Genomic DNA, 143635 nt, shown 5'->3' with positions numbered 1-143635 from the left:
TTTGTTGAAAATTTAGATTGAAAAAATTAATAATAAGAGTTATTTCTCAATTTAATAATACAAAAATATTCATAAATTAATACAAAATTGGTTAATTATTAATATTAAAATAATAAAAATAATACAATTTATTTATGATTAATAAATAAAAATATTTAATAATAAAAATTAAAATAAAAAATATATACATTAAACTTATAATAATAATAAATGTTAAAATAATAATAATAAAAAATATTAAAAAAATAATAAGAATAAATATTAAAATAATAATAATAATAAATCTCAAAATAATGATAATTATATATTATAATTCAATAAAAATTGTCAAAGAGAAATCATTACATTTATCCACTAAATGAAATAATTATCTATTAAATTGGCTAAGGTTAATTTTATCATTAATTTTTTTTTTTAGATATTTTTGAAAAAAAATGGTCTCTAAAGGTCTCCTTTAAATAAAAATAATAGTTTTTCTTTACGTTCTACCGAATGGATATTTTTTTTTTGTGGTAAAGTTCTACTTTCCCTCAAAATCTCTTTAATTTCCAATCAAATTTCGTGCGAAATTGCAGCTGGAAACACGCCTGATAGATCTCCAAAGTATTTTGCATCCACAGGCAGCGTCTGGTGGCAGGTTCACGTTTATTTTCGACTACCAATAGCCGCCAGGCAACATAAACTTTTCAAAGATTTGTCTCTCTGTCTCTCCCTTAAGCCTTATTGAAGTCCTTGCCACAGTGATGGAAATTCTTGGCAAAATAATTGTGTACGCCTGGCGGTTTTGTACATTTTGGCAAATGTTTAAATAAAATTCGTAAAATAGAATTGACCCAATTACAGAGGCTAAACGGATGGCAATTTCACAAATCAGCTAGCACACAGACAGAGAGCCATATACTGGCTAAAAGCCGCGACCATCTTTGGCAGGAGGCCAAGAAAAAGAAAAATTAGGCAAAAATTCCTGAAAATGTTTTTTGGGTGGAAGAAAATTCGGCAATGGTATTTATATTTTCTTGTTGGATTCTAGGGACCGAAACTTTGTTAATTGTTTATGGATTCTGGGGAACGACTCAGCAGCCTCTCCTCTTAAATGGACTTATTGGCATACTTTTATCAGCCATGGATTTACAACTTATTTATTTGATTTTCCATAATAAACCGACTTTGAAGATTACTGCAAAAACATTTTGAAAATTATCTAAATCGTGGCCATACTTTCGTGTGTCTTTTTTATGGTCATTTAACTTGATATCTCACTCAGCGAGAGAATCCACAAAAGTCCCTTATTCGCCTTCAACTGTGTGACATGGCCCCACACCATTTTCGGCATCCATCCTTGCGCCCCAGAGTCGTGTCCTCGCCAGTAAAGTGTTTGTTAGCGCATTATGCTGACTTAGGATGCTGGGATTCACACCAGCCACACAGCCACACAGCCATTCCTCTGCCAGTCAGCCCCTAGAAGCACTTTTACTTACTACTGACTGAAGGTCCTCTTGGTCCTCTTGCTCCTTGGCTCTCTGGATCTTGTCTAGTTGTGGCTCCTTGTTTGCCAAGTGGCGTGCTGACAGCCAAAAAGGATTTTCGCTTGGCGTTGCCAAAAAAGAGAAAAAAACACACAAACGCCTTAAGCCTTTTTAAAGCCAAAAAGCTAATTTTCCTTTAAGATTTGCAAGTCCAAAAAATAAAAGGAGGACAAGGGAGAATGCATTTCATGACATTATCCGTTTGTGATTAGATGTGTGTCCTGACATGCAAATGTATGTTTTGGGGATAAGTCCTGGAACCTGGCTATCAGAGGGACCGACCATAAACCCCGTCACAAAAACTGGGCCAAGTCCTCTTGCAATTTATATGCACCGACCGACCGACCGACCGACCGACCGACCGACCGACCGACCGATCCAACGGCGGACCAAAATCTACGTTTTAGCCAATTGCCAAAAAGAAAAAAGAAACCGAAAAAATTGGTTGCCCAACTTTTGTCGCCTTTTGTGCTGGCACCTGTGTGCTCCACTCGAGACGCAGCCGAGAAGTAATGAAAACTTTTCCCTCCAAAATAATAAGTATCATAATTTTCCAAGGGGTTTCTTGTCATGGAAAAACTCTTTTAATTTATGTTTTGCCATTTCCCGAACCCGAAAGTCCAAGTCCAAGCAAGTGAATTCTCTGGCTAGAAAATCAACATAAATAAGGCAAAAGTTGTTCGGGCTACAACCTCTGTATGTCCTAGGTAGGGTACCGCCCCCCCCCACCATCGCACCCGCACAACTCCCTTGGCAAGGACCAAGTTTGTTATTGGTTACCCTCGAAAGAGAGGGTGCTTGTGGCAAAGCGGATAGGAAAGGAGCAGATACGCAGACAACCAACCGATAAGCGCTGCTGCATAACCTCTTTTAGGGGTTTAAAAGACCGAAAGAAGTTAACAATAGACAAAGCACAGAAATGATTGAGAATTTGTTTTTGCAAACATAATTTAGTGAAAAATCCTTCCCTTTCCAAATTTTTTTTTGTTTATTGTATTTTATTTTATTTTTTTTAATCTTTTATAGTACACTAGGTTTAGGGTTTATACCCGTTAAATACCCCTATAGGTATTTAAAAAAAAAAATATATATGTATTCGGGATAATTTATTTTATACAAAAAATTAATAAAATTTGCAATTTAAGCTTACTAAATGATTTATTAACTAATAATTAATGTTTGTATTATGCAAATTGTATTGTATTTGTTAGACATTTTATTGATATATTTTATTTTGTACCTTAAATTATTTTTAAAGTATTTTTTTTTATTTTATATATATATTTTATTTTTAATATATTTTTATTTTGTACGTATTAGTTTTTTACATAATTTAGTTTTTTTATATATTCCATTTTTTTTAAATTTTATTTTTGTATATATTTTGTTTTTTTTTTACATCTTTTTATTAAATTATTTAATTTTTGTTGTTTATTGTTTATTTTAGTATTTTCCATTTTTCTGTCTTCATAATTTCGCTAAAACCAAAATCTATATTTTAGGGTATCTTTACCTTCGAAGCCCCCCAAAAAAAGTCTCCTCTGCCGCTTGTCACTGCTTGTGTTTGTTCATCCCTCTCCGCCTCTCTGTGGCATTGCCGTTCGTTGTGTTTATGGGGCAACTGTGTTGGCAACTCTCTTACAATTGCGCCTAATTTCATGCTTTACTTTTGGGCTGGCAAACAAATGTTGTTGGCCCCCCACCCATCCACCTCTCCCTAGCTTTCAGGTAAATAACTTTATTAAAATAATGACAAGCCAGCGATGGAGCCAGCAGCCAGCCAGCAGTCGTTGCCACACAGTCTGTGGCTTGAGGCAGGAAGAATGGTCGGGAGTTTTTTTGGGTTTGCTGATTTTGGTTGGGTTTTGTTGATGGCTTGTGGTGAGAGGTGATCTGTGCGTGACATTGACTGTTACTGTTATGTGGGCAGGGGCGTGGATTGGGGTGCTATTATATTTAGGGGGGCTAACCGCTGTTTTAGAGTGAGTATGTGAGGGGTTTTCGTATATAATTCTTCAATTAAAAAGGTCTTGGCAGAGTCCCTGATCTTTTGGGACTCAAAAAAGTACAGGAAGTCCTTCTAAACTTATGCCTTTGAAACCCTTCCTTAAGCTCTTATATTATCTAGAGTGTCCTTTCCTTAAAGACTACACCTCTGTTGTGATTCTGATGATGCATTCATTGTAGCAGCTGCAGGAGGGACTTTCCACTTTCAACTGCTGCTGCTTTTCGTGTCGTCTGTGCCTTTTGGGGCATGGCATAATGCACAACGAGTTTAAATGCTGTGTCTCCTCCGAAAATGTGACGCTTCTAATTATGAAACTAAGCAGCTTGTGATTTGTTGAAGCGTGAAAATGGCTGTCGACAACAGACAGAAATTGGTGGAACCCAGGGGCGGCACTGAAGGGGTAAGGAAAGGCATCCAAAGGGGCGGAGGTAGCAGCAAAGGGAGTACGAGGGTCGAACTTTGTCTCGGGGCATGCAAAATATGACGGCAACTTGTAAATAAGCCGCAGCTGCCGACAACGCAGAGTTTTGGATGGGCTACAGGGAAAGGCACCAGGCAGGGACCACGACACAGCAGAACAGGACACGGAGAGCCAGAGCCAGAGCCTGGGCAGGTCAGATCGCGGCCATGGTCTGGCAGGAGCAGCAACGAACAGGAGAAGAAGGTATGCGTAGGGTAGCGCAGCATTTGGTACCCTTTTGGGAGAGATTTTTGGTATGGAAATAGAATTGGGGTTTTTTCTGTGAAAGTTAAGGGAGAAAAATAAAGAAAATAACTAATAAAGAACCTAAAAAATAAAGAAGGAACAAAATAAAGAAAGGACATTCTAATATACGAAATAGTGTTGCAGGATTAATTGAATTTTTATGATTTATACAGCTTTTGGAATTTTGTAGTGATTTTTCCTAAACAAATTGTTTATTTTAAACAATTTATAGAGCTTCAGGTCTCTTTAATAAAATCGTAAAAAATAAATAAAATATAAAAAAAAAACAAAAAATATATAAATAAAAAAATATAAACATCAAAAATGTAATAAAAATTATATTAATAAAAATTTATAAATAAAAAATATATAAGTACAAAATATATAAAAAATAAATTTATAGGTAAAAAATATATAAATAAAAAATAAATATAATAAATTTATAAAAAGAAGAACATATAAATACAAATAAAAATTATATTAATAAAAAATTAAAAAATAATTTTATTAAAAATATATAAATCAAAAATATATTAATACAAAATATATAAAATAAAAATTCATATAGACATATGTCTCAAATTTAAAAAATATAAATATATATAAATGAAAAATAAAAACAAATAAAAAATATATAAATAAATATTAATAAATAATTAAAAATACATAAAATATAAATAAAAAAAAATGAAATATATCAATTAAGTATTTTTCAATCTAAGCTCTTAATTTTCTTAAATCTTGGCTTCTAGTTTCCATAGAAAGGACTATATTTCATTACCAAAATCTACTCAACATCCGTATACCCTCTCTGACAAAGGGTATAGCCGAAAAATCAGCAAAGCCAAAAGCAAATTTTCAACCCAAAATTTATGCAAAATTATTTTGTAAAGTTTTTTTCGTTTTTCTTTTTTTGGGTGCGACTGCGACTGGGATGCTGCTTAAGCCTTTTGATGATGGCTCTCCACTCCTCTTGGGTTTCGGTCTACGCCTCAAAAACCCAACTGTCGGCTCTCTTTCTAGCACTGCTGTGGCGCTCCCTCTCTCCCTCTCTCTCTCCCTCTCTTTCTAGCACTGCTGTGGCGCTCCCTCGCTCCCTCTCTCCCTCTCTTTCTAGCACTGCTGTGTGGCCCTTTCCTCCATCATATTCCTGGCTGCCAACTTGTTTCTGGGGGTTCATCGCCGTCGTTGGTTCGTGAGGGGTCTGGCCGCCTGTCGACGTCGAGAAAGTTTAGCATTTTGCGCGACAAAGTGGCAAACAGTTTAGCAGAGTTTACGACAACACGAGAGAAGAGGCGCTGCGCCCTGGTCCTGGTGCTGGTCCTGGCATTGCGTATACGCCACAGCGGTCGCAGCTTCAGCCTCTGCCCTGCTCCGCGTTTTTGAGTGTGGACTATTTAATAGCAGCTGCCATGAGGCGGCCATGATGCTAATTACAGTTGCCATTTAAGTGGTTGCAACAAAATGACGGCCCATTTTTGTTTCAGTGTGTTTTTTCTTCCCTTTTTAATCCACCCCTTTTGCCGGGCCGTGGCCTTGGGTGCTGGGTGCTGGGTGTTAGGTGCGGAAATTGTTAGACGAGGTGACAGGTTGGCCACAACTTTGCGAGCGATGGAGGGAACGGGGGCATGCTGCTTGTTAGATTAAAGAGATGACACGCTATTATATCTGGTTCAGAATGTGTCAGGCTTTGATGGCGCGGTGAGTTTTTAGGCGGAAGAAGAACAGTTCGAGTGTTTATAAATGGGTTAAAGCTAAGCTAAGCCACGCTGGGAGAGGTAGAGCCACATGCCTTGATTTTTGAGAGTCCACTAGATACGATCGTTGATTGGGATTCTGTGTTAGGAATATTATTTTGTATTATAATTTTTTCCAGTAGAGCCCAGAAAAAGGTTTACAACTAGAAGGCTTTTAGTCTGTTTATAGCTAAGCCACACTGGAGGAGGATCCAGTATATACAAAAATACCTTATATGTATGTAGACCTGTCAAGATATATAAACATAAATCATATTTTTTTGAATAAAAAAATGATTAAAAATATATATATTAAACAAAGTAAAAAAAAAAATATTAAAAATGTAAAAACAATTATTAAAAAAATGAAAAAATATATATTTTTTTTATGAAATAAATCAAATTTAGTTTATAAGTATATATGTGAAAATACACTAAAATATTAAAAATATATATAAAAACACTCAACAAAAATATACAAGTAAATAAAAAATGTACTAAAATTAAATATTTCGTTTAATATACAAAAATAAAAATAGTACGAAAATTAAAATACTACCAAAATAAAAATAACAAAAAAAAGATTAAATAAATGAAAAATTATAAAAAAAAATAATAAAAATAAAATAGTAATAATTTATGAAAAAAACCCTATCGGCGAGCAGCAATGCACCTTGTCATGCACACGACGTGTATATTGTTGTTGGATACTCAGGCATTCTCAGGAGCTGGGAGCAAGGATCCGTAGATAGTCTATTCCATATAAATATTTTCGTTTCTTTCTACAACTTCCTACATTTTCACTTTATATTGACAACAAAATGTTGCCTCCAGAGAGAGGGAGGAAGAAAGAGACAGATTTAACGCATTTCTCTGTCAACTTCAATTACCAGAAACCTCGTTTGTTGGTGGCAAAAGGACCTGCTCACACAGTGACACTCCTACGTACCGGGAGATCCAATCAAAATCGAATGTTTATTGTTGGCTTAATCGAAAAAGGGTGCCCCTGTCTCCATGCATCAAACATACCAAAGCATCGTCGTATTTCGTTTACGCTTACGTTTCAGCTACAATTTCTCAACAGTTGCCCCTCAGACATGCCCCATGCCCCGTGTCCCTTGCCCCATGCCCCCAATCATCGTTCGGATCCAATCTTCTTGGCGCATTCCCTAAGTCGCTTCAGCCCCCGTGTAATGCGCGTTTAAAAAGTTTACAAAACTTTTGCCAAGTTTTTCGCTCTCGTCAAGCGACTGCTGCTGCACGGCATTTTTTTTTTGCTTCATGCCGCCTTGCAACTTTGTGGCAGAGGCCCCCTGCCACCGTCTTTGCAACACGCGCCTGTTTACACTTTTCGCGCCCTGGCTTTGATGTATTTTTCGGGTGCCACGGCCATGCCACGCCGTGTGGCGCTTAAACTGAAAAACGTGACCATTTAAAAATGCGCCATCGGAAAAACCCGCTGGAAAAGCGAGCGAGAAAAACTTTTTGGCAATTCCTCGAACTTTGCCACCAAAAAAGGGGGGGGGGGGGGGGGGGAAAGGTGGCAAGAACTTCGTGACGAAAGGTGGAAAAGAGCAACAACGCTGGGCCAAGGCAGTCATATGCAACTGCCGCACAGCCCCGCATGTGGCTGCCACATGGCTGTATTATTTATTAAAATTGATTTTTCCCAAATACTGGACAACTTAATGCCAAAAAAAAAAAAGAAAGGGAAGGAAGGAAAGCAGCAAAGAAATCCTCTTAATGACATTTTGACTTCGAAACGTGCCAGACAATTTTAATAGAAGCATCAACGTCTGTTTGTTCGGCTTCCAGGACCTCCTACGTGTGCTGCCACGCACGCGTGTTGCTCTTTCTGCTCTGCTGATGCTGATGATGATGATGACTGGTGAAAGGAGTTTTCTGTGAAAGAAAGAAAGTGCTGGCTGATGTGGTTACAGTGTTCGTATAAAAAAGTCTATTTTGGGTTTGCTTTAGTTTGGTTTTTTTTTGGGACAAAACTAGACAAATATTAAAAGAATATGATTCTTTATTAGATTATAACATTCTTTATTCTTCTTCATTCTTTATTATAAAGTTGTATTTTTTCGATCTGAAGAAACATTATATGATGGCTCTTGGGTTCTTTGGGCAGTAAGTTGATTATTCTTGTTGGATTTTTAGAGAACTTCTTTATAAAGTATTTCTGTAAGAATTTTTTTTTTGTATTAATATTATTATCATTATTATTAGCTATATTTTTGTATTATTTTTTATTATTCTGTTGCTTTGTTTATTAAAAACTCATTTATCTTTTTTTATTCGTACATATTTCTTAAAATTTATTTTTATCTCTATTTTGTAATTATTATTCATTTTGTGTTAATATTATTATTATTACTTTTAAAAATTATATATTTTTTTTTTGTTTATTAAAAACACATTATTCTTTATTTATTGGTACATATTTTTGTATAATTTATTTGTATCTTATTTTTTTGTAAGTATTATTTATTTTTTATTTTTATTATTAAAAGTATTATATATTTTATTACTATTGTCCCTTTTTTCATTAAAAGCGCATTTATCTTTATTTTTTGTTACATATTTTGTAAAATTTATTTGTATTTTTTTTTATGTAAATATTATTTATTTTTTTGCATTTTTATTAGTTATTTTATATTGTTATTACTATTAGCTATTTTATATTATTTGTTTATTATTTATTTATTATTATTAAAATTATTATGCTATTATTATTAATTTTTTTTTAGATATTATATCATAAATATTTTTTTATTTTATTTGACGCCAAATTAAGAAACACTTTTGTTAAAGTTTGAGGTTCTTTCTGTTTGTACTGCACTTCAATTGAATTTTCTCTTCATTCTATTTGTTTTCTTAAACTCTTTGCAGTTTTTCTTATAAATAAACTTTAATGTCAATTGAATTTCAATTTAAAGAGCAATATTTTGCACCTACCAAATTGCCAGAATATCCCGTAATGTGTTCTGTGTTTTTTTGGCAATAAAACAGCTGGCATCAAACTACGTGACGCAAAAAAAACAAAAACAAAAAAAAAAAAAACAAGATGATGAGGGCCTGAACAGCAGACGGAAAGCTGCTGGTCCTGCTGCCGCCCCTCCTGCCGCTCCTGTTTTCCGCTGCTGGTCAAGTTAATTTTCTATAGCCACGTTGTTGTCATTCAACGCTTTTATTGGTGGCACCTCCCATGCCATTTGGGGCTCGCTTTAATTGAAAGGAAAACATCGACAGCAAGGGAAAGCGCGTTGAGGTGAACGCTGGGGCTGGGGCTAATTCGGTAATTTGCACGCAATTGCAAGAGTTGTTGTTGACCATATCTATAGGAAGCGAGAGGGAGAGATATACACATGTATGTATGGGGGGCGGAGGGTTTGTTGACTTCTGGCAATTGACTTAAATGACAGACAGGGCAGAGAGGCCTTTGTTGTCCACAGGCATGACATGCGGGGCCATCCATGGCGTATGCGTAATGTTCATTTGATGTGCGTGCTGTAGGCCCCGAAACTGACGAGGCAAGCCGTTTATTGGAGTTTCCAAATGTGCTCGATGGGGGTATAGTTTCGTTACATGAGGTATCAGTCGTTGAATCACAAGAATTCAGGTTTATTCAATGTATAACTCAAGAGTATTTTTGTGGCTAGCCATTCGCATGTAAACGTTGAATCACAAGCCCTAAAATCACCATTTTTCAAGCAGGAACGATGCAGAAATAAGTAAAAATGGGTTTAAAGCTCAAAGATTATTTAGTTTAAAAGAAAACTAAAATTGGGAACCCGTGTGTGAATGGCAAAACACACCGTCACTAAAAAGTATCACCGCCAGAATGCCCCATAAAGTACAGTACGGATTTTTTTTTGCAACTTTTTCAATTGCCAAATGAAAATGCTGATGGAAAAACGAAGGAGCTATTTGGCTGGGATTCGTTTAGGGGGGACATTGGGTGGTGATGGGGGCTGCCTGATACGCCCAGTCAACTTTTTGCGCACTTTGCCACTTGTTTATTTAACGCTCCGCCTGACTGGTTGGCTCTCGCTCCCTCGTAATAGGAGCACCCATAGGGTACCTCCCTGGAATCCCCCTTCAACACGCTCGCTCTCTCTCTCTATCCCCCTCTCAGCTGCGGTTGCAGCTCATAAACGTTTCGCACTACATTAAATTTTATTTAGCACTTTCCCACCCCCCTTCCCCCCAGCCCGTTTCTCCCGGCTTGCCTGATGGCACATCTACGGTCTCTCGCTCATGCCCGTCTCTTGGCGCTTGGCGCTTGGCGCTTGGCTCTTGTCTCCCGTGGTTATGCCCGCATTCATATTCATTTGTGTTAAACGCAGCGTATCCTAGCCGCCCTATCCATAGGGAGAGGACTACCTCATCCTTTTGCAACGTTTCCTTTTTTTTAAGAGCATTTCAAAAGTTTTAGTTTTTCGGTAAAGAACTTTAAGCTGAAAACTTCATTTCCAAGTTGGGTCGGATTATCGAAATTCGACTTTTGATTACAAATGCACTCGCAAGGGTAATTTGAAGAGATTTCCCAAGACTCAGAAGATTTCTGAACTCCTTTGAAATTCACTTAAGAATTTATCTTATAATTTTAATACAATTTAAAGCTCTGATTGGTCTTCTATGAACAGAAAAAAGGACCTGACTTGTGGTTTTTAGCAGGGATCGTAGAAGATATCATTTTTAGAATAAACATTTTTTGATTTTGGATTTTTATTGCACAAATCAGAACGTGCCATTTTTTTTTTGCGAATATTTAATTTAATTTATGTTTTCATAATCAAATGTCACAAATTTATGACTTTATACCATTTTTTTAAATGAATTATTTTTTATAATTGATTAAATTATTGTATTTTTGCTTTTTAATTTAAATTTAAATAATTTTAATTATATTCTTGATGTTTTTTAAATTTTAAATCTTATTTTAATTATTTTTTTTTTTGTTATTATTATTTAAATTTTAAATATTTTATAATGTCTTGCTTTGTTTTGTAGTTTTTATTATTTTGTATTATTGCATATTATATTTTTAATTTTTTTGTTTAATGAATTTGTGTTAAAATTTGTAGTATTTTAACTTTAGTTGTTTTTATTTCATTTATAATTCAACATATATTTTGGTTTTGTGTTTTTTTTTTTAATTTTTATTATTTTTTCTTATAACATATTATATTTTTGATATTTTCTTTTTGAATTTCTGTGTTAATATTTGTAGTATTTTTAATATTTTTGTACATTACTTTTTTAATTGATTTTTTTTTTAAATTTGAATGGAAAATATATTTCATAATTTTGTTGTTTTAATTATTAATTTTGTTTCTAAATTAAGTATTTTATTTCTATATTTTATTTTATGATTTTATAGTAATAATATTTTTAAAATGTTCTAAAAACTCTTTTGATTTTATTATACAATTATTTGATTTAATTTAATTTAAAATAATAATAATAATTTAGGTTTAAAATATTATTTTGTTTTTATTTATGATTTAATATTAATGTTATTTTATTTAATTTTCTAAAACCTCTTTTGATTTTAGAAGTAAAGAAATCCTTTGGAAAAATCTGTTTTCCATTAATTTAGCAATTTAGGTTAAGAGCCTTTCTTTCAGAGCGAAGCCTAGAATATCCATCAAGCATCATCATTTGGTGAAACTTGATTTTTGTATCTGTCTCTTGAGCCGTATTTTTGTTGTTGTTGTGGGATATAATGCATTTGGCAGGCCACCGTGAAAGTTGATTGAATTTAATTGAAATTCTTTTTGGGATCTGCACCGAACAGAACTCCTTCTCGCTCTCTCCCTCTCCCTATCTCTGTGTAGTTTGCACTTCAATGGCACAACAGACAGAAACGCCAGAGAGAGAGAGAGAGAGAGAGAGAGGGAGAGCCTCAAGGCCCACACTCCCCACCCAGTCCGCATCAAATGCTGTTTGATTTTCAATTTAAATATGGTAAAAAAAAATTGCACGCAGCATATCAACTGCATTTGGCATTGCCGTTTCCAATGCCTCTTTTTTTGCGCCTCTGGAAATTGCAGAAGAGGAATAGTCTGCTTTTCTGCTGGTAATTGACGGCGGCCTCATGACAGTTTAATTATTTTTTATGCAGCGGTTAATCACAAAAATAAAATTGAATTGATAGGCATTCGGGGCTAAATAGAGTCCCCAAAGAGAGAGTTTCTGCAGAGGAAAAATCTACCAAATAAAATGATGAGAATGTTTGTGGCAAGTGGCAACAATCTATCTGGACAACGCACTTAGCTGTAGCATCAATATCGGAAAAAGCACCCAACAAAAGGAGAGCACACACACACGCACACACTTGGCGTAGGCCGAACGAGACGGAACGGAATCCATAGACAATTTCCGTTTCCTGTTGTAAGATGAACAGCTGTTGGGCCCTTTACTGTCTGAGGCGCCAGAGGTAATCGAGCCAATAAAAATGACCAGCAATTGCGGTGAAAGTGGGCGAACGACCCTTCAGGGCAGAGAAATATTTAAGAAATAAATACCATAAAAAATAATATGCCAAGATATCGCCTTTACTCAACTGATTGAAACCCCTCCGGCTCTCGGCCACCCATCATCCCTCATATCATTGAGGGAAAGCCAAAAGCTAAGCAGCCGCATTAGTCAGGCTTTTAGTCGAGCGTCGGGGCACTTAGAACCTGACCAAGAAACCTTCAAGCGAGCCACCTTCAACATCCTTTGGCGTTGGTCAAACGTTTCGACTGACTTTGAATGCGTTTAAGCGCATTTACTTGGCCCAGAGAAAGGGACAGGGAGAGAGAGGAGCTACTTACTTGCTGGGAACTCAAGTTGGAAAATGGTGTCAGGGCCACTCTGCCGCACTCCTGGCACTTGTTGACTGGCTCCAATCCCCCTTCAACCCTCATGTGTGATTATGTTAATGCGTGGACCCGTTTAATGCGATGCCAAGTCAAATTGAATTTTGTGGTGGCTGGAAAATTGAATTTAAAAAAGAAACAACAACAGCAGAAAGGAAAAAAGGACGGCTAGGGGTGGATGTTAAAAGTTCTCTTGCTCTCGCTCGCAATTAAATTAAAAGTTGGCCAATTTTATTACGATTTTATGACTTTCACTTCAAACAAAAATAAGAGAAGAAAGGTGAGTGAAATTACCATCAGGTCAGAGGTAACCTCGCTTCTCCATCTGTGTGTGTGTGTTCATTACATGGCATTTTATATTGGGGTTTTCCTCTCTGTTTTAATGAAGTTCAAGGAAAAAGGGATATTGAGGATTTTTAAGGGGTTTTGTCTTCAAAAGGATTACCAAAAGTTTTAGGGTTTTGGTATTGGAATACAGCTAAGCCACACTGTGATAGAGAGAAAGTTACAAAGAGAGAGAGTAAGAGAGAGATAGTGCTTTTGAAAGCAGAAATCTTTATCGCCTCTCAATAATAGTCTCTCTCTCTCTCTCTCTCCCACTACGACTTAGCAGTGACAGAGCATCCAATCTTCGTCCACACCCTAGAACTTCATCAGTCTTTCGTTTTCTTCACTTGTTTCAACCAGCAGCAGGTCCTTAATTGTACTCGTCCTTTACCTTTCCTTTTGTTTGCTTTAATTTCCACTTTTGGCCTTCTTATCGGGCGCTGAGTGAAGAGCCCGAGTTGACCCGCATTTTAAAGCTGCTTAAAAGGCTGCTGAAGACGACCCCGCATTGAAATGAATGAATATTCTGTCTTGCGGGGATCGACAAAAGGCTGGGTGGGGGGGCAATTTGCGGGCAGGGCAGCACAAACAAAAATTCATTAAAATTTTGCATATTTATAAAACTTGAGAGAGTGACCCGTGACCGAACCCCCTACCCACCCCTCCCTGCTTGCTTGTTGCCGCCTTGGGGCACTTTTTGTTGTTTAAAGCTCTCGAAACCAGTTCAGGGTCCAAAAAATTCTGTTGCTCGTAATAGAGACAGGGGTATGATGATTTTTGGGTGGTTTTTGTTAAGCAGAGGAAGTACTTTGGGAAAAGAAACCTTGAAACATGAAATATCACCCAGTCACAAAAGGTTTAATAAATAAACAGCCCTTAGAAATTATCGTAATTATTGAGGGATTTGTTCTCATAGAAAAATGCAGATAAACCTCATACTTGATGGGGCTCTCTTTCTGTGTCTTGTATTCGAGTGATTTGCTGATCTGCAAAAAATATCATACTTTATGGGGCGGCTGTTCTGGTGATCTACTGATCTGCAAAAAATATCATACTTTATGGGGCGGCTGTTTTGGTGATCTGCTGATCTGCAAAAAATATCATACTTTATGGGGCGGCTATTCTGGCAAGTCCCTTGCATGTTCTTTCACGTCTCGAAAGCCTAACAATCGCCATGACGACGCTGATCTGTTCATGCGTTTAATACAAACAAATATCATACTTTATGAGGACACACACGCACACACAAAAACACAATACTTTATGGCGCGGCTATGCCTCTGCCTTGCAGGCATCGTGAGGCGAAGGTGATGGTGGAAAGAGACTATGAAAAAGTGTTGCTGCAATTTACATGGCAATTCTGCCGGCGCTGATCTTGCTGATAAGTAAATCGGCATTTTGATGTCATTTTCAAGCAAAAGGGTTTTGTTTTTGTATTGCATTCTTGTTTTCTCCAATTGATTAGAGGCGAAAAAACAGAGCAGAGACTAAGACATTGAATGGACTGTTTACCTAGTGCCATCGAGTGTATATTAGGCTCTCCATGAGGGTATCTAATGCTTCGCTACCAAAAAAATCAATGTCTGGCTATTCATGTTTATGCCTCGTAATGTGGCAAAGCTTAAGAGTTTGCTAGCCGAAAAGTATGCTGCAACAACGGGAGGAAAAACTCCCTCCCTGAGTGGCGAGTGGGAGGGAAAAGTTTTTAATATGCGGATAGCTTTAATTAAATATGTTTTCCACTCGGCGAACCCAAAAACGCAAAAGAAAAACAACAGCCCAAGCCCATTCTGCAAGTGTTTGTGTGTATGTGTGTGTGTGTTTTTTGGAGGTTTTCCGCATCTTTTTTTTCCTGTACTCTAAACATAAACATAAATGTTGGTCGATGTGGGCAAGCAAACAAGTTTTTTTCCCTTACATACAATATTTTTTTCTCCTATTTATTTTCATATTTTGCGCTTGCTTTTTCCTGCTTTTGCTATTTAAGCAGAAAAACTTCTTGCCTCAAGGAAAATTTGTATGTATATTTTGTGCTGCTGTGTTTATGCTACTTGTTTTTTTGTTAGTCGGTTCAAATTTGTGTGTTGACTTACTTTTCTCTGATTTTTGGCATACATTTCTTTTGTTGTTTTTTATTTGTAGCTTAAATATGGAAAATGGCTTTAAAATGGGAATTTATTTTATTATCAAGGGATGTTTGAGAACAGGGTTTTTGGAGGAAGATTTTCTGGATTTTATTTAAAGATTAATTATTTATTTATTTATTTAAATATTTTCAGCTGCAAGTTTTGTTTAATTAATGAAATTTTTTATTGATTAATTATATTATATTTTTATGTAATTTCTTTAGAAATCCAAAGGATTTTTCACGAAAAATTATTTTATTACAACAAAAATAAAAGACTGTTTAATTAACGAAAGCTTGATTTTTAAAGGTACTTTTAATGCAAAAATTATAAACCTCCTATTTTCTTCACACGATAGAAAACCAGGTCTTTTCCCCTGTATTTTCCTACCCGAAAACATACCAAATTTCAGAGCTCTTTCCATTTATTAATTCCTTTATAAAGTTAATATGAAGGAAGAACCAACTTTGCCCCCAAACGAAACGCCTTTCCATATAATTTATTTAATATGAAATTTCTTTCGTTTATTTATTTCCTTTCTCTTTGTTTCCTTTGTTCTTTTGGCTCCACTCCTTCCATTGTTCGTCGATGATTTTACGGTTTCTCCACGATTTTTTCCGCCTACGAAGTGAAGTTTAAATAAACATAAAATGGGCGACGACACGTTCGTGGACATACTATACGTATATCCTTTGCATATGCATGACTACCCCCCTACACCCTCCCCCCCACCCTTTGGCAGGACCAAACCCATTCCTCACATTGAAAGGACGCAAAAAACAAACAAATTGACATGTCGGCGGCCGAGTTGCTTTTCTTTCTTTTTTTGTTGCTTGTTTCTTCCCAAAAATTGTTGTAAAATTCATCGGATATGAAAATCTAATGATTTGTAAAGGCGTCGATAAGCGCAGGGCGTTGGAGTAGGGGTCCCGGGTGCCCCAGGGCCTTTTTGAGCAAAACTTTTACCCCCTTGATGAGGGGCGGGCAAAAGGATTTCCAGCATTTATTGAAATATTAATATTTGCTCTCTGCTCGTGTGTTGGAAACTTTTTTGCGGGGGGAGGGCACACAGAACCAGGGAAATTTAAAGGCATACCAAATGTTTGTCCAAGAAAATTCTTTGGGCCAAAAACAAAAAAAGGAACCCTTTCCGAGACCCGTTTTTTGACCAAAAATCAATTGAAAGTTATGGCTCTTGGGTTTTTGTGGCTACAGCTTTTACTATAGTGGCTTTGCAGATTAGTTCTCTGTAGAGAGGGTATTTTGATTTTGAGGAGTTGTTTGTGACGCATTGAGCCTATAGATCCATAGATCTGTCAGTGGAGAAAGGTATTTCTCTTAGTCCCTTTCAAGCAGTACACTTAGAGAAAAATAAAAATTAGACGTAGTCAAAAAAAAGCTATATTTAAATTCAAAGTGTTCAGTTTTTAAATAAAAAGAAAATAGTGAAATTAAAAAGAATCCACATCATAGTTTTTTATATTTAGTTTAAATATGGGATGTATTAAAAATACATTATTAATAAATTATTGTTTAACTTGATTTAAACATTAAGTTTTAAAACGTTCAATTAATTGTATTGATAAATTAATTTATTAAACATTAATTTAAAAAATTCAATTATTTTATGTAAACACTATTTTACTATAAATTTAATTAAATTACAATTAATTAATTTTACTTAAACATTAATTTATTAAATTAATTTAATCTGATTTAAACATTTATTTTTTAAACATTCGATTTTTTTATATAAACATTAATTTATTAGAAATTTAATTAATTTGATTTAAACATTAATTTTTTAAACGTTCAATTCGTTTTACTTAAACATTCATTTATTCAAAATGTAATTAATTTGATTTAAAAGTTACTTTTTTAAAAATTTATTTTTAATATGTCCCCAATTTAAACTATATATATACAACCCTTTAAAATGTATATAATATCCTACATTTATAGGAAATATGTAGCTTTAGTTTAAATCTGAAATACACTTATTTGAAATCTTAAATATTTAAATTTAAAAAATAAATTGAAATAAAATGTCAGGAGCATCGTACAGATCAAACCCTTATAGTTATATGTAGCTGCCTACGACATATCTGTAAAGATATCTGTCATTGTAAGAATCAGAAAAAATAATAAAATCTATTAGATTCCAAAAACAATTTAATGATCGGATCGCTTTTTAAATCCAACATGAATAAAACAAATTAAAGCGCGCCTGTCGTTCAGCTCGTTGAACACCTGGTTCGCAGAGGAATGAACTGATGAATGCATACTTTTAGGAAACGCAGATACTCAGATCAATTACTGAATACAGTGCATCATTGTGTCGAGGAACGTGTGCCGCGACTCTTGACTTTTCGCCTGCTTTATGGGTCAGGGGGTGGTGGTGCGGAGGTTTTTTCAGCTCTATAACGGATTAACAGCCATTATCTTTTTGTGAAACGCTCTGCCCCAAATGGAGTGTAGATTTATTGTGTAAATTGTATTTATTTAAGATTTATAGATTACAGAAGTGTGTGGTGTGCTGTGGGTTTTTCTTGAGTGCAGTGCTGAGATTTCTGTTGGCATTAAAAAATATTTACAGTGTCTAGACTTTGCGGAGCATAAATCAAATGCATTCGAGGAGGGAGAAACTCTCGTGTGTGTGTGTATGTCAACGTGTGGCACAGTGTCTGCTGCAAGGAAACCAGAAAAAAACTCCAAAAAAACTTTATTTTTTGCCGAAATTATTTGTTAATGTCTTTTGGACTAAAAATCGATTGGTAATTTGGTGGATAACAAATATAAAATGTAAAGAAATTAATTATCGCGACGATAGCCACTCGGATCGACAACAAAACGCATGCCAAAGGCAAAACGATCTGTTGGAATGCTCATTATCACACTCAGGCCCATTTGTAGAGGAAAATTGTTGAGATACCTATAAGGAAAGACAAGACATTACAGAGGGAAAGATATAGGCTGATGGTAGAACCCACTTGGTCCACATAAAGCCCACAGAAGCATCCGAATCAAGCATGGCATGTACGGCCGAATCGGAAAAGTTCCATTGATAGCCAACTGTGGCAATGGTCTTGTTGGTGATGTAATTGTAGGCCAACAGATTGGCCATCTGTATCTGTGGATAGATGCGCTGCCAGTAGCTGATATCCAGGCCAATGCGAGAGGCCGAGGCGGCGACAGCGAAATTGTGATGCGAATAACTGGGAGGAAAGGACCAAAACGGGGTTAGTCGGAGAAACCCTCGAATTATACTCCCCGTCTTACCGCGCCGCCAGAGCAAAATCTGTGGATAGTTTCTCTGGAGAATTCCACTCCAACAACATCTCGCCGCCCAATGCCCAATGCTGGGTGATGGCCCGCATCACGGACAATGTACAGCGACCACTATCCTTGCGAACATTATAGAAATTAGCAGACCAAGTGTCGCAGGGGCGTGTCAATTCGATGGTATATTGGCTGTCCACGGGCGTTTTCTCGCTGCTCCGCTGCAGCGTGGCCTCCAAGCGGAGGCATTCGTACGGATAGTACAGGATATTCAGATTGGCGGCCTGCGTCGAGGGATGTATATCCCCGATAATAGTGGGTGTAAGCTAGCACAAGGGAAAGAGGGTAAGAGCGGTCCATACATCTATCTCCGTGACTTACCAAAACATCATTTGTGAGGCGAAATGTATAGAGACCGCCAAAGCGAAAGCCCGCCGCCTTCATGTGGCTCAAAATCCAGGACCCTGTGATGTACTTGTGCGGCCCCAAACGATGCATATAATCCAGTTCAAGGCCATCAAAGAACTTGGGCATCACGTTGCGCGACAGACCATGAAGATTTTCCACATTTCCGGGATTCTTTTTGGTGCACGCGCCGCGTATCCACTGAAAGCAGCGGGGGAAAAAGATCGCCGATTTGTCTTTCTCGTAGGGGGGGCAACCTTTGCAGGACATTGCGATCGAATCAGAAATATCTGAATATTTGAATTGAAAACGTTAGGAAAATTTGGTTTGAATTGGGGGGTTTTGATCTGGTTTGTTCTAGTTGCTGGGTGGGAATAAAAGTCTAAGGGCATGTCTTTGACAACACACTCAAATGCTCCTGTGTGTGTGCGTGTGTGGGGTTTCTATTATAAATTTATGATATACATGGAGTTGGTTAAGGGAAACGCGGGCGCACTCAAGTGAAAATATCATCAGCTGTCAATTGTCATTTTATGCGCCATTTCATAGGGCTCTCCCCTCCCCTTCCCTTCTGGTGGACCCTTCCTTGGCACACCATTAGGCGCATTTCACACTTTTTACATTATTTATTTGCCACATCGTCGTCCTCCCTTTTTTTTTGGTTTTTATGCCATCTGTCTGTTGGCCCGGTGCCTCCTGTTTTTGCTGCTTCTCCATTTCATGAAATATTTAAACATTAAGTCCAAGAGTCCTGGCTTTTAAAGGATAAAGCGAGGACAGCGACAGCGACGGCGACGATAAAGATGATGATGATGCATGGAGACGGGTATGCGCGTGTCCATTGGCGGTTCTTTCCGGGGGAGGGGGGGTTTTGGGGGAGAATTATAGTTGGAGCTGATACCAGACGACAAATCAATGAATCGCAAGCGTTCGATTCGGAATTTAATTTGAATTAAATTTGTGGGAAAAAATGCGATACGGAAATGGTAAAAGTTTTCTGATAGAAAATTGACTTCTAGAAGGGAAATTTCGTATGAAGAAAGGGTTCTAAAAGGTAGAAAATATAATTTAAATTACACTAAAAGTATCAGAAAATAATATAAAGGGTAGAATATAAATTATATGTAATTACATCAATATATGATCTAAAAGATAAAAAATATCTAAGAAAAGGCATTCTCAAAAAATATCACCTAAACGAAACAGACTTGCAAAAAATAAATATTTAAAATAAAAATATGATCTAAAAAATATGATCTCAAAATAGACATCTATAAGAGCTAAATGAACTAAAATATGGTTCTCTTAAAATAAAAAATCTAAAAAACGAATTATCAGCTACAAAATTAAAAAGAAATATGATCTGTGAGGAAATGTGATCTAAAAAAACAAAAGATCTAAAAGATAATTGTGATCTAAGAAATACAGTTGATCTTAAACATAAATGTGACCTAAAAGAACAGATTATCTAAAACGGAAATGTGATCCAAAGAGACACATGATCTAAAAAGATGTATGTGTGATCCAAAGAGACAGATGATTGAATGTATAAGTGTGATCTAAAACATAAATCTGATCTAAAGAAGACATTGTGTAAAACATTGATGAATAAAATGAATAAAAATTATGCGATGTAAAATATAAATTTGTTATAAACAGTACAGAATGATCTAAAACATTACTGTGATTTAAAACGTATATTTTATCTAAAGAAGATCTAAAACTAAAGGTGAACATATAATCTTAAATATATGTAAATCTTATCTACATGTATCTAAAGAAGACACAAGATCTGAAACATTAATGCTATAAAAAAAAAAAACATATGTATGACCCAAAACATAAAATTGAATTAAAAAATTTGATGTACCAGAGCAATAAGCAAAATAAATAACAAAAAAGATCTTGATCTTGGTCTTGATCTAAAAGTATCTAAAATGAGAGAAATTGGCATTAAAATGTTTCCAATTTCCTTAGAACAGGAATTATCTTCCTAAAAGTGTCGGAAATTCTCAACACTAACTCAAAACGAATTCCTCGAATAGGACTATCTCATTCCATACGATGTACCTTATTTATTTATTTATTTGGTATTTATTCTAGCTCTTAGTTTCTAACATTATTTCCATCACGTATAAATGGGTTCTATGTGCGCTGATAGATTTGTAAGAGGCAAATCATTGCCGTATCGCTCTCGTCGATCACACAGGTTCGGGTACTGTTTGTCCGGCATATAGCAATCCCTGCCGGGCCTTGTGCTCCACTTGTAGATGGGCTGTTCGGGTATATTTATGGTGGCAAAGGCGCAGCTGAAGAGGAAATACCTATAGCCCGTGTACTGGAAGGTCAGAGCGGCACAGCCAAAGTTTGAGTTCTTCTCGTTGATCAGCAAAGTGCTGCGGAATGTGGAACTATTCAGAGAGGAGAGTATAGAACATGGTCTTTCGGAAAGCCTCCTCTACTTACGCTCTCTTGTAGAAACTGGGCAAGCGGAGAGTGTCGGATCGGGGTATGCCGGGCAGCTGGCTGAACCAGTCCTCGACCATGGCCTTCATGATGGCCAACTCGCTGGTTTGTATATTGCCAGAAGGCCTTATCAACTCATCGGCCATGCTGCCAATGTAGTAAAAGTACGGGGAATTCATGCAAAAGGCGTTGCGTAGACGACAGCGGCTTATCTGGAGTTTGGCGAACCAGGCCAACTCTTCGGACCACTCCATTCGGGCCATGCGACCGGCCACCGGGAGATTCCTATAGCCCCCTCTGGCCACCTTACTCCGCACCGTATTGAACATCGAGTCGAGGTCTTTCTTGTACTTTTTCATTTCTACATATTTCGCACTGTGATGGCAATCGTGGAGGCTCTACAGAATAGGGAATATAATCAGAGTTTTTTGGCATATATTTCAGTGTTGACTCACGCCGTTGTTGTGGCAGGCTATGTTCTCGGTGTGGCATATCGTTGAGGTGCAATATCGATTATCCTTGGCGCGGGTTTTCTTCTTAAACCCACCCATCGTGGCGGTGATTGCCAGCAGCAGGAAAAGTAGTGTCTGCAGGTTGATCCTCATTCTGGCTGGCGGAACTCAATGACTATGAGCCGTACACTCGATGCAGAACCAATTTATAGACATTTTGCTCCAAACTCAAAGCTCGAAATACTTTCAAGCACTTGTGTATTATTGCACCACCGAAAACAGCTGTTGCGAATCAAATGGTATTCGTATTTGTTCTGTTTTCTCTATAACATTCTTAAATAATTATTTGGTAATTTAAGAATGTGGATTTTCTTTTGTAATTTCATTGGTAATTTTACAGCTGCTTAGAAAGCTGTTCTCAGGCTGTGATTCGAGCGGTAGAAGACCCCATAAACACACCCGTTAGACTCCCAGACGTAAATTTAAAATCCCTTAAAAATTTTAAGATAAAAATACTACAAAAAATATTAATGTTAACGTTACAAAATATTGCAAATTTATACTAAAATAGATAAACCCAGAAATCCCCTAAAAAATATTACTCAAAGGTAAATTCCACAAAAAAATATGGCTTTTCATAAATAAATAATACAAAAAAATAATATTAAAACCACAATTTAAATATGTCATTATATTGAAAGAAAAATAATATTAAATATAATAATATCTAAATCTTAAACATAAAAAATATAAAATATAATTATAGGTTATATTCAGTATTCAATTATAATCATTAATTTTAATAGTTTCATAAAAAGTTACATTATTTGAAAATAATCAGTATTTATTTAAAAAAAATGTAACTTTAAAAAAATAAATACATATAAAAAATCAATTTAAATTAAATTTTTGTAACACTCTGTTAAAATAGTTTCTCTGTTAAAGAAAACTTTCTAGTATACTCTGTTTTGGGAGCGAGCATGGATGACAAATGGCAATGACGTTTTGCCAGATGTCTAAGCCGATTTCCACAGCTGTGGAGTTTTCATCCGAAAGCAAATGCAAAAAGTTGTTTATTCAGCAGCTCAGTGGCGCGGGCTTTGGTTTGGGGGGTTTTTTTTTTGTTCGCTACTAAGAGAACTCTTCGAGATTCTAAGCCTCCACCGTAGTCTCTCTCTCTGTCTGTCTGTCTCTCTTGTTTCTGGGCACACAGAAATCACCATTCTCTTTCGCATTCGCAGCCTCAAACATCACTTATTTAGACGGCAGCACTTAGATTTATCACCCAACCAGCGGCAGCGGCAGCAGAAGGAAAAAGGAGCAGGAGCAGGAGCCGGCCATGCTGGGCCTTCAAAGCCATTTGCTTTAATTTAATATGCTAAAATATAAGGGGAAGGGGAGAGGGAGAGAACCAACCACCCCGACCCGCATTTGTATTCGCAAATCAAAGCCCGCGCTGCGACCACAGAACTTTTGCAGAATAACCGCAAAAAGCTCAAAGGAAAAGCAAATGGCATGGGTGGGGGAGGGGTGGGGGGGCGGGGGGGGATTTGCGATTTTAGATGAAAATGTAAATGGAAGATTCAACATGATAATCATAAGTAAACAAAGAAAAAGTAATACGAAAAGAACTTGTTCAAGGCTAATTGGTGGGTTAGAGTAAAACCAATCAATATTTATGGGAAATTTGCACAGAACAAACTGTTGCACGGACCTGACACATCCTTCAGCAGGTAAACAATGTTGACCCAGTTCTAAAAATGATTTAAATCGGATCAACATTACAAAGTAATAAACAAATACACACAAACGCACAGAAACACACACAAAAACTGAGTTTTGAAGTGCAGTTCAATGTTAAAGCCAACTGCAGGACTCGCCTCTCCATTAACTTATGAGCTTTTTTACCAACCGAAAATGTAGTCCCGCCCCCCAACCCCTCACACAATGCAAATATTCAAATGAATATAAATTAAAATTGAAATATAAATGATACGATACAAATGGAAAACAAGGCAACATACGAATTCAGAGAGAAAAAACTAGCCAACATTTAAAATATTTACTGTCCTGTTTCTGGCCATTGTGGAAATTGTAAAACATCGAAGAGAAATCAACAAAAAGCAACAGGAAAACACAAAACACTAGGTGATGTATGGAACGAAGCTTTCGATACCCTATAAAGAGCGCCGCACATGAATCGAAAAGTCTTCCCTCAGACCCCCATATACTCCGTACCGTACCCTACCGTCACAGGGTATACCAAAAAGATTCAATCGCATTTCCATCCACAAAAATGTATTTATTTATCTGCCTCTTTTATATAGTTTTTTCCTTGCGTATAAAAATGCTTACAAACGTGTTTATTTTTTTAATTGCTCAACAGTTTTTTCTGCCTGTGCATATAATTTAATTTTATTTATTACGGCCTTTCGGGGGGGAAAAAAAAACGAACAACAAAAAGGAGTGAAAGCTCGCAATAAATTTTAAATATTTCAACTATGTCTTTGTTTTGTTTGGTGGGGATATGTTTGGGGGGCACTCTTGCAAATTCGTTATCAATAAAAGTTATTTGTGTTTTCTATAGAATTGAGTGTGTGTTTGAGAGGGCGTTGATCAGCTTCCGGCCAAAATGAAAATGGAATTTCCCACCACGAAACAAAAAATAATGGACTACTATTTTCAAAAATAAATATTTATGTAGTAGTCATACCAAATGCACAAAAATCACTAAATTTAATAGAGTTTGGATTTACGTAAATTTGATAAATTCAATTATCGTTTGTTTTTACAGAAATAATTGCATTGCAAATATTTGATGGACACATTTGCTCAGGTATGGGGGAAAACAATTTGTCAGGGAATTGCGTTTATGAGGTGACATTTATGATGCTATTTTCGTGTTCGCTGTAGGTGTAGGTGACTGCTCTTTTTCTTTGGCAATCGTCTTATCTACCGATCTTCATTTTATGTACGAGGCTGTGCTTCGTTTATTCTATTAATCCCTTCTTGCATTGCCTGCCGTTTTCTCTCTGTTGATCTTCATTGTATGTACGAGCCAGGCAGTGGTGTCTCTCACCGCAACAATAACAATGCACTCCCACTCGGCAGTCTTCGTCATCAGCTTCGTTTCAGGGTGCGTTTGTATGTGTGTCTGTGTCGTTGCATTCAGGTACCGCGCGGATTCTTCTCGTTTACGCTTTGTGTTCTGGGTCCGCTCTGCTGCTGCGACGCGGCAGAGCCACATAGGACCAGCTTGAGCTTGTCACGGTTCGTACCGAAGCTGATACCGCGCGCCTTCCTATTTCCCTTTTGTGTTCTGGGTCCCCTCTGCTGCAGCGCAGCGCGATGTGCAAGGTTATATTTAAAACTTTCATTTTTCAACAACAAATAAGGAATTTATTTAATAGGTTCTTAAAAATCTTTAGCCTTTGATTGTAAAGTATTGTCCATGGTTCGAATGATCATAAAGCCTTGCAGCGTCTCAAAGGTAGCAGAGAGTTCGAGAGCTTTCCGTACTTGGGCAACGCGAAGGCTCCTTGATATGCTTGGTGTCCGGGCGCACCCGCAAATATTGGGCTGGCGGCTCCATCGGCAGCAGTCGGCGACGTACCTTGAGGGGCGCTGGACTTTCAACGATTTCATTGGTAGGCATCTCCTCCCTCATGTCCTCGATCACCCGATAGAGCCGCTTCAGTCTCTTCTGCCGCAGATTCACATCGATTAAGTCGCTTAGCCTCTGGGTGCGAGCGTACTGCTCGCGTAGACCCTGCAGTTTGTCATGCTGCTTTTTTTTGTTGTACGTGCTGTAGATGTACAGCGCCGACTTGTCCAGGTAGAGCATGGTGCTGTAGTCTGTGGTTTTAAAAATATACTTAAAATTTTGTTTCGTCCTAAATTGTGTTCGAGGTGAACAAAAGTTGTTATGTTTGTGATTTAAAATTTAAGTAATGAATGACAAGGCGTCCAGGGCATACCATCACTAAAGTGTTTATCGGGTATCTTAGTGTTGAATCACGTGTGCCTCGACTCAGACGTTCCAACGAGATGGAGGGCAGGAGTAGATGCCATCTTTCAATGACAACTCTTTTGCACTTATTTCTGGTCCATTAAATATTTACAATGAGGCAAACAAATCAAAGTGACAACAAACATTGAGAGGCTTTTTACTTTTACTGATTTTCGCTCAACACAAATATTTGCATACCGTTCCCACCCCCCTCCCCGCAGCACACTTTCTCCGTGTCTCTGAAGAGACCATTTCCCTTTGACTTGAGGTGAAAGGAGAACGGGGGAGGGTCGGGTACTTGGGCACGATTTGCATTAAGCCTTCTCCCATTGAAGTGGCTAAAAAGTGCCGTTGCCATTTGCCATTTCCATTATCTTGTAATTATTTAAGTGCCTTCAATGAGGCACCTTATTGATGATGACAGGACTGGACCCCAGAACCCCAGCAAGACCTGTGCCCATCGTCATCGTCATCATCAACACATCCTTCAGGACCCCCTACAGCGATGGCAAAAGTGAAAAAAAAATCAAAAAGCCATAAAAACTTTACACAATCGAAACGTGCAAAAGTTGATTTTTGCCAACGCCAGCAGCAAAAGCCAAAGTATTCTGCTGGAGAGAGTCCTTCTTTGCCTCATGCTCCTGAATCGAAGGGAAAATAAAAATAAACAGCCAGACAACAAAAAATCAAAGTGCGGCCAGGCCGGAGCATGTGAAAGTAAAGTTTTCCTTTCCTTTCTCCACGAGTTTTGTTGGAATGGGTAGCTAATACGAGAACACAGTACAGGACGACCATCCAGGAAAGTGGAGTGTGCAGAGAGTGGAGTGGACAGGAAAATCGACCCATAAAAAAACGAGAGCAAATAAAAAGCGCAAGAAAATTACTTTCCGCTCTACAAAATGTCCTGCAAAGGGGCAGTACAGTGGGGCCAGAGAGCATTAAAGTAGGAAACGTATATCCTTTGAAATTCCGACAAGAGTATATTGAAACATAAGGGGATCTTTTGATTAATCTGTGAAGGCACTTCATCATCTTTTGTAGAGAGATGGCTGTAAGTTCTTAGGTTACTGGTACCACTGTGTGTGTATGTGGCAGCATTCAGCATCCAACGTCACCAATCGCTGGTGGTGGTGGAGCCCATCCTCAAAGTCAAGCGTGTAAAAGTAAGTAAAGTTGCGAGTAAAAACCTTTTCCGCCTTTTCGGCTTTGGGCCAGCGGCCTTTTTTTTTGAGGCATTATGTACTGACAATTTTCATGATTATGCGCTTACGGGTTACCAGAGACACACTCTGTCCAGCCAGAGGGGCATCATCATCATCATCATCATCTCTCAGTGTCCGGTTGAGCGCAGCTGTTAAGCCTTTTCCGTTTCCGTTGGCGTTTATTTTTTGTAGCTTTCTTTTCCATTTCACGACTTGACTTTGGCGCCTAGCATTGATAGTATTGAGATACCATTGACAGCCGTAGAGAGCAGAGACTATGGGCAAAGTAGAGAGCTTCCTGGTTATAGCCATCAAAACGGAAATGAACATGGGAGGGGGTGAGCGATGCCATTCAATTGGCATTGCCGGATGGATACTGAATGTGTAGCTCGACATTTTACGGGTAATTATCGAAAATGTACTCGGGGGTTAACGGGGGTTAAAGGGAATTAAAGATAAAAGATAAGCGGAGGTCGGGGTCAGCAAATAGAGAGATGCGAAATAGATTGAAAGATGATACCGAAGAAGGGAAGGAATTAAGGAACATAGTAATAGGTTCTGTGATGGAAGGGTTCAAGATAAATCTGGGTCACCAAAAGATACAGAAGTTAAAGGATGCTTGCGGTAGTTCCGTAAATGGAAAACTAATAGAGCAATATATAAAAGTTTTGCTGTAAATCAAAGGTGGGGGTCACCAAATATTGTAGAAATTAAATTAAATTAAATTAAAGGTAACTTGCAGATGATCTATACAAATGTTTGGGTAGTTCCGTAAATGGAAGACTAATAAACAGCTTATAGGGAATTTGCTGTAAATCAGAGGTCGGAGTCACCAAATATTAAAAAATTAAATTAAATTTAATTAAAGGGAATTTTCAGATGATTTGAAACAATGCTTTTGTATTCGAAATTTTTGTAAATGGAAAATTAATAAAGAAATTTAAAAGGAACATATTAAAGATATGCTGTAAATCCAAGGTCCGTGTTAACCAAATATTGAAGAAATTGAGTTTATTTAAAGGAAACTTGCAGAGGATCTTAAACAATGTTTGAGTAGTTCCGTAAATAGAAAACTAATAGAGAATTTTAAAAGGAACATATAAAAGATATTCTGTAAATCCAAGGTCGGGGTCACCAAATATTAAAAAAGGAAATATACAGTTGATTTAAAGCAAAGTTTGGCTTTCCCAGTGTTACAAAAATGGAATACTAATACATAACATTTCTTCTACCACATTTCATTAGCTCTCTCTCTCTCTCCCCCGCAACAAAATTCTTGTGCCCCAAAGGAATTTCAATTATCCAAGCGAACATTTTGATTACCCACCAAAATCGGGCATGTAATCCGCGTACAGGCAAACATCTTTCTGGCCATAAAATTGTCATAACTGTAAAGTTATTGTGACATTTCCAATAAACGCTGGGGCGAAATGCCAGCTGTGGCTCAGACTCCGGACTCCGGACTCCTGCCTGGGGGGACTGGAGTTTGTGTTGGTTAATTTACTACAATGCCCCGCCAATATGCAACATAAATAATGTTGAGCATTTGACATAAATAACCAAAGGATGCTAAAATTGGCAGAAAAGGAAAGGGAAGCCGGGAGGAGTCTGGCAGCTGCTGCAGCAGCAGTCAATTTCAGTTTCAGTCTTTCGTCGTCTGGGACTGTAACAATTAATTACTAACTAACAAAGTTCCACTTGCCAGGCGCTAAACTTGTGCCAGCAGAAGTCTCCCCTAAGATCTGCAGGACCCAGGACCCCAACCGGAACCGAAACGAATCGAAGGCGACGTCCAAGCCGTAGACTGTCGCACACATAAAGCGCTTTTAATTGATTTTCCTGTTACGTGCGATGGCGTACCAGTGTTCGATTACTTGTGCCCGGCTCCTTGTGCCATTCGTAATCGTTCATTCATTCATTCGAATTGTAGTTAATTAATAAATTATTCCATGCGATTGAACTAACAATGTTGGACTGTGAAAACTTTCACTGCTGCATGGAGTGTCCTACCAGTTGCCAGCCTTAATTACCTTTTTTTTGTTTTATACCCTTTGAAGAGGGTGCACTACGGAGAATAAAGGGTCACCAAATATTTATAATTAGCAATCATAGGACAGAAGAGAGCTTAAAGGTATATCCTTACATTTTTTCCTCCATAAATCGCTTAAGGGTATCCTCTGATTCGACCTTCGAAAGTGGCCTTCTTTTCTTGTTTTAGTCCGTCTCTTTGTCTGTACTTATTTTGCTTCTCTTTTTTTTGGCCCACTGCAATTAAACACAATTTTATTTGTCGAATGTTGCGTATACGCAATGTGTTCGCTGTGTTTCGTGCACAAGGCATATAAGGCACTGCTGTAAATGTTGCGTATACGCACTGTGTAAATGGTGCGCCTGGCTCACTCTACAATACCCATATTTCTTTTGCAAAAGATACGACCTGAACATAAACATTTGGGATTTAGGCCGGGTCCATGCCAAAGAGGCAGTGGAGGCTGGCTCTTTGGCCCTCAATTAAATTTCGTTTTTTTTTATGTCCATCCAGAGGCTCCGGCTCAGGCTCAGGTGTTTTCCGCCACAAAGTAATTTCAAGTACAACAAATTTCAAGAAATCTTTAATTAAATATTTAAAATATAAGAAACTTCACAGACACACTTGAAACTAAAGTCTATTCTCAATTAATTACCAGAAATATGGAATATTCTTTGCACATAAATCCAAAAACAAATAAAATAATAAAGAAAAATCCTACAATTTGTAAATTGATTTTCTAGAGCCATTGAAAAATCTGTACAAAATGCCGAGAAAAAACTACTTTTCATCAAAAGGATTTCTTTAGAGAAAAATAGAGAGAAAAAAACAACATACCTTAAGCTACAATTCATATTATTTTTGTCTCTTCAGCAAAAATATCAAATAAAATATATACGAGCATATTTCATAGATAAAAAAAAGACAAACGGGTCTGGAATGGTAAATACAATTTTCATAAAAAATAATTGAATAAACAAGTCTCACTGGCAGGACATGGATACAGAGGACACTCACAGACCAAAACGCAGAGAGAGAGACCCAAAAGGCATTAGCAGCAGATTACTGTCCAAAGAGCAGCAGAAGCAGAAGGAGCAGGAGCTGGAGCAGAGGCTGCCACACAGTGCTTGCAACTGCATCTCGAAGAGTCATTAGCAATGTGACCCAGAAATGGAACGGACCTCCCTAACCACATAAAATTTTATGCTGTTTGCCATAATAAATTTAATTAAAAAATCAAATTGACTGCGAGAGAGACAGAGCCAGCAAAAGTGGGCAAAAGTCAAGCTCTGGACTCAGTAGAGAGAACATTAGCCACAGTCGTAGTGATAGTCCTTGTCCAATTTTTGTTGCCTACGAAACGTCCAGCTGCTGGAGTAATATTTGGGTCAACTTCTGGCCGACATTTGGTCCACCTAATGGCCAGAGCAGAATGGCAGAAGGCACAGCCACAAGTCAAATGGAATTATCAGACTTTATAAAATTGCTTTTCCTTAGATTTGAAGTGCAGTTTTTAGACACATCCCATAACCACCTCAAGAGTCAAGTGAAAACCTTTTTTCAATTAATTTTTTCACTGACTTTTCCTTTGGCTTTTCTTTCTATTTCTTTTCTTTTCCCATCCTTTTATCAATTTGTTGAAGATTTTCTCTTTCGTTTTATGAGCTGGCAGTTAATTACGGGCAAAGAAAATGAGTGAAAGAAAATGCCCGGCTAATCAACTGAAAAGTTGTTGAAACATCATCGCCGCGTAAGGTGTTGGCTTTCCTCAATACCAAAGCGGAAATGAGAAAATTCAGTGCGAACAAAATGGGAGTTTTTTCCAATGATTGGCATCATAATGAAAGATGAGGCGAAGAGAACAGAGCAAAGATTGAAGGAGGCCAAAGATGAGGGAAGATTTAGTAAGGGAAGAATCTGTAGAGTAGAATATTTAGTGGTTTTTTTTTTACAGAGATCCTGTTGTTTTTCTTCTGAGAAAACAAAAACGTACCCTCGTATCCCTCGAGAAAGTATTGAAAGGTCGTTCTTCGATGGAAAGAGATATCCTGAAACAGGATAAACTTTTATTCCCAATTATCATGATTTGTGAAATTTTAATTCTTATTTTATATTTTTATTATACAAATTAAAAAATTAAATACATTTAAAATTGTAAATAAAAATGAAAAAAAAAATCTAATAAAAATGCATTTTTTTTTTAATTTTTGCGGGAAAAAATTGGTCTTACTTTCAATTTTTATTATACAAATTATAAAATTAAATACATTTTTACATTTTAAATAAAAAAAAAAAAAAAAAATTTAATAAAAATTCATATTTTTAATTTTTTTGCGGGAAAAATGAAATTTAATCTATTTTTTTTTAAATATATTTTGCGGCAAAAAATTGTTTATATTTAAAGCTTTTAAAATTCAATTTAAAAAACTCCAAATTACATATATATATATTTTTTAAATTGTTAAAGAAAAATGTTTACCTTCAAAATTCAATTTAAAAAAATGCCATATTTTTCATAAATTTGTATTATACAAATTTTAATGAAGAGTTATAAAAAAATTGTAAATAAAAAAATAAACATTTCGTTTTTATTTAAAATTTATATATTTTTTCATATATTTATATTTATTTATAAAAATAATTTGTTTCGTTTTTATTCTAAATTTGTATTTTAACACTAATAATAAGAAATTCATTTTCATTTCATAATTTTTATTAAACTAATTATAATCTTGAAGATCCCTAGAAAACATTTCGCGAGAAAAAAAACTGTACCTATGCCTTCTGTAACCGAAACTAAACCTAAACTTAATTTTTTTTTGTTTGTTTACCGAATATTTTTTCTGATGTTCTCGCTCAAAGGTACGATCGCATCTTATCCAAAAAGTTGTCAATAGCTTCATATTCTGTGTGATTCGAACGCTTGGCCATGTAGACACTCCGCTGGTACTGTTCCTCGTCGTTCAAACGTTTGTGGCCGGCTGCCTTGTAGAGCCAGGCACGCAGATATTTCTCATCCAAATGCGTTAAAATATAATCACAGTCCATGATGGCACGCTTGAACTCACGGCGTCTACAAAAAGAAGGGGAGACTTACAGGCACAATTCTAGGGAAATTCAGAGAGAAAGAAGGACCCACTTGAGATAGCACAGGGCACGATTCACATAGAGCACGGGGGTGTCATTGATGGTGGCCAGACCTCGGGTGTAGTGCTGTGCGGCCAGCTCGTAGTTCTCCTTGCGGTACTCGTGATTGCCCAAACGCCGGAAGTTTTCGGCCACGCGCTCCCGCTCGATGCGCGCCTGTTGGCGGCTCTTTAGATCCTGATCGACCTGCCGCATGAATGTAAACGTATTTGTATTGGCCGTGACTTTGGTCTTTGATCTGCTACGCTTATAGCTGGCGCCGAATATCAAACGACTGGTGACCATAAAGTTGTCATCCGTCAGCTTTTCACTGTAGTTTTTCTTCTCCTTGGTGGCAGCGGAGGCCCTGTAGAAGGAAAGTTAACCATAAAGGGGCTATAAAAATGGCTAAAAAAATACCTACTCATTTTTGCTGGCATCGCCTATGGTTTCCATAAATTGCAGCACATCATCGACCAGTGATGGACTGTGCAGGAATACCTCATCCGTTTGTGGATGCTGATATATGGCATAGTCTGGTGGGACCTCTGGTTCAGTTTTTTTGTCCGATATTCCCTCGTGTGTGTGTGGCATTTTTGTGTTTGTGTGTGCCTAATTCGGTTCTAATCGTGTTTATAAATGTTTTAGAAATTTGACAGGAAAAACTATGGCAGACCTCCATCTCGTGATTAAATATTCTTCTCAAATTAATTGACTTTTTTGTCGCCAGCCCAAAAAACCACATAAATTCCGCAACCCAAACCCCCACCCATGGAAAATGGTTTGAGAGTTTGGGGCCTGATTTTTGCATACAATTTGCACGCGCCACTGGCGTTTTTTAATTTGAATTAAAAATGCATCATTGCGTTTGCGAATTTTAATGCACACACAATTAAAAACGGCAAGCGGCAAGGCCAGGAAATTGCCAAACAAAAAAAAAAATTGCATTTAAAAATGGTGCATGCTGGAAAATCCCAATTTCAAATGCAAAAATCAATGAGCAATTGCGAATGTAATTTGCGGAAAAAATAAAACCCAAGCGAGAGAAAAATCCAAGGCGATAGAAGAGAGTGCTGCGGAAATAGCCAAAGAAAAAACAGAGAAAAGCGAAATGAATTGAGAATTAAACGAAGTGAATGCAAATCAAACTAATGTCAGAGTAAGGGAATGTATTTTACAAGGAGACACGACGACACATACGCATCTGCAGAGGGCATGGAGTGGGTCTGCTTAAATGCTCGATTTGTATACCCTTTGATGGGGATTGATGACTTTTACTGTACATTTTAAATGGAAAAAATAAGGCAGGCTTTAGTTGTCTTTCATTGTAAATTTTGGTATTCACTTGATATTTTTCTACGGGTCCTTTTTTTGGCCAAAATACACACCTTTTTGTCTGATAAAGTCTTTATGCTTTTTAATATTCTGAATAAATGGAATAAAATATTGAATATGAACCTGAAAAGAATTGAAAATTGCAGCAACAAAGAGAAAAATAAGTTTAATAATAATATTATAATATTAAAAATATAATAAACATACTAATACTATGATAATAATATAATAAAAATAATAATAATAATAATACAATAATATTAATAATAATATATATAATAATAGTAATACAATAATAATAAAAATAAATAAATAATATAAATTTTTTTTGTTAATCACTAATCGAAAAAAAAACACATTTTTCCCATAAAAATTAAATTAAAATTAAGATTTATTTTTTTTGGTTGTATTTTGTATTTGAATATAAAATATTATCACAGATAAAAGAACAAAAAAATAAAATTATGTTAAAAATTTGAGAAAAACATGGTATACAAAAATTAAAAAAAAATTTATTATTTTTATTTATTTTTTTATTAATTATTATTTAAATATTATTTATTATTCAAAAATAGAAAAAAAACTATGTTAATTATTTTAAAAATTATAGAAAACATGGTATAAGAAAATTGTATAACAAAATATTATTAATTTTATTCATATAAAGTTTTATAGTTTTTGCACACATACGTTATGGATCTCCCAGGGTATCCCAAGTCTTCTAGTCCATCTCTCTTTGTCCCTCTCTCTCTCTCGTTGTCTTTCTTTCTGTCTTTCTGTCTCTCTGGTTCCCCCTCCTTTTTCTCATTGAAATGTTGCAGAAAAGCTGAAAAGTTTCGCATGATAATCGCTAATTGCTTTCAAAGACACTGTGCCAATGGAGGGTGGGGTGGTGTGCTGCCAAGGGAAAACATACAAAAGTATGGGAAAAACAGAGGTTTTTCGAATGGAAAACTGTAGGATTTGAGGTAGATTGAAAGGGGATTGTGGCTTGAGGGGGGTGGCTTGAGTGTTGCGGGGGGAGGACATCCTGTGCGTGTGAGCTGTAATTGTCGCGCTTTTCAAAATGCGCAATTTGCAATGCAAATGTCGAGGCATCGAGCATTGGAGAGCATTAGTTTAGCAACAAAGCCACCACCACCGCCACCGCCACCCCCCGCCACAGACTGTCAACAGATGGTGGCGCCACGTCGTTAAATGAAAATACTTTTACAGCGCCCTCGCCCTGGCGGAGGAGAGGGTGGCAAAGCTTGTCAATGTTTGGCAACAGCTTAGCGCACAATCAATTAAACTGTTTTATTGACGCTTTTCCTTGACACTCACACAGATACACACAGACACACACTTGAAGCATACAAACACACACTTGCGGCACAGACAGGCATCGGGTGTGGTACAAAAAGAAGCTAAAGAAAGCAAACGGAAACGGAAAATGGGTGCAAAAGCCAGAGGAAATGATTTAACCTAAACGAAAGATAACGAATTTTGCTTACACTGAAAGAAAAGGCAATCAGCCAAGGGGGACAGTCGCAGAGAAACATTTGAATGGGGAAAAGCCCGGCCAAAAAGGTCTTGATGGAAAAATGGAGAAAGAATTAGTCGAAGAAAATTTATAAAAATTTAAAAAAAAAATTATATTGAAATTCGAGTGCTAAAGATTGCTAATTTAAGAGAATTAAGCAAAAAAAAAATGTAAATAAATAATAGATAAAAATTAATAATTTTATATAAAGATTAAATAAAAAAATGATCATTGAATCCTCTTAAGTTGTCTAACAATTCTAAAATTTAACCCGAAAAAAAATTAATAAATAAATAAATTAATAAATAATTTAATACAATAAGATATTAATTTTTGTATTCCAGAATAATGAAATAAAAGATAAAAATGAATAATTTATTGTAAAGATAATATAAATAAATGATCATTGAATCCAAAAATTATAAAATTATGCAGAAAAAAATATGAATAAATAAATAAATTAATAAGTAACACAATACCATTAAAATAATAATATTACAAAGAATCAATAAATAAACGAAGAATCTTAATATGATGCCGAATAAAGTCTAATAATAATATAATGATGTTATATTAATAAATATATTAATAAATATAATAAAATATTAATAAATATAATAAAATATTAATAAATAATTCAATACAATAAAATAAATATTTTTGTATTCCAGATATCCCGCCTACAATTAGTATATTAAATAAATAATAAATAAAAATTAAAATTTTTTAAGATAAAGATTAAATAAATAAATGATCATTTAATCTTCATATGATGTACAATATTTATAAAATTCAACCGAAAAAATTAATTAATAATAAAATGCAATAAAATATTTATATTTTTATTCCAGATATCCGCCTACGACTCCTGACTCTACAACACTTCATCCATCCAAAGTAAGTCATAAAAAGTAAAAATCGCCTCTAGAAAACCAAATGATATACCAATTTATCTTAAAAATAAGTCGCCCCTTGATATTTTTGAGCTCTCCCTGAAAACCATGTACCTTTTGGCCCTACCATACCCTACAAACGCTCGAGTAGCATGTACACTCGTATAGAATATAGAAAAGAAAGAAAAGTAAACTGTGCAATTAGTTGACTTAACTTCTATGACACACAATTGGCAATTTATTGGGCCAGACGCCACACAAAGGCGGCATCAGGGGCAGCGGGAGGCGGCAGCATGTTTCTTTTCCATTCCCCGTGCCACTTGCCACACTTCAGAACTCAAGCAAACGGAAATTGAGTGTCCTTGCAGAAGGGATTTATTTATGGTTCATAGATTAAATACTAATTAACACCCAACCACACATACACACAACAAGGAAAACATTGCCATTTGATTTATGTCTCGCCCCCTGCCCTGCCCCACCCAATGGTGCGTGGTGTGTGTCCTGCAAGGATTAGAGATGAGAGGAAAAAAGAATAGCAGCGGCGGCCCCACCAAAAACATTGCCTGGACCATTGACCAAGGATCCATTATGCGTATCTTTTGTTGGGATGTGCCCGTGCCCGTGCCCGTCGCTTGATGCCATAAATTCTGCTTAAATTATTTGGGGGTTGGTTAACACGCCACTTGCCTCTTTCGGTTTACGGGTTCAGTTTCGCATTTACTTTTATGCTCTTCATTTGTTCTTCTTTTTTTTGGGGGTGTTGGGGCAGGACCTTAAAGGTCTTTTGCCTCTCCAGACGCAAACTACCATAAAAATATTGATAGATTGAGGGAGTCAAATGTGGAGCTACTTATACTCGTAGGTAATAAATATAAGAGTAGTATAAGACAAACATTTGTGTCGTTTTTTTGAAAGGAGAACAAAAACTAGATCTAAAAATATGAGAATATTTTTTAGGCCAAGAAAATATGATACAAAAAGCTGTACAAAAATCGGAAAAACTAAACAGGGTTGTTTTTTTTTTTATAAAAAAAACCGCATTAAAAATTGAGGCCTGTGCCGAATAAAGGCTTAAATATTTATAGCCAAAATACATGAAAAAAGGTTTTATACAGTAATTTTTTTATATTTAAAACTTGTACACCCTCTTGACAGCCAATTCTAAATAGAAAGCTGTTTTAGTCAGGGTATCTTTTAGTCGAAATGTGGTCCATAGCCCTTCTACTTTGATTTTTTTTTTGCTCCCGCAGCAACCATCTCCCAGGCATTGTTTCCTCTCGCCCAAAAGAATGGCCAGAGGTGTTAGGGTGGGGTTCAGTTTTTGAGGCTGGTGTTTGGGGTTTTCCCCCCGGTTAAATTTATGTGTCTGCATGTCGCGGACGCATAAAAAACCTGCATAAGAATCAGATGCGTTCTGTTGGGGGTTTGGCAGCATAATCAAGCGGGAGAGAGAGAGAGAGAGAGAGACAATGCTGCCCATAAAGTCGGCTCTCGATTCTGTTGATTAACGAGTGTCCAGACTACCCCCTCCAGCCTCCCATCGTTTGATCTGCCACGCCCCCCAACTGATTATGGTATTTATCGGCCTATGCAAATGAGTGCCTGAAAAATTCTTCTCGCTTTTTTTTCGATTGCATTTTTAAGCCATGCCTCATTTGAATGCACTAATTAAATGTTCTTTAGCGCGAAAATCGTTTAAAAATCGCATGCAATCAAAATGTGCGTTTCATGATGACAACAAAAGCAGAGAAAAGATGCACATATAGAGAGAGAGAGAGAGAGAGGAAGAGAGAAAGTGTTTTTTAATGAGGCGAAGGGGGGAAGCATTTTCACATAGTCTTTCACAAAATTGTGGCAAAAGGAAAATGTGAGTGAAATTAAAAGAAAAATAAAGTTAAAAGTGTTTTTGGTGTCTTTTTAATATTTTATAAATTATCAATATATATTTTATAAAGCGGGAACTAAAATTGTATTAGTAGAAATCGATCAAGTATCGAAAAGATATGAAATTTAAATCGCTGAATGCCTCAATTACCTGTACAATATTTGACCTATAGCTTATCGATAGGAATCTATCGATAAATACTCAATAATTGTGCGATAACTAATCAACAAATAATCTTTTACCGAGGGACAAATATTCCATAGCCCATCGATGAATGTTCGATTACTAATCTATACATTTTCGATAACTTATCAATAAATTGGGGACACCGATATATGGTCAACAAATAATCGATTAATTTTCGATGGCTAATATATAAGTGTTATATAACTAATCCATACATTTTCGATAGTAAATCGATAAATTTTCGATTCCAAATCGATCAGTTCTCGATAATTCATCAACAAATTATCAATAACTGAGTGACAAATTGTCGATAACCAAGCGATGAATGTTCTATAACTAACCTGTACAATTTCGTTAACTAATCAATAAATTTTCGCTTACTAATCGATAAATGTTCTATAATTACTCAAAACATTTTGTAAAACTACGCAACAAATTTTCGTTAGCTAAGCGATAAATGATAGATACTTACATACATTTTTTCGATAACTCATCGATAAATCTACGATTGCTAAACGATAGATATTTGATAAATAAGGGATTTATGTTCGATGGCTAATGGAGTTAAGTGTTCTATAACAAATCAATACATTTTTGATAGAAAATCGACAAATTTTCGATAGCAGATCGATAAATTTTTGATAACTCATCAATAATGATCAATAACTGAGTGACTATTTTTCGATAACCAAGAAATTTTTGATAACTAATCGATATATTTTCCATAACTAATGGATAAATGCGCAAAAGCTAATCGATAAATTATCAATATCTAAGAGATAAATGTTATATAACTAACGGATAAATGTTTGATAAATGTCCGATAGATAATCGATAAATGTTCGTTTTGTAATATATTTAAATTTTTTAATTGTAAAGACTCCTCTGTTATACTTTTCCCCATCCTTTCATTCCTCTTGAATCGTGAAATTTCATTGAAATGATTCGCTCGTGGAAAATATTCCCTTAATTAAAAGCGAAACTCGTCAAAAATCAAATGTTTGCACTGGCATTTATCTGTGCAGAAAAGCGGACCGCACAGCCTGTTGTCTGTCATTTGTCTGCTGCTAAAAAGCTTTTCATTTCATTCTGTCATTTGTGAGGCGGCTAGTATTTCATTCTTGGGGCCAGAGTTTTAAATAAAACTGAGAAAGAGAGAGAACGCAGGTGGAGGGAAATACAAAAGAAATCGGACATATAGCACACCCGACTGTCGATGGAGATGGTAGAAGGATCCCCCGCCCCAAAACCCCATATTGCTCGCTCTTTGAGCGAATGAATGGCCATGGCATTCAATTTATTCATACATTTCGCATTGCACTTTTTGGTGCTGTTGTTGCATACGCAATGATTTATTAATGATGCTTATTATTATTGCTTAATTGCGGATATTTGCATTTACCACCCACAACCCCAATCCCCCCGCCCTCCTGTTTCGGTGTATCTGTGGATTTAATTGGTGCAAAGTGAAAACATTCAACTCGTTTTTGAGCTGGTCGCGATTATCGTCGTTGCCTGGCACTGCACTCTGATTATTTTCTATAATGAAATTTAAATAAATTTGCATTTAATGATGCACACAGATACACACACACACACACACACGCACATGCCTTTACCTAGATGCATTTTTGATATGCGGTTGGGCTTTTGTGCGCGCTCAACTTGAAATTGTTTCAATCGTTGCTGTTGTTGTTGTTGCTGTTTGTTTTTTCCACGTTTTTGGCATTTCCTTGTTGTTATGAAATTTTAATTAATTCGATTAAGTAGCCGATTTTCCACTAACAAAATGCATACATAATGCAACAATGGTTTAATCAGAGCCCCAACATGATTATTCAAATGATGGGGGAATGAGGAGTGAAAGAAAGTCGCTTGGGCGGTGGCCAATAATCGGATATAATTTATATTTGATTGCCAGAGAGAAAATGTTCAATTTTATTGGTTAATGTGGTAGATAGAATCATGCACATTTCGTCGATTGTTCGACTGTTGAAATATGTCTTTGGGGTCAAGTTCTAGGCGGAGGTTTCACTCAGAGTTTTATCCTTGGCATTCAATCAAAGACCCCATAGGCTTAGGGCCGATAAGTATCGATCGTTTATTTGACGCTTCAACAATCCAACGAATTAATCGAGGTTATCGATTGAAAAATGTATAAATATGTTATCGAAAAGCTACTGAGCATTGATTGATCAGTTATTGAACATGTATCGATTAAGATCGATAAGTATCGATCGTTTATTTGACGCTTCAACAGTTCAACGAATTAAGCGCTTGAAAAATGTATCAATATGTTATCGAAAATGTATCGATATGTTATTAGGCACTTATAGATAAGTTATTGAAGAGGTATCGATTGTTAATGGAACATAAATCAACAAGCTATCGAACATTTGTCGATAATTAAGCGGCAATAAATCGATAATTTAACAAAAATATATTGATATTATAAATATAATCAAACATTTAATTATGTGATGTCTAACTTTATTGATGTCCAGATTAGTTTTTCTGAAATCAGTCGAAATATCTCTTCTGGGCCAAGTTCTGGTAAGAGTTCTCATTTCCATTTCTCTATTTTTCAAGCCTCGGGTTAAGTATCTAAAACTTATCGATTAGTTATAGGGAAAATCGACAGTTTATCGATGGCAAAATATATCAATCTGTTATTGAAAATGTATTAATATCAGTAGCATATCTATATATTATTAATAGAGCATAAATCAAGAATAAATCGAACATGTATCGATAATTAAGCGACAATGCAACGATAACTGGTCGAAAAGATTTTGATTGTTCAGAAACCGTATATTAAAAAGCTCTCGAAGATGTTTCGATCAGTTTATCGATCGCAAAATGTATCAAAATGTTATCGAAAATGTATTAATATGGCCCTAAATATATATTGATTGTCAATGGAACATAAATCAACGAGCTATTGTACATTTGTCAATAATTAAACGACAATGCATCGATAAATTATCGGAAAGCTAGTGATTGTTCATAGATTATGTATAAAAAAGCTCTCTAAGCTGTATCGATAAGTTATCGAACTATAATATAACATTTAACGTCATTATGTCTAACTTTTGTTCAAAAAGTTGAGGAAAGGTATTGATATAGAGATTTTTTTTTGTGTAATAAATCCTTTGGGCTAGTTCTAGGCAGAGTTCTCAAAGTTTTAGTCCCTAGAATCCAACCAAAGACCCCTTCTCTCAACTCAATAATATTTGTATCTCTAGAGCTTCTTTAAATCCAACTTGCAGATAGACGGAAGAAACCTTCAAACAATTTTCAGTGGCAAAAAATTCAATTTTCCCTGCCGTCCCATAACTCATCGATCACGACAGCTGGCTTTGGGGTTCGGTTCGGTTCGGTTCGGTTCGGTGCTGGTTCTGTGTATAGAAAAGGAACTTCCCCACCAAACAAAAAGCAATTAAAACGTTTTCCTTTTTGGGGTTTTGTTGGGGGGCGCCCACAAAACACTTGACACTACAACGTAACTTTTCCTGTCCATCTCCCTCTCTCTTTCTCTCTCTCTCTCTCTCTGTTCGTGTCTCTTCTCCTTTGAGCGCATTTTTCTTGGACTCACTCGTAAATTTCGAAATGGACGTTTTTATGTGTGTATGGCGGCGGCGGGGCCCACTTCAAATAATTTGTGCAGTGCAGAAAAATTTATTGCAATTTTGGTAATGAGTGCAGCAAGCAGCAGCAGGACCTGGGCAGGACCCTAATGTTGTTAGTGTTTGTCCTGGCGGTTTTCCTGTTTGTGTGTGTGTGTGTGTGTGTCTTGGTTTTCCTCTTTTGCTTGTTTGAACTTTGTGGCATTTCCGTTGCATTTCTTTGTGTGTGCGTCTGGGCTTTCGGTTTTGCCAGCGGAAACGGAAGTTTTTAATGTTGCCCATTGGCCGTAAGTTGGTTCGCTCTCTTTGGGCATTGTTTTCGCTTAAAATTTAATGCTTTCAAACTGCGAAAAATGCGCAAAATACTTGAACGAATGAATGCTTTAAGAACGCAACTCCTTCCAGCACCAAGGCACCGCACACAAAAGCGCATTTCGATGTTTATGCGAGGTATTCGTGGCGTTCCAAGAGGGTATGCTCGGTTTTTGGCTGTTGGAACACCTGGTTTTTATAGAGCAGGATACAATTTTGGGTTTCCTGCGCTTGTGGCAATCACAATTTTGAAAATATGGAATTTGGTCTTTGGCAGGATTTTGTATAATTCATTGTAATGGGATGTTTTTTTAAATAAAAAGGAATTAAATAAAATAAATTTGGCAAGATTATGTGCGTCAAATGGATGACAACTATACAAGATAGGGAATAATATAGAAAAAATATGTATAGGATTTAAATTAATTTAACAAGATTTATTTAAATAAATTGAAATGTTTAAAATGGATTAAAACTATCAGCAATACGGAAAAAGGTGGGAGAAAAAAAAGAAAATATAGAAAAAATATATATAGCAAATAAATAAATTTAGCAAGATTAATTTAATTAATAATTATGCGCTTCAAAAAAATAAATAAATGTATTTAAAATAAAAGAAAAATGTGGGTGTAGAAAAAGAAAATATAGAAAAATAAAATAAATTTAGCAAGATTAAAATGGATTAAAACTATCAAGAATAGGGAAAAAGGTGGGAGAAAAAAAATATAGAAAAAAATATATATATCGAACAAATAAATTTATCAAGATTATTGAATTATTATTTAATTAAAATTAAAATTATTATGCGCTTAAAATTAATTAAATGTATTTAAAATATAAGAAAAAGTGTCACCCATAAAATATAATATATAAAGAAAATATGGGAAAAAATATATAGGAATTAAATACATTTAACAAGATTTATTTAATTAACAATTATTTGCTTGAAATGGATTAAAACTATAAACAAAAGGGAAAAATGTGGGAGTAAAAAAAGAATTAGAGTAAAAATATATATGTTTGAAGTAATCATTTTAAGGAACATTTCAGTGCTTAAGGAGTGGTAGAGGGTATGGTAATTTCCATATAGGAATCCTAAAGAATCCATTTGGGCGTAGATAAGTAAGCAGATAGGTTTTATAAATAAGATATAGGTATTATAAGGCTTAAGAAATGGTGAAGGTTATTGTAATTTGGACATAGAACGCTTAAAGGATCCTTTTGGGTGTAGAAAGGTAAGCCGATAGGTTTTATAGATAAAACCTCCATCCTACAGGGTATTCCTTAGTTTTCAGACCTTCTTGGTTGTTAATTTTTTGTGAAAAAAAGTTTTGTACAAGCGGCAGCCCGCATTTTTGTTGTTTCCTCTTATGCCAGAAAAGGCCTATCCGTCCCGTCCGCCGAACGCCGACCGCCGTCCGCTGCCCGTCGCACACAGAAGAGCCACAGTCCAAGATAAACATACTCAAACAGAGGGCACACATACACACACACACACACGCACACAGAGGCATAGAGAGAGGGGAGGGTAGGGGTGCAGTGCGCCCATCAAGTGCGTTTACGTTGTAGCCCCGAAATGCACGTCGCTCGTAAATCTCGCGCGTGAAAAACATCAGTTTTCGTTGTTGCCCCGAAGTCTGAAGAAGGAGAAGGAGTGGCGGCCAAAGCTAGAGGGGTTCTGGGGGGGTGCCGCGCCCCCTTTGGCTACTGGCAGCGGTTGGCGGTCTGCGTTTCGCGGTCGCGTGTCTGCCTCGTTGGGCGCCCTACCACATACATCATGGAGCCTTTAAAGCCTTTGCAGCTGCAAATCCTAGTCACAGACGGAGCCGCACTCGGCCTAAGTAGAACCAACAAAAGGTATTTTTCGTTCTAGGGTATGGCCTTGGGGGCACCGGAGTTGATTAGGCTTATGGCAAAGAGATTTTCATAAGATTTTAGGGGTTCCTGTGGTTCGATAAAAGAAATCGTGGGTAGAATTCAAGAAGAATATAGCTGAAAATACATACATAAATATTCTTATGATTATGGTAGAGTTTCATCGCAAAGATACTCTCTGAAACCGAGATGATCCTTTCAGAAAATTTCTGACTTATGATTAGGAGACTTTCAGTTCGCTTAAAAAGAGATTAAGTGCTTTTTTTTTTTTTATTTTTACAGTCAAAGAAAATTTGTATAGTAAAAAAGAAAAACAACTACATTAAAATTAAATAATTGGTTTTCAAATAAAAATAATAATTTAATTATAATAATAATCCAATAGTAATAATAATAAATTAATTATTATAATAATAATAATGAATATAATTTTTTTTTTGATTTACACATAAGTTTATTAAAAAGACTTTTCAATACGCATCATAATTTTTTTTTTATTTTTTATTATTTTCACTTTTAATTCATTTTTATTTATATGTAGCTGTCTCTATATTTTTATGTTTTTTTATGCATTTTGTAGTTTAAATTTTTCGTTTTATTTTAATATATTTTTATATTTTTTATATTTTATGTTCGGGATATTTTTTATATTTGTAGGAAATATATTTATTCTAAATACGCCAATATTTTATATAGATATAAAATATATTTTTGAATTTAAGTATTTACTTATATTTACTTGAAATACGAAATTTTTTGACATGTAATAATTTTATATAAATTCCAAAAATATAAAAATAGTACACGATAATAATAATATTATTATTTCACATATAAAATATATTTTTTTAAGTACGAAATATATTTACGTATATGTATTAGCTATATTAATGTCAAATATAAAATGAAAATCACTTTCTTTTTACAATTTCCCCTCTTGGAGGAATATGGATTAAAATCTCAGACCTTTTTTCTCCGTGTGTACTGCTTCTGTTGCCGTAGCCCCTTCCTCCTCCTAAAACGCAGTATCTCTTTTCTACCTATGAGATACTTGACCAAATCTCTTTTGAAGTTTCAACACTTGCCGCAATCCAATTCTGGTTACTTTTCACTGGTTTTTCCCCTCACCTATCTCACCTTTTTTTTAAGCTTAAACCTCACTTTCTCTCCTTCTTTAGTTGCCTTTTAAGCTCTTTTTCTTCACTTTCTCTCTCTCTTTAGCGGCAGTTTTAAGCTCTTTTTGCTCTCATAGAGTGCGACAAGGACTACGGACCATGCAACTGTCATATACTTAACCGGAAACCGAGAGAACAGCTTAAAAATCAGACAGGAGGCCATGGCCTCCCGTACACGCACACATGTGTCTCCCGGGGGGGCGGGGAGGAGAAGGGTCCGCCGGATATTGCCCAGCAGCTGCCTTTTGTCGCGTCGGTCGGCCAGCTTTTGATGTTTGCTGTTTGTTCTGGTTTTATTTTTAATACCCGCGTGGAAGCAACCCTTGTGCGGGATTTTTAACCCCCACACCTGAAACACCCGTAGACGGGGCCGGGACCGGAGCCCCTATGCCATCCATCGCTAAAGCACTTCAACTGCTCTCTGATACAGAAATTAATTGCGTGGATCGAGTGGCCAAAAAAAAAAGAGTTAGAGACAGAGCGAGAGAGAGAGAGAGTGTGTGTGTTACCAAAATGTTGACGCTTTGCTAAGCCAGGAACCCGCTCTTCCCCCCCTCCAAAAGAACCGCAGAGACCCACAAAAGTGACAAACGCAAACACATTTGCCATACCATCCGCCAGATACGCCAGAAGTACATATCTGTATCTGTATCAGTATCTGTGTGTGTGTGGCACTTGACGAGATTTGTTTATTTGTCTATGCGTCGTCGTCGTCGTCTGCGGCTGTCTGTGTTTGGATTTGACCGTCTGGACAGCAGCGACAAAACAATAAAAATTAAAGGAAAAATCTATACACCAGACTGGAGCGGCGGAAAATCTGTTGAAACAACAAATCTGTGAAATATTTTTGTGGCAGAAATCGCCAAATCGCTTTCAACGGGAAAGATAATCGCAAAAAGAAAAGGAACACCAAATCGGGGGTTTTGGAAAGTGAAATTCTTTCCTGGAACATCCTCCTCTAACCCCCGCGGAAAAAACAAGGTTTCTGTTTTGTGTCGTGTATTTTTAAATTCATTTAATGAAGCATCAGACAGAAAATTTTCATTAAGTTATTTTTTTTGTAGAGTTCTGATTGAATTTCCCCGACGGACCTCACTTTTGATTGAGTGCGCAATTTGTTAATTCGATTCTAGTTTCTTTTTAACAATTTTAATCTCATTTAATTATTCAATTTGTGCATTGAGTGACGCGAAAGTTAAGTGATGTGCAATGCGCCTCCAATACGCATGTTTTATTAATTATATTTCCCTGTATAAATTAATACAAAAATCCATTGTGTGCATTTAATTATTTATACTAAATCTTTGGTATGTAATTTTTAGCCCTGCAATTTTCTAGAATTTTTCTCTCTCCCTGTCTATCTTTTTATTCATTTTGCGGGTAGCTGTTGCTATTTTTTTTTTTAATCTTTATCAAACATTTGTTTAGAGTTAATTATTTTATAATCGGGAAAAAAAGAAAAAAAAACCAAAAAAATGCGTGTGGAAAATTAGAGAAAATCCGCTTTGAGGTGTAAAAATTATAGGCGTGGCACACCATGTTTTTATTTAATTTTTGTATGTTAAAATATATTTTATTTTTTTTTATATTAAAATAATTTTTTTATGTTGTTACAGAAAGTTTTTAGAGGAATTTCATAAACAATTTCATTGTACAGGCAGATTTTTTTTCCTTCATTTCCCTCTTCCAGTATGGCTTAGCAGTAAAGGTTGGATTTCAGAGGATTTCTGGAAAAATTAATTATAAATAAATAATGCAAAAATAATAAAGAGCAATTTATAGACCACCTCCTGCCACACTCTTTAACAGCTATTTTTACAAATAATTCCCACACAAATACGAAAAACCCATTAAGCTTTTGGGAAATCCATGGTCGAATTGCTGTATTTTTCCCCATCATTTCCAAAGCTGTTAAGCATTAAGATAATTCCCATTTTATCTTTTCCCTAAAAGACACCCTGTATATATATGCATATAAATCTCTTTAAATTCAAGTGGGGAATTAAACCTCTTTCTATGGTTGTGAAATTGCATACAATTTTCATAGCTATTGTTGCAGGGGGCAGTGTTTTGGCTGCGGTTTTGCGTTTCGAGTGCGTGTGCACAGAAAAACGATTAAAATTTTAAATTTACACGCAATTCAGCAGTGAAAATGGTTGCCAGATAAAAGTGGAACTGGCCAGAGGGAGAGAGAGGGCCGATTGACCGAGCGGAAGTGGCGTTTATGATTTGGAACTAATTGCAACATGGCACGACCAATAAACACAGCGCAGGAACGCACAGCAGAGGGCAGAGAGAAGTGGGAAGTAGGGGAAGAAGTACTGTGGAAATTACGACTAGAAGATGCCCTCTAAGGGGAGAGGTTTCCAACAAAGATACACTCAAAGAGGGAAGAACATGGGAGGGCAGACCACATAGTTAGGTACCAAAGACTATACACTACCAAGAGGGACCTAAAAAGGGGATCTCTTGGGGTTTCAATCCTCTCCTTGCCTCGAACCATGGCCCCTCCACCTTATTGGCACGTCTATGCCTTGTTTAGTCGGTCCCCCGAGTCCAACAACAACAAACACAACTTTTGCAGAGGCTCAGGGCTCTCCACGTCTCAGAGCTTCCCTCTTCCTGTCACATACGTCCCCCGAATCGGCTACACCCTTCGCACTCCCCAGATACCGGGTATAAAAATTAGGTAGGTCCAGGGCAATGTCGAGATGGGGTACTCGGATGAACGGTGGGTGGAAATTTGGGTGCGGAAGCCATTCGGGGTAATTACAATTGCATTGCGGTTAACGGGCAAGGCACACGCTAAATCACTCAGAGAGAGGAGCAACAGGGGAGCAGCAGGGAGGAGATTTTCCAATTTTGAATAATGCAACTGCAACGCCGGAGGCCATGCCTCTCTCTGCCCTCTCTCTCTCTCTACGGGGGCCACTGTACCCCTCTAAGAAGAAGCCGTTGTGCTGCATAAATCAACAAACATACAAATACCCTGTCGGGCAAATTGGCGACTCCCGGAGACTTTGACCACATGCCCCAATCCAATCCGAAGTCCCACAGGGAAATCCCCAGCCTCAGCTGGTGCCTCTTCTGCAGAAGGTGTTCCCATACCCCCCCTGCAGTCCGGCTTCCGTTGCGCCTCCGGGCATTATGGAAATCTCTTGTTGACTTCCACAAATGAGCAAACGCACGAATCCCAGTTCCAGTTCCCGTTTCAGCCCCAGACATATGCAATTCGTGTATCAATATTTACGCGGCTTTGCCCAAATTAATGGCCTCCCTTCCCCCCTGCCTCCATATTTGAGAAACAGATTGAAGGATCCCTACTCCGCCGCATATATGTAGTCTGATCCATGTTTAATAAATATTGTTTTTGGCTCAATTTTCCATAAACGAGCGAAAATTTATTTCTCATTTAATGCACTGACAAATACCATTTGGTTTTTGTTTGAATAAAACTGAAAGATGATTGAGAGTTTACGCAAACTAAATACATAATTAATCGATGTGGAAAATAGTAGAGGAAATGTGGGAGATTGGCGTGGAGGGAGGGGTGAGCAAGAGAGCAGGGGAAACTAGCTAAGCCACACTGGGAGAGAAACTATAATTTATAATGAAGGAAGAAGAGTGTATTCGGAGTTCCTTTGGATTTCCTTTAGAGTACATATATTCGGAGCATAATTGGAGTATTTTCGGAGTACATATTTATTACGTTCGAAGTAAACTCCGAGCGCATTCGGAGTACATTTGGAGTAGATTCTGAGTAAATTCGGAGTATATGTGGAGTATACTCGGAGTATATGCGGGATAAATTCGGAGTACATTTAGAGAACATTTTTGTCACATTCAGGGTAAATTCGGAGTACATTTGGGGCAAATTTTTAGTTTCTTCGCAGTGCATTTGGAGTACAGTATATTCGGAGTAAACTCTGATTAAATTCGAAATAAATTCGTAGTAATATATAGGGAATATATTCGGAGTATATTAGGAATACCTTTGGAGTACATTTGGACTATTATCTAAATAAATTCGAAGTAATTTCGGAGTACTTTCAAAGTACACTTTGAATACTTTTGGAGTAATTAAAATCGAAGTAAAGTTGGAGTACTTCGGAGTATATTTGTAGCACATTCGGAGTACATTCGGATTTCATTTTGAGTTTATTAAGAGTATATTCGGAGTACCTTAGAAGCATATTCGGAGTACATTATTGGTATATTCGGATTAAATTAGAAGTAAATTTAACGAACTTTCAGAGTACATTCAGACTATTTGCGGAGTACTTTGGGAGTACATTTTTAGTATATTCGGAGTAAATACGGAGTACTGTAGGTGCACATTTGCAGTAAATTCGGAATTAACTCGAAGTAAACTATGAGTATTTTCAGTGTACATTCGGAGTAATTTCGGAATTCGCTTAAAGTACATTTTGAATATATTCGGAGCAAACTCGAAGTGCTTTCGGAGTACATTTGTACCATATTCCGAATATTTTGAGTACACTCAGAGTATATTTGTGGTAAATTCGGACTAGATTTGAAATACATGAAAAACACTACATCTATTGCTAAGCTGCACAGGGAAAAAATATATAAAGAAAGCCAACGCAGGGCGGTACAGACCTGCTTTTGCTACCCTTTCAAAAGAAATCCCTTTACCCCCAGGGTTTATAAAGGGTACTACATATGGCCCATGGAAGCCATAATTTTATACAATTGAAAACCTCCCAATCATTTCCATATTGTGTTAACCCGCGCCTTCCATGTTTTTCAGCAGAAATTAAATTTGTGCCCAGCCACGTTTCACCTTTCACTCTTTCCCTGCTTCCCACTTTTCCTGCCACTCTTCAGTTCTCTTCAGTTTATCGAGGGGCTCACACCATTTCATTTGTTGGCATTGGCGTGTATATTGCGTATCTGTGAGGTGTATCTGTGTATTTATAATTTATATGCATTGTCAGCGAGCGCGCAGGTTTGCCATTGACCATCTCTCATGCCAGTGCCCCTGCCCTTTACAGAGTCCGCACGGGGGGGGAAGGCGATTGTTTTATGCGTTTGCACACAGGACACACAGATACAGATACAGCTACAGATGCGGACGCACTCACGCACACATACCAGACGATATTGCATTGTTGCATATTTAGCAATAATAAAATATTTAGTGCCATTTCCATAAATTTATTATCGCCACGTTTTCAGGGGGTAGGCAAGAGTTCTCTCTCTCTCTCTCTCCCTCTGCCTCTCTCTTTGCATTCATTGAACAAACATCGGTTGGATGGAGAGGATTATTTCACATTTTACAGTTTAAATATTGCGTTAAATAAATGTTTGGGGGGCATACGGTGCGTATGATAAATTGTTCAAAAATTTCAATTGCAATTGCGGGCAAGATTGAATTTTTATTTAGTTACTATCCTGCTCCTATCCCTTCCTGGTTTTGTAGGGAATTTCCTTTCCTTCCATCGAATTATTTTGTATTTTCTACTAGAACTTTTCCACTATCCACCCTTCGTTATACTCTTCCCTTAATTGCATTTCCATATAATTCCATGGCTATTCTCACCCTTAAACCACTTCCACCCTTAGCTCTCTCGCCATCCCTCAAGTCCCCTAAAATCTGGTAGTCTGTCGCCTGTTTTCCCGCCCCGCCCCCCAAAAATGACAATCTGCAATGCAAAATGGCCCTGGTCGAATGATAAATTACACACCTTTGCCCAAGGACTGAACAATCAGGTGAGAAGGGGCTGAAGGGGTCAGAGGTCTATTCAGCAATTTGTTGCATTCATGCATTGCGCAAATATTTCCGAGACATTTCAGGCATTTTCTTTATTCAAAACAGAGGCCAAGATCTAAGAGGAATTTATGGCCATATTCTGTGATTGCATGTGGATTCTCGATGGGGATGGGTGAGGGAATCATAAGATGTCTGGGTGGAGTGTAAGGATGTTACAAAAGTCTGCCACTGGAGATTTCCAGAATCATTTTGGAGCGCAGATTCGGGATGTCCTTTTGCGTGAAGTTCAGAGGCTGGCAGCGTGTCACATATTCCGCCGCCATGCAGGCAAAGACCCCGCAGTCGTGAGTGTTCTCCTGCCGTGGCATATCCTCAACAGTTTCCAGCGAAAACTCCTTTATGTCGTATGCCACGTGGCGCTTGTCCATCGACTCTTCTGCCAGGTAAGTCGTGAGGGCTTGTAGCAGCAAATCGTGGCCCCCGCCCAAAGAGTCGTAGTAGCGGATGGTTTTCTCCTTTAAATTGATAATCGTCATGCACCAATGGATGTTTTTAATATTTTCGGGTATCAAGATCATATCATAGCTAAATATATCTATTTTCTTCGTATATCGTCGAACTCCTTTGTAGCCATCCGTCAAAAAGCGTTCGACGAAGAACGTACTAAATGTGTAGACAGTCGGTAAAGGGTTGGATGTGCGGGTTGAGCGTTCGCTGATTAGATCCACATAAAAGTTGATAATCTTATCGTTGAGCCAATCATTTTGAGACTTGAGTATCTTAAGAACCTTCACTTGGATGGGGTTTTTAAATTTGTCGATCACAATCTGAAATATACAGGAATGGTAGGCAATGATGGTTACATCAGGTTCGAGCCTCTCTCTAAACACAAACAAAAACAAAGCAATACCCGATTTCCCACTGAACCGAACCACATTTCTTATTTTCGCTTTGTCTGCTCTGAACGGACATGCATTCTTCCCACAACAACAACTGAAGAGACACAAAATAAAGCTGCCTGCAAATGTGCAGCGAGGGAGCGGCTATCTCTCGAGAAAAAGCAAAACACGAATGACTCCTCGACTAGTAGTCTGTCGAGCCGAAGGCTCAGTGCCGGACCCACACGAAGGCTTTTTGCTTTGGACCGGCAGCGCAGTGGCAGCGCACTTTTCTATTGTAAAACTCCCGATTGCAAGCTCGTTGGTTGGTTTGCTGGGCATATTCATATCCATATATAAACATACACAAATACATATATACAAACTGTGATGGCTTGATGATCAGCTCTTTCGGCTCTTGATTTACGCTCGGCACTACTGAGAGCGCTTTGACGAGATAGAGAAGCACGAAGTTTGCCGAAACACAGAGCCCGTTGCGGCAGCGCAATAACAAAATGAAAGGTGTTTGGTTGTCGTTTGGTTCCGTTCCTCTTTGCATTGCGTTCGTAAATTAATTATTGTTGTTGGTCTGGACCATAAGCAAGCATGCTTGATCGAACATGTCGCAATCGGTAGTAGTATACAGCTCTCTGGTGGGGGAAAAAGGCCATAGACTTACACTCTCTTCATCCGTATGACTGCATATAGAATCTATTTGGATCTGCTGTGCCTCAGTTAACGGAAAAAGCATTGATTTTTCTGCATCACTGAAGAATTATAAAAGAATGGAATTTTTTTCTAACGATAGATTGGATTCACATACTTTTTGTTTAATTTAATTTGCTTTTCTACAACGGCGATTCTTTTCTTTATAGCCAGGATCCTCTTTTTTACATCTAAAACGATGTGAGACTTTATATAATGATGGATTAACACAATTCGGTGGATAAACGTACTTTTTAGCCTTCTGGATATTCCCATTTTTAGTTCCCAGTTCAAATGAGTAAAATGGTAAAAATGAGAGTGAGCACTGTTCAGTCGACTCGACCCGCAGCGATAGAGATGAATGGTTTATTGGAACAGAGATCTCTTCAGGCTGGGCTTCGGTGTACCTGGACATCTTCGGGGGACTCCTGTCCTGTTCTTCAATGTCTTCTTCGCGATCCATTTTGTCTCTCGAGTTCGGCTTTAGATATATCGGATCTGGAAATGAATAAAGGGGGCTTTCTATTTTTCCCTGGACTTGAATTCTCTTAAAAATTTTTCACAAATTTAAAATCGAAATTTATGAGATCTGCCTTCGATTTTGAATATTATTACCGTATACTCCGTATTATTAGAAATAATTGATTTTATGAAATTTCTTTCTATATTTCGTTAAAAATCATGACCTGCTTTTTATTACACGCTTTAAAAAGGGGTCACATCATGACCAGCACTTCCGGTTGACTGCATTTGTCGTTTTCCAACACTACTTTTCCCATACTTCTTCTCTTCTGTTCTATTCCGTTATGTTATCGAATAAACGGCAGTTAAAGTAAATAATCAATGATATTTATTTATTTATTCGAGTAGACTTTATTTTTTTTTGTATTTTTTGTTTTTTGTCCATAAATTCTTGGTAAATGATAATCATAAACAATTTTGTCGCTTTATGGCGATGGGTGGCAGGGCTGATAGCCCCCTCCCCACTACCCATTGGGCAGGGTATTATTGTTGGATGATAAATGTGCTTAGGGCTCGCGCCGAGTGTCAATTGTGTGTTTGCGGATAAATAAAACACAGATTAAACCATATATTATGGTCAGCATCGTGTGCACACACATTTACTTACTGTTGTGGGGAGGGGGGGGGGGGGGGGTTAGGTGCGGAGGGGTGGGCAGGGTTGCTTGTATTAAATTATTTAATTGTAAATTGAAGTTTGTCAAATCAATGCGAAAAATCATTTGATTTGTGGCTTCTGCAGCAAACAGATACCGAAAGATAAATGAGAGTACAATTTTGGATTTATTTCGAATGTTTTTGGAGTAAAAAAAAGGGTGTAGAGGTGGTGCAGGCTGTAGCATCCTTTACAAGGAATTACCTCTAAAGCTTTGCTGAAGAAAAGTAAAGGAAATTCGCTTTCAAAGACTCATAAATTGATTGAACCGGTAAAAGAATTAATTGAAAGAGTGTTGCGCAATTTTTCAAGATAAGTGTTGCACAACTCTAACAAGACAAGTGTTACACAACGTTTTCGCGACCAGTATGGTAAAATACCACACAAATTTGAGTACTTTGGGCACACTAATTTAATTTATTAAAAGAAAAAGAAAATTATTCCTGCTAGCAAAGCATTTTCTGCCTATTAAAGCCATCTGTGATTGATTGGTTGTTGGCTTGATAATCTTTGATAATCAGGCCTTAATCCTGTCCTTCCTTGAACAATAATCCTTAAAGAAACAGAACGAAGCCCTTGGCTTGGTTTTTGCTTCTGTTTTTCGGCCACAATTTGGATGTGAGAACGTTTTAAAGTTTTCGGAACATCAATTGTTGGTCAGAGAGCAGGGTGAGCACGGGCCATCCAATAAGCAGCTCAAGGAAGCAGCGAGGATGTGCCGGAGGAAGAGACGGGAGCCCAGAGATGGATCGGGCCATTGTGGCCTCACTTTTTCGGTCAGGCAGCAGCACGCAGTTCCTTTTGTTAATGATACTCTTGTTGGACATCAGCAAATGTCCCGACAGGAGCATCATCCCCATCATCATCATCATCAGCCAGAAGGGATGTGAAGCCGCCCCCCGACCTCCGCCCTCCACCCGAAAAACATTATAAAAGGGAAGGGAAGCTGCTGCTGCTGCAGGAGATGGTCGGTGCTCAACCATTTTGTGGATTTATTGACATTCTGTGATGTTATTAAAGTTGATTGCCAGAGACTGTGCACGTTTTTGGCTTAGACGAAAGGGCCAACGAGCCGCCTGTGCCCCTGTCGAGCAAGTGCTGCCACTGATACCTCCTATCCCCCCCCAATCCTGTAACTGTTGCACCAATCCAGCAAGTGCTGTCCTGCAATTGCATTCCCTTCCTGCCCCCCCTCTCCCTCTCTCTGTGTGTGTTTGAGGCATCAGAATGCAGCTCAGGCTTTCGGCACACAGAGATACAAACAGAATGCAACCGACGGAGAGCTCACTGCGGTCAATTCGAAAGAAACAATAGCCCCAGCCCCCACCCCCCAGACCCCACAAAAAAGCCAGAGAGGAGGGGAAAAAAAACAAAGATTCAGATGGAAAAATATGAGTGGAAAGGCGGCAGAGAAAGAAGCTTTTAGATACGCTTTCGGGTCTCGACACATGCTTTCTATGGCAGCGGAAGAAGAGGATCTTGGAAGGGTATCAAAAGGGCCTACCCTTCCTTTTCATGGTGGCTTTGGTAAGAGCGTACCTTTGGAGTAGAAATCGTTTGAGGAGATGCCGCATCATCATCATCATCAAGTCTAATATGCGCATTATTGGTTTTGTCCTGCCTTTGGATGCTCCCATTCTGATCCCGTGCCTTTGTGCTTGTGCTGCAGTTATCCTTAATATCCCTTGCATGTTAATACGCTTATCCTGTCCTGGCAGTCCTGGCAAAAGGACTCGTCCTCTCCTGCACACACTCGAAATGCAAATATCAAATGCAAATTCTAGTATGTCGCAATATTAAAATTTACAGAAGAGAAACCCAGAAACCAGAAATGAAAAATGCTCCCGTTCTGCCGTGCTGCCGCCGCCTACGCACAGAACCAAAATCCTTTTGATCTCATTTTTTTAATTTAGGATTTAATTTGGTTTCCAGGCGCCTTGTCTGAGGGGCAACACATGGCGTATACTTGATATTAATACGCAGTCAACTCCTCCTCCCCCCAATTTTCTCCGTTAAACTTATTAAAATATAAATTTATATACAAAATGTATCCCAATTTTCTTTCGTTTTCGTCGGTTATTGTTTGTTGCATATTAAATTTTGAGGTACATTTTGTACGAGTATATTCCAATTTTATTTCATTCTTTTTGCGGCTTTTGCGGCTGCTTTTGCGTGGGCTTTCCACACTTTGTGTGGGTGGAAAATTAAATGAAATAAGTTTTATTAGTAAAATACAAAATTAAAGATATTTCGTGTGGTTTGAGAAACAGAATTTTGGATGTTTCATATTTTTGGAATGACTTTTTAAATCTTCTGCTATTATTTAATATATTATTTTTAACACTTTTAAATATTTTTTTTATTTTTTTTTGTTATAATTTTTGTTTTTGAATTATTTTAAGTTTTATATCTTCAAGATTAGGTAATTAAAATTTTTTTTAGATATTGCATTTTTTTTTAATCTTCATATATAAAAATTAAACTAAGAAAATTGTTTGAATTTTTGTTAAGTCTCTGCCATTTTTCAACGTTGTATTCAAGTTTTATATCTACAATTTTAGATATTTTATTTATTTTATTTTAGATATTGATTTTTTTTTTAATATTTAATATTAATATTTTTATATTTTTCTTATTCAATATTTTATTTTGAATTAAAAATTTGAACTGTGTTATTTTTTACAATACTTTTTTTAAAACTCTGGAATTTCTCAATGTTTTATTTTAAATTTTATATCTGCACTATTAGATATTTTTTAAAATTATTTATAAAAGAATTCTTTCTTAAATCTATTTCTATTGTTGAATGTAGCATTCAAATTTTTAAATTTAGTTGAGTTTTTAATTTAATTGAGATTTTATTATATTTTTTTGTATGTAATTTGTGTTTGAATATAAAATATTATCTTTGTTTTTGTATTTTTTAGTAAATAATTTTCCAGCTTTTAGCTGTGAAAATTTCTTGAATAATTTTTTAAAATCTATTGCTCTTGAATATATATTTTTTTTAAATATTTCATCTTAAATATTCTTTTTTTTTATAAATAATTTTTCAACATTTTTTAAAAGTTTTAAGTAGAATTGTTTATGCTATTTTTAAATATTTTCTATTTATAAATTTTCCATATCTTATGTTCTGGTTTTCATTAATATCTGCCCATATTTTGTTATATTTATCTTCCCAGAAGTCTCGGTTTCCCACAGCCCGTTTTTCTTGTAAGTAATTTCCACAGATTTCCTCGCTTTTCCATATCGCTTTTACACAGACATTTTCGCGCAGTTTGTCAACATGAAAAGGTTAACAAGGTAAATAAAGCCCGGCCAAAAGGTAGCCGAAGAGAGACAGAGAGAGAGAGAGTGAGTGAGGGAGATGGGGTAGCAAAAGTTAGCAAAGGATACAAAAAGAAAGCATGCAAAAATCAAGAAATAAGGCCCACAAACAATGTGCCCAAAAAGAGAGCGGGGCCCATGCAAATCCTTGTACAAAAGGGGGGTTGGGGGGGACTTCTGGTGTGTGGCCCAAACAGGAAAGTGGCTACACGAGGTGGCCACAGGAGGGGCTAGGGGGGGTGCTTTCGGGAACGGTTTTTGGGGGTACGTTCTGTGTGTGAATAACAACATTTTAAACATGTTTGCCTTTTGGTTTTTTGTTTTTTTTTTGTTTGGTTGCACCCCACGCGCTCCTTTACGTTTATGCAATTTATTTCCACCGTGTTCTTCTTCGCGCTCTTGTATCTGTCTCTCTTGCTCTTGATGCTCTTTTTGTGTGTGTGTGTGTGTTGTATTCTGTTCTGCTCCTCGGTTACAAAGCATGCCCCGCGGCTGTCCAATGTATAATCTTTTGCTTGTCTTTTGAGAGGGAGAGAGAGAGGAAAGGAGAGGTGAGGAGAGGCTGGGCTGATGCTGAAGTTGAACTCTTGACTGTCAGCCCTGCCCATCGCCACACAACACAGAAAAAAGAGGTTAAGGGGTCTGGGAAGCAGAGAGGAGGGCCTGGAAGCCGGAGAGTGGGGGTCTGGGAGCTAGAGAGGAGGGCCTGGGAACCAGAGAGTAGGTCCTGGTTCAAGATCAAGGAGTATAGGTTGTGCTGGGAACAGGACAGGAAAGTAGTACTCAAATTTGATGGAAAAACACACAGTGGATGGAAAAACGCTAGTGGAGCAAAAATTATGTAGAGTTCACAGGAACCTCTAAAAAGGTTCTCCCCATACGTCATCTTTTGGGTAGAGTATCCATACAAAGCCCTGCTTTCCCTTGAACTTTGACTTCCTCTGTTTTTTGTGCACTGGCAATTTTTCTCCAACATTCTTTTGTCGGTTGGAAAGGTGGAAGTCGCACAGCTTGAGGCACCAGAGACCTTAAAGTCCTTAAACGAAGAGAAGTTTAGGCAGCCCCATCGACAATTTTTAGCCTGAACTTTAACATAGTTGCCGAAAAGTTTAAAGCCCCGGAATGGCATCCATGCCCATCCTTGCCCCCCCACCCCTTTTCGCCCCTTTGCTCTCTGTGGCATGTTTCCTGTTCTTGCCCCCTGCTTGCTTATGCAACTCAAGTCGCCACGCTTGACACATTTCTCCAGAGAGAGAGAGAGAGAGCTACCCGCCCGCACGTGCCGCCCGTGCTGCCCGTGCCTCATGTGCCATCTCCTGTTGCGAGTAGCAGTCGTCCAGCTGCCACAGGAGCAAGCAACTTGTCAACGCAGTCATCAATGTCGGCCGTGACAGCATCACAGGCATCCCATCGCCTCGCAGCGCCTGTAACTATGCCAAGCTTTTGCAATGTTCGCACATTTAGTACTCACCCCCCCACCCCCTCGCCACACAGACGTGTTGCATGCCCCCACACTGTGAGCGTGTGTGTGTGTGTGTAGGTTACTGTGCCAGTGACCATCATAAATGGCAGAGAGTCGAAGGACGAGGACAAGAGAGCGACTGCTAACCAATATTAATGAGCATTTGCTGTGTCCATCGGAAAATTGAAAATAATATGCGTCCCATAAAAAATGATGAAACAATCTTGTAACCTTATGACCCCAAAAAAAAATAGATGCCAAAAGGGGGAACGATTATGGCTAGTGGCCCTGGAGAAGGGCTTTAAGCGGCTCAGGGAAAATACAAGATACAAAATATAATCATGCAAAGAATATATCAAATATTTTGTATCCAATGTTTGTGTATAATTTATTTAATTATTTTTTTAATATCTAAAAAATAAATTGCCTAAGGTAAGAACTTAATGGACGATTTATAATATTTTGTATCTTGTATTTATGCGAAGTCAACGAAATTAAGTTAATTAAAAATTAAAAATTTTAAATTTATTTTAATTTAATTGATTCTATTTTCTGGGATAAGCTGTAGGCAAACTAAATTGTTTTAAGGAATACGGAATTTTAGTGAATATTTCTGTTATTTCTGCATTTATTTTCCTATACAAAAAATTAAGAAAATTTAATTAAAAAAATTAATTATAAATTAAGAACTCTTTTTTATATTTAGTAATTTATAATTATAATAATTAGGATATGGAAAAAGCTATATTTAATATTTGAAAAGCCTTTGCGAAACCCAATTGAAATCCCCTTCCCGTCATGTAATACCCATAGAAAGCCTTTTAAATCCTTTACTATCGAAGGGGCATCACGCCACAAGCTTTAAAAAAAGGGTGCCTCATCCATTAATCAAAGCCCAGTGCCTGGCCGGCTCTTGACCCAGTTTTCCCTCTTTTTTTTTTTTAGAAATATTTACGTTAAAGCTTTTGCCGTAAAAAAAGTTCTCCAAACGAACTTTTGGAGCTGAAAACTTTTAAGGTTTTTTTGGAATGTTGTAAAACACTTTTATGTGCTCCAAAAATTCCAACTGAAAGGTGTGTCTAAAAAACAAAAGTATCTTTTGTAATTATCTCTCACTTGCGCCCCACCCTCTCTAGAGTCCTTGCCCCCTCTTTCTCGCACTCTTCCTTAATCATATGCGTGATTTAATATGATTATTGTCGTTTGGATTGTAAAAAAAAAAAAAAACCCAGAGCAAAACTTTGCCAACTGTGTGTGCAGCACGTGCTGCTGTGCCCCCTCCCCCCCCCCCCCCCCCCCCCCCCCCCCCCCCCCCCCCCCCCCTTTTGGCCCTGCCTAAGGCGACAAATAAAGTTGTGAATGAGTCACCACGAAAACCTTAACGTCACGTGCACGAAAACTTTCTTAATTTAAAAGAAATTTTCCAAACAAACTCAATTAAATAATTTTCTGGGAAGACCAAAAAAAAAATAATTTAAAGACAGGAGTTTTGTGGGGTCTTGTCTATTTTTAATCCAAAAATGTTAGACGTACTCCTTGTGGCAAGCATTTTGCTGGGACGCCACTTTTAATGCCACAAAATTTTTAATTGAGCTAATCCTAAAAACCACATGCTGCTGCTGGCTAACGAGCCAGATGTCAGCTGTGGCACACACATGTTGCACCCCCCCCTGGGTGGCAGTGCAGTGCAGTCAAAAGGCATTAGACTGTAGCTAATGATAATTGCCTTGGCTCGAAAAGATTAACCAAAGTTGGCTGCACGACAAAAGTAGACAGGAAAAAGTTGAAAACTCTCACAGAAAACGGAAACAACTCTCATCAAACAAAATGGATCCCGAGCAAGCATTCCTCACTCAAAGGAACCTGGTGGCGGATACCATGAAGTATCTAGACGACATGGCCAATGCCAATAAACAGGCAGAGTAAACCCCCACAAATATTCAGTAGATATTTCCCCGCTTTAAGAGCACTTTTTTCCGTTTAGACGCGGTAAAGATACCAAGGACCAGGAGGTGGACATTTCCGATGGAGTGACGGACGACAACTATTTGGTGTCGGCCCGCGCCCAGCGCCCCCAAAGATCCCAACAGCGTTCCACTAAAAAGATACACAAGACCTCGAATCTCAATCAGATGTCCTTTATGCGGCAGATTGATGTGACGCGCGAGGAGCGGCTGGTGGCGCGTGAGGAACGACATTTGGTGGCTGAGAATTTTCGCAGGTAGGCCGGTCACATCATAAATCGTTTTGTTGGCCAGAAGATGTCTCTCTTACCAACAGAATGGGCAACGACGAGTACCGCAAGTGCAACTTCGACAAGGCCATATATTTTTACACCAAGGGTCTGCAATATGTGACCGATACCCCAGTGCTCTATTGCAATCGTGCCCTGGCCAAGATCAAGTAGGTCTAACCCCCCAAAAAAGGACAGCTTACAGTCTTAATTTTCTCCTTAAGAAAAAGGGAATTCAAGGCTGCCCTCCTCGATCTGGATACGGTGGTCTTTAAGCTGGATCCTCGCCATATGAGGGGCTGGCTCTACAGGGCTGGCGCCCTGGCGCGCCTCAACAACGAACTCGAGTCCCAGGTGGCCATCCGCAATGCGTTTATCTTCAACAGGGATCCCAAGGATCAGCGCTACATTCAAATGTTTGTGGAAAAAATGCGCTCCGAGTTTTAGAAAAATTTTTACTCTTTTTTTTATTGTTTATTTTTTATTTTTAATTGTATTTTGTTGGTTTTTTTTGGTAGGGGAAATTCGCTGTTAAAAAAAAGGGAATACCGTATTCAATCAAATGCCAATCGAAATCGTTTCATTTAACCGTAATGTCAGTTGCAATCCGCACAAAACTCTGTTTCTGCTGCTGCAACGTTTCATAAACACAAAAATTTAAATGGAAAAAATTGTCTAAAAAAATATATGGAAAATGTTTGTGCTCTCTGCCGTTTTCTGATGAAATTTACAATTTTTAGACACTGCCTGTAGAGGGTATGAGGGTCTTTCGTAGGGTGTTTGGATCATCAATTGATTTTTTTTTTGGGGGAGAGTATGTCTGAAATCAGGATGAGATTTTTTATTAAAATTACAAAAATATATTTAATATAATAATAAATATAATGTAAAAAAAAATATATAAAAATGAAATTAATGAATTAAAAATTAATAAAAAAAAATATAATTAATTATTATTTGGCGAATTCTGACGATTAATGGTCGAATCGGCGTGGATTAAAACTATATTTCTTAAAAAATTAATTTTTGTGTGAAAATTAGGATTATTTCAGATTAAAAATTAAAAGAAAATTTTTTAATTCCGTGCCTTCTGTACATAAAACCCATAAGATTATAACCTATAAAAAATATAGTTTTTTTCCCAAAAAAAAGTGTATCTCAAGCAACGACCAGTGCCATTTGGAGAGCGCATCCTTTTCTTGTTTTGCATAAATTCAATAAAAATTCCTATTGTCATGAGAATATTTGCCAATACAATATACAGGAGGAGTGGAAGCCCCACTCCAACTTTCAAGCGGTGGGGGGGAGGGGGAGGGTCCAAGAGCCACTTATACGCTTCGTTGGGGAGCAGGCACCAGAACCGGCAACCGCCCCTTGCATCGACCACAAAAGACTGACACTGCGGCTACAAATGCGGGGCAAATGGAAATTGCAGGCGTGAGGAGAATCTACTGGGAATGAGAATGGGAGAATAGGAGCGAGAGCTTTCAATATGGCGCCAACACCATTTGCATTTGCCCCACAGCCGCCATGCCGCACCATCCGCTTCCTGTTGCCTCCTGCTGTCTCCCGCCGCCTCCTACTGCCTCTCACTGCCTCCTCCTGCATCCTGGTGCTTCCCACTGCCTCTTACTGCCTCCTACTACCTCCCACTGCCTCCTCTTACCTCCTACTGCCTCCCACAGCCTCCTTCTACCTCCTCCTACCACCCACTGCCTCCTGCTAGCCATCCACAAGCAGTCGTCGTCCTCACTCCATAATGAAATGCAGTTCAAATGCTTGGGGTATAAACTTTTGCCACAACAGGCTTGCAACCAGTCGGGGCATTTGCTGGTGTTGTAAACTAGCAAACAAAACGCAACGGAAGTGCCACAAAAAGGGTTTCACTGTTTGTCAATTGTGTGTGCCACAGCGGCAGCAGCGGCGGCCGCAGAGTTGACACCTAAACCAATTCCCGCAAAGCCCCCCTGACCCCACTGCCTGGGCCCCAACAATCCCTTGGCACTACTGACACGCTAACTGACTGCCAACTTTCCGGCTCTCTGGCTGGGATGCTGCCTTGAGAAATGCAAAAATGTTTGCGGCTTGCTGCGGCTCTAATCAACACTGCCTCAGACCCAGTGGCCCCTCTGCCCCTCTCTGGCCAACGCCCATTGCTTGTAATCAATGCTGTAAACACTTATTTTTGTGGTTGTCACCGAACACAGATCCAAACTACAATTTGTACCACGAGAGACACACACGAGCAAAGTTTTTGGCTCTCGTCCTTTGACATTGTATGGAGGAGGATTTTCTCCTCTGTGTGTGCCACAGTTTTTGTGGTCAGAGAGGATTTTGGTCTGGCATAAGGTGGGGCTTTAATGGCTGCCCAAAAGGCAAATGATTATTGGAAAAACCCACAAAGTTTTTTACGCAGGACTTTAAGAGAGAAAACTTGTCTACAGGGAATGGGGAAAATCTTCGTAGAGAGATTTTTTTATAGAGAGGTTTTTTTTAAAGAGAGTTTTTGGTTGGAATGTTGGAGAGTTTTTAAAAGATTTATGTAAGTTCTGGGGGGTTTTTGGGATGTGGGAATCTGTGGTATTTGATTTTTTGGAGATACTTCAAGGATTTTGGAGTTTTTTGGAGGTAAAGGTAGTAGTGGAACCATTTTGGGGAGGAATAAATGAAGTTTTTATAATTATTCGATAGGTTAAAACCTTATAAAAGTCTTATTTTTTTTAATAATTGATTTTTTTATTTTTAATAATACATATTGTTGTTTGCTATTACTTTTGGCTTATAAAAGTCCCTTTCGAGTCGTGCATCGATTGTTTTTGCTTGTCTCGGGACGAATGACTGTTTGTATTTCGTTTTTGGATTCATGGGACCGAAAACGTGCATTCTCTTAAGCACTTTTCGCCAGCAATAGGCCACATTCCTGCACCTAAAATCGTACCTTCTCAGAGCTCCCAGGAACTCCTTTGATTTCCCTCTTTCCTTTAAAACTATAGCCCCCAAAATGTGCCCCATTTCAGCCTTAAATCATTCCAATCAAACCTCATTGCCTGCCACTTTATTCAGGCTTATATTCCTGTTGGGGGATCGGTTATAGGCTGTATACCTCCCCCCCCCCCCCCCCAGACCAAAGTAAAGTGTCCGCCATAACCCTCTAACACTTTGGAGACCAGTAGATCTTTATAAATCACACACCACACAGCCATCACACCGCACCAGAAAGAGAGCCAATCACCAATCGACTGCCGCCCTCCGCCCCGCCCCTCGCCCATTTCTGAGGTATCCCAGGGGCAGGCTTCCTATCAACTGCTGTGGAAGTTTTCCCCGAAGGATCTCGAAAACTACAACTTGGTCTTGCCCCTCCCCGCCCCGCCCTGCCCTGCTGAAGTTTGTTGTTTGTCCGATGGTTTTCAAGTTGCGGTCTTTGTGGTTATGGGCTGCTTCTTGGCCAGAAAGTAATTTGGCCTTTATCTGTATTGCGGTTTGAACAGAGAGCAGGCGGCAACATCTTTTGCTTTTGCTTTTGCTTTTGGGTAATATTTTTGTTGGTTTTAGCAGCAGCGGCAGCATCTTTGTTCTACCACATCCGGGGAGTCATTTTGGGTTTGAGTTTTCTTTGCTTTCTGGTTTGAGGGTAAATTGCAATCCCCTTTCCCTCTCCCTCTCCCTCTCCGCCCTCCACTGCGACTGCCACTGATATGGCCGAAAACTTTTCAGTTTTCGTTGCCTTGTTTTTGTTGCCATTTTGCCTGACATTTGCCCCCCGCCCAAGTTTTTCATTAAACGGCGGGAAATATTTTGGTTATTTTTTGTTGTGTGTTTTGCATCGCTGACACTCGCTGTCATTCTGTTTTGGCCCTGGCTGGCAGTTCATTTAAAGTTTATCCTGGCTGCCCGTTTAATTAGCATTTTGAGGTTCTATCTATCCGGGGGTTTTCTATCTCCCGGATTGACACTTCTTTCTGTTTTTTTTTTTGCCTGTTGGCCTTATTGAATGTTTATTTGCAGCTTTGCTTGATTTCGATTTTCTCAACGACTGGGCAAAGGAATTTCCAAAGCAAACAAACACTGCAGCCGGAGCCCAAGAAGGGACTTGAAGTTGACGTGACTCTACATAAAATATAAAAAAAGATACAAAAAGGAAGTCAACGGCGAGGAAAACTCTCGGGGGGGACTGGCTGGAGGCTGGAGATGACTTGGCATCAGACAAAGAGCACGGGGCAGACACACTAGACTTGGGGACTCTGGAGGTGGCAGTGGCAGTGGGGGCCACGGGGCAGTCAGTGCTTGAGAGTCTCTGTTGAGTGAATTAGCAATTGGCAACCTGCTGAGGCGGCGACTGAGACTGGTCTGAGTGAAACACTGAAAGAAAAAGGGGATTTTTGTGTTTAAATACGCTCATTCTATCAATAATCAGTGTCAAAAAAAACGAGGGGTTGTCTATAAGAGAAGGATTGGACTTGATTTGGAGATATTTTGGAGTAGAAAAGGATAGATTAGATAGATAAAAAGATAGATTTAGAGCTTAGATAATATTAGATATTAATTTTCAGCTGAGAAAATTCATTCAAATATTCTCATTTAATTTTATTAATTGTTATTTTTTAATTTTTTTAAATATTTTTTTTATTTTAATTTATTTATTTAAAAAGTTGAATAAACTATAATAATAATTTAATTGTATCACTTCTTTGTCCGCAAATCACATAAAATAAAATAATTATTATTTATTACTTATTTAATTTTTTTAAATAATTTATTTAAATTTTTTAAGTTTTTAAAATTGTTGTTAATTAAAAAAATTGATAATAATCTAATTTTATAATTTCTCTGAGCGCTAATTAGGGAGATTTTAAATTATTTTGAATTTAATTATATATATTTTTTTTAGCATCATTTTAAATATAAATATTTTTTTATACATCTATTTATTAAAATCAAATTTTAACTGCAGTCCCAATAATTATTTGATTTTATTTATATTTTATTTATTTATTATTATTATTATTTTTTTTTATTTGTAAAAATTCAGTCTAAAAAAAATCTTTTTAAATCTTAAGAAATCTAAATTTAAGTCTCAGAATTCTCTAATATTCTAAGCGTCATAATTAAGAATAATCTCTTCTTCCAAAATATTCTCAACTTTAGTCTCCTGTCGTGCAGTATCTTTTCCCTTGTTTTCTACGAATGTAGATCTCTTTTTTAATTACAGTTCGTTTCCTCCCTTACAACGTCTTTCCTCTGTGTATTCTGCAATCTATTGCTTCCGCCAACACTCACCCCACCCCACACCACCCCACAGCCCCTGCACTACCTAAGGAAATATATTCACGTTGCTTTTTCATTATTCATGACAACTTTTGCTCTTGGCCTTAGGTAGTACTCGCGCTGTAACTGAAGTCGAAAGCAAATAACAGATACAGATACGGAAACGGGGCACACACGTGGCATGTGTGGCATGGCACGGCATGGCGGGGGGGGAGAGCCATAACAAATAACAAAGATGACAATAAAAAGCAGCAAAACAATTTCCCCATAGAACAAAAAAAAAAGAAAGAAAAGAAAAGGGAGCGAAAAAGGGAACTAATATTTTAAGAAAACACGGCGGCACACAGGACACCGAAAAGAGGGGAGAAACTTAATCGTATGTGTGTGAATGGGTAGACGGGGGTAGTAGGGGGTGAGTGGCTTTTCTTTCCTTCCAAGTGGCCGTCATCAAATTCAAGTGACATATTTAGACAGCTAAGCGACTCCCAAGGTGAACCTGAAAGTAGAAGCATCGCCAGGAGCAGAAGTCAGCGGACAGGGGAGCCAACCCAGAAGCCAGAAGCCATTGGCAATTTTTGCAGCGTCTAGACTCTAGACCAGGGAAGCAGCAGAGAGGGTGGGCCGTGGACAAACCCCTAAAGAATGGAGAGTGGAAATAAGTAACAATGGAGTAATCGAAGTCTAGACTAAAAGATACCCAGTAGCAGGAAGGATTGATTGAGACTTGTTGGAAAATAATAATAATAAATAGTAATTACTAAATAAATAAAAATAAATTATAATAAGGTAATAAATAATTTAGCCATAATATAAGGACAAATGGTATTCTGTCATTAAATTGCATTTTATTTTGATGCATTTTAGTTTTTTATTTATTTTTTTTTCATTTTAAAATAAATAATATTTAATTTAATAATATCAAATAATTTAATATTAAATATTCTGCTCCAATTAAATCTAACGAATATTTTACATTAAATAATGGAATAATTTTTTTATTTACGATTTTTGTATATTTTGTTTGTATTAATTTTTATTTTAGTGTTGTTTTCTATTCCATCTTTGAAATTATATTTTTTGAGAATTAATTACTTGATTTTTATACCCGATACTCAAAATGAGTATTGGGGTATATTAGATTTGTGGTAAAAGTGTATGTGTGTAACGTCCAGAAGGAATCGTTTCCGACCCCATAAAGTATATATATTCTTGATCAGCATCAATAGCCGAGTCGATTGAGCCATGTCTGTCTGTCCGTCTGTCCGTCTGTCCGTCCGTCCGTCTGTCCGTCTGTCCGTCCCCTTCAGCGCCTAATGCTCAAAGACTATAAGAGCTAGAGCAACGATGTTTTGGATCCAGACTTCTGTGATATGTCACTGCTACAAAAATATTTCAAAACTTTGCCCCGCCCACTTCCGCCCCCACAAAGGGCGAAAATCTGTGGCATCCACAATTTTAAAGATACGAGAAAACCAAAAACGCAGAATCGTAGAGAGTGACCATATCTTTTAGACTGCAGAATCTGAATTGGAGCGTATTATTATTATAGCCAGCATCAAGAAAACAATTTCATTTTTTCTCGCCCTGTCTCTCTCTAACACACACGTAGCATAGGCGGCTTTGCTTAGAGTAAAACATTAGCGCCTAGATCTCAGAGACTATAAAAGCTAGAGCAACCAAATTTGGTATCCACACTCCTAATATATCGGACCGAGACGAGTTTGTTTCAAAATTTCGCCACACCCCCTTCCGCCCCCGCAAAGGATGCAGATCTGGGGATATTCATAAATCTCAGAGACTATTAAGGCTAGAGTAACCAAATTTGGTATCCGCACTCCTGTTAGATCTCACTATAAAACGTATATCTCAAAATTTCGCTCCACCCCCTTCCGCCCACACAAAGGACGAAAATCTGTTGCATCCACAATATTGCAAAATCGAGTAAACTAAAAACGCAGAATCATAGACAATGACCATATCTATCCGGTTGCCGAATCTGGATCAGATCGGATCATTTTTGTAGCCAAAAGCAAGAAATCAATTTTTAGTGGCTACGCAGCGCCCGACGTCACGCTCAGACTGATTTTCTGTCTCTCTCGCACGCACTCTTTGTCGTGTCGTTTAATATTAGCGGCGTCTGCCGGAGGAGAGCCATACTGACTTAGTATCGGGTATAACTGTAGAGTTGCGGTGTCCGCAGCAACTCACAACGTTCCCCCTCGTTATTGTTTCAAATAATTATTGTTTTTCAAATAATTTTATTGTTTTTAATAATTTTATTTGCATTTAATTTTATTTAATTTGTTTATTTTTTTTCAATTTGTTAATTATTAATTAATTAAATTAAAATTAATTAATTAAAAAGTATATTTCTATTTATTTGTTTTTTTTTATATATTTTTTTTGTTTTATTCGTTTTTTATTTTAATATATTTTTTTAGTCATTTGCTTTTATTATACATATTTTGTATTTTTTTTATCTTTAATTCATTAATTTATTTTTACCTTTTATTTGATTTTTGTTCTTTAAAATAAGATACACCAAATGATTTTCTTGTAATTGTAATGATTTTTGATGGACTTTTCCAAAATATCACTATATTCCGTCAATGTTTAGCGCCAGATCCTTAAAAGAAAACAAACCATATGCATCACGGTCCAAGGTTTCCCACAACCCAACACACCCTCGCCGCCCTGCATAATACCTGGCATCAAATAACGAACCCAAAAGGAGAGAGAGAAAACCTCCAGGGTGAAAAGCGTGAGGGCGTGGGCATGGGCGAATCCTTGGCCCGGGACAAGTTGCTTTTAATAATAAAATCATTGAGCATCAAAGCATAAAACTCAGTCAAGTGCAACATAAGCTTAAAGACCAGATCGTGATGGAGGGGGCGCAGCGGAGGGGGGAGCGGTTACCTACAGTGCAACCCCAATACTCGTGCGAGTATCGTGTCGTATGGGTGTTTGATTTTCCAACTATCTGTAGATACAGATACGTATCTAGTCCTTGAATGTGTGCGCTCCTGAATGCGATTTAATGTTATTTTTACAGCCAAATTAGTTGGCTTTTGATGTACGTTTAACTTTCGGCTGGGCTCTGTGCTGGGCTTTAAGTTTGCAGAAGCCACAAAAGAAGGCAGAACAATTTATGACAGATGTTGCAGCCAGCAGTCGTAAAGCCACTTGGGCCACATCTGGGTGCCATAAAACCGCACACACACATTGCGTATGCCACACGTAGTGTCTGTTACAGCAGTCGTATCTTAAAGAAACACACAAAAGTGTGCGGCCTTAACTTTATTCCCAGTTTTAGGCCATATTTTGATTGCCACACTTCTGTTTTTTCAAGTGAATTCCCTCTCTCTAAACTGAATCTCAAACTCAAACTCAAGTGCAATCATTTCAAGCTGTTTCTGTTGCTGTTGCACTGCCATATCTTGCCGCATAATGTGGCAGATGCTGGGCCGTGTGCTCTCAAGTGTTGCCAAACATTTTGAATGCCTCTCTCTCTCTCTCTGCTGATTGATGATTGAGTGTGGGCCGTGCCGTGCCGGGACTCTCCTCTACCCACTTCTAATTTAAGTGAAAGTTCAAATGAAATTGCAAAAATGTATTGGCCCTTGAGGAGGCAGAAAACAGCAAAAACAAAAATCAGAAAAGTACTGTGTTTGCATTTAATTAAGTGCCTTATCAATAGGGTGGAAAATATGTTGTGTTTGCTTGTAGGCCCAACAATAGGGGGGGATTTTTTGAGCAGGTCATTTCAGTTGGAAATCGGATTAATTGAATTTTGATTTGTGTGTGTCTGATTGAGGATGGCAATTGTTAAGCAAGGATTGTAGGGACTGTAGGGAGGGCGACTGAAGGAAGAATTTTGAACATAATTGAAGGGAATGTAGATTTTTTCACTCTGTATAAGACATATTTGTACCTCTATAATTTTGCATGGAGATGTATCTAGAAAATGTAGGGTTCAGATAAATAAGTGCTTTCTGTGGATTTTTTTCTGGGGTACTTACATCATACAATTTTACTTCCATCCAGAATATCCAGAAAAATTGCATAGAAATAAAATAAACCCATATTTAAAGGAAATAGTCGGGTTAAAAAATAGAATTTAAACGAATAGATTTTAATTTGGGTGTAAAACGTATAATATAGTAGCATTAATACGGACCCACATTTTTATTTGAATTCTTTATTAAATATATTTTTATATAATTTAAAAATTAATTTTTTTGAATGTTATTCTTTTGTTTTATTTAAAATATTTATGATTGTTATTGTTTACTGTTAGTTTTATTTAAATTCATTATATTTTATATTATTTTTTTTTTACAAACTTGATAAATTTTTTTTAAATACTTTGTTCTTCTTCTAAATATAAAACACTTCAAAAAAACAATATATATAATTTTTACTAAATTTATAAATACAAAAATAATAATAATTAAATTAATAAATAAATAAAATATATAAATAACAAAATAAATAAATTAATAAATAAAAATTAAATATTTTTATATTAATATCACAATTTAAGTAAAATTCGCTTTTCTCCTTGCACAATTTCCCCTCTCGGAGCAAATCTATTACTATGAATTCTTAATTATTTTTTATGTGTCACCTTTTTTTTCTCTGGGTGCTTTTGCAGATGTTTTAGAAACTTTTGCTTGTCTAAATTGTCTCCACACCCTTCCAAAATCACTTGCAACCCTTAAGCGAGAAAAAAATCGCCTAGCAAATTACCAATACCCCTTTTAAATCAATGAAAAGTGTATTATCCTGCTTTTCCTTGAAAATAAATTGATTTTTAATTGAAATTAAATGTTTTCCCTGCCCCTGCCCATAGCCACTTGATTGGTTGATTGTCTACGAACGGGAATGAAGCCCTTTAGGCCATGTTTTTTGACACTAACCAAGGACAGACGGGGGGAAATCCTACCCTAAAATAGGATTTTATCCTACTGGTAGGATCCTACTAATATTTACTATAAACTGCTGTGCTCCTAAACTCCTTTTGCCCCTAGCTCTCTTTGTTGTTTTGTCTGTGTCTCAATGACAAGGCTTTCCATTGGATTTTTGAAGGAACAAATTGTTAATTACGTGTACTTATACCCTCACCAAAAGGAGATTGTGAAAAAAAGGATCAAAATGAGGCCCGAATAGGAACTTATATTTTATAAAATATGCAAAATATTTAATCGAAGGGATTTGAGTGGCTAAAAATCATATTTCCCAGAACTCAATAGATCTTCTAGGGTATCCATAGCTTCGACTACGTGAAAAGTAGGCCTTAATTTCTTGAAAGTTTTCTGTTTGTTTCGCCTGGAGGCGGGATCTCTTCGTCCAGGTCTACCCACAGTTTTCGGAACTCCTTCTCCTCCTCCTCCTCTAGGACTAGGACTACCCTCAGCATTAGTCTGGCCCTCTGTTGCCGTTGTTGTCTTTAAGGATTTCTGGCATTTAATTAGGCGGCAATCAAGTTGACATTTTAAACAATTTAAACAAGCAAACACGCTCTGTCGCTGTACTTTGACTACTTTAGCGCATATTAAAACGCTTTATGGCCAACGGCCAATTGACATTGTCGGGGGATAATGGGAAATTTGGGCTCTCCGGAAAATCGATAAATGAGACCTCCTTTGCCTGCTGCTGCCCCAAATCCTGGCTGCTATTAATTATGTCTTTTGCCGTTTTGTCGCATTGACGTAGGCGAAGCAATTAAGTTGCTGCTGGTTTGAAGGCAGCCAGCCGGCGGAAAAAGCAGAAAAACTCTGCTGTGGAGGACGAGGCTGTGGGTGGGTGGCTGTGTTCAGGAAAAGGAAATGAAATTTCGGTCAGCCAGTCACATAATACCTATCAATGGTCAATTCCCTTCTCTCCCCCGCCCCCCGTCTCGTGTGACCACACCCCTCACATTTTCCCCCCTCCCTTGTTCAGACTACGTGACCAGCAATATAATTCATATGAAAATTTAATTTGTATTATTTTTCTTTTGGCTCCGCTATGTGTATCTGTGTTTCTTTGGCTTTGAATGCATGGGAATTGGGTTCCAAAAAAATATATAAATATATAAACAGAAGCGGTTAGACTTATAGGATATTTCTATTTTCGAAACGGAGGAAATTAATTCAAATATTTAAGCTTCAATTACTACGATTTTCGGGAGCTCTAACGGTCTAGACCTTTGAATAGTTTTAGAGAAGAAATTATTTATGAAAATGTTTAAGAAAATATATTTATATTTTTAGATAGAATAAAATGCCTCAAAAAACAATATGTTAATGGATTTAAATGAATTTTGAGACATTTTTTTCTATCTAAAAAATGCATATAAATACAATATTATAATGGATTTTGGTGAATTTGGGACCGTTACGATTATCATTTGTATAGAAAAAGTTAAGAAATAAAATTTATTTGTTGTATTTATTTAAAAAAAAAATTTAAACATTAAAATTAATTGAAATTATAAAAATAACAAAAAATTTTCTATATACATTTTTATATAAAAATTAAGTCATCAAATTTATTTTCAATTTTTTCATTATAAAAATTGATATTTTTAGCAAGCTCGTTTGCGAACCCTCAATTGTTGCTCGCTTGCGAGACTTCTGCGGGACTCTGTTAAAAGGTACTTTTGTTGGTTTTCAGGGTCTATACGGATCAAAGTTGCAATTGCAGTTGCATTAGGTATAATCGAGCATCGTCGATGTAACACATCGAACCCTGCAACTCGAACCCAGCGTTTAGCAGCAATGCTCTCACACGAGACCATGTTTGCAGGGTCCAACATGTTCGAAGACTCTGAAGACCATAAGGGTTTGGTGCCGTTGGCCGATATTCGATAAGAAAAGATTAGAAAAAAATCTATTTGATTGGATTTTACATTTTTTTTAAATTATTTTTATATGTGTATGGCTTATATAATTAATTAGCACCTACTACTAAGCTAATACTACTAATAGTTTGCCTCTAAACGTACATATGTAACACAACGACTAAAGGCATAATATCTAACAAAGAATAAATTTGCTGGCCCGACCAAAGATCAGACATACATATGTATATGATATTCTGGAATTTTAACAAAGAAGTTGGTTTTTTGTTCCTCAAATTAAATGTTGAAAAAAATTTAGTCAAAGGAGGACAAAAGCCAAAGGATTCTGTATGCCAACCGCATGTAGAAAATAAATGTTATTATGCTGAAAAAAAAATACAACTAAAACCCCTACACCATTTCATCCGATATGCCACATTTTGTGTGTGGCAGGAAATAGAAAACGAGAGAAAAAAATGTACAAAAATTATTGCATATTTAGCAATAAATAAAGAGGAAGCGAGTAAAGTGCGGTTTTGGCTTTTTTTGGGGTGGACTTTCCAATGGCTTTTGTGTGTCAACAAGTTTTGTTTGATCCGTCTGGCCGCAAAATGAATGTGCAACATGCAGCACGTTTGATCCCGTGTGTGTGTGTGGGTTTTTTTTGTTGTGTGTGAAAATTTGATTGCATGAACCGCAATTTGAATGATATTTGGTTTTTGTGGTCCACTGGACATGTGATATGGCGAATGATATTGGTGTTTTTAAAGGCTTTCCCCCCCTTCCACCCAATCGATATATTAGCATATTAATTATAGTTTTTACTTCCTTACCTTTTTTCTTTGGTGTGGATTTTCCTTTTCCTCATTAGCTTAACAATGCGGAAAATCGACAGACGTGCAGTGGAAAAGCTACGCAAATAGAGTCCATTGAAATAATTACCAGAGTGGCGGAAGGGGGGTGGGGGTTGGAAATTTGCATCTGAAGTCCTGGCGGCCAATCTGCATTCGGCTGACCGCATTATCCTTTGGGTTTCTCTCTCTCTCGGGCTGTCCCTGTCGCTTATCCTTTGGACAAGTGCTGGACAGCGTTTTAAATTTCATTAAATCTGCTCACTTCGTTTGCCAATGCAATCAACAACAGCAGCAGCAGCGGCTGCAACTGGAAGGACACGGCAGGATAAGCCTAGAGCTAGGGAGAAGTTTAAGAAGTGTAGCAGCACTGCCGCATTTCATTTACAACGCCTCAAGTGCTGGAAATCTACTTAGATCCCATGACTTTGGGTCAGCTAGGGGTCTCCTACGGAGAAGAAAAACTCCCCCTCCTCATCCACCCTCTCTCTCTTTCGTTTTCTCCCTCTTTCGTCTTAACCTTACGTAATTAACTCGCTTTTGGTCTTGTTTTTCTTGATTTCTTTGGAGTACCCTACCAAAAATGAGGGGAAATTAGCTAAAAGAAACTAGCTTCTAGGCTTGGTACAGGTCTGGGTTTTAGTATAGTCGCCGCTTACAAAATGAGGTATTTTTGTGCATGCGAGAGAGGGTCACACTAAATTTAGAGCAATCAAAAGTCAATGTAATGTAAAAAGAAACATCAAAACTGTTAAAATACAAAATTAATATAAATATAAAATTAATAAAAAAATATTTAAAAAAATAAATGTAATAAATAAATAAATATGTATAAAAATAAATAAAAAATATAAAAAATTAAAGGTAATAAATAAATATGGAAAAAATAAATATAAAAAAAATATATATACAATGTACATATATAATCAAAAAAATAATTCGATTTTTCAATTTAATTTCCCTCAATTCAAATTTAATTTTCCTAAAAAAAGTATTTTTTTTTTTTAAATTTAGGGTTAAAAACAATAAGCTCACTCTAAAATAATGTTTAAGGTCATACATTTCAAGCTTTTTGTAGAAATAATATTACAAATCTACTAAAAAAAATATTAAAAATCTATTTTTTTTTGAAAACGAAAAATTACATTGGAATGAAAATTGTAGGAACACAAAAATTGCTTAAAAATTAAGTCAAATTTCAAGAAAATGTTCATATTATTCGCAGAAATTTTCTTTTCTAATAAAGGGTTTTCCCTATTCGACTTTCGGTTCAGGAAATTTCAATTATTCCCTCACTTTGTTTTTACTGCGTTTGATCCACTTTACGGCTAGGATTTTAGTTTAATTTCTTGCACTTTTCTATAGTTTTTTTCTTCTTCTACCTTTTTGAGGGGTGGATGGGGGAGGCTGAATAGTTGGCTCTGAGCTTTCGCTTTTTTTCTGTCTAATTTCTTTTGCGTTATTTTTCACATCGTTTTTTGCTCTCTCTCTCTGTCTCTCTTTTCTTTTTCTCCTTTCTCTTTTGGCGTCCGGAACTAAGTGAAAAAGTAAACAGAAATCCATTAGCTGGGCAATCATTGACGGCGTCGCCAGCGGCACCGCATCCATCTAACTGTCTCTCTCTCTCTCTTTTACACCCGTGTGTAGCCATCTCTCTCACTCTCTTTGAGTGGCAGAGGTCGTCGCCGCACTGTGTGGTTGCTGTGGGGATTTTATAAATTGCTGCCCCATCAAGGCATTTGTTCCACTTTTCCTTCACTTTTTATTTCCATTTGCCGGACGACAATTTCTCCAGCTCCATCTCAAAACTAAACTTAAATAAATAATACAAGCGACTAGCTAAAGAGAGGAGAACAGACGCCTAATCGATGTCTATTTTGTAGCCCAGATCTATGGAGGCCCGTATGTGCTCCTTGAGATTGATATAACCATTACGCAGCGATTCCTGGGTCAAGAACTCCCTGACCTTGTCCTCGGACTCGCAAAACACTAGATTGTCCGTGTGATCGATCAGACGCTGGAGTGGCTCCTGGAACCTATACAGAATCAGGAGCGTGGAACTGGCCGCATCCGCCTGACGGCACAGATCGCTCGATAGCTTCGATATGCCCTGGGCGGCAGTGTAATCGAGCCCCGTAATGCGATGTCCATCGATGACCACGGTTATACGGAAATCCGCCTGAGTGCAGGCTTTGAGGACACGTTCCCTCAGGTAATTGATGGCCGGAAAGTAGATGCCATTGCCGGGCGTCACGCGGATGTACTGCATCTCGTCGAGCTCCTCAATCTTTACCCGAATCTCGGGACGTGCCCACAGGAAGAGCAGATGCAAAGCCGTGACCACAATGCTAACAAACAGACCCACTTCCACGCCAAAGAGCACGCACACGCAGAAGCACAGCAGCCAGGTGGCAAAGTCCCGCTTCGAGTCGCGCCACAAACGCAGCGGCAGCTTAAAGTCCAGCAGCGTGATTATCGAGCATATCAGAATGGCGGCCAGTGTGGCTTCCGGTATGAAATTGAAGTACGGACTGAGATAGCTCAAGGCCAGCAGCACAATGATACCTAGGGAATACAACGAGGTACATATATATCTTTATTCAGGTTACTCGATGTCCCTTTGTGGCTTACCCAAATACAGATTTGCCATGGGTGTCTTCAGGCCACAGGCTGTACTAATGGCATAGCGGGTAAAGGCACCCGATGAAGGCATGGCCTGCACACAGGAACCAAACATATTGCACAGTCCCACGGTGAGAAGCTCTTGATTTGTGTCCACCAGGCCTTTGGGAGCTGGAAAAGACATTTAAGAGAGAGATTTTATAGATAAAAGTTGTAAAAGTTGGAAATTTCATGGATACAGATTGTTCTTCCGGGTTTAAAAGGAATTATTATGATAAGGAAAGGCCCAAGTTCCTGTATACGAAGTAGCAGAAAATGCAATAGGTCTTAGGGCTTTATCATTCTTTTATAGTCCATAAATATACGAACTTTTCTTCCGTCACAATCTTAGCTTATGACACCACAAATTCCTTCTAAGACCTTAAGAATCGACTGTCAACCGATGTCTAGACCCCTTCGGAATTACTCACTCAACTTTCCAATTGATATATTCGTGAGTATGCCCACAATCGGTATGACTATAATCCCCATATGGAGCTCCTTTAAGATCTCCCAGAAACTGTAGTTCCGTTCGGGCGTTTCCACCTCCAGACTGGGGATCGTAAAATTCGGCAAAGTGGCCAAGGCATTCTGGCTAAGAGCATAGGGTACATGGCCCGTTTGTTGCAGCCAAATGTAGGACACAATCCCCGCTATAAGAACGATCAGAGTATTTCTAGAGGTGGACAAATAGCGACAGCAGATCCTTAAGACTTTTCCATGATTTTCATTGCGAGCCACGCGTTCGAGTAGCTAGAAAAAAAGAGAGAAATCTTTAAATATGTGAGGGACGGAGTGCTTTATGGACAAACCTCAAGTAATAGGAGAAAAACTATAGCACAAATGCCCATAATGAGATCTGCCATATTCGATTCGTCGATCCGGGAGCTTAGGGTAGAGACGGAGCTTAAGAGGCCCGCCACTAAGTACTTGATGCCCAGCAATACCTTCAGCTGTGATTCGATCACCAGAATGGCAGTGGCTGAGGAAAAGGCCTTGATCACGGGCATTGAGATGAACTCAAAGATAAAACCTGTTATAAAGAAAGGAAAAAACAAAAATAATTAAAATAAAAAAAAAAAATAGTAAAAAAAATTTTAATAATTTAAAAAATTTTAAAAATAAAATAAGAAAAAAAAGCCAAGAATATTCAAATTAAAATTTAGAATAAAATAAATCAATCCCAAAATGACAAAAACCAAAATAAAATAATTTTAAATAAGAACAAAAAAATTAAAAATATATTTATAAAAATTAAGGGAACAAAAAAAAACAAAAATATTCATATTAAAATATATAATAAATTCAATTAATCACGATGTATATAAATATATGCAACAAATAAAAAATAAAAAAATAAATCAAACAAAAAATTAAAACAATTAGAATAATAAATTAATATAAAAAATACAATCATTAACAATATACATATGTATACATTTATGAAAATATATTCAACAAATTAAAAAAAAATTATAAAATTAAAAAACAAAAAAAACATAAAAATAACAAAAAATATGAATATATATAAAAAAAAAAAAAAAAACAAAAAATTTAAACAACCAATAATATGCACATTTAAATTTGTAATAAAATAAATTAATCAACATAAATAAATGTTTAGTTTGTTATTTCACATTATTTTTAATTTAATTTGTTGCAGGTTTAATTTTTAAGTGAATTACAGAAGACCAAATAAATAAACAAATCTATTAAATCTTTTAAATATAGGGAAATTATTACAATGGAACTGGAACTGGCTCCTAATCGAATCATATCATATCAGAGTCTGTAGACCTCAATTTGTGTTTTGACTTCAATGAAAAATAAACACTGCAATCCTCACCTAAAGAAGGTGCTAATTGATGCTAAATAGTGCTAATCGCATTCAAACCACAGATGAATGAATTATCATATAACTTAATAAATTAGATGCCCCACAAAGTGAGAGACCTGACGTACAACTCAATTGGTTTCGTTACGGTTCTGTCTCAAGTTCAGGGGGGAAACACTTGAATCAATTTAGCAATGAGATCACACCACAAAGCACACAGATAGACTGACAGACGGACAGATAGATAGATAGATAGATAGATACACTCACCTAATCTAAGGGCACCCATAATGATCTGCACAATGCCGCTGAGAAAAGTAAGCAGAAAAGCAAACTCTATGGGTCGCCCCACCGTAAATTGTACACTGACCAATGCCACCAGACTAGTGGGTCCAATGATCACCTTATCGATGGACCCAAACACCATATAGATCAAAGGTCCAATAAAGGCCGAACACAGGCCATAACGTGCCGGCAGGCCGGCGAGCAGAGCACAGGCCATGCTCTCCGGTATGATGGTTAGGCCCAAGGTAATGCCCGCTATAAAGTCATCGATGCCCCATTCGGTAGAGTACAGTGGTAGCCATTGGGTCACCGGCATATGACGATGCAGGCGACGTTTCCATTTGGGTATTGGTGCGGGTTTCTCAGCCTCTGTTTGGGTCTGCCTGGAGGATAAGAGGGCCTGAGCCGTTGCCTTCTCCTGGGCCTCAGCATCCGTCTCCAATTGCGGATACATGTCGCACAACACGTCTATCAGCCTCGGAACGCGACTGTCGAATGATACCGGCGCAGGCCTTGCTCATCTACTAGATGATAATGATCCGTAAATCCGTAACCGTAGATTGTCATTCCAGATCATCTTTTTTGTAGAGAGATGTTTTGCTCTTCTGTTTACCTTACATATCAGAGCCTCAATTGGCATAGTCTCTCTTACGTTTCGTTGGGTGTTCGGGTTCTCTTTAGGAGCTCTCTTTCTGGGCTGCCCGGATCTCGGGCAATAATCATATATTATATCTAAACCACAACAGAGGCTATCTAAATTATCGTTGGTTTATTAATTTGATTTGTTAATTGATTAATATCCTGGTAGGCAATATTGGTATTGATATCAATCAATGCATATTTCTTATAAGAACTGAGGTATTTCATCATAAGGAAATGTTTGAAGTACTATGTATATCATTATCTCAGCAATAATCTTTCTCTTCCTATAAGAAATATTCTCTCTGGAATGATTTTTATATACATTTTCAAGATAACTTTTCCCGTATTCCCCAAAAATTTCACCATCTTTCACCGCCCCAAAAAAAGTCATTAACCTTTATCTCTCCCGTTCTCTGTGGTTCCATTTAATGTAATTATATTTCTAGATTATTTTTTTCATTCGCACGAACATTTGCCACACATGTGGCTTGGCATATGATTCATATTTGCTTTTCGTGCCTTTTCCTTTTAATGTTCTCTGCCCTCCTCTCCTCTTGTTTGTCTAGATTTTGAGTTATGCAAATATTACAACAACAACAAAAACAAGAAACAAACTTTTCACAAATGTGTGGAAATTTTATATGCAAATTGTATATTTTTTATCAAAAGCGCGAGGGCGTGACGACACGCCAAAAAGCTAATAAAATGTCAACATAATTTTTAATGTAAATTAAAATTAAAAAGTTTCGATTGACTTTTCCACAAGCGGGAGAGTCCCAGATGGATCTGAGTCTGCTTTATAAGTGGAGTGACGTGCTCTCAATTAACAGAACACAAACACAAAAAGCAGTGCGGGGGAGAGAAAGAGGCAAAGCTTATCTCTCCTGAGCAAGCACGAACATGCCAGGCTTCGGCAGCCTGCGATCGACCGAAAAAGGAGACGAAAGACGAAAAAAAGGGTCATTGCTTGCGCTTTGCATTTGCTTATCTTCGGAGCAAAAACAAAATCAAAGGTGTTGTTGTTTTTGCACTTTGCTTTGCGTCTGTCGAATAATTGTTGTTGAACGAAGTTTGCCGTGAATAGAGCGGTAGAGGAGAGGTCCGCTTCTTTCTTATTTCATCTAGGACGGGGAGTGGCTGGCAAAGGTCCACAGAAGGCGCTCCCTCTCTCTCTTTCAATTGGAATATGCCTTTTTCAGTACAGGGCAAATATCAGACAAATCTCATACATTCTAACGTCATAAATAAGTGATAACTTTTATTAGGTACCTCTAGATGTGTCTAAAATGTGCTAAAATAATTATAGCATTGTAAAATAAATAAGTATACAGTAGAGTCCGGCTATAGCGACACTCAAGGGACCGACGATTTTACCATTGCCATGTTCGTAATAGGTTTTAAAATAAAACAAATTAATTTTTAATCAATACAAAAAGTGTAATAAATTATTTCATTAAATTATAATTATAAATTAAATTAAAATTTAAATAAAATATTGAATTAAAATAACAAGGTTTTTCAAAGAAATTCCTGTCCATCATCTAATATATTTTTAACAATTTTGTCTTTGGAAGGTTCCTCAAAGATCGCCACACTATTGTCTATATGAACATATTCAACCAGTTCTTCCTTTGAAATCGGTAGCTGTTTTTTTAGAGCTCTTGCCCTTTTTTTTCAATATCACTTGACAATGAGCTCCTGGGACCGTTGTTGGCATTATTCCGCAGAATTTGTTTCGGCACGGACGCAATAAGCATAGTCGTTATAACCGGATTCTACTGTATTCGTGAAAATATGCATCGATACAAGTTAGAACCAAACATTTCCAACTTTCTGTAGTAATAATTATCTCTAAAAATGTTTTTAATTTTTGCAACACATGCAAAATTATACACCCTGATCCACAAACCAAAACTTTTTCAAAAATTTCCCATTTGGTAATCGACTAATTTGCAATTCAAAGTCGCGACTTCAACAGTCTGCAAAATTTTAGAATTGTTTATGCGGACACCCAATCGGAACAAAATCTGCTTTTAATCACCAGCAGCCGCCGCCATTTGTGCACAGTGCGTGTCAAAAATATATAAATAAATTTTCGTAGTCCTGCCATCATCCACCCAGTCACTCACTTTATCGCTTTTGGGCAATTCGTTATGTAAACGCGTACAGGAGGATATCGGATAAAAAAAACACGATACTACCCGTATATATGCAAACAATTAGCGATAAATGGATTTGCCCAACAACAACAGGGAGTTGAAAAGTTCGTAAATTTGTACGAAATTTGCACAAAATCAATTAAACCGAAATGCAAAACATCCGCCAGAAAATCAGTAACAGAAATAGGATTTGAAATCGATGGCTAGCCGAAGGGATAATCGAATGTTATGGCAACAGACAGACAGGTAGGTGGGGGAGCCATGGGGCAGGACCAAGGGTTAATCTATAGCCATTCCCATATATTAGAGTGTCCATCAAACAATGTGGAAAATGTCGGTAATTCATGAATGACTTTGGAGAGTGTGCTTTCAGGCCCAAAACGATGGCAAAAGTATTGTACTTTTAATGGAATTTAGGCAGAATTTCACTCGGAATCAAAGCTGTAGAAAAATTAGTCGGCAATCGACGGGGCATTTCCATTGATTTCTCCTCTTTTCAAACCCCCTTTTAAATGTTCTCACGTGCTTTCATAACCTTACAAAAGATTAAGAACAACTACGAAAAAAACTATAAATGGATCTGCTAGAACTTTATAATATTATGCACTTAAAGTTATTATTTGAGGCGATTATTGCTGTGGCAGGGGCAGTGGCAACTGCAACAAATGCACGATTGCACTTTCAACGAGTGGAGGAGTAGTCCATATTTAAATGAAATTTTAAGTGCCTGACTTGTGCTGCACACGAGGCCAAGCCCCATCAAAGTGCCCCCAACAGCAGCTGTGCTTCGTTCTCTCTCTCTCTTTTACCCTCAAGTTGATTATTATTTCCGAGCACACTTCGTTGTGGCATTATTATAATGACTGTTGCAGCAAAATTCACAACGCACCTGACTCGAATACAATGTTTCTTGCTTCTAGAACGGAAGGCCAACAGGAGAAAGGCGAGGGATGGGTGCCACCCAAGGAGCCAGTAGATTTTGAGCCAACTGTTGGCAGGCGTCCATTAGACAAGGCCAAAAAGCAGCATAAGGAAAGCAGAGAAAGAGAGAGAGGGAGGGGGGAGGGGTAGAGAGAGTGTGGTTCTCAATTTCACTTTTGTTTAATATTTAAGCAGAATTTTAATCGAATTTATAGCACTTTTAAGTCACTTCCTAAACGATACATTATCTGACAAATCTCTGACGAAAATGGAATTGAGAACACGAATGGATAGAGAGACAGACAGACACACAGAAGACAGTCCGAGACGCAGGACTTAGACCGAGAAAAACAGACACACGACAGTCCGAGTCGTAGGACCTAGGCCAAGTCCAACAGACAGGCAAACAGACATTCGTCTGGGCCACCAGCTCTGAGTGGCTATTCAGCCCTCAACATCAATGTCAAAATGTTGACGCTTTTCGTTTAATGAAATTTGTAAGCAGACAAAATGCATTTGCACATTTTATGATTATTTCTATTATTTATTTATAGTACAATCCACCCACACACCCACTCTCACAGATAATACTAATTAAATACGTTGTGAAGAGGTTTTTAATCAACGTTTTTTTTTGCCAAATCACTTTCTACCGCTGGCAATCAACTATTGAGGCTGTGACTCACGGCCAGCATTTAGACACACTTATTATCGGATGTAGTTGCCCAACTGATTACTGCCTTCATGGCTGAGATGTGGTGCGAAATAGAGGCCCAATCAATTTGCAGGTAGAAAATCGTAAGAAATGGTAAGAGTCATATCATTAGAGATAGATTTCAAGGTAAAATCGTATGTTCTTTGAGTTGTTTTAACAATTGCTGAAGATAATTGGTATTTTTTGTGGTATTTTTGGTATTTTTGTGCTATTTTTGGTATTTTTTGGTTTTTATGTAGAAAAATAAAATATGTTGAAAATCTTGTGGGAAAAATTTTGGATGCCGCATACATTTCTTATATAGATTTTCATCTAGAGCCTATAGAAAATTATTTTTATACCCGATACTCAAAATGAGTATTGGGGTATATTAGATTTGTGGTAAAAGTGGATGTGTGTAACGTCCAGAAGGAATCGATTCCGACCCCATAAAGTATATATATTCTTAATCAGCATTAATAGCCGAGTCGATTGAGCCATGTCTGTCTGTCCGTCCCCTTCATCGCCTAGTGCTCAAAGACTATAAGAGCTAGAGCAACGATGTTTTATATCCAGACTTCTGAGATATGTCACTGCTACAAAACTACTTCAAAACTTTGCCCCGCCCACTTCCGCCCCCACAAAAGACAAAAATCTGTGGCATCCACATTTTTAAAGATACGATAAAACCAACCAGAATCGTAGAGAATGACCATATCTCTTAGACTGCAGAATCTAAATTGGATCGTATTATTATTATAGCCAGCATCAAGAAAACAATTTCATTTTTTCTCGCCCTGTCTCTCTCTAACACACACGTAGCATAGGCGGCTTTGCTTAGAGTAAAACATTAGCGCCTAGATCTCAGAGACTATAAAAGCTAGAGCAACCAAATTTCGTATCCACACTCCTAATATATCGGACCGAGACGAGTTTGTTTCAAAATTTCGCCACAAATTCACAAATCTCAGAAACTATTAAGGCTAGAGTAACCGAATTTAGTATCCGCACTCCTGTCAGATCTCACTATAAAACGTATATCTAAAAATTTCGCCACACCCCCTTCCGCCCCCAAAAAAGACGAAAATCTGTTGCATCCACAATATTGCAGATTCGAGAAAACTAATAACGCAGAATCATAGAGAATGACCATATCTATCCGGTTGCTGAATTTGGATCAGATCAGATAACTTTTATAGCCAAAAGGAACAAATCAATTTGCAGTGGCTACGCAGCGCCCGACGTCACGCTCAGACTGATTTTCTGTCTCTCTCGCACGCACTCTTTGTCGTGTCGTTTAATATTAGCGGCGTCTGCCGGAGGAGAGCCATACTGACTTAGTATCGGGTATAACTGTAGAGTTGCGGTGTCCGCAGCAACTCACGACGTTCCCCCTCGTTTATTATTTATTTATTATTATATTCATTATATATAATTATTATATCATTATCATTAATATATTCAATTACTTAAATTTTAAAATATAAATCTTTAAAAATTTTAAAACAGATTTTAATGAATTGTAATGATTTCTATATGGATTTCAGTGATATTTCAGATAATTTCGACTTAAAGAAATATAATAAAATAATTGTATAATAATTGTATTTTATTTTTCTGATAAATGCGAATAAAATTATTGTTTTTGTTTGATTAAATCCGTTTTAGTGATTGCCTTAAACGGAACTGTATCTTATCAAATCATAAGACTTTTTTTTCTTAGAAAAGTAATTGTTTTTAATTTTTAAACAGTAGTCAAGGCCTTATGGTTAGCCTTTAGTTCAGCAATAGATTTAATGCTAATAAAAATTTAAGAAATTCAAAACAAAATTCATAGAAATGACATCCCATAGATCGACAAACACCATCAGAATTCCCGGCTTCTTTCCGATTAGCACACAAAAATTACGAGCCCCAAGGAAATATAATAACTTTCCCCCCACCGCCAACAATTTTCCAACGCCAGCAACAAATATAATTAAAATTTTATCACACGCCAAAGCAAACACACACCTGGCGCCTAAAAAATAAAGAAAAGCGAATAAAATGCTGGGGGAAAATCATAAAAAATGAAATTCAAAAACTCGGAATTAAACGAAATTTTATTATTAAGTGCACACACACACGGAGAGAGGCACGGCACGGCCCGGCACACACATATATTTTTATTGAAGGCGTGTGGCACCGCCGCCTGTGCGTACGCGTCTCAAGTGGCTTCAAATCCCCCCCTTCCCCATGCCTATAATAATCTTCTGCAAATATTACGTATACGTATAAGTCGTGTGTGTGCCACGTAGGCGGCCCCAGAGACCTCCAGCGAAGAGCTCGAAGAAGTAGGCAAAAAGGCGGCTTTGATTTTTAGTTAGGCATCGACGGCGGTCTCGTCGATTTTTGCCAATTTTGACATCCTTACTGCCAGCCGCATTATTTCCGCCACCTGCCACGCCTACACACCGCCACGGCCCTTGTCTGCTGGGAGTTTCGATTGAAAATTGCTCCGGCTGTAGGTGGCCAAACGTGCCATGGATTCCAAATGAAACGTGTGTGAGTGCAGGGGCAGTGGCAGCAGTTAGAGAGCGGCACTGTTCCTGTAAAAGTAAAATACTCATACGCCGCGTGAGCCATCGCACATTTTAACGTCCTCCTATTTGCCAGAGGTTGTTTGTGTGTGTGTGTGACTCCGTTAGGCGTAATTTTAATGGCTCAAACACGATGCAAACACACAGATAGAAACACAAACACTCACGCACAGACAGAAAAAGTTGAATGAAGATAGTTGGATTGCTACGACTATGAAGATACCCAGCAGTCGATAGGGTCTGTGTGGTCTTTGTATAAAGACTTAAGAGGTTGGAAACAGTATTGGTACAATTAAAGGACTAGGCGAATGGATACTTTAAAGAGATCTTTGGATGTTCTTTGCCTAATTTTGACTAAAGGACTTGTGGTATTATAAGAAAAGATTTGTGGAAACGTTGGATAAAACTCGTAACTACTGATATATTCAAACCAAAATAGATTTTCGGAGCATGATGGTCTTTCTAAAGGCTTTCCTAATGAGTCTTTTAGTTTGGATAGTCTTTCTTGTCAGAAAGGGTACTTCAATGATTGCTGGAACTCCAAGAGATCGACACCTTTAAGAGGGGCTAGAACTTCAAAAAGAAAGGGGTTTTGGTTAGGGATTATAATAAAATACTGCGATACTATTTCTCAGGGAATATATATTTCAATCGGTAAGAGGAGATTTCCATGTGCCCTATGGCTATGAAATTTCGACGGCAGATCCTCCATTAGTCGAAATTTCATAGCCATAGGACACATGTAAATCTCCTTGTACCGATAGAAATAAGTATTTCCTAAGCCATCTCTTATATCTCTTTATCATGTAAAAAGGTTTTCCGTCATCGTCGTCGCCAGATAATTTACTAATATCGGCGGGAACGAGTGAGCCAGGGTAGGCCCACGATCAAAAATAGTCTGCAGGGGGCCTGCCGCATAGTGCATTCTGTATATAATTTATATTGTTTTTATTTTGAAATTAAAGATTCTGGTATTTTTCGGTATTTATGTAGAAAAATTAAATAAGTAGAAAAAAATATGGGAAAAGTTAAATATCTAAAAAATTCTGGATGCCATAGAAATTTCTAAAATATAGTTTTCTTAAGGCTCTAAGATCATTCGCTTATCTACATTTAAAGGACTAGGACTAGACCTGCCTTCCACCCGTTACAAACATACCCCTCCCCAAACCGAATATACCCTTTCTGATGCTTCGATTATTGCCGGGCTATAGGGAAAGTTAAGGCACGGAAATCAAAGTGTATTTGGTGGAATGGCATCCGGAAAGGATGGGTGGATGGAGGGATGGAGCGAGGGACACCCATGTAGGTGTTGTACCGGAAATTTAATTGTGTGCGTGCTGGCGCAGTCAAATTTCGTCCTTCGCTTCGTTTCGGCTTGTTTGTTTGTGAAAAAACAGGTGTAAAAATAAAAACTAAGGCACTCCCAGGCCAGGCCCATTATTGTGTTTGCATTTTGTGTTATATTTGCGTTTATTTTTATGATCATGTCGCTCGTTACGAATAATGCCGTGGAGCACACGGACAAACACACACCCACACCCACCCACGGATAGATAGCAGGGGGAGAAGGGGAAGCGAAAATCGACAGCAAACAGTGGAAAAGCCTTCCGAAATGGATTTACAGCAATTTGCGCCATTTTTACCCCCCCTCTCCACCCCCGCAGTCACACATTCCACTTAATGCTCTCGTTCTCTCTATGACTCTGTGTCGCTTTCTCCTTTCTCAAACTGTAATTGGCATTTAAAATAATGGCTGGGATTGCTAGAGGATGTACGATATAGTAGGACGTAGTATCACCTCGTCCTTTCGAAAGCTATCGCTCCCTTCTTTTACAGGCTCTCATCCCGTTCTGTGGTTTACGGTCGCTCGAACTTAATTAATTGTTTTAATTGTGAATGTGATGGGCTGTCAAAAGGGGATTCACACGTTTTGCAGGTGTGACTCTTGGAGAAAGCAAGGATAGACAGGAGGAGGAGGAGGGGATGTAAGGGAAAAAAGAAATGGGTATAGGAATCATAGTGTTTTAAGGAGGCATAAGAAGTATTGTATTACCAGGCGAAGAATTTTCTCTAGGGGAAACATTTTAAAGGTATTTTGGAGGCTACTGTTCAAGGTATTTTATAGTATTTCTTGCACGGTTTTTTTAAATATATTTTGGGGTATTTTTTGTTATATTTCAAGGTTTTATATTTTATTCAATTTGTATTTGATTTTTTTAATCTTATTTTTAATGATATTTCAAGCTTTATTTTTTAATGTATTTTATATTGTCATGGGTATTTTTTGTGATAGTTTTAAAGTCTACTTTTCAAGGTATTTTATACAATTTTTATACGATTTTTTATGATATATTTGAGCCTATTTTTAATGATATTTTAAGTTATACTTTTAAAATTCTTGTACAATATTTTTTTAAGAGTTTTTTTTTATGATATATTTTAGGGTATTTTTTGTGATATTTTGAAGTGCACTTTTCAAGGTATTTTATACAATTATATGACATTTTATGATATATTTGAACCTATCTCTAATGATGTTTTAAGTTATACTTTTTAATGTATTTTATAATATTTTCCCAGGCGTTTTTTTGTTGAGCTTTTTAAAAATATATTTTAGTGTATTTTTGTGAAATAATTTTTTCAAGGTATTTTGCGGTTTTTATTCCATTTGAGCCTATTTTTAATTATATTTTAATTACTATTTTATGTTATTTTTGATGATATTTGTGAGGGTACTTTTCCACAAAAATTGTATAAAATTTCTAAATTTCTTTATTGTCTATTATATAGTGTTTTCGATCATATTTTAAGGTTATTTTTTTATAGTTTTTTTACTCCTGTGCCAGTTCCTCGCTCTCTCTCTTATTCTCTTTTCTCCTTTCTTCCAGTGTGGCTTAGTATTTAAGGGTGAATTTTAATTTCTGCCATGTAACACCCCTTCTCTTTCCCGCTCTCTAGCGTTAGCTCTCTCCCAGTGAGACTCTTAACAAACATTACTTTTCATTAGATTTCGCACGATACTTAAAGATACTTTCAAAATTGTCTTTCAATATTTTGTGTTTTTAAGATTTTTTTTCGGTTAAAGCATATTTGAAAATACATTGAAGTACAAGCATTGAAAATATTTGAAAAATAAATTCTATGTTTGTTTTAGCATCATCTAACGAAAATTATACTTATTTTTCTTAGCAAGCATATCATCTGGCACACTTTTTCCGCCCTACCCTCAACTCTCTTCCCAGCAGATCTCTTACATGTCTTACAGGTCCCAAAATTACCTCAGAAATGCCCTCTAATCCTTAGCCCTTGATACTTGATACACTTTCGCTTGAAACTGTAACCGTAATTATTATATCTTATGCATTAGGCCAAAGGCCAAAACTAAAGACAAAAACACAGTTCCATTACGCACAAGACACCAAGTTCATGGAGGCATAAATTATGGGACCATAGGCGGCGTCAGAAGGGGGTTTCATACCTCCTGCTGGGGGTAAGCCCCTGCCTATTGTCCATGAATATTTATGGGCAAAGCAGAAGCTAATAACCAGAGCCCCCCGAGAGAGAGAGAGAGAGAGAGAGAGAGAGAGAGAGAGAGAGGACTACAAGTATCTCATAGATGGCCGGCCGTACAACTGTTAATTGAATGTAAATGACTAAGGACCGCCCATTCAATTACCTCCCCCCAAAACACAACCTGTGGCAGCCCAAAAGCCCAAAAGATCTCGATATATATGCTGTATAGTATTATCTGTTACCTTTGTGTGGGTGAGGAAAATCAAATCATGTTTTTCCTGCGCCAAGTGTTGGGGAAATCTATGCAAATGCTTCGAGGGTCATGCAATTTTCTTAGGGCCAGAGCATCAGCATAAATTAGGGACACTAAGGGAAGACGGTTTCAATCAAAAGCGAAGACTTATCGGGGTATAAAGAGGGTTTTCTCTCAGTGTAAATGAGTAGCTCTCGAGCCCTGGCACTTGACTTGTCGAGTGCCATGGAGTGCCAGAGGAACTTGTCTAAGATTTCAATTTATATGATAACATCTGAGGGCTCTCCACCCTATAATCCCCACACACCCCACTCGTTCTACCCCCTCTCTTCCTCTCTCCACCCCCCAAACTATAACAAATCTACCATTTTTGAAGTGAAGTTGAAATGAAATGAATGTCTAAGCAAATTTTCACGGTATAAAAACTTGTCTCTCACTCTCAATCCATTTGGCAATTCATTAGCCACTCCCTAGTCTCCTCCAGGGGGCGGGGGAGGTTCGGTGGGGGGTGGTGGGGAATTGTATTGGTTTTGCTTTTGACTGAAATGTCAACGGCATGCGGTGTGTCGTGTCGATTGGCTGCCCTGCAGTGACTGGCAAATTAATTAATAGTTTTGTCTCCCACCTTCAGTCCTGTTTCTCTCTCTCTCTCTTCTCCTGTCTCTGTCTCTTTCCCTATCCCTGTAACTCTGCTTCCTCCATCTATCTATATCTGTGGCTTTTGGTTTTCTAAGCACTTTGAGTACCCCACATTGTAGAGGAGGATTCTGTAGGACGATTGCTATTAGCATTGATTGGAGGCGTCCTTTGTTTGTCTGGCATTTGACCAAAATCCCCAACTCTCTCTCTCCCGCTCTATCTCTGGCCTCTTGGACTTTGTTGCGGTCGGAGTTTTGGTTCCTTGGGTTTGGGTTTTGCTTCTGATTCCTCTGGCCCTTCTCCGATGGATGGCTCGTTTGATGATTAGCTACTTGTGAGTGTATAATTATTGGCTGTGTGTGTGGATGGGTTTCTGCTTGTGGCATTACAGGCATGTCCTCCACCGGAGATCGAGTGGTGTAAGATATTCATAGTACCTGATGGGTAGTCTTTTGGGTGGAATTTATCCCAAATTTTTATGGTTATTAGAGGATTTATGTGTGGGACAATTCAAGGAGGCAATTATAATGAATGAAAGTACATTGAAATCCGTTTTAAAAGTAGAGGTAGAGGTTTAGGGTTAGAGAATTTTCTTGGGAGGCGCTAGGAGAATATCTGCGGGAGAGATTTTCGATTTTGAAGAAAAATCTATCAACAGGGAAACCACTCCAAGAGGAAAACTCCCTCCTTAGCAAAAAAAAAAAAGATCTAAAAAACATTTTCTTATCTTTTGCAGAAAATATTCAAAGTTGTGCGACTTTATATGGCAATACTTCCTTGAATAAAAGTTTATAGATTATCATTTTTCAATCGATTATATGTGTAAAAGCTGTAGACAAGCAATACCGAAGTTTCTTTAATATAAAATCAATAAATTATCTATAAAATAGGTCTATAAATATGTTATAGATATACCGATGATTAAGATATACCGGATTACCTATTATTTGTCAATCTATATAGTTCTTAACGATTGTGTTGTTTATTAATCAATATATTATCGATAAGCTAGCCATATTTTGTATATAAATAGTAGACATATTATCGATAAAAGATCGATAAAAAAATGGTGTGTATGTCTTAACGATTTTCATTTGGATTAATCGTTATATTTTAGATAAGCTATCGATATTTTGTATATAAATGATCGACATATTATTGAAACATTATCGTTAAAAGATCGACATATTATGGAATTGTTATCGATAAAATATTCGATCGATTAATAATCGAAATTAAATCGAAAAATAATCGAAATGTCATCGATAAATAATCGAAATATAATTGATACATCATCGAAATTACATAGAAAATAAACTAAATGTTATCGATAAATAATCGCCACGTTATCGGTTAATTATAGATTTACTATCGATTCATTATTTATATGTATATAGTACCGCTTCAAATTCACTATTTTATAGATTTTTTTTATCGATTTAGTTTAAATTAGGAATCGATTTGTTATCAATACATTTATTTATATTAAAGTGAAGCAAAGATAACTTATCAATATATTATAGATTTAATATCGATTCATTATCTATATATGATATCGCTAAAAAATGTACTATTTTATAGATTGTCGATCGATTTTGTATCAGTTCAATATCGATATGCTATCGATCCAAAGATAACTTTCACTCTCTACAAACTTTTGCATCTTTTAGTTGATTTTCCCCTAAGTTATGACAACATCTTCTTGTGGGGGGGCTTACCTTGTGTATCCGATACTTTTGTGTCAAGTAGTGGAAGGGGGCGTTCTTTTGTGTTATTCTTGGGCAACAGATTTTACAGCTACTTAATCGATGTAAACTTGATTTCAAGAACAACAACAGCAGGACGGAGCACCCAACACCGAGCAACCAACACTCGGGCAAACAATGAAGAAGATTGTAAGCAAACAATGTAACCAAATTGTGCCAACAAATAAACCGAAGACAGTAGAGGGTGGAGAAGCTACCAGCCGGAAGGAGGCGGAGGTTGGAGGAGGACGACAGAAGAAGCCGCGGGTCAAGCAGCAACAAAAGAATCCATCGGGTGAGAGGAACAAAAACAGAGCTCCTTCCTTGGGTGTAAATGCCAGAGCGTTCAGTGATTTAGTGGCCTTCTGTTTGCATAAGTGTGGGTTTTGTTTGCATCGGTTTATTGTATATTGTATATCTACGGGCGAATGTGTGGGTTGATTGGGTTGAAGGCAGAATAAATAAACATGAAATCAGCAACAGCTCCCAAGCTGAAAGCCCCGATAAGTGTATAAGCAGAGTGGCAGAGGGATTTTGTATCTGATTTGAGGAGAGTCTTGAGGCGAGTGGGGGAGAGGACTAAACAAATCACAGAAAGCAGTCCGAGTATGTTGAGTGAGTTGTCTACCCACCCCCCCAAAAAAAAAACCACTCCAGTCATGACAATTAAGTGACTGGTGGATCAGGCAGGTGACAGGAGATTTTAGGAATAGTTGGAGTAGATTTCTCTAAGCAAAGGCCAAGGCCAGCCTCTGCCCAGTCTCCTACTCCTTCTAATCTAATCAGCTATAAGTTTTTAATCATAGAATTTTCTACTCTGTCCTACCGCAAATTCAATCAAGTTTCTTTCCCTAAAAGTGCGGCTACCGAGGCTTGTAAACCACTTGAACTGGTTTCCTAATCACATAATGGCCCTAATTAGGGTGTAAAAAGTATAGCTATAGATAAGCCAGCGAGGCAGTAATTAAACGAAACAGAAATCGAATCGCAATGGCTAATCAGCTGGCAGTTGGCAGTTGGCAGGAAACCTTTGCTAGACGATGATTGATATGCGACCTGGCTTGTACACAAAATTGGCAACACATAAAAAGGAAGATACGATACGACAATGTATCTGTGGAATGTGTACCTCCGAAGAGTCATCATAAATTTTTGTTATCTATTTTTTTTGTGTGTCTTTTGGGCCATATCTTATCGGGTATTTTGTGGAGCTACAAGTTTTTAGCACTGATTGGAGGGAGCTTCTCATCATTCTTTATCGAGCTACAGATTGTGTGTGTGTGCGGGTGTGCGTGTGTTGGGTTGGGTGGAGCGCTCTTCGGTTCGGTCTTTTATTGAAGGAAGTTTTTAAATTAAACTAAAAACTAAATAAAACAGCTGACGTCATAACTTAGGCAAGGGCTTTCTTTTTTGTGTGTTATTTTTCTGTGAAATCTACATTTGATTTGGAGCTGTTTAGGCCTTGAAGATCAGAGCCATGGCCAAAGCCACAAAGCCAGCAATCATGGGCAGCGTCTGACTGGCAGAACTGGCATAGCATCTAAGGGGGGAAAAAGAAGGATTAGAACTGATCTTAGGCAGGATCTTGGGGCAGGGTAGGGGGGGGCGGACTCACCCAACTTGCGTGACATTGCCATAGGTGCCATTCTGGAAGTTGCTGTAATGCAGAGAGGCATTGTTATTGGCCGTCGCGATGTCTGCCGCCGTGTAATTGCTGCGCGCCAGGATAAAGCCATAGCTAGTGCTGACATTGCTGGCATCGGTATAGCCGCAACCCACTAGATAGGTATAGTTGAAGGACAACAGCTTGATGTAGACGCCCGCCTCGTTCACGCCGTTCTTCTGGAAGGTCACATTGTAGCCGGCCGTCGAGGGGACACCTTCAGCGCTGGCCACCAGCGTAATGTTGGCCTTCTCGCTCACATCCATGTAGAGCGAGGGCTGGTTGCTCGAGTGGCTAACATTGACCAGAACATTGGTGTTTTCCCACAAGTCCACATTTACTTGGATGCAGGACACATCGGCCGCAGGATTGCGGGCAACCTCGAACCACTGACCCGCCAACTAATGATGGAAAAGGAACAGGCATTAGCTTTGGGTGGGCAAGGGGGCGAGGAGTGTCTTTTCACTTACAGCCGAGTCGTTGAAACTCAAACTGCTGGCAATACTGCTGCACGAGGCGGGAGAGGCTGGAACAGTCTGTCCCTGCACCACAGACGACGACACAAGGACCGCCGCCACGATGGCCATACAAATCATCACACTTTTGCACATGATCTTTCTCTCTTTCTCACTACTTTCACTGGTATCTCGTACTTCTTTCCCGGTTCTACTCCGTTCGTTTTCGCTGCAAGTGCGTCGTTCAACTGAGCTCGGATTCCGCACAGAACTTGCTTTTATAGCCATGTGTATCTTTTGTCCCATTATCGAACGTCTGCACCTAGAAACACACAGATACCGATACAGTTACAGATACAGATATACAGGGTGTATTCAGTCACCGATTTACGTACATCTGATGTCCGTTATCATGGCCCAGACCGAGGCATGAGTAATCTCTTAAGGCTTAGGGAGCTATCAGTTTTGTGTTTGTTACTGATTTTCCATGTTCTTTTCGGGGGCGCTACCTGTTGAAAAATTCCCTAGACGTAAAGCTCATTGACATGGCCACACGATTTTCCAGGAAATTATGAACTTGTACCGAAATAGATCCATTGCCTAATTGATTCAACAAATTCGTTTGCCCGCACTGAACCCGTTAACTTTCCCATTATAAAGAGCGACTATCTTTACGGTTTCTTTTTTCTTTCTATCTATTATTGTTGTTTACATTTGCAAATCAGGCCTTCATATATGCCAGGAAAAACGGCATGAAATATACGATTATACAATAAAGATATATATTTATTTCACTATATTTTTCATGACTGTAAGGCTTATTATTTTATATCTAAAAAAGTAGAGCCTACAGGTTTTTTTTCTCGCAGGATTCCACATATTACAAATTACCTAAGATTATTGGCTTATTTTGTTGTAAAACCTGAAGAAACTTTGTAAAAATTTACCTTTAATTCTTTAAAAATTCATAGTTTTTTCCCCTGTTCTTTCTATGACTTTTGCCATTACTCATCCTTCATAAAAAGTGTATAAATATTTCTTATCAATAGATAGCCTGACATAAAACCCCGACCTGTATTTAATTGCAGTCGCACACGTTGTATCTAAATCTTTTGACGATCTACGAGCCCATCCCTTGGTGTCTCTCCCCAGAGCATCGCACATGTGATTGTCTCAGACCATGACTCAGATTTGGCGACATTAAAAATAAAAAATAAAACAAGAAATCGGAAACGCAAAAACCCCGTAGCAGATAATGACACTATTCTGTTGTTGCCTCTGATAAATGGCAATCAGAGTGTGCAGAAAGTACAGAAAACAAGACGGGAAAGAAAGGAAGCTACTGCGCGACGAAGCCTTTGATACCCTCAGCGATTGATCGAAGCGGATATGGTACTTAAATAAGTAGTACACATAAATTGTATCGAAACTAAAGAGCTAGACAGTAGATATGACTATATTCCCCTGAGTGTGGATGCTAAAACAGCTCAAGGACGCTTCGATAGTTGATAATGCGAGTACCCTCCGAAAGGGTAGTTTTGATCTATGTTAAGTAAGGCTCTTTGCAGTCGCTTTGATCAGTTTTAATTTTGGATTAGTGTTGATTCTTTTCAGTGTTGATTAATGTGTTTCAGTGTTGAGTAGCGCTTTTAGAAGCCTTTTCAATCAATTTTACAGTTCTGATAAACTTTGATCGATGTTAAGTAGCGCTCTTTGAAGGTGCCTTTAACAGATTTAATTGTGGTTCAGTGTTGATTAATTCTCTTCAGTGTTCATTAATGTTTTTCAGTGTTGAGTAGCGCTGTTAGCATTCATTTCGATCAGTTCTAAGTGTGAATCAGAGTTGATCAATATTCTCCAGTGTTGAGTAATGCTCTTAACTTTTTGAAAAGTGTTGGTTAAGGCCAATAAAACTAATGAAATGTAAGTAATGAAAAGGTTTGGGTTTAATTGAAAAAAAACATAAAATGCGAAAACACACACTCCCTCTGCTGTTCTTTATTGCCCGAAAAGTGTTGAACAACGCTTCAATCACTTATAATCTACTAGCTTTTCACTTGAACAAACCCACAATTCAAATAAGATTTAATGACGAGCCTCCAGTAGACACAAAAGTCCAGTCACAGCCAACAGGAAAACGGAGATCATCGTCAGGGGATTGGCACTGCTGGGGGCATAGCAACTGGAAAAAACAAAACTATGACCATAAGATATAATGGATCGACCCGAATACATACGTTGCGCCCTGAGTGATCGCGGACATGCTGCCGTTTAGGAAGTTGAAGGGAAAATTGGCTGACGCATTGCCCTCGAGTTGGTTCAATGTATCGGTGCTGGGTGTACGATCTCGGGTGAGGACCAAACCAAACGATGTCCCATTATCCGTGGCATTGGTGTAGCCGCAGATGAAGGCAAAGTCCGTGTAATCGGTATTCAGCACCTTGAACAAGGTGTACGGCGAGTAGTTGGGTGGATTCCAGTACGTAAAATTGTAGCCATCTTGTTCCTCTGTAAAGTTCGCCACTGTCAGGGTGGCGTTCATCGTTTGATTGACCCACGGATAGTCCGGCGATACGCCATAGGTCGTGGCGATTAAAACATTATCTTTGGGCTTATCCAAGACGGTAATATTCACTTCAGTGCAGAAATAAGTGGTGGATGGCAGACGGGCAACCTCCCACCAAATGCCAGCAAACTACAGAAGGATATTCGGGATTGTCTTGGGTGTTATACGAGTATGTATGGATCCTGCGGCACCATCTCTCCCTCACCTTATCCAAATCCAAGGCAATACTTGTGCTCAAATTGCAGGCCTTTACAACATCATTTTGAGCTACTGCGGTGTGATCCCCCAGCAGTACGACCAGCAGAAGGCAGACCACACCCAAAACTTGACTCTTGGGCAACATTATGCGTATATGTTGCTTGTAACTCGGCCTCAGATCAGCGACTGAGGTGGCGACCAGTCACGAACCCAACGAGGATTGTCATGCGCACGACGTCAGTCGGTAATCAATCAAACCGTGATATCTTAAAGCTCTCCAGTTCAACGATGATAAACCATGAGTCACCTGTGTTGGATAATGTCCAGACTGCAAAGATCATTTAGAATAGTAGCTCTTCTCTTAACCTGCTCTCTAAATATTTGCTAGCATTAGCTTAATCGTTCTGTCTTGTTATTTCTTGGAATTATGGCACTTTGTATGAGTGACATGTGATTGTCCGTTGAGTCCATCAGTGTGGAAAGTCTGGCCCGCAATTAGCCCGCCCACTGATCTGATAATTGTGTAACTTGTGACTGCGATATCTTTCTTTTTTTTTGTGATAAGACCCCTCGAGTGATTGGCAAACAATTCAAGAGCATAGGTCTCGCCATATCGATTTGCTCATTAGGGGTACTTTTGCAACACAGATTGGACCTCAAATCTTGGTCTAAACCACGGGTAGTGCAGTAGTTTTCAATGGCCCACTTTCGGGAGCCTTCTGTACTAAAACTTTAAAGTTGAAACTTCTTTAAACAGTGTTGAAAAGCACCTCTCAGGGGAGACGATTATGTTAACGTCTTCATGTCTTCACATGTTCACTTGTCTTCAGGCTCGTGTCTTGTAAGCTCTCAAACACCTCTATATCGCATTAATTTTAAATGTCTTACAAGCTCTTTCGTGCAGAGAGAGAGAGAGAGAGCGAGAACTTTTGCTGACACTTTTCCAGGTACAGTTGACACACATTTACCGTTATTCGGCCATAGGCTTTTGTCTTGGGAGTCGTTTCGTTTCGTTTCCCTTGCTCGCAAAACTTTTGCCAAAAAAGAAGAGTTTTTGCTACTACAAGGGTGTATCTATTATTTAATTAAAACTATTTCGAGTTCTCTCTGTCGTGTAGCGATATGTGTAGGTGTAGGTGCAGGTGTGTGTGTGTGTCTAAATAATTTAATTGGGGCATGTGTGAAAATTTTGTATTGAATGACAAAACGCTCCTCTGCCAAGCACAACTTTTCGAATTGTTTTCGGTGCAGTAGAATGTTATTGCAGCAGGGGGTTTTCTGCAGGTGGAGAGTGTGACCCCGTAAACTTTTGATTAACACAAAATGGTGCCAGAACTGTGCACAGCTCAACAACTAATTAGCTTCGTGTCTCTATGGCAGTAAAGAGTTTAGGTTTTCTTTAATGCGACAGATTGACAAGGAATAGAAAATAATTGGGTGTTCCATTTGTAATTTTTAATAAAATAATTATATATGTATATAATATAATATTGCACCTAATTGTGTTTTTACACGGTAGATTTATGCGACAAATTGACAAGGAATAGAATATAATTGGGTGTTCCCCTTAGAATTTATAATAATATAATAATATATATAAAATATTACTACACCGAATCCTTTTTTTAGATTTTTATTTGTAGATTGTTTCCTAAAAACCCGTGTAAAAAAATACTGTGTAAAAATAGAACTAGTTGTGGATAAATAATAAAATATAATATTATATGTATATACAGGGTGCGCCATCTTTTTAACTAAAACGAGGGGGAACGTTGTGAGTTGCTGCGGAGACCGCAACTCTACATTTATACCCGATACTTAGTCAGTATGGCTCTCCTCCGGCAGACGCCGCTAATATTAAACGACACGACAAAGAGTATGGGTTCTGAGATCCTTGAACTCATATTTTGCAATTGGCAAAACCGACCATGAAACCTGTGTGTTAGAGAGAGACAGAGCGAGAAAGAATGAAATTGTTTTCTTCATTCTGGCTATAATAATTATACGATCTGGTTGAGATTTTACACCGATTACCGATTTCCATAAGTGAGGTATTTTTATTTGGTTTGGCTCTTTATGATATATTTAGAATATGTTTTGAAAACAATATCAATTAAGTGGCCGCCTCTATAAGCAATTCTGCGTATGCCATGGCGGAATATATTATACATATTAATATATAAAATAAATAAATATTATATTATATTATATTATATTATAATATATTATATTATATTACATTATATTATATTATATTATATATAATAATAAAACATTTTAGATCATTATTTTTCCGTAAAATTGTATATTTTCACGAAAATATTATCTATCTAGATAATTTATTATTTAAATCTCGCTTTAAATGCATTTCATTGACTTAATTTGTTTGCAATTAATTTCTCGTTTAAAATAATAAATAAATAATGAGCGCCTTGAGTGTCTTTGAGTGGATTTTTAAAGTCAACCTTGGTTCTGCTTGTTTTCCAGCCTCTTGTCGAGGTCAGTTTTCTTGGAAATTATAAGTTTTATTTTATGCTTCGCTGAATTCTCTTAATTTATTTTTAGAAAATGGAAAACTTTTTATTTGTATCAGAAATTTGTATGATTGTGGGTAATGTTTGTGGAACAAATTGAAAGGAATTTAAATCAATTGCGTGGCCTTTGTGTGGGGCAAGCAAAAGCTGCGACTTGTGCGGTATATTTTTCAGTGATATCATTCTTGTCTGGCACTCTATAATCTTTTTATTTATAGAAAAGATTGTGGGAATTTCTGTTGTCTGGTAATTTATTCCTTAGTGATTAATGTTTTCTTGCTATATGGACCCAGATTTTTCCCTTGGGTTCTTTTAATAGAGCTTTTACTGTACTTTAGCTTCACTTTCGCTATTCCTTTGGCCTTCACTCTGTTGAAGCTCTAATTGATCGCATTTATTACAAGTCTCCTTACACGCGGCACGCACTATCTTCATTTTATTTAATTAGCTCGAGGAGAGCTTTGAATCTTCTTTCATTAACAGCAAACATGCTTGAGCGGCGCTCTCTCCGCTCGCACTCCGCAGCTCTCCCGCTGGCAAGCTCTTTCCACCACTCTGCCGCTTGCAAGCTCTCTCCGCCGCTGTCTTTTACTCCCTTTTTTAACCGCAGCAAAAGTGCAGCCACATTCACACTGCGAAAATAATTAAGTTGTTTATCTTAATGCAAACATATCCGTGGCACACTCCCACACACTCACACATACACAAACTCGAACACTAGCTTTGCACGCTCTCTCTCTCTCTCTCTCTGACTGCCGCAAGCTATGGTCTCACTGCAAGTAACTGTTAATTACAGCTAGAGCCTTATGCAAAACTAAAGAAAAACGTAAGAGCGAGAGAGGAAGCAGCTTGCAAGAAGGAGGAGGAGTGAGAGGGGAGTAAAGGCAAGAAGGCGGAGAAGCGAGAGCGGACGAAGTGCTAGAAGGAGGAGGAGGAAGAGCGGAATAATGCCAAGAAGGAGGAGAAGCGAGAGCGGAATCAGTGCAAGAAGAAGCAGAAGGCAGGGCGGAATCAGTGCAAGAAGGAGGTGTAGCGGGAGCGAAATAAAAGCAGGAAGGCGGAGAAGCGAGAGTAGAGCAAGTGCAAGAAGGAGGAGAAGCAAGAGCGGAACAAGTCCAAGACGTAGGAGCAGAACAAGGTACATTAAAGTGTAGGTAAAGCAGTGCCAAGCAGTGACAAGCAGACTGGCAGCCATAAACGGTTTCAGTTGCATTTCAACAGCAAAAAAGAATGAAAGAGGGGAAAAAGCGAGTCACAAATATAAACTAATCTACGTTAAGCGCCGTACCGCCCTTACCTTGCCATATAATATACTTTGTAGCTGCAAAAAAGGACGACGAAAAAGCGCAATGCAAACTTTCTATTTAAGTGAATCTTGGTTGGAGCCTCAACGCAAACACACACACACCCCCTACCCCGCCACACATATGTAAATGATGACTGCTTTCTCACCTCCCCCCACCACCGCCGCCTCCGCTCTACTGTGAAGGGCTCCTACTCAAGGGCGCACTGCGCAAGCCAATTTAAATTTTAAAATAAGCACATTAACTGCATGCACAAGCGCCAAAACAAACGCAGTAGCACCCCGCACTAGTCCCCCCCTCCTGCCGCTGCGGCTCCACCCCCGTCCCCCATCCCCTTCTCCGTTCCGACACACACGCGCGCATATTTAATTTGCTGCAGATTTACGCCTTCGCCTCTGAGCTGCCTTTCACTCTCACCGTCTCGCTCTGCCTCTCTCTAGGGGTACTGCTACTTTGAGTACTGGCTAAACGGGGAAGGAGCTCAGGTGCATCCAATGAGTGGTGGCTTTTGCCCGTTTTGGAAAGATGCTGAACGAAAGTGAAAGAATTGAACACTGTAGAGAGCAATCCTCTGCTTTAAGGAGTGTTTTCTGTGCCAAAATGCTGGAGATCCCTGATTAATATCTATCAGATTCCATATCTAGAATATCTATGACTATTCTAGGCCCCTTGGAATTCTAGCCACTTGGAAATGTTGTAAAAGTGGCTTTTGGCGAACCCAGCCTAGGAAGCAGTACTCCAGCTTCTTCCTCGTTTAGCCAGTACTTAAGATGCTGCCTGGTGCCTGCTGCTTTCGTTTTTCTTTTCTGCAGGTCCTCTCTATGATACGCCTGCTGCTGCTTGTTAATTCCTGCTCAATGTAGGCAATGCGTCACATATCACAGCCACAGCCCCGCCTCTGTCGGCAGCAGCGCCGGAGAGTATGCTAATTGGTTCTTGCATTTCTACGCTTTTCTGTTGCCTACTTTGCGGCAGCCGCAATTAATTTCCGCCACGCACACACACAGGGTGCCTCCAGCCAAAGGAAAAAAAAACCACACTCATTTTTTTTTGGTATTTCCATAATTTGATTCAGTTTTTTTTGTTTTGTTTCGGTCATTTCTTTTAATTATTTATCCATATTGGCTTATAGAAAAAGGTGAAACTAATTGTTAAATTGGTTGTACATAAAAAATTTATAAACTAACTATTTTTCGGGGGCATTTAATTAATTGCTAATCATTTTCGTTAATTTAATTGATATTTATATGTAGATGTTTGCTGTTTTTACTTCGATTAACTGCCATTAAACATTATAAATTCGATTAAATCGTTTTTACTTTTTTTTTACCACTCTTCTGCATACGAAATTGAAAAGAGATCCTCCTTTCATATAAAGTCTAAGCGGTAGAAAATTATTTAAATCCTTATGGTAGAGTCATGGGCTTTGATATGCTGTCCAAAGGGTTTCTTTTTGTTTGTGGGAAATAAAACAGGAAAACAATTTATGTACAATTAAATTTCATTCAATTGATTTCCTAACTTAAAAATTCTAGTTATAATTTTTATTTTGTAACATTTTTAGCTTAATATTTTTTGGTTTTTATTTTGGAAGAGCTACGGCAAAATGTGTGTGTCTTATCCGTATGTACAGGCTTTTGATGGAGAAAAAACTTTCGTTTCTGATGGCTAAAAGGTTGTATCTATTTGTTTGTACTGATATTGATAGTATTAGAAACCAGGTGTGCTATATTACATAAATACGATCTTTGATATGTAAAATTCAACTGAAAAAAAGAAAATCAATCAAAAATCAAAAAAACCATAGCCATATTTAAGCTATTGAAACTCGATTTTCCATCTGATTTTTTGAAGAAAAGTATAAGTATCGCCTACTCGTATGTATGTGTGTGTGTTTTAAGACCTGTTTAAGCTTTTTTTGTGTTTTTTTGCTTGTCACTCGCTTTGGATGATTGTGCTACTGCATTTACATAGTTGTTTTTTTTTTTGTTTTGTTTACTGGGGTTCTATACGCTTTATATATATGTTTTAGGGATTTCCGAAAATCACAACGACTTGAACTTGATCTAAAGCAATTATTGCATATCGTATTTGATGGCAGAGACGGCTGAAAGAAGCTTATTCTAAGCTAGGGGGGGGGTGCTATCCGATTTAGAGGGGGCGGGGTAGGTAGGCTTTCGATTCTAAGCTATATGGTATGGTATGTATATGTATATGTATAGACTACGTTTTATAGGATACATTGCATTGTGCTCATTTAAGAAAATTTAACATTTTTCGCTTCATGACGCTAGAGGGTTTATGGCTATGGGCTATACATTTCGATGGCTGTGCAGGAGTAGGTCCTGGCGGTCCTCACCTCCCGCTATGTACAGGGTTACAACCTAGCAAGTGCTTTTCGGGGAATGCAAGGGTTGCTGCCCGCCTAAAAATGGTTCACTCGATATACCTAATGGGTGTTTTTAGTTTTTCTTTTCGTTTTTACACAAGCCTTAACCGCTAGATTTCCGTTTATACAGTTTATTATTGTTATTGTTTCGGCAATAAGTAAAATATGTTTTAGTTTAATATTCATATAATATATATTTAAACAGTCTTGTTCGAGCCTCTAAGTGTGTGTGTGTCAAGGCTTTGGGTTAAATGCATTTAAGTTTGCTGGAAATAAAAATTATATTAAAAATAGAAAGTCTTTCTGTAATGTTAAGTTTCTGTTCAAAGTGGCAGTGTTCTGTTAAGTATAAGAATTGGCTGGGGAAAATAAAAGAGAAGTTGTGCTGCGACACCACAAAAGTATGCCACATTCTTTGATATTTCATAGGTTCCGCCCAAAAGAAAAATGTTAGGACATTCTGTAGTGGTAAGTTCCTGTTAAAAGTGACAGTGTTCTGTTAAGTATAAGAATTGGCTGTGGAAAATAAAAGAGTGTCTGCAGCGCTCCCCAAAAGTATGCCACACTAATGGATATATATAATATGCGTCTCCCAAAAGTATGCCCCGAAACTGCTGTATCCGCTCAAAAGTATGCTATTAAATTATAGTCTTTACAGCGCCAGAGCTTTAGTACCAAACATGCCATCACATTGGCCAGCAAGGGGAGCCACTGAGCAATAAAAGAGGAATATTTTATAATCCCATGAAATTTTTGTCTGTAAAAACTCTAAAATTAAACCCATTTCAATTAAATTTTGCACTGAAATTATTAGTAAAGAAAAGTACCATTTTCTGCGCCTAAATTATGAGATCTATCTATACCTGCTTCTTCCTAAAAGTTTCCAATATTTAAAGAAGCTTTTATTTAAAAAATTAAAAAAGCCAATTTGTTTTTTTGTATTGTGTTTTTGTTTTTCTGATATTTTGGTATATTTTCTGTTGAACTTCGCTTCAACGATTTTCTTTGTTTGTTTTTTTATGCATTTTTGTCCATTGTTTTTTTCCACCATCTTCTTCTTCTCGCTTAAAAACTAAAATAACAAACAAAATTAAAAAATAACTTAAAAATACTGTATGAGTTAAGGGATATTTGATAGTCATTATAAATTAATTTTTAATTGTAGTTTTTAGTTTTGTTCTGTTGTTGTTTTTGTTTTTTTAAATATATATATTGTAGAATTTGGCAATCACATTGGAAAAACACTTAGGATCTATAAGTTCTTTGCTTTCGAGACGATAAGTTTTGCTTTTGAAACAGAGCGAAAACTTGTTTTATGGCCGTACAATCCGTCCATTCCGTATAATAATAAACCTATCAAGAAACTTTGGGCTCTCTTCTTTTGTTTAATTTATTATCTATTGCTTTGACGATGTACACGCAGGGCAGATCAGGGGGTGGGGGGATATAGGAAGCCTATGACTAACTGTACAGGGGAATACCCTACGTATTCCTGTATTTACACTGAAAGGATCTACGCCGGCGACAGACTGGCTGCAGCGGGATTATTATTTTCCAGCTGGGATGTGACCGTGGAGCAGGCGCTGCTGTTGTTGTTGGGGCTCGTGGCCTCGGCACTGCTGCTGCTGGAGGCCGTCGCTGTGGCCGCCACAACCGTCATGGGCGTGGCCTTGCCCCTGCCCCTGTTCCAGCCAAAGCTCAAGGCGGAGCTCAGTTTGCTGGGCTGCTTGGGCTGCTGGAGCTGCTGCAGCTGCGGCTCGGCCAGATCGTAGTCCTGCCTGCCGATGGAGCTGGCGGGCGTGTGGTGACTGTACCCCGAATCGGAGCCAAAACTCGAGTCGCCATACGGATGCCGATAGTCCCCGGTGGAGGTGGCATAGGGCACGGCCCTGGCCTGCTGATTGGCCGCACTCTCGTAGTAATAGTTGGCATTGTACATCGGCTCGGCATAGCCATAGGCGGGCTCCTGGTGCAACGGCGCCGCATGGATGCGATGGTGCTGGTGCTGATGCGCCGCCAAGCGGCGATCCACTATCCGGGGCTGGGTGCGCGCCCGCATTGTGGCCGCCATCAGGCCACTGGCACTGTTCGAGGGATACTGCTGGTTGGCCGCCGGATACCGTATGCGTTCCCTGTAGATGGTCGACAGCGGCGGCACGGGGGCCTTGCTCAGCTGCGCATTGATGCGGTTCCGGCGCTCCACCTCGTGCTCCAGCGTGTTGTAGAACTGGGGAGCCGTCGAGCGGGCCATGTAGCCCAGGGACATCAGGTTGCTGCGGTTGTCGTACAGGGGTGCCAGGTCGGCGATTTCGGCCGTCGAACTGCTGTTATTCAGATCCTGATCCTGGGCTGCCGGATTGCTGCGCGGCTGTCGGGTGCGGGGAGTGCGTCGCACCAGCAGCAGCTCGTTGTTGTTGTTGTTGTTGTTGCCCGAGCCGGAGCCCGAAGAGGCTGTGGCCGTGGAGGCATCCTGGCCCGTCGACGATCCACTGCTCAGGACACTGTGACGCTCTTGGGGCGCCTGCTGCAGCAGTCCCTGTGTCCCACTGCCCCCAGCACGTTCATGATAGGGCGTGGCCCCAGGAGCCGCTGTGTTGTTGGCCGCCGCCACGGGCCCTGCCCCTGCCCCTGCTGCTGGCGACTCCTTCTGGAAACTGCATTCGCCTGGCAGCGACAACTCGTCCTCGGCGAAATCATCATCGGAATGTAGCGGTGGCTCTGATTCGCCATCGGAATCGACGCGTCCCGGCCCCAGCTCCTCGTACACATTGTCATTGGAGCGATACGGATCGGGTCCGGGCGAGGAGCTCACGAGGAAGGGGGGGGACCGTGTCATGGGATAGCCGCTGGGATAGTGAATGCTTTTGCCTTGAAGCAGCTGTAAAAAGAAAAAGAAAGGGGGAGAAAGGCGGTTATTAAGGGGTGGCACAAAAGGGGTCGAAAGGAAGGAGGAAAGGTCCTGGCAGGAGGCCGAAAAGCCCTCACCAAAAAACTATTGAAAAGCCTAGACAACATATACACCCTATACACCCTGTAGTCCTTGCAGAAGCTCCCCAAAAGGACCTGTTTATCAGACAATAAAATAAGCACACACTTCCACAAGGATACTCCCTCTCTGGCCCGCAAAAAACAGGCACATAAAATATGAAAAAATGAAATAAAAATACAGACGAAAGACCATAAAGAAAACACGTTTCTAGAGGCAGGAAAAAAAAAATGCCCTCCAGGCGTCAGAGTCGTAAAATATTTAGGCACACAAAAGGACCTGAAATTAAGCCTCACAAAAGAGGGAGAGAGGGGCGATGGGCGCGGGAGGATATGCCCTATATATACAGAGGATATATTTCTATATGAATATGTATGTCCCCTTGATGTCCTTTGTGTCAAGTTCAAGTGTAAATTGAGGCGTACAATGGGCATATAAAGACAGCCCATCAATGGGCATAAGGACCGAAAGGGATATCCAGACGAAAAGGAAATGTGGTCTCATCTTACAATCGAATTGCATGTGACAGGATCAACAACAACAGGACAGGACACTGAACAATGACTGTGCAATGTTTTGACAGCATTTGTCGTAATATTTGTCCAAAGAGGGGCAGGGGATAAGGGCAGGGGATAAGGGCATGGGCATGGGCATGGGCATGGCTATGAGATACTAACCTCTGAATGATGCTGCTGATAATGATGATGATGGGGCAACTGCTGGTGATGCTGATGATGATGATGATGCCGATGCATCACCAGTGGCCGATGATGGCCCAAATGTGCATCGGGATCCTCGTACAGGCCATGATGATGGTGATGATGGTGCGCCGAGCCCAGGGTTCCGCCGCCGCCCAAAGGCATGGCCCCGGTGAGGGGTCCACCGCGGGTGGGTGTCTTGCAGGGCAGGAGATTCTGGACTTTACGTTTGTTTCTGCAAGAGAGAGAGAAGGATATTGATTAATAAGGAGTCCAAGGAGGGAGAGAGACAAGGATATTGATTAATAAACAAGGAAGGAGACAATGATATTGGGAGTCCAAGAAGGAAGAAAGCAGGACATTGAGAGACCAAGGAGGAAGACACGAGGATATTGAGAGTCCAAAGAGGGAGAGACAGGGATATTAAGAGTCCAAAGAGGGAGAAAGTAGGACATTAAAAGTCCAAAGAGAGCGCAAGAGATACATAAATGATGTCCTTCTTGGAGGACTGCCTAATAGAGCCATAAGTTCCTTTGGTCCAAGCCAAAAAAAAAAGAAGATAAATCGATTTGTAATGACCAAAACAAGAGGCGAATGGAAGCCCTGATAAATGTCAGGTAAACACCAGCCACGCTTTTCCTTTTCCCCTCCCTTCCCTGGTGCTGTGCTTTCCCCGGAAAATTGCCCAAAAACATTTGATTAATAAAGAATGCCGCCCTCTTGCCGCCACACACCACAAGAAAATTCAATTTAAATGAGCACAAAGCGTCAAGCATGTCAAAATGATGATGGGCAAAGTCTCCGAGGGGGAAGAGGGGCGGCAGGAGGCGACAGGAGGCAGGAGGAGGCGACAGGAGGAGGAGTGTCAGATGGAGAGGAGAGGCGGCAAGCAGCAGGAGGAGGAGGTGTCTTCGAAGGAAGGAGAGGCGGCAGGAGGAGGATTCTCTGAAGGAAGAAGAGACAGCAAGCGGCAGGACGACTCTCCCCAGAAGCAACCGTCACCCGTAGAAGCCCCAAAAGCAGAGGAGACTCCTTCTCCCAACAACAACACCGCGTGCCATGAATATAATGAACATAATTAAGTGTTGCCCATGGCAAAAAGACAACAAAACAGACAGGCCTTGAAGAGATGCCGCCTTCAAGTAACCAGGAAACATCCTCATGTGGCAGGCATAAGCATAATGAAAAATGTGAAATTAAATTGACGCCATGCCGGTGCTTGGGCTTCCCCCCCAGGACGAGATGAGCTAACATCCTTGTAATGTCTTGTAAGGTAAACATGTTGCGATGTCAAAACGGAAGTCGCTCGTAAAAAAGACTCCTCAAGCAGAGAGAGACTGCGAGACAGAGTGGCTGTTGATTGTGGAAGGACATTAAAAATGCTTGCCTACTTTTAGGGGCACAAGCCGGCGAAAAGATAGACGAATGGGGGTGTACCCTTTGGGAGAGAGAAGCGGGTCAGGCATAAAGGGGGGGACATATAGGAATTTTTGTTTAATAAAACTCTTTGGGGGGTAGTTTTTTGGGGGATTTTTAGGGGTACAGATCCGCCAGATATCTTTGGTTGGAATCTTTTCCTTAATGGCCTTCAACAAACCCTATCAGATATTGTGTTATGCCCTGATTCCCTGAAGGATATAAATGACAGTAAGGCACACACACAAACCCCCACACATGGTGCCAGTGAGGACCTCTCACATTACATGTTGGCCTCCTCATAGCTGAAGGAGAGAGAGGAGAGAGCTGCTTGTTGACTTGAGACTAAGACTGGAAGCAGGAGCAGGCCAAGACGGTAGACAAGGAGGTTGGAAGGAGCTTGTCTGCCTTGTAAAATATTCTTAAAAGTAAATTAAATAATGTGGCATGCCGCACAAGCAGCCGAGTCGAGTCTCTTGACTTCTGTGTGTGTGCCTCATTTCATTTCATTTCACTTACGAGGCGTAAAAACCAAATCAACGTGGGGGTGGGGGGTCATGTGTTTGCTTAACCCTTTGAAGGGGTGTGGGAGAGGGAGAGCGGGGGTCCTGTTTGATTTCTAAGCGTTATGGCCGAATGGTCCTGGCTGGTGGGCATCCCCCCAGAGTGTCGTACAATTTTGGCAAGAAAGTAAACCATTTGTATGCAAAAGGGGGCAGGGCGGGCTGCTTAAGGGATGGAAGTGTGTGTGTGGCAGCAGCTTAAGCTACCTTTGGGGCACACACACACACAAGCAATTTACAATAAAAGAAACGGGCAACATTGTTGTGTTCCACTGAAGGGCTAAAAAAGTTACGGCTTTGCCCAAAAGCAGGCGAATCTTTTATTTATGAACTCCTTGAAGTCCGGGAAACTCTTTTGGGGGTTGCTGCACGTAAAAGAGTAAAAACTACAAAGCACACAGGAATCGAAAACACTGGCAGAAAAATAGGTATTCCCCAGGACCAAAGTGGCAGAAGGAGTGGCAGGAGTGGCAGGAGTGGGGGAGTTCTCGTGTTAAGACTTTGATATGGAAATTGCAGGCAAAATGCAAATGACAGGCGGAGCAGGAAAATTGATTTCTAAAGAGACTGAAAAACATTTTTTTGGATTTGTGTTTTGGGTAAAAAGAATTACAATTTTTTGTGGTTTTTTTTAGGGAAGTATTTAAATATTTTTAGAGAGTTTTGGGGATTTTTTAAAATTAATTCCGAGAATTTTTAAATTAATTCCCAGAATTTTCCAATTAGTTCAGAGAATTTTTCAATTAGTTCAGAGAATTTTCGAATTAAATCAGAGAATTTTTCAATTAATTCTATATATTTTTTTTCAATTAATTTTTTAATTTTTTGATTATTAAATAATAGCACTGATATAATGTTGTCAGAAAAAACAATGTCACAGGCAAAATTACGATAATTAAAAAATAAAATAAAAAAGTGTGTGGAAAAACTCTAAGAAATTTTTTTCTTTATTTCACACTTTTTAAATATTTTTTGTACTCCAAATACTTTATAAAAATCATTTCCTAGGCCCCATAACTCTGTTAGTTTCTTGTCTTTAAAGAAAGACCCACAAAACAGACAAACCGACAAGCCGGCACCGCCACAGCCACTTTGGTGGTCTAACCCTAAGCCCCCCCCTGCCCAAGTTTTGACCATTGCACAACGTTGCAGTTGACCAGCAGCCAGCCAGCAGGCAAACAAAACATTGACCGCAAATGAAAGACTTCGACGACTTGGAAAAGGCATCGAATTACCAGTAAGAGAGGGGGCAAAGGAGGGAAGTAGAAGACAGAACAAGAAAACAGCTGTTGACAGCCAATGAGTGAGTCACTTGGCAACGCAGGAATGGGGCAGCATTTGATTAAAAATATGGCCAGGAGAGAGAACAAACGAAAGTGGAATTGTCAGGGCAACAAAAGAGGGGGCAAAGGGGGGCGGAAAGCCCTCTTTTAATAAGCGGAAATTGTGATTTTTATGGCATACTTCAGGGCGGTAAGCATATGGCAGTCGAAAGACAGAGAGGGAGAGGAGAGAGAGCTGCCATTCAGGTGAAAGTGATTTTATTTATTCAACACAGAATACAGCTCCTTATTTTTCTTGCCTCATTTAATATAAATGAAACATTTAGCACACAAAGTGGCGCCTCCTCCACCGACTTGACTTTTTGGTATTTATTTAAGCATATTGAATATTATTAACTGGCGACAATGTTAACAATTTTAATGACAAGCTCTGCAGATTTTTTTTTTAACCACATGTTGCACATGGCAACATTTTTCGTGTAATTAATAAAGTTTCAATGTGTGCGTGTGTGTCGTTGGGGGTTTATTAAAATAATTAAGGTAATTACGAGAGTCCCAGAGATTGTAGACACAGAGGGAGAGGGGGATGCGGTGTGCGGTGCATCATAATAAATGCAATTTATGGTTTGAATTTTATATGATAATCGTTTTTTGGTTGGCAAAAGCCATCATGGGGGGTTGCATTTTAATTAAATATTTATCAAGAATTTAAAAGCCATAAATAAAGAGTATTTCTAGCTGTTTGAACACCTGGTTTGCGAGTATCCTAGGATGGCGACCCTCGTTTTCCTCGACTTTTTGCGCCCAACTTTTATTTGATTTGTATGAGGCCTTGAACAAAAATATAAATAAAATTAGTTGCTATTTTATTTAGGCTCCTTTCTTATTTTTCCTTGTTCTTGGGGGGAGGGTGTGAGGGGCCAGGACACGCAACACATAAAAGCACAAATAATGTGCCACATCATAAATGCCACACACATAGAGGAAAAGAGGGGGAGAGCGAGAGAGTGGGGGATTGTGGGATTGTGGGAGGGTCCAGACACTTAAAGCTTTTGCTTTCTGCCCCAACACACACACAGATACACACACACATATATGCATAGATAACTGTGTAATAAAGATGCCCGTTTGTGTGGGTTCTTGCTGTTTGCCTTTTGTTTGCCTCAAAAATGATGAAGCACAAGAACAACATTCCCCCCCCCATTGCCTCTCTCCCTCTCTTCCTCTCTCTATCTCCCTCTTTGGTGCGTGCCTGTGCGGTCAGCAGAACTTTAATGAATATGTATGAAAATCGCTTGTAGCACAACTGATGCTCAGGACCCCCCACCCTCCCCCTCTCGGGTTTTCTGCTGATGGACAAGAGTCCCATGAATATTTTTGCGCCCAAGAGTTTTTCGGTTCTGTTGTTGTTTGCCAAAGGAAAAATCGATTTTCAGGAGACAGAGGGAAACTAGAGAGGAAACAGAGGGATACTCCGAGGGAAACATGTTACTGCAACACTTGTTGATGTTAATGATGGCTAGAAAAGAAGAAGAAGAAGCTCTTTCTGGGGTTTGCTGTGGGGAATAGGACCCCTTAGACCAGGCACAGAAAAACCATTAAAAGGTTTGTTTGGTTTGTAATAATAGAGGGTATTACTGGTATTTTGTACTGGTTTTTCTTTTTTAAAGATTTATATTATATGATTTATATGATTATAGTCGTTCTATCGATTTTGTGTGGTCCAGAGAAGGCCAAGAAGATCTATTGATATTGACTTTGGAAGCGGAAGAAGACGGTTGTTATAAGATATGGAAAAACATGACTGGAATCTACTTAAAACAGGGAATAATAATTTTTATACTAGATTGCGCAATACGAAGCTACGGATTTTCTGGAGCTAATTTTTACTCACTTGTAGGGAAATCCCCCTTAAGAGCCCCAATAAAATTTCCGAAAGAAAGGGAACTTCCTTTTTTGGCTGTTTGAACACCTGGCTTTCGTTGTTAATGAATGAAAAAATACGGGAATATAGCTCAAAATCTTCTATATATTGTTATGTGTATACAGTACGTACTTTCTGGTTTTAGAATATGAAAACAGAGAGTATTTTTACTATACAGACAGACCTTGTTTTCTACAGGATTTATGTGTTGTTTTAAACAACTTCGAGCCAAGACTCACTATTTCCCATATATCCGACATTGCAACTACAGTCACATGTATGGAATATATCTAAAAATATTCTATATATAATACATTTTTGGCATATACCAATCCAATATTATTTCCCTTTAAAAGCCCTGCAGTTTAAAGAGTTATCAAACCATTTTTGGGGATCTATAAGCTCTAATAATTCAAGATATTATAGGAACTATAAATTATTTAGAAGAAACTCAAATAATTGAAGCTACAAAAAATCTATATTTTTTTCCAATTAATTTTTTCCCTCTTCTTCTAAAAACGTCCCTTATTCAAGCCTTAACCCAGCAAAGGCCTGCATTTCAAAGAGTTACCAAATCAATTTGGGCCTCTCTAAACTCAAATAATTGAAGCCCCACAATCTCCTATGTTTTTTTCCACTTAAGTTTTTCGCTCTTCTCCTTCAAAAAGCGTCCCTTATTCAAGCCTTAACCCATTAAAGCCTCTGTCCGTGTTGAGCCTAAGCTTTGGCCTTGGTCTTGTCTCCCCCGTTGCCTTGCCTCTTGCCTTTGCCTACAAATAACTGTTATCTAGCCCCCTCTCTCCCTCCCTCCTTGTGCTGTGCGTGCAAAAATCTTTTGCAGATTTTCCTCCACACTGCATTACATGCAAACAATGTCCAGAGTCTCCCTCTCTCCCTCTCCCTCTTTCTCTTTCTCCCTTTTTTTTTGCTCTCTCCTTTTTGTGGTTTATTTCTGCAGCAGATTTTCATTTCGTTGGCAATCTCCTGGTGTGTGTGTGTGTGTGGTTTTTTATTCCCGGAGACCGTAAAAGTAAATTGTTTTATGTTCTTTTTTTTTTGCCAACCAAAAGTTGATTTGTTTTTGTGAGCCATTTCTCACGTGCGTTTTTTTTTTTTGTTGCTTCTTGTAGCTGCTGCAACATTTATTTAAAATTTCAATTTAATTTAGTTTCGGGTTTTAAGTGCACCCACACACAGACACCCACAGACACATATACATTCCCATATTGAGGTCACTGTGTGGCTCCGCTCAAAAGTAGACTACATTAATTCTCGTTTGGCTCTCCCTCTATCCCTCTCTCACTCTCTTTGCCTCTCTCTTTCTATCGCTGGGGATAACTTTTACAAATGGATTTTCATTTCTTTAGTACATTTTTCACTGATTTTTTTTCCGCAAGTTTTACATACATTTTTGATCAAAATTGCATAAAGTTTATGCACATTTTTTACATGGCGCGAACATTTATGTGGCTCAACACATTTATCCTCTCTCTCCCCTCTGGGGCGGGGGTTATAAGTGCATAATGCTTTGAGCTGGAGCTCTCTCAGATTTAATTACAATTTTATTTCCCTTTTTGGTTGGTCCAAAACGTTTGTAAAGGCATTAATGGTTGTTTTAATCAATTGATGAAAAGCTTATGGCTAGCTTATTTTCTTGTGGTATGAGTGACAGCTTTTATGAGGGTTTAAAATTGTTTGGAGTACAAATTTCATAGATTATTTGAGGGCAACCTTTGAGACTTTGGTTCGAATGATGAAAATCCTTGCGGATTTAAATGGAAACTGTGGTTTAAGTGGTTTTTAATGCTTCAAATGAGGCAAAAGGTTGTGGCTAAAGGTTGTCTTTCCATGGAAAATTGTTTACTTTTATTGCTCCAATGACTAAAAATTTCCTTTCCATTGAAAATATGAACAAACTGGTGACTATAGTTTTCTTTTATCGCTCCACTGATGTAAACAATTGTTTAAATTGCTATAAACGTTTACTTCAAGCTTTGTTTAATGCAGCACTTGAGGAGGAAGCCCTCCCCATCTTAAGATTTGCCGCTGCTCCCCCTTGAAACCCCTCCAGTCTACCGTTTTTGTATCTCTAGTCGGTTATCTGGCAATGCAAAAGTTTTTCTTCTTTTTTTTGCTGCTGCACATAAATCATAAAAGCAAAAGAGCAACATGCAACATGTTGCCTGGCAATGGTTAACGCCTCCCCAGCAGAGGAGCGGGCTTCCGCCACACAAGGCGTTGGGGGCCCCCCAAGACCATAATTGAGTCATTGCTGGGCACTAGATATTGTATCTTTTACTTACTTCCAAACGAATAGCGACGAGATGAGAACAATCAAGACCAACAGCAGCGAGAAGACCGCAATCATGGCCGAAGTGGCCAACGATTGACTGCTGTACAGGCTGGCATCCAAGATCTGAAAGAGGGAGAGACAGAGAGAGAGAGAGACATCTGGGGTTAATAAAAAGTAAAAGTTTGGAGGCAAGAGGTTGGAGTAAATCAATGTTCAAACTCAAACACAAAGCCATTTTGCATAACAACAAAAACAGAAAACAGAAAACCAGAAACGAAAGAAAGCCGCAAGTAGGAAAAGCACTGCCGCTGCTAACTGGGGAAATGGAAAATATATACATATATATGTATATGTATTTTGTTGGGGGGTAAATATGCCTAACGAAATGCAAACAAAAGCGCAGCGCACGCGACTTGGGCTGTTAACCTTTTTCTGTTACTTTGGCTCTTTCTTCGAGGCGGCCAAAAGCAAACTGTAGGCGTTTACCTTTTTGGCCTGGGCCTCACAGCAAAATTAAGGTCAAGCCAGACAGCAATTTGCCTTTTGAATTTATGCCTGAACATGCAAAAAAAAAAACCCCCCACACAAAACTCAAGGATGGGCAGGAAATCCAGTTGATAAAAACGAAAATTAGTGGCGATTTTTAGGGACATAGCCATCAAGATTAGTTCTCTTGGAAAACCTTTCAGAAAAATACAGAAAACTGCAAGGAATTTGCTCTTTAGATGGTTATAGATTTTGTTTTTGGTAAAATTTTGATGAAATTGTCCTCCAAATAAATATTTTTCTATGGTAAATCACTGGTAGATCTTCAAAATTCACTGTGATACAAAATATTCAGTACATAAAAAGGCAAATAAGGTAAGAATTTTAGGGCTAAAGCCATCAAGACTATTTCTCTTGGTTGAGAAAACACCGAAAACTCCCAGGAAAATGGTCTTAAAATGGTTATGTATTTGGTTTTAATGAAATTTGTATGAAATTTTTATGAAATTGTCTTCTAAATAAATATTTTTTAATCATAAATCACTGGAAAATTGTTGCGATTTTTGTGGTCACAGCCTTAAGGTGTATTTCCCTTGCGAAAACCTTCTTTTGTGGTTGAGAATACACCCCAACTACATGGAAAAAGCTTTTAAAATGTTTATATATTTGGTTTTTATTATGAAACTGTCTTCCAAATAAATATTTTTTAATCGTAAATCACTGGAAGGTCTTCAAAATTCACTGAAATGCAATTCCGGACCTCCAAAAATCTTTGAAAAGTCCGCTGTTTTTTTATATTTTTTTTTTTTGTAAAACAGTATCTGTCTTTCCCAACTAGTTTTCTCATATTTCAAATCAACAAAAAAATTTTATTTGTTGCTTATCAAAAAAGCTGAGAGGCCGCCTCTCACCTGTCGCCTGTCAAAAGAAAGAGATAAACTGGTCCCCCTCCCCCTCTAAGCCTAGATTTGAAATATTTTTGCATTAAGTAGTTTTATTTATTTAAATTGTTTTTGTTTGTTTGGCGTTTTGACCCCCCAAAAAAAAGGAAAACTCCTACACAAAAAAAAAAAAAAAAAAAAAAAAATTCACCTGTCGTTGGGGCAGAGACAAACGCAGCATAAATCACTCAAAAAACATGGAAAATATCATATATTTGGGGGAAAGAGAAACAGAGAGAGGGAGGGAGAGGGAGAGTGAGTACTCAAATACAGAGAGAGAAAATTGAGGTCAAACTTTGACAGCTGTGCAAATAATTTCGCCGGCGATTGTATGAAAGAGTATCTGAGAGTACGCCAGTATCTGTGTGTGTGTGTTTACTCAACTGGTGCTCTTTGTGCTGCATTTGTGTGTGTGTGTGTGTATTTGGGTTACTCTTTAATTTGTAATGCATTTTCGTGCATTTAGTAATTTATTAAATGCATCTCTCGCTCTCCGGCTTTGATTTATTTGCCAGCCACAAACACACGCCGAGAAATATTCAAACAAATATGGAAAATGTGGGACACACACACACAGAGAAAGGCGGAAGCATTCTGTTTTATAATTAATCAAGCGCTTGCAGCAAATATAAATATTATTAATATTTCAATGAGAGACACAGAGAGAGAGAAAGGGCTCTCCATCACAGATAAGCCATAAAAATATTGACATCCAGCAGCCGTTGCTCCAAATGGCGAAATTTGTTTAAACAGAAAGGGGGGAGTGCCATGGGGGGGGAACGACGCTTATCACAAACCACAAAGAAAAGAAAAAAAAAACCGAAACGAAACGAAGAAAATTGTTTGTGATATTTTGAAATTCATTTTCAAAGACAAATCGAGTCTCAAGGCAAAACCAAAATACAAATAATAATAAATTAAACAATTATAATGCGGCATGTGTTGGGTGCAGTGCAACGCCAAAAGTTGGGGCACCTTAGTGGAACAATGCCCCCCCCAATGCTCGTAATCGAATTGATTAATGAGACCTGACGCCAGTCTTTTCCTTTGGCTTCTCATTCCATCTTTGCTTTGGGGGGTTTTTTTTTATTGAATGTGGAGCAGTCGATCAGCTTTGGGGGGACGCTGGAGGGGCAAAGGTATCGATGGGATGAGGCGGTTAATGAAATGATGCCCCCCGAAATGCTATGAAATCTGTTATAGATGTCGATTACACAATTTTTCTGAGGAAAATCTCAAAAATCGGAAGTTTTATAAAATTTATAAATATTTTGTACTTATCGAAAGTTAAACGATGAAGAAATAATCTAAATAAAGTTTCTAAAAATATTTTTTAAGTATCGATAAATAATCGGCAAATAAATAATTCAAGAAAATCTTATAATTAGTGCAAGAAAAAACCATATTTTTCTAAGAAAATTCGAAACAATTTTAAATTTGTATCGATAAATAATCGGCAAATAAATAAGCCAAGAATGTGAGAGAAAAAATTTAACATTTTTTGTACAGTTATTGAAAATGAGTCAATCGATAATTAATCGTAAATTATTATTTATTTTTCTTTGCAGTTATGCCTAACATTTTTTGGCTTTTGGTAAGTTTTTCTTTGATTAAAATCGATTTTTTTGTATACATTCGATTTATTTATCGATATCATTTAATTTTTTCTGCTATTTCATCATCTAAAAAGTCCCAGCCACTAACAAATATGCACAATGACAAAAGCTTAGAGACCCCGCTCTCCCTCCTCCTCCTCTCCCTATCACACCATCTCCTCCACACCCCGAATAGCGGACCCCATTGTATGCCCAAGAAATCACACACTTGCATCATTGAAAAAGAAAAACGAATTGAATTTTCTTTTGTCTAAAGATTTCACACGAAAACTATTTTTCCCAACTCAACTTTGAACTGCATTGTGCGTGAGGGTGTGAGGGCGTGTGCGTTGATAATCGATAAATCTAAAATACTTGTGCACCGAAAGGCAGCGTTTACCTATTTTGGGGCCAAGCAAATAGAGAGGGAGAGGGAGAGGGGACGGGGAGCTGTAGACATTGCGACAGTTGTGTCGATTGTGTGGAGTGCCAGAAGCTGCCACCGAAACGCTTCCAGCTGCCTCCAGAGAGAGCGAGCCATGCCCCTTACGGATTAACCCAAAAGATAAAACACGGAAAGTAAGAAAGAAACAGAAAAAAGTTGTAAGCAAACAGAGTCGCATTATCGATAACAGCGAGTACAGTTGCCCCCCCCCCCCCCACTCCCACTCCTCCCCCCTCTAGAGATAAGCAGTGCAACAGTAGGCCTGCCACTGGTATGATTGAAGTGCTTCCATCTGGCCCTCTAGGCATTCCATAAATTAAATTAAATAAAGAGAGAGAAAAAAAAAACACAAAGCCTAGGCAAAGGAGTAGGCCAAAAGGTAAACAAACGGCCAGATAGCGATAACAGTTCTTGAACGATTTATGGAAGGCGAAAAGCAAATAAAGGAAACGCAAACACAGGCAAGAGTCGAAAGGGCTCGAAGGGCTGCCAACTTGGCCGATGAAATAATTAAGGCCCTGCACTCGAGAAGAAAACCCCGTAACCAGTGCGGGTAAAAGGCAGATTAAGGCAGCCAGTGTTGCATAATGCGGCGGCAACAAAGTGCAGTACAGTCATCAAAATCAGTCTCCCACCCTGCCGGAAAAACTCTAAAAGTTAACAACTTTTTCTTTTCTTTTTTTTTGCTTTGGCAAAAGTCAAACGGCGAAAGAGAGCGGCAAAACAAAACTTTTAGCCCACAAAATAGACAAAAGGCTGATGATGTTGCCTTGCAACAGGCACGTGCCACTTGCAGGAGGCAACTTTGGCACGGCTGCTGCTTTGATAACATGGCAAAAGTTTTTCCCAACATGCGATGCGATGCGATGCACCCCTTTTTCATTTTTCAACACTATTCCTGTGTAGTTTCTTCGATTTTCGTGTTGCACGTGCATATCGGAGATCTACCCCCCGCCCACCCACCCCTGCCACTTGACTGTGCAATTGTTTGGAAACAGCTTCGCTTAGTCCCAAAACCCATCAACGGGAAGAGAAACTTCTTCGAGGAAAGGCCTTTAAGGAAAGACGTTTAAGGCCTCAAAAAAAAAATAGGGAAATAAGAAGAAACAATTATTTATCTACAGCTTAAAGCCTTGCGTTTGGTGCCCAAAAATATTTGGAAATATACATTTTATTTTAGTCCTTTGCCACATTTTTCATTTCCCCCCCCTGCCGCCTGCCGCCTGCTGTCTGCAGCTGTGTCTGGCCATGTCAACTGTAAACAACATCAACACTAAACCCCCAGAAAAAACAATCCAAAAGCCCCCTCGAAGGACCCCAAGCAGACAACAACAACAATTTTGTGGCCAGAGCTAGAGATAGAAATAGTTGAGAGAGAAGGAGCTAAGGAATTTCGCATTCTCACGACATTTGATATCAATGTCATGCTATTTGCCACACGAACCCCCCTACGTCCCCATTCCCCCCTAAAACCCATCATCTTCTTCGTCGTCGTCTTTCGTTTTCCTTGAAATATTTCTTGGGGAAAGAAAAAAAAAGGATTATTTGCTGCCACGCCCATTGGAGCAAATCAGAAGCTGCTTGTCAAGGATTTTGCCAGACACATGTGAAATTTAATTTCACTTTAGAGGCTTCCTTCGTGGGTTTTGGCCTCCTTTAAAGGGAAACGGGTTTTGCCTTCCTTCAAGGGGTTTTCCCTCTTACTTTTACCCCCCTCAAATTGCCCCCTGCTAATCCCTTAAATTGAATTCGATTTTTTCTCTGATTTTAAGCTTATTTAAGCATCGATTTATTTAGTAATGGTGTTTTTTCTGCCTGATTTAAATGCAAATTTTTTGATCTAATATAATCCCTTAACCGTGAGAGACATAAACTGCATGTTAACATTTGATTTGTCAGCATAAATCAACGGACACGACGGACAGACAGCCTCAAGTGTTGCCCACACACAGAAATAAATACTCCAGATCTCATGGAGATACCAGGGGAGACCACACACACAGCCTCGGGGGCATAAATAGATACATTTTTTTTTGTGTTATTTATTTAAATTTTTTTCATGTTGAAAATTAAGTGGAAAACACTCGAGTGGAGCAGCACGTGAAATTTTATCAATAATGGAATTTGATCTTTGTTTTACACACAACATACCCCTGCCCCAGTGCCCCTCCTGCGTGTGGCAGCGCCTAAACAAACACTTGCCCCACAGATTAGACGAGAGTTTCTTTTCCATCTATCTATCTATCTTTTTGTGGAGGAAAACAGAAATTACATGTAACCGCGCTGACAGGACAGCCTTTTAAAGTCGAGGGTGGATTTCGGGCACTGGCCATATGTTGCCACAGAACGAGGCAAGGAGTCTGTCCAAAGGGGGCAGGACTTTTCCCAACATTTGTTGTCCTTTTGCTGCCTGTCGCTTAACTTTTTCATTGTTATTGTAATTTCTGTGGCTCTCACTCTCTCGCTCTCTCGGTCATCATCATCATCTCTGGAGCCCCCCCTCCAGAGGGGGTAGGGGTCAGTCGTCAAGAAATGGCTGTGCCGTGCAACAGCTGCTGTGTTGCTCGGCCAACGCTAAAGAAAATTTGTTTCACTTTTGCTTTAAAGTGATTTTCTTGCGGTCCAAAAAAGGGGGCGTCTGTGTGTGTGGGCGTGTTGCCATGTTGGCAATTTCTCATCATCCCTTTTGGCCCTTTTTTCCTTTCTTTTTTTTGGCAAAGACTTATATTTAAATGTCCTTAAAGAAGGAGCTTTAAGTGCAGAAAGATTGAAGGCAGATGTGGAAATGATAGGGGAAAAAAGACTTAAATTGAGGGAAAAATGGAAATCAAAGAGAAAAAAGGTTACTTTTTGATTGAAATTTAATGGACATTTGAATTTAAAAATTAGAAATAATTATCAAAAAATAATTAAGAATAAATAAAATACAATTAGACAAAATAAAATAAAATTTGAGAAAAAAAAATTAAGAAAAAATAAAATATAGAAACCAGAAAAAAAATTAAATTATGAAAAAATAGAATAGAAAAAGGAATAAAATGAATGGAATGAATAAAAATAAAATAAAATAAAATAAATAGATTATATAAGGAACAAATAAAATAAAATTAAAAATAAATGAATTAAAAATTAAGAAAAATAAAATACAATTAGGAAAATATAAAATAAAATTTGGAAAATTGAAAGGAAAATAAAATAAAAAGGGTACATTTTGATTAAAGTTTAAATGAAATTTGAATTTAAAATAAAATAAAATTACGGAAGAATAAAATAAAATTAAGAAAAAATAAAATTAAATTAAGAAAAAATAAAATGCGCCTAAAAATTAGCAAAAAAAAAACAAATCAAAGCCCCCCTAAAATCGAATTTCCAATAAAAATAAATTCATGGACCTTCCACAAAATAAAAACCGAAGAAAAATCCAGACAGATTTTGTTGACTTGCCAATAAATCAATTCAATAAATTCATGCGGCAGGCGTTTCGAGTGTTTTCGCCACTCAACTGTTAACATTTATGGGTGTTGCCACCAGCTACAAAAATATTCAGCCCACCACTTGAGGGTCTACCATTGTTGTTGCATGCAATATGCATGCAACACATAATTCAATAAGGAAACATAATTTTTTGACACCTACAGCTAGGAAAATCCCAACAGCTGTGCCGAAAATGGTGGGGGAGCGCCTCATTACGAGTTACAGATGGGTTAAGGGTTGCCGCAGCCCAAACACCCCTCTCGGGGCGCGCCCTGGAAATTATAATCAGCCTTAACTGGCTGTGCACTCACCGGCATTGCCTGGCAGACATCGCTGTCCCATTGCTGCTGGGCCAACTGCTCGTCGTTGCAGTCCTGCGGCACCACCGTGTACTCGGCCAGCGCTGGCGGCCTCGGCGGCGGCGGTATAAGGAACTGTGGCGGCGGTGCCAGCGGCATGGGCAACATGCCCCCCGCACAGTCGTCGCATTCGAACATAAAGATGTCCGCATCGGAGGAGGGCATATCCATGATATCCAACATTTTCCACATTTGGTGACGTATCGGTGCGGCCCACAAAAATTTTTGTTTTGCGTTTCGGGGAATCCTTGGTAGGGAGTCCTGTTTGGCTTTTCGGCTGTGTTCTTTTTTGGTTGGGGTCAAATGCTCTGCCCAAAGGCTGCTGCTGTCATCGCTGGACAGCCGTCGGCGGCGGCCTCTCAAGGAGCTGCAAAGAGAAGCAAAAAGGATATGCGGATTAGGACACAAAGCTAGAATGGAAGGACCTTCCTGTCGTGCCAATTATCTCACACATGGATGTCCTTGCACGTAACAATTTCTCCTCTCTTTCGTATCTTCTATAATTAGCCTGATCCTGGCCATTCCAGTCCACACACGGAATGGTGCCCCAAGCAGCACGCGCTGCCACCCCTAACACCTACCCCTAGGACAATACCTAGACACCCTTCCCGACCCCTCTCTTCCGCCAATGTTAATTTTTATTGATTTTGTTTAATGCGTTGCCAGTTTTTTGCCATTTTATTTTTATTTACTTTGTGCGTCGTGCTTTTGTTTTTTTTTTGTATATCCTATTTCTATTTTTGGTCCTTCCCCTGGCTATTTTCTGTCGACTCATGGGCAATTGTTTTAGCCCCTCTCTCTCTCGCTCTCTCACTCTCTTTATCCTTTTATGCGTGTTTTTTCTTCACACATTCGGCCGCAGGAAAATCATAATTGGAAAGAAGAGAAATTTGACCTTTGCGGCCGTTGTTTTTTTGGGTTGAAGATTGAGTTAGGATCCGATGATTGATGGATGGTTCTATGCTATGGCTTTGGTTCTGTTTTTTTTTTCGTTGGGGTTTTCCCTGCCATCGTCTGTGGGTTTTTTCTTCTCTCTCAAGTCCAAGGTTGATGCCGCCTTGCCACAACATATGTTGCCACAGTTGGTTTTCATTTAATTAGCTTGACAGTTCAGAGATTCAGAGAGAGGAGAGAGAGAAGACGATTGCTCTCTGATAAGATCTCTCTCACAACAACAACAAAAAAATGCTTGTATCTGTGGCTATGTATCTGCCTGTGTGTGTGTGTGTCTTGTCTTGCAATCAAATGTAAGCCGCTGTTGACATTGGAGATTAAAAGATATTAAAAACGAAGACGACAAACCAGGAGGAAAAGGCAAAAGAAAGAGAGGAGGAGGAGGAGCAGACTGGCAGCTTGGATACAATGACAGTGGCAGGGGGAGGGGGCGGGGGGATCCACACAAAACATGTCAAAGATGAAATGCTGTAAAAAGGAAAATTGAATTGAATTGAATTGAACTTCCAGCAGTCGGATTCAGCGGCAAACTAATAAATAACAAAGCAAATCGAAAAAAAAAAAAAAAAGGAAAAACTTCTACTAAAAATCTTAAAGCTCTGTTTCCCTTTCAGCAACTAAGATACACTCTGTGTATCTTGAAAATCGATTGAATTGTCTGACCCATTGGGTGATTAACTTTGACTCAGACAAAAGCAAAAGCAAAAGCAAAAGAAAAGCGTCTCCAGTATAATGAAATAAATCGTGTTGGAAGACCGAGACGTAGACCATCTCTCAGGCTAAAAGAGGAAACGACGAAGTCAGAGTCAACGAAATCGATTTGTTTTGAGATTAAGTCGGAGACTGAGACTGAGACTGAAAAACCTCTGGCTCTGCCTCTACCTCCTGTCCTGTCCTGTCCTGTCCTGTCTATCCTTCAATTCTAAAAGGCACAGGCAGGCCAGAAGGCAGTTAAAACGGAAATGTTATGGACAGCCAGCCGGGTCCCTGGCTCTCCCTCTCTCTGATAATGGAAATCAAAGCCTCTCTGGGCAATTAGCGAGTGAAGTCGTTTCTTTCCTCCTTCAGAAAGCACTTAGATAATTGTCTTAAAGCTGGTACAGCTGCCCTCCGAGATACTCTCAACTTCAACCCATTCCTTCAAGCACTTGAAGGCCAATTAAAGGCTACTCTTTCCTTTCACTTTCACTGCTTCGTTTCGCTTGTGATTTATAGGAACCCCCGAACAAAATTCTACCCAGTACTTGACAAAAAGACAATTGCTGGATCTCAAGTACAAGAAGGCATTGGACAGCTGTTCCAGCCGAAATTTATATGCATTTCTATAATAGAATTATTTGATTGGTAAAAAAGAAACGAAAGGTAAAATTAGATAAAGTCAAACCTCATATCTCTCTCGAGGGGGGGAAAAATGGAAAATGACTCAATTGGAATTGGGTTCTTCGGGCGTCGGTCAGGTAAGGGAAACACATTTATTAGCTACAATGATAAATGTTCTTTCAGACCAAAAAGGATCTCCCTCGACTCCGTCGGACCGTCGATGTGTAATTTTAATTCGTTTTGGGTCTCGTTCGAAGGGAAATTGATATGGGTGCGACATCGTCTAGTTTTTGGTCAAAAATTCAAACGCACACACGAAACTCAGGTAGAAAATTTGTTCCATTCTATGTATCTAAGTATCTTTTTGGGTTCTCTATTGAGATATTATAGACCACGGGTGATGCCCGGGGTAAGTGGAACAAATGCCTTGGAAATTACTGCCATGATTGTGTTGCAAAAATCTATGTGTTCTCTAGAGAGAGAGAGAGAGAGAGGATTAGTAGTTGTAAGTAGTTTTGGTTTTGGAAAAGATACATCTTCGAAGCGTTGAAGGTTAAGGGTTCTTTGAGGGAAAGTCTCAAGGATTTTTGTCTCCTTGGTGGATTTCTTGGAGTGTATATTGTATCTTTATCTGTATCTCTAGGGCTTAAGCTTTATTTATAAAATTTGCTCTTAATTTTGATTAATTAATTAAGCCCACTTTCATCTCTCTCCATTTCCCTGCCCAAACTTTAATCTGTATAGTAAATGCCTGGCAGCATGGCCAGATCTGGGGCGCCTCAAAAACCTACGGCAACTTTTGACTTAGTTTACATATCATTTATTATTTTGCCAGGGCCAAGGGGTGGGGGGGGGGGCCGTTCTCTATTGTTATATAAGGTGTGTGTGTGTGCTTCTATGCCACGCCCCTGGAGGCGTTAAGACAGAAAGAGAGCGCAAAAAGAAAACTTTTAAATAAAGCAAAGAATGCGCTGAGCGGGAAGAGAGTGGTGCGGGGGGTACAAGGAAATGAGAAGATGACGGCATGTCACATCAATGTCACTCAGCATTAACGCAGAGAGAGAGCGAGACGGAGGGGGAGAGGGAGAGGAAGAGACCGTGAAAGAGCGGCTGTAGAACTGTGAATTGCTGAGACTTTGATGAGGGGCGGGGAGGGGCACGTCCTGCCTGGACTGCGATAAAGTTTTTTTTGTTGTTCGCTCTCCTCCATTCCCTTCGGGCAGCCGCCAGCTGAGGCATGAAAATCATCAGCCTTCGCCTCCTCTGGCCTACCGCCCATCGCCTTATGCTTTCGCTTTTCTTTTGCACACTTCCTTCTCTTCCTTTGCCTTTACCTTCTTTTACTCCCTCTTTGGCATTACTTTTGTGCTTCACGCGAGAAAAATTTACAAGCGTATAACAAATATTTTGTTTTGTATTTACAATTTCTTTTCTCGTGCTTCGCTTCGTTTTTTTTCGTTTCTCATAATCTCTTTTTTGCTTGGCCACAGCTACTTTTTACCCTCCTGCTTCCTCCTGGGCTCCTGCTTCTCCTTCTTCCTCTCGCTTCTTACTCTCGCTACCTCCTCTACTCCCGTTTCTTCCTTTTTCATCTTCCACTTGTCCTCAAGACCTATTTGCATAAGATACTTTCTGGTTTTGCCTGGCCAGGGGGGCGCGAGAGACAGAGACAGAGAGGACTTTACCTTGTAAGTAGCTTAGGCCTATTGGAAAGTACTACCCAGTACTGCCACTTCCCACGCTTCCCCAAGCAGAAGCTCAGGCCCCCACCCCTCAACAATTGAGTTCTGATGGAGAAGTACTATCCAAATAGAGACGTAGCCACCAATTGAGTTTTCAAAAAGAATTAAAGTTTGAGACACAACGTTTTTTTTTCTGGAAATTTATGTTTCAGCTACAAAGAAATGAAGTTTATAAACAACAGACGACTTTGGAATACTAATTAGACGGGCAGGACGGTGGATTATTTCATTGAAAAAAGGTTGGCAGCCAACGGAAATCCTGTGGAATAAAGGCTCGTCGCTCTTCGCTCTCAGAGAGAGGTAGGAAAAAAGGTTAACATGTGTAAAACTCAATTCGGAATTAAAATTCAATTTGCCAACAGGTAACAAAAAAAGGTCTCAAACTTGCAACCGATTGACCGCAAAGAGAGAGAGAGAGAGAGGGAGAGAGAGAGTAAACTCTAGAACGAGCTCTTCCTGGAGCAATCTAAATTGAGTTATTATTGTAGTACAGAACAGAACAGGGATTTCCTGTAGAGAATTGGTATTTTTCTTGTTTAAATCCTACAGGGTATCCCCTTTGTCTTTAGTCACTCTTCTTGGTTATTATTTATATCTTAGGCGGCCACGATTCCCGTTTAACAACTCATTTAAAAGCAAAGACACATGCGGCATCAGAGATCTTATCGCCGATCTGGAACCTCGCTCTTCCCCTGCCACACGCTGTCTTGGCGGCAACATAAATTTTATTTTGCTTGAATTTATGAGTTACGCTGCAGACAGTGGGAGAGGGAGAGGGGGGCAGATATTTACCAAAGGATTAACACGAAAAAGGAAGTACAGGGAGAATTGTTGGAAATAATGAACTGTCTGTTGTTGCACTTGTTGCTCGGTTTGCTAATAATTTAAACAAATTTACAAATAAATAAGAAAAACACACACACTGGAACACTGGAACACTGGAATGAAAAATGTTTGCCCAAGTCAAAGAAAGGTGTCGCCCGGGAACCCCAACTAGTATTTGGTTATAATTAAAGTCGGTTTCTGTCTGGCTTTTGTCGGGTTTCTTGTGGACCTTTGAAGAAGAACCGCATTGCAGGGCCCCAAACAAAAGCCCCACCGAGAGATGATTTGTTTACATTCTATCTATGAGAAAATGCGCTTGGGTTGCCTCAAGAGTTTTGGTTTTGGTTGTGGGCTTGCTTTGGGGATCACATGTCGTAAGTCCCATAAAAACTGATATCGCTTGTAATTCTAGACACAGATAAACACTGAAATCCAATGGTATTCCAATTTTCACTGCTCTACTTCCTCTAGCATAAATCTTTCGCTTTTTATGGGCCCTACTTCCTCGGGATTTCGTTTCAATTAGTCACCGCACTTTGAAGATTAGAAAACACTTTTTCTAAAGCCAAAAATCGGCTTACCGATCGCCTACCAGAAGCTCAACCTTATGATCTGTAATCCGTTCGGTTCGGTTCGGTTCGTTTTCTTTTGTATCCACTTTTTTCCACTTACCCGCTATTTCCTATAATACTCCAAAATGGTTGGGGCTTTTTTTTACTATGTTCTATTTCGTATTTTCTTTGATCTCTTTTGAATTTTTCAAAACACTAAACACAATATAATTTTTCTGGTATTTTTTTCCTTTTTCAAAACTTTTCTTGATTGAGTTTTGCACGACGCGCGTTGATCTTTAGTTGTATTTTTTTATTTTATTTTTTTCCTCATAAATTCCACTTCACTCAGTCTTGTGTTGTTAAATGTTTCGTATTCCGCTGGACAAAAACTCAGATCGTTCAGGTGGAAAATAACGCGAGACGCACCACGTCCGATGTCGGTGACGTTGATGGAAAAACTGAACGGTAACTGGTTGCCGGCTTGTGAGATACATTCATTCGGGCGGCAAGGCCGTGTTTTCAAAAACCGCCCGCCTGCAAATGTTGCTGGCGCTGCCTGCGAACATGTTGCTCGGCAGGCAGGCAAGCCAGGCAGGCAGACATGCTCGTGCACGTCTGTCGCATCGTGCTCAATCGTGTTTCGGCGTTGAAAATGAACTGAGAGGGAGCCAGATGATGCAAGAGAGCAACCGAAACTGCTCGCTCTTGTTGCAAGTTCAAAGAGATTCTAAATTGTTTGATTTGGGACTTGATTTTGGGGGTTTTCATGAATGTTGCTTAAATAAAACCATTGAAAATTTTTGCTTATCGAACTCCAGATCATATTACCCAAAGCCCAGCAGATTTTTTGGACTACCAAAAAAATGTCTAAATTATTGTTAACAAGGCAATAAAATGGCTAAAATTTTGTTAACATGGCAGTAATTGGGGCAATAATAAAACCATAAATAGTTTTCTGTCTGCGGAGAGCAATGACTCCCAGGAATACTCATAAATTTCTCTGGTTTCCAAAACACTTGGCACAAATGTTTTGTGTTTTTCAATCACAAATCAACTGTAACAATTTCTAGGTATCAATTTTCAAGTGAAAATTGGATTTTTTCAGACCAAGAACAAATTTAATTCATGTTTAATCAGGTTTCATCGTGAAAAAAGCAGAAAGTCTGGGTTTTAAGGAAACCGAATGTTTAGATATGTATCCTTTAGATGCCTTTAAATGATAGACTAAGTCCCCCTTTAGTACAGTATCCCTTCCGTTATCCATTCCCAACATCTGGCAGAAGTCGTAATACCCCTCTCTACCAGAGCAAGGGCATAATATGATCAAGGTCAATGTCTGAGTGGCGGCCTGGGCGGGGTGGCAGCGGGAGTTTAGTGCTTTCCAGGGCTTACAGTTTTTTCCCCAATGCTGCTGCTGGCTCTGCCCTTGCCTCTGCTGCTGCTGTTTTTTCTCTCTCACAATGCAACAACAACAGCAGCCGGCTTTCGAATGAAAATGCAATGTTATTTTTCATATTGCACACACACAAACACAAGCACACAAACCGTGTGCTCTCTCACCCGTATTTCGAGTTCGAAAATGAACTCTCACTCTCTCTCTCGGCTGTTCATTTGGCTCTCTCGTTTGCGCTCGTTTTCCTGCTTTGTTGATGTTGCTTAAATACCTTAGCAACATGCTGCTGCGTATTTATAAATGTTCGTATGTTGCTGTACGCGTTTGCATGTTGCTGTCTACATTTTGTTGTTGCTGTTGGTGCAATTTTTTCTGTTTACGCATTTTTTTCGCACCTCTTCTTATTTTTGTTTACAGTTCTACTTTCTACCTATTTGTTGCACTCCCCCCCCAAACACCCACCCCCTGGCCCGACCCCACCCCCTGCATTCTTTCTGTGTTTTGTTTATAAACATTTTTGCCCCTGCCACCAATACCACGCCTTTTGTCTGGGATTTTTCTTGTGTTTGTTTTGAATGCAATTCTTGTGGAACAGCCGTTGAAAGGTGGCGGGGAGGGCCGAAGGAGAGCTGTGTCAGGGGGGGCATCTGTAGAGTGGAGGCCCTCTTCCACGTTTGATATACAAAAAGTCGAAGAAATATTCTTAATAAATTGTTGGTAACAAATGTTTCTGTAGGCCGCAACTTAGTCAAAGTACAAGGGAGGGTAATACCCTACCCCACCCTGTGGTTGACCCTTCAACGCGCACCCCCCAACCACCCCCCCTCGTATACTCATTAGGCGCGTCAAGTGATATGTTGTTGGGCCTTTTTCCGAAGAGGGTAGGGAATGGATTCACCAAAACACATTAGCAGCTCATTCCACATACCACATGGGGCAAGAGAGAGGCGCAAATTAAAGAAGCATTAGGAGAGGGGGGCTCTATCAAAGAGAGGAGTGGTATGGAGGGGCTAACAATCAGTGGTAGAGGTTAGCAGTCAGGGGGCATGGGCTGCCGTACGACAAATGGCGACCACATACTCGTTCTATGCTCCCAAAAACTCAAAGAAGTTTTCTTTGAGTAGAAGCCGCAGAAAGATACAAAACTAAAAAGTATCTTAAGGCTGCAGAACTCTTAAAAGTTAGAGCAGGAGGATACAAAAGAATCTGAAGCTTAAGCACAATCTTTGGGATTGAAAACTTCCAAGAATTATGAGTTTATGAGATACAAAAGTATTCTAAGCTCAAAAGTAAGGATTTAAGATGCCGACTCTGCATATCCGTGGCTTAAAATAGTAGCTTTTGGGTGCAAAAGATACAAAAGTATCTGAACGTAGCAGGCAAACAAAAGGTACAATTATTAGAGTAGTTGAAGTAATTACTTTTGGAATATTTCTATAAAAAGATACAAAAGTAGGTAGAGCGTACTTCAGAGATACTTTCACAGATATAACCTCTTCAAAAGATAGATAGATTGAGTTACGCTTCATATTCAAAATCATACACCAGATACAAAAAGTATCTTTTCCAGCCAACAATCCTACTGGAAATCCTACCCAAAAAAATCCAACTCTTTCGCACACGAAAAACAATTCAGTTAACAAATCTCTCACTTGGCTTACCAATTAGTCATCCCTCCAGTTTTCAGGTCCCTCAACAAAGTGCCTTTTTTGGTTAGCACCCACACAGATACAGATACACACTCGCACACACTCATAGCTCGGGGGACAGCTGACCAAGCTCGTGTTTGCAGATATAATAATTAATAATTCCGAGGATAATCCGCATGTTTGTCAAAGTGATACGGTCCAGAGAGAGAGAGAGAGGAGAAAATATGTTTGACACAAAAACCCGAAATACAAAAACACGAAATACATACGCTTGCAGATACAAAGATTTAAATATTCCCATTTGTGTGTGTGAGCGTGTAAGCCAAAGATATGTTGCCCTGAAACCATCTGCATAAATACTTATAGATTCCTGGTTCGAGGTGAATTCTTTGGCATCGAACGATGATTGCACAGAAAATTGCAATCGGGGGAGGCTGGACAATACATCTATCTGACTCGGGCACACGTTTTGTATCCGTATCTGTATCTGCACATATTTTTGGCTTATTTATCAGCTGTTCGGCGAGGGCGGGGTGGAAGGTTCTGCCTCAATTTATTTGACATTTTATGTATAAAACTTCATTAGTGCTAAGAAAAATATTATTTCTTCTATCAAATTTTGTGCAAAATACTTCTAAATGAAACCAATTTCAATGGAAATTTGTTATGGGTTGGTTTGCGTTTCTGAAAAAATATTCTAGAATATTTTGTACTCGATTTTTAGCTTGAAAAATACAGGAAAAATATGCTGGAGCTATAGAGAAGTTGAATGGTTTTTTTTTTTGAGAAGTAGCAGGTCTTAAGAACTGTGTATGTTATAGAGGGAGGATGTCTCCACAATCTCTTTAAATATTCTCCCATTTTTTTTAAAGAGAAAGATGGGGAAAATGTTGCAAAAAATAACTCTGAATTTATGTACATTTTATTTAATTATTTTATATTTTATTTAAATATTTTAAGTCCTCTTTTAGAGTTTCTTTAATAAACGAAAAATAAACTTGAGCACTTTCTAAATTCCTCTATTAATAAGCTGCTGGAATCCTGGAAAAATACCAAGCTTTAACAAATAATACTTGGTTTATTTTAGCTTCAAAAGATACTATTTTTATCCATAGATCAAATCTCATGGATAGACCTTTTGGCTCTCAATATAATCTAAAATCTCTAAAATATAATACTTGGTATATATAAGCCTTCAAATATACCTGAAAGATACTATTTTCATCCATAGATAAAATCTCTTAGATAAACCTTTTGGCTGTCAATTTAATCTGAAATCCTTAACATATAATAATTAGTTTATTTAAGCTTTAAAATGTATCTGAAAGATGCTATTTTTATACACAAATAAAAATCCAAATAAAAAGCTAAGAGCCTTCAAATTGTGGACCCTGAGAAAGGTTTTTGTCGGGGTCACCAAAAACGATTTCTTCATTACTCACCCACAAATATTTATCTGTGCTTATGCTATGTATCTTTATAAGTGGGAAACTGTATCTTATCATCAACGTTTCTCGTACAAGTTTCTCCCATCTGTATCTTTATATCTTATCTGACTTTCTGACCTTGTTAAAGTAGTATCCCTAATCTATATAGTTCAAGGTTCTTCAATGTTCTGTTTGCAGGGACGGCATGTAGGCTCTTAAATAATCTCAATGATTTCGCACAATTCTCGTGTGAGATAACACTTGACACAACAAATACGTACGTATAGCACACCCCCGAAACCCCCCTCCATCCCCCTGTGCCAATTTCAAGTGCAATTATAATTTTTGTTTGTCATGCAAAAGCATCAACAAGCAAAAACAATCGACAATGGGGCAAGTGGCAACAACAGAGCTCCAGCTACAAAATGGGGAAAAATACACACACACACAGAGAGAGAGAGAGGAACAAAACGCAGGCGGCAGGCGGCAGGAATTGTGTGGCAAGGAAAGGGCTTTAGGAGGGGGCGGCTTAGACACACGGGGTGTGGATGGACACACGCCCACAATCAAACTGGGTCACACATCGGGGGCCAGCCACCAACCATTGCAATTTGCATATGCATGAGTAGAACAGAACAGAGCAGAGCGAAAGCGAGACAGAGTTACAGATAGTAGGGGCTGGGGTTGAAGGGGAGGGCGAGATTTAGGTGTGCAAGTGTGTCCTGCATATCCTTCGGCACATGACTTTACAGTTTTTCAAACCATTTCTAATAAATTTTACAAGCCAAAGTGGAATATGCAAAGTCACACAAAAGCCAAAGAGAGTGAGAGGGAGAGAAAAACAACTAAGATGATTGCCGAGTGGTGTATAACGACCGAGAGGTACTCATCAAAGGAGATTGTTATGTGTCTAAATGTACCCTAGGAAATGAGGATTACAATGGGAGGAAAAGAAATACAACGTTTGAGGCGCTTGAACAGAAAAATAAGCGGAGAAACAGAAGGGTTATTAGGGGGGGAGTTATTTCCTATAGTATGTAAGATTTTGTGTGTATTGGTAGATAATGCCTTCATATGACTCTTCGCCAAAGCTGAGCATCGTAAATGAGAGATTCTATATGTATTTCAGATTAAATTAAGAGCCAAAATGTTTATCTATGAGAAAATATTGAGTTCTAATATTATATTTTCCTGCAAAATCTATTTTTCATTATTTTTTCTATCGTTATAAAGGCAAGCCACACATATTTTAAAATCTAGAATCTGAATTTTAGAACACCGTTTAGAAGCCCTTTAAACACCCTTTAAGAACCCCTTTCAGAGCCCCTGTAGATACCCTTTTAGAGCCCAATTTAGACTCCCTTTTAGACACCTTTTTAAACACATTTTTGGACACCTTTTAAACACCTTTTAGAGCCCCTTTCAGAACCTCTTTCAGAGCCGCTTTCAGAGCCCCTTTAGACATCCTTTCAGGCCCTATTTTAGATGTTTTTTACTTGAAACCAATCCTTAAAGTATCCTGGAACTATCTTAGAAACGCAACAAAAGTTTTGCTTTCCAAAAGACATCTTTTGAGTGTATACGAGGTTCAAGACCTACCAGATAGTGGAAGCTATTGGATTTAGATATTAGAATTGAATATATATGATGTGTAGAAAGCTATAGATACCAAGATCTATCAGGTGAACATATAAGAACTATCCGCTAAAGATAAATACATATAACAAAGCCGTATTTGAGTAAGTGCTGCTTGTCATCGCCCACAAACTTTAAGATACAGATATTCTCCGATGGAAATGTCTGCACTGCTGTGCCTAGAATCGAAAAATGTGCCCCATATCGCCGCATACCTCTGCCACATAAGAGCATACCTCTGCACAGGCACTGTACGCATACCGGAGGTATCACAAACAGCCAGCACACACACAGGATATGGCCAGGATCTCACCTATATAAATGTAGTTACACATAGATACAAATGCATATATATATATGGGATGTGGCTCATAAATCAGCAGCCCCCAACCAGCTGACATTTCTATGTGTCCTGCAGTCCTGCAGGAGAAGGCGCACTTCCTGACCAAAAAATCTCTCTCTCTCTCTCTCTGTCTCTCCAGCATATTTGCCAATGACTTTTCCGAAGCTACTTTTCCGCTGCTGCTGCTGCTGAAGGTTTTTCTTGTGAATTTTCATTTGCATGCGCATATCCTTGATATCGTATGCCTTTTGTTGCATTATTCTAATATCCATACCCCACAGGGACTACACCTTTCCTCACCCTGCCACCCCTGCTCTCCCGTTCTTATTGTTTGCTCTGATCTGCGACCTTAATGGCTGCCACAGTGTGTGTTCCAGGGTCTCATTTGCATATTCTGCTTGCCCCACATTCAGAGCCGCCCCCACTCGGCCTGCTCTTGGACACATCGCTGTATCTCTCTCTTTCTCTCCCGCTGGGGCCTCGCATTTTGGCCCACATTCCACGCTGCAGTTGGTTTTGGCGTTCGGCCCGTAATTAAAGGTGTTAATGCCGCTGATAATTACATGCTCCCACCCCCTACCCCAACTCCAACCCCAACCCCATGGCCCCCCTTTGAGTGCCTGCTATCGTTGCAGCCCATAAATTGTTCCTGGGGGTCAGGATCCTGTATTTTATGTCCTGTAAGTAGTTGGTATTTATGGCCTGCAAAAGAAATCCAGAAAGTGTTTTTTGTGTTTAAAAGTGATCTATTTGGAGATGTATTACGCTTTGGTCGGGGATGAAAAATAGGGGACTAAAACAAACAAAAATATAATCTGTGGATTTTTTTTCTTTTTATTTCCTATATTATTTTTCCATTGTATTTTTTTCTATAATATTTCCTTTTAAAAATAAATATATTTCGTCCTCATTTTCGATTTTTTCCAATAAAGTTTTTTGTTATAAAATATTAATATATATAAAAAAATAATACAAAATGAATATGTTGCATATTTAAATTAAATATTTTTATATTTATTTATTATATATTTTTCATATTTCAATATTTAATTGAATATCTAAATATCTAAAAATTTAATATTTGTTTTAAAGTATTATTTGTGTAGATTAAATATTGTCTGTACTCTTAAAAGAATTATCAAAGTGACACCTATCCAATCTCTAATTAGATTTGTTTACAAAAAAATATATTTAATTTAAATATGGGTGCATTCGGGTCCAAGTCCCGTTCACAGACATGCATGTATTTTGCTCTTGCACTCTCGGTCATTCTCTTTTTCACTTTACGCTTGTGCTTCTTGCTCAAAAAATCTGAAATAATTATAAAAACGTCTAAAAAAACCTAAAAGAAATCAAAAATAATTTAAGAATAAATCTAGAATCTCATTGCAGTGGGAGCCAGGATGTATTTAATTCAATCTTAAATATTGATATACAACTACAATGACTAATCCTTGAGATAAACCTTTAATTTCTGAACTAAAACACCTTTAGCCTTGAGAACATCTTCAATGTTAGAACTTTAACCTCCCCAGAGACCCTCCAATTAGTCTTGTATAAACACCGAGATCTATTGTTTCATTTTGCACAAAACGAAACTTTCGATGGAAGTTGAGCTCTCGTTTCCATGAATATCTGTAGCTGCAGGGCCATGAAATGTATACGGAGGCCTAGGCCAAATTATTGAAAGGCCAAAACATTCTCCCCTCCTCTCTGCCCCTGTTGTCCACTTTGCCCACAAAACTAGTTACAGTTCATTGGCCCTCAATCACCCACTGCCGCCGCTGCCACCAGAGACCGCCTGTGGCTGCAACATATGAAATTTCAGAAAGCAACAGCGTTGCCACCCATCGATGGATGGACGGATGAATGGAACAGAGTGGAAAACCCATTACAAGCAGCCATGTAAACTAATTTAAAAGGTCGCCTCAAAATCACCCACCAACAAAAATAACAAAAGGCGCCCCCAAACAGAACCCCGGAACCCCAGGAACACCAGAATCCAGAGGCAGTTCCAGATCCTGTCCGAAGGAGGGTGGACTTGGCTAATGAAGAAAAAGCAGCTGTCAGCTGTGCATTACAAGGCACTACGGATACACAAGTCTAAGGCCGCAAAAACTACCAAAAATTCAATCACTCCCCCGCCAGAGAGAAAAACCTCCCCCAAAAATGCAGGTCAAAGGCGTTAATGCACATTTGTCCTCGGACATCGGGACATCGAAGGGTTCGTTTTGGCTGTAACAAGTGTCAGAGGGTGACACCACCCCAACCCCACCCCCCCTGCCAAGGAAAACGATTTATGAATATATCCAAAGGAAGAACGAAAGAAAATCAATGGAGAAAAAGGAAAAAAAATGGCAACAAAATCAATTGAAAGCAAATTATAGTTGCTGCAGTTAGATAAGCTACCCATCTGCCCCATCTGCCCCATCAGTAACCACCCAGGACCTCTGTGAGTTATGAACAGTAGCCTTCTTTTTGATACAGCCCCGAGGCGGCAGGACAATTTAGCTCAATGGCTTTTCTCGTTCTTTTCCTTCGCTCTTTTTTTGCGGGGGGTGGCAGGTCAATTGGGGGGGTCAATTTGCAACCCGAGCAACTTTGGAGCTTAACAAAAAAGGGGAGAAAAATAAGAAAAGGGAAGTACGAAGAAAAAGGAAGTACAAAGAGGAGGAAAGGCGGCCTGTCTGCTATGGAAAGGTGGCCGAAGAAATCGAGCTGAAATCTGATGATGAGCTGCATTTCGTAATTATGCCAGGCAATTAAACGATTAAGCCTCCAATGGGCGGGAGATACCACTCCCCAATAAGTAGGGGGGGCACTTCTGGGGAGTAGTGGAGTGTCAGAACTTGACTTTGAACGTCAGGAAAAGATTTATAAGGTGGAGCAGGCTCTGGTAATTGAAGTGCACTCGGAAAAAGAGAGGCAGGGCGAAAGCCATAAAGAGAGGCAGGGAGAAAGCCCTAAAGACAGGCAGGGTGAAAGAAGATATATCGATGGGATGAGCCGATATGGAAGGAGTAAAAGAGAGTACAGGCGTGGCCGTAGAAAGGTGTCATTCTGAAGTATTGTTGCTGTTTATTTAAGGACACAAAAGAAATATGTGATGACATCAGCAGGAAAAACTTTGTCCATCAATTGGTTGGTGCACTTTTCCGCCGGGAGATGCAGGACTACGGCCCGGAGTCACTTGTTTGATTTAGAGAGCAATTTGTGGCGCCTCTGGATTAGATGAAGAGGAGATTTCTTTGATATTTGAGGACTCCCTTTAGGTAATTTTCCACCGTTTTTATACCATTTTTTATCCTATATACGAAAGGAAGGACTTTTAGGCCTGATTTAGAAATGATTTTAGTCCCTTAAAGCATATTTTTAGCCCTCTACAAGGTATATTTCCTTGCATTCCCTTTGGCTTTTATTTTGTTTTAAATTCTTTAACTTTGACTTTGATTCCATAACAAAGAAAAGCACAACTGCTCCTCAAACCCCACTCCTCATTAGAAAAAAAACCCTCACACCCCAAAAAACCCAATCTCCGTTTAGATGTTCTCACTTTCATAAACTCCCATTTGAGAGCCTTCCTTCGTTTGCCTTCTCTCTCTACCAAAAAAGAATGCCTGTCAAAAGCTTTGATTTCACTCACTACCAAATGTATCTGTATCTCTCCTGCCCCTGCCTCTACCCCTGCTGGACCTGACCATTTTGCAAGACACTTTGGCAACACATTTTACAAGGACCCAGGACCCAGAACCCAGGACATACAACAGAAAAAACCTTTCATTTATGTGCAATGCATGGCCAGTGCCATGGCAAAAGTTTTGCAGCTGAAGGAAGTTTTTGGAAAGAGCGAGTGTTTGCTGGAGTACCGTACCAGAGGGGAGTGGGGACGGGGCAGGGAGTGTGGCAGGGACCGAGGCAAACATATTTGGCAAATCCGGAAGCGGAAATATTCGCACCAAGGCGAGACAACAGCCAACCAGCAACACAGCAGAGCAGGAAGAGAGTACAGAAAAAGATACTTTTTGGGCCTTTCGCCCTGACAACTCCCCACCCTCCACACCCCCCTTTCAGTACTCACTCTCTGTTGCTCCCCCCTCTGTTGCAGAGTTTTCCCTCTGTCTATCTGCCATTTCTGTTTGGGTTTTCCCTCTCTCTCTCGTTTCTTTTCATATTTTCTAAATGCATTTTTGTTGTTCAATTTCCAACTGCGTCTGCAATTTTATTTTGCTGCTGCCAAGCCCCCTGCGTCCTGCCTTATAGCATTTTTTTCTCCCCCGTTTTCTCAATTTAATTTTCCTCACTTTTTTTGCTGCACTTTTATTCCCCTTTTGTGTGCTTTTGGCATTGGAAAAATGCGATAAGAAAAGTTTCTTGCGGTTTGGAAATTGTTAGATATTTCAATCTAATTAGGATATAATGATAGAGTCCTGGCATTGTACTCTATGCTTCTATGCTTTTTTGTATGGTGTCTTCTGATCGCTTCTTTGCTTGGTTTTACTTTTATTTGTTTGGGTTTTAAAGAGATTATGGAGTATTTGTTGAAAGTTTTATTGGGAATGAAATAAACATGTTTATTTAGATATACATATTTAAATAAAATATTATACTTAATTTTCTATCAAGTTGTAATTATTATTATTATTGTAAAATGTCATTTTAATTTAATTTAATTTTAAATAAAAAAACTAAAAATTTAACCAAAAACAAGGCTCAAGGCTTTGTTTTCTATATATTTTCTTTAAAATGCTTTATAAATATATATGTAATTTTTTTTTGAATAAATTAATACATTTTTAAATAAAATATGAGTTTTTAGCCAACAAGTTCTCGATAACAAATATGTTTTATTTATTATTAAATGACATTTAAATTTAATTTATATTTTAAAAACCAAAAAAATCCCAAAGCAAGGCCCAATATTTTTTGTTTAAAATGTTTTAAAAGTATATTTATTTCTGTTTGTTTTAAGCAAATTAATAAATTAAACAAAAATAATAATACATTTTTAAATAAAGCCAAATATTTCTTAATAATTTATGTTTTATTTTGTATTAAATTACAATTTAATTTAATATGAATTAATATAATAAATTTTTAAATAAATTAATACATTTTAGCAAAAAATGTTAAATAATTTATACGTTTTATTTTTTTATTAAATTACAATTTAACTTAAATAAAAAAAAAAAAATTAATACCAAAATCAAGGCTCAATGTTTTGTTTTCTATTTTTTTCTTAAAAAATATTTAAAATATTGCCTTCTATTAAAAAATCCACAAAAATTGCATTTTCCTGCACAAATAATTTCCAATGTAATTTCATAAAAATTTCAAGCAACACAAACACAGAAAAACCCCAAAGAAAAAGTAAGAAAATTGGCAAACAAATGAAGGGGCGGACTGTCTGCCGAAAAATGCAAGTGGAAATGCCCCATGGACATGGACCACCCGTAGCGTCATGCCACTTGCCCCCACCCCACTTCCCCCCTCTTAAATGTTTTTCTTTCGCAAAGAGACAAATAAAAATGGGGAAAAAATGGAATAATTTAATTAGAAATTGCCACTTCTGTCGCATTGGACAACAAAAGCGCGGCAAATTGGCTGCCGGGCGGACTGACAGCCGAAAGGAAAGCCGACGCATAGAGCAGTGTGGCGGAGGCGTGGCACAGGCGCACCGAAAAAGAGTTGAGTTGTTGGTTGCTGCTGCCTGCCTGCCTGCTGCCTGCCGCTGCTCTTTGAGTGACGCATGCAAAAATTGGCAATGCTGCTGCAGAAGGTGGCTTCGGCTCTGGCTCTGGCTCTGCCTCATGGCGGGGCTGACAGCTGCTGCTGGTCGTGGCAGGCTAGCGCGGGGGGTGGGGGGGAGAGGGCAACGGTTGACAGCAGCGTGGCAAGAGCAAACACACTTCAAGTAGCGTAGTTTAATTAAATTTCGAACATTTCCCCCCACCCCCCCAACCGGCACTTTACATTACAGTCTGCACAGAGGGGAAGGCTAGTAGAGAGGGGGGTGGGTGGTTGGGGTGTGTTGCAAATAAAGTTGCAAAGTGTCAAATTGAGAAAGTATCGCAGAAAGTGTTGCCACTTAACTCGGGTGGAGGGGACTGGGTCTCAAAGAAATATGAAAGAGAAAGTCTTTCTTTGAATGCACAAAGGAATCGCATTTACTTAATGGGAGGGTTAATTGGTTTCAAATGTTCTTGGGGGGAAGTATATCCATAGATGATATAGGATACAGCATGAAAATAAATAAATAAATAAGTAAATAAATATCTTTGATATATCCTTGAAATATATGTTGATGTTTATATCATTTATAGCCATTTTAAATATGATTTGCCACCGATTCCGGATTTTATTATTTTTTTAGTCCTTACTGTTAGTCAAAAACATATCAAAATTCTACCGATTCCATCGGAAATTGGGACTCTACCCATTTTCACATTATAATTATTTTATTTAAAAATAGTTATACTATTTATAATTCTTTTTTAGCCGATTCATATTTATTTCCTAACCGATCTGTTAATATTTCAACGGATTTGCACTACTACTTTATAAGCGATTCAGTTTTTTTACCCGATAAATTGTTTTCAAGGAATTCATGAATATTATTTTATATTTTAGTTTATTAAATTTATTTTTTTTGTTTTTCAGTTTTTTATAATTATTTTTCATATTATATGTTATAATTAGTTTTATTTATTTGTATTTTATTTTATATTTTAGTGTGTGTCATAATGAGTTTTTTTATTTTATAATTAAGTAGTATTTATTTATTAATTGGTTGTTTTTAATTTTATAATATAGATTTATTTATTTACTTATTTTTTTTAAATTAAATTTAATTTTATGGTTACTATAATTATTTTTTATATTTTATTTTATAATTAAGTTTTATTTACTTATTTATAATTTTTTTTTGTCGTATTACTTTATTATTATTACTATTTTTTTACATTGTCTAATATTCCTTTTTGAGCACCCCTCAAAGTGTGAATGCCAGTTCCATTCCATTCCTTTAATTCAACGAAAATAATCCCACTCTGCCAATGAATCACCTTTCAGCCATCTGTTTCTTGGAGTTCTGTTCCTTAAACTAATCCCTAAATTATATGCGATTGATTTGCCACCTGAAATCATTCGACTAATTGTTTGTGAAACCCGGAATCCCAACTGATTATCACATTTTCTTCGTGTCAGTCGGTCTGTCGCATAATAAAGAAGTTTCCATTAACAAATGCTACTCATTATGCCACATCTTATCTTTTGACTGTGACTAGGGGCTCCGCTCCTTCTACTCCTGCTTTTCCGCCGCTTCTAATCCTTTGTGGACTGCCCCATTAAACGGCAGTTTTCGAACGTCTCTTGATCGGCTTTGCTGTCTGTCGTCGGCTTGGCTCAAAAGGTCAATAAACAATCGTCGCAAGCGACTCGCATTGATTTGGTGCTACAACCTTTACCATTTCCACGAGTCAGGTCTTTCAGTCAGTCATTCAGACCAAACAATTAAGGCCACAATTCAGAGTTAGCCGAGAAATTATGGTGTCACCACAGGGCCGAACGTCTGCTTAGGGCCCCTGACAAATGATACAGAAAAAAACTGCTGACTTGGAGGCAGGGGAGGGGCCATAGGTAATCCTTTAACCTACCGCCAGTCCAGTGTCTACGTCTCAATTTCTAGGGTCAAACACACAGGCACCGACAGCCAACGATGACAACGACAACGTCTTCGATTGAGCCACAGAAAGCGGCGTTTATCAGAGACCAAACAGCAGGGACACAAAAAAGGTGTGGAAACAGGTATAGCACCCAAAAAAAAGAACTAAACCTCAAAGGACACTTTTCACAGGCCAATGCACAAAGGGGACAAAACAGGACAGATAACTTCATTGTGCAATTGGCACAATTAAAACGATGATCCAAGCGGCTTCCCTTGAGGTTAAGATTTTCGCCAGAAATACCTCAGGGTCCCCGGGTTTTTCGGGACCAACTTCAAAGGCCAAAAACTTTGAAAATTGTTGCCGATTCCGTGGTCGGTCGGATTGTTTGATTGTTTGTTTGTCGCACAAATGTTTATGCTTGACTGCGAAACAAATAAACGATTGTTACATGAAACTATCTCGACCGTCGGCCGGCGGAATCTTAGATCTCTCTGGCGGTTCCAAAAATCAGAGTCTGGCTGGGGGAGATTTTCGCGTAGACTTCTGGGAAAACCGCAACCTTAAACTGGGATGCCCGTGTGAAATGCAAAATCTGCGCCAACGAAAATAATTAAAATTGATGTCCGCACTGGCGAAAAATGTGTGTGGAAAATGCCGCTGGCAAGAGAGGGACAGAGAGAGTCAGTAGTGGCGCCACACCAGGAGCACACCATAATTTGATTAAAGCAGCCATGAACAGAGGGACAAGCGACACAGGAGTATAGCTAGAAGGACTACCAAAATACACTGGGAGAAACGGTGGGGCAATGGAAATTGAATGTAAGAAGCGAAAAAATGGCAGAAATACTCATAGATGACTATGGAGAGCTCTAAAGACTAAAAGAAGAGGTTAAAAGAGATCTTGGGGAGGATAGAACTTTATTCCAAGGAAATTACAACAAATACAATAGTTTCAGAGGATAGTTATGGGCTAAAATTTAGCAGAATCTAGCAAAATTATCATAAAAAGGCAATTAGGAAAAAGAAAGACCATCAGAACCTAGTTAAAAACTTAAGATTTTAAGGTCTTTTATTCGCATGGTTTTTGAAAATTTTGAAAGAACATTATTTTTACCAAAAATCAAGCAAAAAAACTCAACTTATAGATGAAAAGTAACCAGAATATCGAAAAATCGACATAAAATCGAACCTCTTTACCTCTTTCATATAGGGGCGAACAAACGCAGTGAGTGAGCCGAGGGTCGTCGCACGAGGGATGGGAGTGCGTAGGTGGCTTGTCCCTACTATATTTGTGTTTATTTATTATTTTACATATTTATTTAAACCTTTGAAATCTTCTGCCAGTGCACCAGTAGCATCTCCATGGTCTGTTCGTTCCCCGAGTGCCCTGAATATTTTGAAAATTTTGACGCTACAGAGGCCAAAAGCATGCCAGTGCCAGTCCCTCTCTCTCTATCTCTTTTTATGGTCCATAATTACACCCCTTTGGGAGGGCAGACCAGCAGCTGAGGACCTGCGGATCGACCCCCAGAGCTATAAACATTTGGTTCCCTATAGACCCAGGGAATCCCTAGGATTTAGTTTGATATCCGTAAATGTTTAAATATATCTTTTATGGCAAAAGATTTACGAAATAAAGTTCTCGAGAGGAGGGTGTGGGGTTGGCCGTTGCGACCTTGTTACCGCAACGAATTAATGAGCGACGACCAAAAACCAGAGAACCACTTGGCCCGAAACAGCGGGAAACACTAGGGATTTTCGGGAATTTTAAGGGAAAATATCTATGCAGAAAATGTGTCCTTGTACCTGAGAAAATGTTCACACTCCATTATCGACGGTCGACCAGAGTCATTAGCAGGATATTAGAGTCGCTATCCCTCCTCTCGCCAGGACATTGACCAAAAGGACAGCCCACAGCCTCAAACAGAGTTTTTGGTAACTTAATCAAGCATGGCTAAAACTACGGACAAAACTATCACCAATTGAGCTGTAGACTTGCCCAAGATAATGGTAGCGTGAAGAATTCCTTCAAAATGCAATCCTCAACACGCAACACGAGGCCACAACATGGTATCCCCACCACACTACCCTCATTGAGGCACATGACATGGAGAAAATGTTCTCCGGAAAATGACTTTAAAATTTCATTACTTCGCTGCAGTCACAGATACAGAAACAGAAACAGTTCGATTTCTTCATTTACAATCCGCTCTAATCACACAAGATCTTCTATAGAACCTACCATACCATGCTATCCACAATGCACGCTTTAATGGCTAATTATAGACGGACTTTATGCCCAGAGATCTCGAGGCTGGTTGGTTCTTCTCTAGCAACACACCATGTCACGCTATGATGAGTTGTCATAAAATCCTCAGTGTCAGAGTCGAAGAGTCGGATAGTCGGAGAGTCGCAGATGAAAATGAAATGATGCTGAAGGGAAACCAACACAACCTACCATGGTCTGTCTCTATGGTCATGTCAAAGTTGAGAGACAAACGTGTCGTAATTGATTTTTATGGTCTTTTGTCATTGTACTAGATGCTGTTTGGCCTCGAAGACGTGCAACAACAAAATGGTTTATGACGTAGCAAAGATCGTAAATCTATCCGCGACCTCTAGACACAGTTTGAGATTGTCTTGTCCTAGGGTCTCTACCCATGGTCTTCTATGAGGCCCAGTTAGTTGCCAATTTGTATGTAGCCATTGCACATTTACGACCTTGAGGCAGTGCTAAACGCTTAACCTTGAACAAACACTATGGTAGTAGTGGCAGTGTCGGGAACCTGCTGGGTTCTCGGATGGTTCTCGGGGGCTTCTTTCCTCATCACTGGTATGACCGAGCATAAACAAATTATCGACGGTTTCTTCAGTATGATATCATATGGCGTTGCTGACAGCTGGATAGATTTCTATCTTCTTTTTTTTTTTGGTTGGTTACGATTTCGGTTAGATCTTCCTTCTGGTCCAGGAGAAGGTGACAAGGTCTGAGTCTCTTTGTAGAAGGGGCCAGGGTTCCATATGGTTCAACGGTTAGCCAAAAAATTTGCGTTAGTCACACCATTCTCTGGGGTTTTAATGCGTGGAACAGAT

At 38.5% G+C, this 143635-nt stretch overlaps 9 protein-coding genes across 9 annotated transcripts; 1 reads left to right on the top strand and 8 right to left on the bottom strand.

Moving 5' to 3' along the window:
- Positions 1-18008: 18008 nt before the first annotated feature.
- Positions 18009-19327, bottom strand: LOC6594242 (mitochondrial import receptor subunit TOM40 homolog 2). Its single transcript, XM_002019940.2, has 4 exons — positions 18962-19327; positions 18581-18906; positions 18292-18516; positions 18009-18233 (listed from the first exon to the last, which is right to left on the bottom strand). Exons 1-4 carry the CDS (start codon positions 19253-19255, stop codon positions 18113-18115), a joined length of 966 nt encoding a protein of 321 aa, XP_002019976.1. The 5' UTR covers positions 19256-19327; the 3' UTR covers positions 18009-18112.
- Positions 19328-21035: 1708 nt separating this feature from the next.
- Positions 21036-22056, bottom strand: LOC6594241. The gene is made up of 3 exons (XM_002019939.2): positions 21907-22056; positions 21452-21849; positions 21036-21396 (listed from the first exon to the last, which is right to left on the bottom strand). Exons 1-3 carry the CDS (start codon positions 22054-22056, stop codon positions 21114-21116), a joined length of 831 nt encoding a protein of 276 aa, XP_002019975.1. The 3' UTR covers positions 21036-21113.
- Positions 22057-31889: 9833 nt separating this feature from the next.
- Positions 31890-32907, bottom strand: LOC6594239 (tetratricopeptide repeat protein 12). Its single transcript, XM_002019937.2, has 3 exons — positions 32694-32907; positions 32283-32636; positions 31890-32216 (listed from the first exon to the last, which is right to left on the bottom strand). Exons 1-3 carry the CDS (start codon positions 32861-32863, stop codon positions 32000-32002), a joined length of 741 nt encoding a protein of 246 aa, XP_002019973.1. The 5' UTR covers positions 32864-32907; the 3' UTR covers positions 31890-31999.
- Positions 32908-51027: 18120 nt separating this feature from the next.
- LOC6594238 (sentrin-specific protease 1) lies at positions 51028-52454 on the bottom strand. Its single transcript, XM_026994522.1, has 2 exons — positions 52373-52454; positions 51028-51642 (listed from the first exon to the last, which is right to left on the bottom strand). Exons 1-2 carry the CDS (start codon positions 52442-52444, stop codon positions 51028-51030), a joined length of 687 nt encoding a protein of 228 aa, XP_026850323.1. The 5' UTR covers positions 52445-52454.
- Positions 52455-60186: 7732 nt separating this feature from the next.
- On the top strand, positions 60187-61044 carry LOC6594237 (tetratricopeptide repeat protein 12). Its single transcript, XM_002019935.2, has 4 exons — positions 60187-60286; positions 60349-60585; positions 60645-60767; positions 60822-61044. The coding sequence occupies exons 1-4, from the start codon at positions 60192-60194 to the stop codon at positions 61042-61044; spliced, it is 678 nt and encodes a 225-aa protein (XP_002019971.1). The 5' UTR covers positions 60187-60191.
- Positions 61045-74734: 13690 nt separating this feature from the next.
- Positions 74735-78770, bottom strand: LOC6594236 (sodium-independent sulfate anion transporter). The gene is made up of 5 exons (XM_002019934.2): positions 78302-78770; positions 77010-77230; positions 76629-76950; positions 76168-76329; positions 74735-76101 (listed from the first exon to the last, which is right to left on the bottom strand). The coding sequence occupies exons 1-5, from the start codon at positions 78768-78770 to the stop codon at positions 75398-75400; spliced, it is 1878 nt and encodes a 625-aa protein (XP_002019970.1). The 3' UTR covers positions 74735-75397.
- Positions 78771-92761: 13991 nt separating this feature from the next.
- LOC6594235 lies at positions 92762-93821 on the bottom strand. The gene is made up of 3 exons (XM_002019933.2): positions 93598-93821; positions 93080-93528; positions 92762-93004 (listed from the first exon to the last, which is right to left on the bottom strand). Exons 1-3 carry the CDS (start codon positions 93736-93738, stop codon positions 92920-92922), a joined length of 675 nt encoding a protein of 224 aa, XP_002019969.2. The 5' UTR covers positions 93739-93821; the 3' UTR covers positions 92762-92919.
- A 1729-nt stretch (positions 93822-95550) lies between these two features.
- Positions 95551-96527, bottom strand: LOC6594234. Its single transcript, XM_002019932.2, has 3 exons — positions 96354-96527; positions 95820-96277; positions 95551-95764 (listed from the first exon to the last, which is right to left on the bottom strand). Exons 1-3 carry the CDS (start codon positions 96489-96491, stop codon positions 95668-95670), a joined length of 693 nt encoding a protein of 230 aa, XP_002019968.2. The 5' UTR covers positions 96492-96527; the 3' UTR covers positions 95551-95667.
- Positions 96528-103699: 7172 nt separating this feature from the next.
- LOC6594494 (dendritic arbor reduction protein 1) lies at positions 103700-126596 on the bottom strand. Its single transcript, XM_002019929.2, has 5 exons — positions 126550-126596; positions 120989-121403; positions 113747-113859; positions 106237-106492; positions 103700-105451 (listed from the first exon to the last, which is right to left on the bottom strand). The coding sequence occupies exons 2-5, from the start codon at positions 121226-121228 to the stop codon at positions 104087-104089; spliced, it is 1974 nt and encodes a 657-aa protein (XP_002019965.2). The 5' UTR covers positions 121229-121403; positions 126550-126596; the 3' UTR covers positions 103700-104086.
- Positions 126597-143635: the final 17039 nt, after the last annotated feature.

The sequence above is a fragment of the Drosophila persimilis genome, unplaced genomic scaffold (genome assembly GCF_003286085.1).
Source record: "Drosophila persimilis strain 14011-0111.01,24,50 unplaced genomic scaffold, DperRS2 tig00003933-arrow-pilon, whole genome shotgun sequence".
NCBI lineage: Eukaryota > Metazoa > Arthropoda > Insecta > Diptera > Drosophilidae > Drosophila > Drosophila persimilis.
The sequence above is the reverse complement of the archived record's forward strand: the minus strand, read 5'-3'. Positions and strand labels throughout refer to the sequence as shown.

Coding starts and splice junctions, on each gene's coding strand:
- LOC6594494 (XM_002019929.2), bottom strand. CDS start 121,228: ATGTGGAAAATGTTGGATATCATGGATATGCCCTCCTCCGATGCGGAC. Junction 113,860..120,988: donor ATGTCTGCCAGGCAATGCCG/GTGAGTGCACAG, acceptor TCCCTCTTTCAG/ATCTTGGATGCCAGCCTGTA. Junction 106,493..113,746: donor TCGTCGCTATTCGTTTGGAA/GTAAGTAAAAGA, acceptor TCTCTCTTGCAG/AAACAAACGTAAAGTCCAGA.
- LOC6594234 (XM_002019932.2), bottom strand. CDS start 96,491: ATGTTGCCCAAGAGTCAAGTTTTGGGTGTGGTCTGCCTTCTGCTGGTC. Junction 96,278..96,353: donor TTGCCTTGGATTTGGATAAG/GTGAGGGAGAGA, acceptor ATCCTTCTGTAG/TTTGCTGGCATTTGGTGGGA. Junction 95,765..95,819: donor GCGATCACTCAGGGCGCAAC/GTATGTATTCGG, acceptor TGTTTTTTCCAG/TTGCTATGCCCCCAGCAGTG.
- LOC6594238 (XM_026994522.1), bottom strand. CDS start 52,444: ATGCTTTTTCCGTTAACTGAGGCACAGCAGATCCAAATAGATTCTATA. Junction 51,643..52,372: donor GTCATACGGATGAAGAGAGT/GTAAGTCTATGG, acceptor TGTATATTTCAG/ATTGTGATCGACAAATTTAA.
- LOC6594242 (XM_002019940.2), bottom strand. CDS start 19,255: ATGTCCTGCAAAGGTTGCCCCCCCTACGAGAAAGACAAATCGGCGATC. Junction 18,517..18,580: donor GATTTTGCTCTGGCGGCGCG/GTAAGACGGGGA, acceptor CTTTCCTCCCAG/TTATTCGCATCACAATTTCG. Junction 18,234..18,291: donor GTGGGCTTTATGTGGACCAA/GTGGGTTCTACC, acceptor CTTTCCTTATAG/GTATCTCAACAATTTTCCTC.
- LOC6594237 (XM_002019935.2), top strand. CDS start 60,192: ATGGATCCCGAGCAAGCATTCCTCACTCAAAGGAACCTGGTGGCGGAT. Junction 60,287..60,348: donor AATGCCAATAAACAGGCAGA/GTAAACCCCCAC, acceptor TTTTCCGTTTAG/ACGCGGTAAAGATACCAAGG. Junction 60,586..60,644: donor GTGGCTGAGAATTTTCGCAG/GTAGGCCGGTCA, acceptor TCTTACCAACAG/AATGGGCAACGACGAGTACC.
- LOC6594236 (XM_002019934.2), bottom strand. CDS start 78,770: ATGTATCCGCAATTGGAGACGGATGCTGAGGCCCAGGAGAAGGCAACG. Junction 77,231..78,301: donor TATGGGTGCCCTTAGATTAG/GTGAGTGTATCT, acceptor TCTTTATAACAG/GTTTTATCTTTGAGTTCATC. Junction 76,951..77,009: donor TTTTTCTCCTATTACTTGAG/GTTTGTCCATAA, acceptor CTTTTTTTCTAG/CTACTCGAACGCGTGGCTCG.
- LOC6594241 (XM_002019939.2), bottom strand. CDS start 22,056: ATGAGGATCAACCTGCAGACACTACTTTTCCTGCTGCTGGCAATCACC. Junction 21,850..21,906: donor TAGCCTGCCACAACAACGGC/GTGAGTCAACAC, acceptor CCTATTCTGTAG/AGCCTCCACGATTGCCATCA. Junction 21,397..21,451: donor CCCAGTTTCTACAAGAGAGC/GTAAGTAGAGGA, acceptor CTCTCTGAATAG/TTCCACATTCCGCAGCACTT.
- LOC6594239 (XM_002019937.2), bottom strand. CDS start 32,863: ATGCCACACACACACGAGGGAATATCGGACAAAAAAACTGAACCAGAG. Junction 32,637..32,693: donor GGCGATGCCAGCAAAAATGA/GTAGGTATTTTT, acceptor TTCCTTCTACAG/GGCCTCCGCTGCCACCAAGG. Junction 32,217..32,282: donor CGTGCCCTGTGCTATCTCAA/GTGGGTCCTTCT, acceptor TTCTTTTTGTAG/ACGCCGTGAGTTCAAGCGTG.
- LOC6594235 (XM_002019933.2), bottom strand. CDS start 93,738: ATGTGCAAAAGTGTGATGATTTGTATGGCCATCGTGGCGGCGGTCCTT. Junction 93,529..93,597: donor TGAGTTTCAACGACTCGGCT/GTAAGTGAAAAG, acceptor TTCCATCATTAG/TTGGCGGGTCAGTGGTTCGA. Junction 93,005..93,079: donor GGCAATGTCACGCAAGTTGG/GTGAGTCCGCCC, acceptor TTCCCCCCTTAG/ATGCTATGCCAGTTCTGCCA.